Raw genomic sequence first — 144,179 nt, forward strand, 5'->3', positions numbered from 1 at the left:
CAGGTCCGCACTTCGCGTTTCGGACGAGAGCATCACGATACCGCTGCGTGCGAGTGTTATGGTTCCGGTCAAGTCCGACGAGCTACAAGACGGTGAAGCCATTGTAGAAGGCAACATTTCTATGTTACTGGCACAAGGTATTTGTGTAGCGCGAAGCCTTGTGGAACTTCGTGACAACCAGACAACGGTCCTCGTTACCAACTTTACTTTTGAGCATCGGCACATTTTTCGTGGTACTGCCATCGCCTACGCCGAACAATCAGCGGACATCGTCGAGTGCTTTGCGTTGAGACGTTAGATGGTGCGACCTCACGTGGAATGGGCCCCGCATGAGAATTTTAAAAATATCCCAGGGTTTTGTGTGCCAAAACACCGATCCGATTATGACGCGCGCCGTGGTGGAGACTGCGGAATAGTTTTGACCGCCTGGAGTTCTTGAACGCTTTCCAATACACGCCACATACGTTGAAGATGTCAGCCACAATAAGGGGCGTTTGTGCATTTCGTCCTCATTTTAATGCAGCCGCCGTTGCCGGGATTTGATACCGTGAACTTGCGCTTCACAGCGCAAAGCCATAGTCCCTAAGCCACCGCAGCGCGTCCTCATTAGAATTCTAAAGGCTGCTACGTGTGCAGGCACGAAACGGTCCTGGGTAATCACAGTCGCTGTGACTGTGACTATAGAAGCGCGTTCAAAAAACTGAAACCAACCTGAAGCGCATAAACTGGCGCACTCTGTACAGCGCGACGATTAGTCTTGCATGTCTCATACCCCTGCCACACGGAGATTTCAATGTCATTCGAATCGATTGACATCAGTATATATGACATTATTCATTTTGCGACACAGCGACATTCACTGCAATTCGAATAAGCTCACTTCCGCAATCAAATGAATTTGAGAAGCTCAATCGTCTTCGCACTCCTAACCGAATGTATGCTCTCTAATCCACAGAGAACGTCAAATATGACATTGAGCTCTCGTAATTTCAGAAGCACGCATCTGAAAAGGTAATTATTTTTGCATGGTTTAAGGCATCTGTCATTTTTACTATAGAAACGTGCTGTACGGCAGGCTGACACAAAACGCTTTTACCTTCTGGCGCCAGGAAGCCGTCCCTTCAATCGTGGGCCATACTCAGTTTAGGAGCATGGCCGACGAGTAAAGTAGGAGAGGAGCCATGCTGTAAGCAATCAGGTGTGTGTGTGTGTGTGTGTGTGTGTGTGTGTGTGTGTGTGTGTGTGTGTGCGTGCGTGCGTGTGTGTGTGTGTGTGTGTGTGTGTGTGTGTGTGTGTGTGTGTGTGTGTGTGTGTGTGTGTTTGTGTGTGTGTGTGTGTGTGTGTGTGTGTGTGTGTGTGTGTGTGTGTGTGTGTGTGTGTGTGTGTGTGTGTGTTTGTGTGTGTGTGTGTGTGTGTGTGTGTGTGTGTGTGTGTGTGTGTGTGTGTGTGTGTGTGCAGGCGTGTTTTTGGCGTGTCGAACGGAATGTGCCTCTGTTTGACGATTGAGCTTCTTCCTCTGGTTAGCGTGCTATGCTCGCCATGGAAAGCACACAAAGCCTAGCCGCTTCACCAGCTGAAAGTGAGCGTTGTTGTGCAGCGCTGCCGACTGAATCATATCGTCTGTATTTAATTTAAAGCTTGGGCTACTAAGCTGGCTAAGCCTTGTCGTGGCTTATGGTGGCCAGACATTCTTGAACTAGAAGTTTTGTATGAGTGCTATTTGAGTTAGTCGACACCCCGTGTTTATACCAAAATAATTACATTGACTTTTCAGAAACTCTACACGTGCCTTGTTCTACTTTTCTAACCAATTTTTTGTAATGATCGCCATTGATATGAAGGCGCAATTACATTAATTTTTTTTCTGTGTAGCACTAACAAGCGTTGAATGGCATTTGTTGCACCGAATTTTATTGGAATCTAGTGACATTGAAATCTCCAGTGCGACAGGAGCATCACATAAGGCCAGGAGGCTGTGGCTTACGTCCCCCAGCAGCAGGCAGTCAGCCCGGTGCGCCTTCGTGCTCATCGCTGTCGCAGCGCCTGGCTACCCACTGCTGGCTGACGTAAGCAGAACGTCGCCTGGAGGCGCACGGCTTTGGGCTCGCTGCAGCTTCCCAATTTCTTTTTTCGCGCGCTCTCATAGGCGAAATTGTTAGTGCCAAATTCCCGGGGGTTCCCGCATTTTTTTTTGTAGACCTATAGAGAGAGAGAATGAAGAGGAAAGGCAGGGAGGTTAACCAGATATGAGTCTCCGGTTTTCTACCCTACACTGGGGATGGGGGTTAGGGGTTAGAAACATGACAGAGAGGAAAACGCTAAAGAAAATAAGAGAAACACGCACACATGGAGACAAACACACACAAAAAGCGTTCCAGTTAAAGGCGTTCGTAAAGGCCGGTAGATCGCAAAAAGCGCAATAGCACTTGCACGGCATTCTTCTGTGACGTCAGCTCCCTTCCATGTTGTAGAATTCGTGGTTGGTCAAGTTCGTGGTGAAGGCATTCTAGACCCAAAAGTACATAGGGCTTGTACGGAGAGTTTGCTTCAGTTGCCCCGATTACAACAAGCCCGCTGAAACTAAAATTATAGATGTTATACGATGGATGTTTATTAATTAGCCACCAATTACCACGTGATACCCGCAGCCCTCCACGGACGGCGTGTATACGAAGGAAACCGCCTTTCATTTCAAACCGATTATTTTTAATTATTACTTAAAGTATTCGCAGAAACAGCGGTAAGGTTTCTGTGACCGGGCTTGTTGGTGTTGATCCATGATGTTAGATTCAGCGCTTGTCTTCGCTTGCCGCATCTTTCCTCGTCCTTTGTGTGCTTTTGCGCTTTCGAGTATTTACGTTAGACTAGATTACGGCTTTTTACCTGCCGAAACCAGGATCTGATTATCAGGCACCCCGTAGTGAGGGACTCCGGAAATTTGGACAACCTGGGTTTCATTAACGTGCACCTAAATCTAAGTACACGAATGTTTTCGCATTTCGCTCCCACCTAAATGCGGCCACCGTGGCCGGTATTTGATCCGTGACTTGGTGCATAACCGTTCAAACCCATACCCCCAAAACAACCACGGCGGGTCGCTGTCAGACATCGTGGTATGTAAAAACAACCTGCATAAATGCATGGGAACCGAGAAATATAGATACTTATGATTGGAACATTTCATTCACGTCTTTAAGATTGCGATCTGGGCTCCAGACACTAGAAACTCGCCGCGAAATGCACCGTCTACAAAGAATGAATACATAGCTAACAACCCCACTAAAATGAAATTTGATAACTACATGCAATTTATTAAATCGCGACTGACCAGAGGTAAGCACAATCATATTGCTGCGTGCTAGAACAAACGCATATCTTTCTTCCTTCCTGCCCAAAGCAATTCGCGAATGGAACGCCCTTCGGCAAAGCGTGGTCAACTGAGCTACTCCCGATTCCTCCTTATCTGCAGTACAGACGTGCTTGTAATGTCATGCATTCATTGTCTCTTTTGCTTGTGTTACATATTCTGATGTCTCTTTTCTTACGCCTTTCCTATTGACAGCAATATGACGGCATCATCTTATTTCTTTGTGTATTTGAATATGCTTGCCTTGCCTATTAGGTCGTCTTTTTAGCATTATTTTTTCCTTCCTCATGAGGAAAAAGTTTGAAATCACATGATGTTTGTACCAATCCTGCCGTGGCTCCCAAATGGAAGCCGGCAGTATTGTGAAATAAATAAAAATAAATAAATAAACAAACAAATAAATAAATAAATATGTAAATAAATAGTTTCTGTCGGCATAAAGAACACTGACTTCAAAGAGGCTCATTGCATTTAATAAAAAGCTAAAAGCCACCAAATGGAAGGAGTATACGTGTTTCTTATTTGTCCATCAATTGCTTTAAAAGCTAGTCTCAAAAATCACGCAAGAAAAATCTCATACATCATGTACGCATGAATTTCTCTCTAAGCAACAGAAAATAATATCGCAATTTTTCTTACTGCATATGTCGGGGCACTCGAAGGAAACCAAGTTTACTTGGTGCACACAACCCTGTGGTAGCTAAATTACTAGTGAAGCTTTTGCAAATCTATCGTACTCCTTGCAACAATTTGATTATATCTACAAATCTAAATATGGAATTCAGATATATATATATATATATATATATATATATATATATATATATATATATATATATTAGGAAGTCAACAAACAATGAAACCAAGGAAAACATAGGGGAAATTACTTGTACTTACTAATTGAATTAACGAAATGATAAATAAATGCAAGTAAAAGTGGATGAAAAGAGAAGTTGCCGCAGGTGGAGAACGATCCCATGTCTTCGCATTACTCGTGCGATATTCTTACCAAATGAGCTGCCGCAGCGCCGCTTTCCCATTCACTTCCTGTGGCATTTTTTGTTTTACTACTAGAACACACCCTGGGGGTGTTAGCCAGCACTACAAGATATATATATATATATATATATATATATATACATACCTTGTGCAATTTATTGCGGCCGTCTCAGTTCCACCGTCAGTTCCTCTTCGCAACGCGGATCCTAGGTTTCGCCACCACATTTTCGTAGAAACTGTGAGCCTTTAAATGCAAATACTACTTAGTACTGTTGTTAGCATCCACCGTTCTTTCTTAGGCGCACCAGACTTCATTCAAATTGGTTAAGTGGTTGTTTAATGAGATGATTTCTGAGTTTAACGCAGGTGTGAATAGAAAGATTGGAGTTGGTTTCCAGGCCACTTAACCCTGTTGAGTTGTAATCGACCAGCTTTCCCCAATGCAAAGGACACCACCACATCTTCTTTGCATTCACTTGTGCGAAATATCACAGCCACCGTTGCACCGTTTTCGCCACGACATGCTTCCACACTGAGCGTTCTCAAGGTCCACAATCGACGCCGCACGAAAGAATGACGACACACAGAGCACACAGCTGGCTGACCAATTAACATCGGGAAGACACACCGTCTTCTACATTTATCTGGGGCTTCTCATCACTGACATTTTGCTGCGTTGGATGCCGCTTCCTCGCATTTCCGCCTCCGTGTATAAGTCTGGTGAAAATGAATTTGTCCAGAGCACCTGTTGGAGCTTCACATGCGAGGAAAGCCAGGTAGGCCAGCAGGTAGCTCCACGCAAGAATCGCGAATAATAGCGTGACCTGGAAAAAAATATGGTGGTACGTGAAAGTGTGCACTTAGAAGTGTTATAAATTAACGACTCCAAATTTCCTGCATCCTAGAAGCAATAAAAGGTGCGGCACATAAGCGATATTTTGTATCTTCAAACATGCAAGAACGCAGAAAATTAAGTTATTTTGAGAGGATGTTGTGTGTGGTCGTTATACATTTTGACTGAGCCACATTTGGTGAAAAATAGTAGGACAGGGAACAGGAATGTGTTTTAAACTAGTGTGCAATAACAATTACCAGTAAAACAGCTGATTGCACTCGTTGAGAGTGCTGCTACGGCAGTTCTGTTGTAAATTGTACTAGTACGCAAAATTTGCATTGTACTGCGTACTAGATTACTCCATGACAAGGGCCCGTGACAATAATATCAGAGATTTCCAATATTACCGGTTCAAGGAACAAAATGTAGGCATCAATACGTGCCTAAGCATGGCGTATTGTCCAGCTGACCGTTCATTTCGTTAGTTATCACTCGCTATCAGAAACGACATTTTTTTAACCTACTATACCACAATATGCGCTTAACAGAATAGCAAGCCGCAGACGAACAGTGCGGCACATTTAATGCCGTCACACTTCATTAGACACGAAATGCAGAGGAATGTAAAACACTTGGTACAGTCTTGTCATAAATTTACTGTTAAAGAACACGCAAATAATGAAGCGCTGGAACATAGAAAATGATAATAAATCTCAAATATGTCCGAAACGTTGATATACTGGCAATTCAGATAGAAATAAGAAGATAACCCGTACCTCCAGTGAACTGTGTACAAACAGAATGAATATATTCAAGCTAGCAAGCAAGGGAACGGAACATTAAGATGTAGAGAGCATAGAAAAGCAAATTTCGACGTCACTCAATACTCAGGCACATCACTGGTTGTTAATAAACGTTCTAACATTTTCAGGGCTGTGCTTCGTGCTTGTCGACCATTGCGCAGTGCAAGAGCTCTTATATTGATCCAAATCACCGTGCATCTATATCTCAGCAAACTTTTGAAATATTGAAATAGGGCGATGCATTGAAGATGCTCAAGTTTCTTCCACAAGTTATCCCTTTGTGATTAACCTAATACTGGCAGTCACCTTAGTGTGCACCTTCCTAGCTGAACCGTGGTTATCCCGATTTCATGATTACACCAAATTAATGCCTGCTGCCATAATTCGTTATTTAAAGGAAAAAATATTCACTGCCAAGGCTCCTTCCAAGCACTCCACTGCAAGTGGTTACTGCCGAAGTGCAAGAAACAATCCGCCAACACACACGTAGATAGAAAGCCCGAAAGCTGACCAGATGATTTATGTCATGCCTAGCACACCGTCAGTTTGACCGCGCTTTGAAGTCCCATGCTGGGAAGCACTGATTACTCGCTAGTGTGCAGGTCAATGTTGACATCCCTCGGAGAGACAATTATGCCCGCAAATAATACTGCGGCACGCAATTTACAACAGCAGACAAGACAGTACTTTTATACATGTGATAGGAACTTACCATATTAAATTTTGACCAGAAAATGCGCTCCCTGGAGGCATGTAGATAAAGTTCGATGAAAGGTACGTGGATCAGGTACACACCAAATGAGAGCTTGCTCAGCGGCACGAATACATTGCACGACAGGAACTTGCTGACCAGCCCTGAAATGAATTGAGCACAATATATACATACATATATATATTTAATCTGTAACAGTGTTTTGTTTAACAAATGACATCAGTTTTGCTAGTTGAATTTACCATAATTCACGTTGTAAAAAATAGCCCTGAATAAAATTGTCATCCTGCCGAAGGTAGCACGAAGTTAGGGAGGAAAGACCACGTGGGTGTCCCAGAAAGAAAGTTTCGTAGTTCATGAAAAATTTGATTTGCTCCGAGATTTGAATCATGGACCAACGCCTTCCCGAAGAGGTCACCTTTATCATTTGAACCAACCAAACCCTGACTTGTCTACATGTTTACTCAGCCATCATTAAACAACGTGTGCCAGGGGCAGCAAAATTCAGGAGTCACTATCACAACCTTGTTGTTTATATCAAACAGTGCAACGTCTTCTCTACGACTCGGCACCTTCACTGCTACAGATGTTGACGTCAATGCACAGACGTTAACATCTACACAATAGTTTTAAATGTATTCGACCACAATTTATCGTGCGCACTCCGCAAAAAATATAAAAGCATAACTTATTTATGTAATCCGTGTTTTTTTTTGGTAATGCCATACAAATTATAGCAATCCCCGAAATAAAAATACCCACCTAAACTTTTCGTCGTTTTAATATAAAACAGCACATCTTATACCACGAAATCCATCCCCACGATAATTAATGCCTCATTTCACAGCGCCAATTTCAAGGATAACCCCTCGCAAAGCAAGGCACAAGTTGGACACAATCTTACTAAGGCCTTTGCCTCACTCATGCAACACAAGTAACCGTTTTCGTGTTAAACCAAGGTAGGTATCATATCTAATTCCACACTTTGAAAAATATCAGCCATTTTCTTGTAAAAAATATTCACCAGCAATAATCTCAATTGGAAATATTTTAGTGACACAGAGCACCTTTATTGATTCAAACAGCTGGGAGGAATGCACAGTCACTGTTCCGGCTCTAGCATTCTGGTCATCGCATTCACGTGCTTCAGCTTCAAGAAAAGAAAACAATTGACGCGAGTACCCAATGGCCTTATTCAAGCAACTGTGCTAATTTTTCTTATATCTATCATATCCAGGGACATGCGCGACAAGCAGAAAGCTTGTGCCGTATTAACTAAATACTGCGCGCGGGGATACTTCCAGTTTTGAGCCAGATAAAGTCCCAGGCTTCGCGCGAATTGATTGAAGGTGGCTGTGCTGACTTGATAATAAGCGCACACGAAATGCTCGATCTTTAGTGGTAGTAAAAGAAATATCACCGAAAGAAGTCAGTGGCGAATTTAATGCCTCGTCATAGCTAAGACAATCCCGTTTTTTTTTATTTATGTGTGCAATCACCACTTCCGCTTTCTTCCGTGAGGGTCATTGTATCGTTTGCTGTTGTTGCCAAGATGTATAACTGAAAGTGATCGTTCTCGAGAATCTGACACAATACAAAGTGTTAGTGTAATCACATATACTGCTCGAAAGGCATCGCGTGTGTTTTCATAAACTGGTACAATGAAAGGATTATTTTTCTCCATTGTTTTTTTTTTTTCATATCGTCGACGGCTCACGGAGGGCCGATCCATGTAACGTAGCAACTGGCCCAGCATCCTTAAAAGCGAGATATTAGCATGTAATTGTTTTCTGCTTTCCTCGGCGTTACTAAACGCTTAATGTCACTATTATGTGCACGTGCGAAGCGGTGATTGGAGGGTCCTCGACTCTGTATTCTTCAAGGGACAACAGAGGTATAATCATTGTTCCACACAATATTGTCGCGAGGTCAGGGTTCCTTTGGCCAACCATGTAGCCTATACATTCGAACAAGCATAAAGCACGTATAGAAGACATGTGCTGAACTATGTGGTAAGATATGTGATGGACGCCGAATGCACACTTCATTAGATCTATTCGCTGCCTCATACTTAATCTTGTACACTACTGGTTCTAAAGGGTGTGGAGCATATGGTAATTTTATAAGTTTTCAATTCAGGGATGTTAGTCTACGCAGTCAACAGTCAGATGATGATGAACAGGACACAGTCAACAGGATGAATGCACAGTTCATATTGCTTGGGTATCCAAATGAACACATGCTAGTTGTTCAAAAAATATGTGACACACACTACATTATAAGTCCATTGATGGTATGAATGTGACGTGATTGTGCCAATAAAGTATTCGCGGTGATAAGCAGCAACCGAAGAAGAAACTATTTGAGCAGCCTCACCGCCTCGTCCGGAAGAGCACGCCAATGTGATCCAAATGAGGGACACCGCCCACAGGATCCGGTCAAAAAATGCCGCGAGCAGCTTTACTGCTTCCGACGTGGGGTCGGGGCTTCGGTACCAGGCCAGCTTCATGAAAATGCAGAGCAAGGCGCAGCTCACATACACGCACCAGCCTGTCACCTGTACCGTCTGAAAAGAAAAAAAAATAAATTGATCGGTGGGTGAAACATCATTAACTGAACCTTGTAGTGGTCATGGATTTAGCGGAGTATTAGCAAATAAAACCTTCTACCTACTCTCTCCGCAGTCGTCCTGGGCACGAACTCGAATAGATGGCGACTGCGAACGTACGACACCGCGTTTTTGAAGGGAAGAGTAATTCAAATACTCCTTACTTACTAGCATTTTTACCCACCGCACTTCGCGTTCCTCGACCCAAGGGAATCCGAGTCACCGGGTTCTTATTATATTTTCCCGCATTTACAAGAGAGCGTGTTAACATCGCAAATTCTAAATGATGATAGCGTGCATATTTACATATAATTTTATTCGGTGCATTATGTTGCTGACTATGCAATTGCCTATTTCAATGTTTATTTAATGTCAGAAACAGCATGTATGGCATCAGTGTCTTTCTCTAACTATCACTTTTTTCCTCTGTGGTCGTCAAAGTGTGTTTTATGGGCCTTTTCTACAAACGGGTGTTCCATCACTTCACGCTTGTTTGTTATGCAACATCTTGTGGGAATATAAGGCTTTCAAATTGGAAAGGACTCCCTAGTACCAGTCCTTTCCTAGTCAAACGCATGGGAAATACCTAAACGCTGTCATAAAGCAACCGCGCGGAAGTGATTTTAATGAAATTTGTGCCTATGAAAAAGTTGTAGTAGTTACCGCAACCAAATTAGAATAATTATTTAAGCTTGTAAGCAAAGATTGCCTGAGATCAATAAAAAATGATGATATTTACAAATCTGTGACTCACCACCAACAACAGATATCGTAGTTCTCTGAATTGCGTTTGTAGGACGCACAAAGAAAAATCAATGTAGTATATCACAGCTTATGTGGCGTTACAGCGTTTACGGGTGTTTTTCAAAAGCGGCACCAAGAAATGGGTGGTATATTTGAGAACAGTGAATAATGCATGAGCTTTGCGCCCTCTAGATGTATCAACAGGCGCAGTTGTCTCAATTGGAAGCTCAAAAAAAGTATCTGCTTCCGACAATCCTTAGATTCTAACTTTCTTCTTTAATAGGCGTGAAACCTGCTCCAATTCAGTGCAAGGTATGCCAAGAAAAGATTTCACCTTTTCCACGTACTCAGAAAAGGACTCCTGTGTTGAGACCCTCTGCTCAAAGGCAAGTCAACTTTACCAACGTTGAATGAACGATATTTGCTTGTCCTCTGCTTGGCGGGTTTTGTTAACTTTATAGGGTAATGAGTAGGCATTGACAGTAATTTAGCCGATACTACCACGATAGTCGTGTTAATGACATGGGTCGCGGGATCGTATCCCGGCCACGGCGGCCGCATTTCGATGGGGGCGAAATGCGAAAACACCTGTGTGCTTAGATTTAGGTGCACGTTAAAGAACCCCAGGTGGTCGAAATTTCCGCAGTCCTCCACTACGGCGTGCCTCATAATCAGAAAGTGGTTTTGGCACGTAAAACCCCAAATATTATTATTATTAATGACATGGTGTGCAGCATGAATGTGACTACCAACACCACATTAGAACTAACTGAAGTGGAGGTGAGTCCCTATATTGAAGCCGCGCTGGTCAATGCATTCAAAAATAAAGCGAAACGAGACATGCACAGAAATTATATACGGTGCACTGCATTGTTATTGCATTGGCTTTTGATTTTGAATGTTATGAACGTTCATCAGCTTTTCAGGGTAACTAAAAAAAAGCAATGGATGTACAGAAAAATGGAAGGACATCCAGCTTTCTCTTATGCTAAAAGCACGCTCGTCTACTTCATTTCTGTATTTTCTGTCGGTCTGTCAGCTTTAAAGTAAAGACTGAAGTAAATAAAGCTGCAAAGCTGTCTGTAATACTTCGGAGAATGGGCACGATTTCAATCCGTAGAACAGTCATGTTGTCATGTTAATTAACACGACATATTTATACGGCGTGCACCGCTAAATGTCATTCCATGGAAACAAGGTACCTCGAAAAATTACGTGTTGATTGCGGACATTAGCGGACTCGCTCCTTCGTTCTTCTTGGTCGCCAATATATTTGCCAGTTTTTAAACAAGCTTTTTCATTTTTCTCAACATAGTAACGGCAGTAAGGGCATCTCAAGCAGCAACAGGTCATGACGATACTGAATTCGGTACTCTCCCGCCCAGGTGTACGATGCCTTTTAATATTACTATTACGACTTTTGCGTAATAATTCGCTATACGTCCTGTATTTGCATGTATCTGAGTAATGCCAGAGTTATCGGTAACTAAACGACCTAGTTGGTTCCTAAATTACCTTGCTAATTTTTCGCTGCCTGAAGTCTTCCATAACAAGGTACGTCAAACACCCGCTGAAGTAACACACGGCGTGATAGAATGGCCGCAGGTAGTATTCGTTGACAGTTTTGGACATCACTCTGCAAGAAAGAGAGAAACAAAACACCTCTAAGATCAACAACAGTAATTCTTGCACTGTTATTCTTTAGGTAAGAAGTGTTGCGATATTTGTTTCAGTGGAGCGGACCGCAATAGACCTGACATCCTAAAGCACGCTCCATTCCTGAAAAATCCTAAAACACAGGTTGTTTGCATGAATATTACTTTCGGTAACCCAAAGGAACACTAAAGAGAAACTCTCAATCAAATTAGACTGATAAATATTCTTTTAAAGGATTTATTTCGGTAATATTGCTGTAATTGCTCATTTGTGAGAAAAGAAACTGAATAGTTCCATTTCTTGATTAGCGTGCTCAAGCCCCTGCGCCGGTATCTCATTGTAACGTAACAAATTTCAAAAGTATGCTTTTGAACAAAACTAGAACAAGCTAAAACAGGGAGTCAACGTTTCGACAAGTGTACTTGTCTTCAAGGCGAAAAAGCTTATGTCCCCTTGGAAAAGTCAAGTCCACTTGTCAAAACGACGTCCCCCACTTTTACCTTGTTCTCGCTTTGCTCATGGTCTATTATTTCCATCTCCCGTCTTACCCGCGTTTTCTTTAAAAATATACTTTTGTATTTTCTATCGCCTCGCCTCAGTAAAAGTTTCCAAATCATGGCACGTTTAACCATGTAATTCACTACGTATTACGTGTGCTACGCTGTGTATGTGCCTCAAGATACTTATTGAAGCGCGGGAGACTTTATGCAATGCCTATAACTGCTTTATTTGTATGCTAGAGTAAAGCTTCAGCTGTAGACAGTTTTACAGACCTATGGCGAATAAATGAGTGCGCTCTCTCATGAACACAAAAAAATTTCAACAATTTGTTGCAACGTTCCTGGATGTAGAAATGTGTGAGCATCTTAGGGTTAATCACCGTCTCCTTTAGAACATAGGGTTCCGAAAGAAACAGAAATGAAAAAAAAAACTAACCATCCCGGCTCTGCGAAAGTGCATCCAGCGAAGCTGTTGAATATCACCGCCACGACTGCTTATGTGGGGGTATCCAATGCTTTGTTGCTTTAGAGTAATGGTAGTAGGGATATTTTAGAGTAACGGTAGGAATGGGAACAATGTGAATTTTCACAGCACACCGCCACCCATAGTGGAGCTGGAACAATATTGAAATCAGCTGCTAGGCTGGTTATTTTATATACGAAAGGCAAGGGACCTTACACCCCACGTCCCAAGCTGGCGTCACCGCGGCAGCTTCCGTAACAGTAATATATACCGGGAAACGTATGCTTATGTGCTTTGCATAGCTATCAGGATCGCCTTACCCTCAATTATGTGTTTCGGATGCTTGCTCTGAACTTGTTCTTTATTGATGCGTGTGCCATTCTGTATGCTGTACGTGTGAGTCTAAAGAATGTATGCACTGTTCGATGCTCTTTGTTAAGTGGTGGTAGCCTCCGCCTGACGGTGGTATGAGCCATTGCATTTCCTTGCCTGAAACTTAGGGGGTTTGAGCCGTTGATGTTGGTAGTTTTCTGTCGATGGACGCGAAATAATCCCGGCGTACTAGCCGCATACAGCTTCGCTGTAAAAAAAAAGCAATGGCTGCAACCATAGCCCTCATAAACAATCACAGCAGAAGCGTTACAGATGGCTCCTTGTAAACAAACCGTCAGACCTGCGTCCTGTACGCGATGCACAGGTAAATTCCCTTGCCTAGGTGTGTGCAATACTAATGTTCGTACCTGTGTACTTCTTTTGCTGTAACCTGAAGCTTTAATGAGACCATCCACACAAACTGCTCTCCTGCCTTTTATGTTAAGTGTAATTCATAAATACAATTTTACGTGTTGACACTTCACTGAACTAGGCATGCGGCGAAAACACGTTTAGGAATGTTTTCGCTTATATTTAACTTTGCTACCACCTGTTAGACGCGTTTAATATCATATCTGTGTAATTTTGTTGTCCCGCGTTCTACTGCACGTAATGAAGGTGATATATGCGGCGCCTTCTAATTGGCCAACGTGCCGTTATATAGGTGCGGATATAATAAGCACTTCAGTATTATTTTGCATCTTCTCTAGAATAAAGCATCAGAACTAATGCCAATTATTTTAATGTTTGCAGTGTTACCCTGAAACATTCCACACATTTGTCCTAACGCTAAGGCGGAATTGCGTTGCGGATGCAGTCAGTGTCTCAACTATGTCTCTTCAAAATGATTGTACTCTGTGAGGTAAGCATGTTGGTGATATCCATACATAACATGTCAACTAATACGTAGGAATTGTCTAAGGCCTTCAGGAGAGATCACGGCGAAAATGCGTAAATGTCGACAAACCTCTTCGTAACTGTTACGAATTCTAACTAGTTACATTTTATCAACTCATTGTTTGCAATAAACATTTCACAGTTTAGGCATTCCCCATCAAAGCGGCCTAAGCAATGTACATCCCTGAGAGGTCTCATCGTTTCAAATTTTAAACTTAGAAGCTCACACACGGTTATAAAAAGTTGCATCGTACGCCGTCTTTGGCATGCATGAACTAAAATATGCGTTGTTCGCGCACTAAAAGAATACTTGATCTGACTGACGTAATAACCGTGGCTATAAGTGTGTAGGAGGCAACGGCATGCTTTCGACCTCAGGCTGTTGTGTTTCCCCAAATGCGCACTTTGTTTTCTTCAACACTTACTGTAGAACGGGCCCGGGAAAGACCATGAAAGGCAGCAAGTCAGAACTGGCCACTACCCATGTTCCGATGGCGCAGCCCAGCAAGGACAACAGAATGAATGCGCCCACGGCCAGCATTTTCCGACTGGACAAAGACATTATACCATAGGTATCAAGAAAAAGAAATTGCACGAGGTTTGATAAGGAACTCTTTCTTACAGTTATGCGTGAAAGTGAGCCCTTTGGTAGAAGATTAATTTTCCTAACAGAGCATGAGATAACGGCCACACATGAAAAGACAACTTTATACATGCACAAAAGCACACAGACCTCCTGTTTACGCTTTTCATGCGTCTTCTCTCGCTCGTTAGTTGTTCGCGACGTGTTAGGAAAACGAACACTTTTCCTAAAAAACACAACATAAACAACGAAGGAACTGTTTAGAATGAAATAGTCAATGCGTCTTTTTTCACCATTGATGTTATTACCAATTTTACCATATTGCAACGCGTGCTAAATATGTTCGTTTGTGTTCAGTTCTAATGGCTGATTGATTGCGTAATTTCATTACGATAGCAATTATGTAGACACTCCAGGCGAGTTGTTGCCGCCTGCGTCAGCGTCGCCATAACCGCGATATTTGGCACATATTTATGCATATGTACGCAACATTATTATCCATGCCGTATATGCCTGGAACACGCGGTGCTATTCAACCGCCAAGGTGGCTCAAACCGAGATTATATTCCTCACTGATTTACTCATTAAAGTGTCTTTAAGAATTGCAGCGCGCAGACAAAACTCATAAGAAACTCACAGCGAATACTTTTTCTGCTAAGTCTTCTTAGACTATGAAAAAGAGCAAACAGTGTCAGTGGTCATAATCTAAAAGTGATGTGATTTCACTAACACTGCTTTTACTCGAACGCAATGGTGCTTGTGTGATACCTTTACAGGTATTTTAAGGACTCTAATGCTTTACCATCCAAAACATTTGAGGGTGCCAAAAATTTTGACGCCACCCGCGTATGTGGTATCCGTGTATATTCGCGCCCGCGTAAATTAAAACACCCCTTCCCCTCCCACCCCTCCAGAGGACTTCAGGAGAAACTTTACACTTTGCTATTTGCTGTGAGTGCTTCACAATTTTTGGCGCAACTACAATTTTCTTGTGTGTCTTCTTTCATATTTATCAACATTCTCAAGATAACCCTAACAAACAAGGAAGGGTTGTGGCCTCTCTTGATGGGAATCGCACGTTCTCGCAAGTTTGGCTACATTGCCCAGGCTTTCCTTGTACTCACGGACGCAGAACGCTCGTTCGGCAGTCGGAACTTCCAGCAGAGCGAACGCAACCAATTGAAAAGCACGATAGTTCTAGGAAAAGGAGTTATAAGTTGTCATTGTTGAGACATTCTCGAGTAGAAATTTTTTCTTGCGTTAGAGGAACATCTTGGACCTTGAAACCCCAGAAAGATATATTGGCTCTTAGGCCTTATATAGCGCCTTACAAAATTTATTATACACCATTTGTTTCTGTGAGCCACTTTTTTGGGGTTTCTTTTCAGGAGAAGCGTTCCTCTTGGCGTCATACTCGGACGTTTGTCACGAAGGAGCAGAAAGTCCGATGTTTTGGCATTCGCTCCGTCTCGCTCGGGATTTTCGCAGTTCTATCTAGCAGCGTGGCTCACTACAGAGCGAGGGCTGAAACACGGCGATGTTCTGTTTCTAAGTGACTGACTGCTGCGTCGATGTTGTGATAGCTACACCTCCTAGTGGATGCAATCGAGGCTGATTTGTGAAAAAGCTATTACAGCGATTTACGTTTCCGCTTTGAGGCTTGGGAGTATCTTTATATGGTTCTGACGTTCAAGATCTTGATGTCATGCAATAGATTCAGAGAAGGAGTATGTCCTTTCAGTACTCCTATGAGTGTGGGAGGAGCGCTGACTACCAAAGAGAGTTGGCAGCACAGCCTGTCTATTTAGTGGGGTACAGCTCGTGAGCGGCATGTATATGACTCACCTTTTGAAAACTAGTAGTATCACAAGAGATGCGGTAAAGAGCTGGAAATCCGTGGACAGATACCACGTGTGCGGAAGCATATCCTGTAATCACGAAGAAGTTCGTTCATTGCAGCAGATTCAGTTCAGTCGCTATATTTTTGCCAATGTTACTACACTAATACTTGTGCGCGTACAGCAGATGCAAAAGCTGAAACTGCGGAACATTTTTTTATGTTTTCTTGTCGACAAATTCTATTTTCTGTCATCTTAGTTGTGTCTGAATTGTCATGCATCAGTAATGTGGTCTATTTCACAACGGGAAAAAATGTTTTGTATATTTAGTTATGTTTGTTAGTTACAATATACACACTATAGAACACCCTAATTTTCGTCAACAATATAACGTCTGTAGCCCTGAAAGTTTCCCAGCTTACGCTCTCTTGGCCAGAGGTTCTGAGCTGAGACAGCGAAAATACAACCTCACTCACATTGATGTTTACGTATGACCGTTGCTTCATTCGGCATTAAAAAAGAGATCGTAGGGCTGGCACTCTAACTTGCGGTACCAGGATAAATACTGTGTGATACATAAATACGAGCGGCGGCATACAGGGCATTTCCTGCTCTACCGCTGGTCCGTACGCGCCGGCAATTTGCGCAGAGCAGAAGCATCATCCAATGAGTTCAACACAATACCGCGTTTCTGACCATTGTAGCAGTTTCATGCACATGTAAGTCAAAGTGGGTGCTGTCTGTCATGATGCCAGTCAAAATATCTCCATTTCACTGCAATGGAAGGGTGATGCCATGTAGAGCGGCTACGGCGAGCACTACGCTTCTGCCGTAGCTATGTCACATATGGCTCATCGTTCGGTCGCAACGGCGGTAATGGGAAACGTTTCAGCAACATCACCATATACAACACCCCCTTCCCGTTCCAATTATTCTTGATCAAACTTCTTAGCATAATACTTGCAACTGGGATAATTAACATAGGTTCCTGTGCGCAATTCTAGACCGAAGGACTTAGCAGTTTAACATGAACAGCCCCATGTACACCTGGCGCTCTTATAAATGAAACACACATTCTAACGGCAACAAAGATTCCAAGACTGAAGTGGCACTCGTAAGAAAAACAGTGAAGCACATAGCATGTCTCACCCATGCACTGATCTCAACGAAATTCCTGATCATCAGAAGGAGGTGCCACCAGTGACTGGCTACGTCCTTGTGTAGCTTGAGGAAGAAAGCCTTGGTGTCCGGTCCGAATACGAAGCGTGGCATCAAGTATAAGCACATGATGATGAAGAACAGAGGAATGGCAGTTCTGCAGGTAGTGAAACACAAAGAAAAGAGGGGAGGGGGTACTGAGGCAATTAGCAGCGGTAGACATACTTCGACCGCGCTTTTGATGCGAAAACGTTAAACGGTGCATATAGGGAAAGCCTGCGTCTGCCGTTTGGACAAACCAATAACCGCACCTCATTTTCTATTGGCTGTGAGGCCACGTCACGAGTGCGCCTCAACGGAACAGATCGGGCGAAAGCGAACACCTACTGTTGCGTTAGAGAACCAGGCACTGAGTGAGGGGAGAGGGCATCGCCACGAGGGCGTGCCACACTCGCTGTCCGGAAGCCTACGTTATCGGCACTTTGTTTGTCCGCGCAAGCCATCGCCTGCGTTCTAAGTGCGCCTTGGTAATTGCTAAAAAGAAATATTTGCGTTGAAAATACAATAAATTTGAAAGAAAAACGTGAGCGGCAGTGAGTTTCGAACCTACGACCACCGGTTCAAAAGTCAGAAGCGTTACCCACTGCAATAAACCAGCGCCTCTTAGATAGCAGCCCTGCGCTCTGTCCTTTATGACGTCACGCTACTTGGACCGAAATTTTCGTTGCCAAGCCCGTCGCGCCGAAAGCGACAGCGAGAAAATCACTGCGCCATACTCGGGAGCCAGAAGATAAAGATAGAATCAACTCATCTAGACCCTCGACCATTAGATCGGTAATATACAGGTTAGCAACGCAGGCAATTAAATTAAATCTGCAAGCATGGGCAGGAAATTATGGTATTTTGGGAGAACTTCAGACTGACTTCAGAATAGTCAAGCGTCCGAATGATAACTTATTTCTCCTTACTCAGTGTACTGAAGTATCCAGAGCAGAAAGGAGACCATTATATGCGGCCTTTGAGACATTAGAGGTGTGTATGACAACGCAAACCACAACATTTTGTGGAATATTCTGGAAGGGGAAGGCTCTGGCGGCGATTGTATACAGCTTTTGAGAGAGATTTACCCAGGAAATACAGTTTGCGTTGAATGAAAAGGGATGAGGAGCGAGGTTGTAACGAATAACACCTGGACGTAGGCAGCAGGACTGCCAATAGCATCGCGTGCGGCAGATGCTCGAGCTAAGAGGCTGTGCTCGGTAAAGCGCTCTTCCCATCACCCGCCCGTCATGTAATAAACCTCCTTTATAGTTGGTGGACCTGCTGGGTCCATTTACCCTCTCCCATCCTGGAACTCCGCACTCGGGCGCTCCCTTCCGCCATGCCAGACGCCGACCAGCAGACGCTCCCATCGCGGCCTGTTCTCTGCGCTGGCGCTATTCTCCAGCGGGATCCTACTATCTTCAGCAGGATGGGCGTCTGCACATACAGGCTTTATTAAGAAACAACAGAAATGCAAGCAGATGGCCTGGCCGTATTGAGGAAAATATTGGTTACTTCAGGCGATTAATATTTGTAAATCCCTATTTACATGCAGTTCATGATTACGTTATTTTGTGAACTCGACAGATATAAGCACCAAAGTAGTAAACAAGCAGAAGCCTGCTTAGGAGTTAGAGCATGTGGATTTGGAGCTTCATCTGACGCACCATATCTGGCGGCACCTTGCCAATGGCATCAGGAACTACGCTTAGGAACTTTAAGGGCCTCGTGTTATATCAACAGAGGAGAGAGTGTGTTTCGCAAACGCTGCCGTTAAAGCGATACAATGGTAAGCGAAAAACACACCGCACGGCATCGGTGTTGCGATTGTAGCACGCAATGCAAGAGCATCGTCCACTTCGCGGTGACGCGAGCAGCTGCTGCTTAGATGAGAGCCATCATGCTTTCCTGTCATCATTGATTGCAAAGTTGCTTTCGTTTTTCCATCCCGCTGATAGCTAAGCGTTCTGCCCAGGTGCATTCCGGCTTTCGCTGAGCATCGGGGCGGGGCATGACGCTAACAAACTTAGCAAAAACACTTTAAAAAGAATTCGTGGTTTCTGCGTCACAGTTTCTGCTTGATCAGTACACCATGGTCACAGTTGCTAGCATCTTTCTATTTATAGTAAAGCGAAGCACTGTGCAGGTCACCTGATAAATCGTCGTATCACGCCTATGATGAAAACGATGGGCCCGCCTCTCTTCTCCCTGCTGACAGTGAGGCACAAAAAAAATCCGCTGCAAGAGAATTTGAAAAACCCAATATCAGCAATCAAGGGTATGAAAACCTCGACATTAACTAACAAACGCCAACGAGAGCCAGTTGCTTATTTGGCAGTTAATTTAATCAGGCCCACACATTCCATTGTAACCCATTCTAACGTACTTAAACAAAGAGAGATGCAATCTGTATGGTACCAATAATGTGTATTTGGGCTGTGCAATCCGCATTCTGCACTCTCCCCGACAATCAGACAATATTCAAATGCGCAGACTTACAGCTTTTTATGCACATCTTTGGAACTTAATCTCTTTTTCAGTGCGTATACAAATCATAACAGTCACTGGCGCAGCAGCTTTCTTACTTTAACTGCTGCTTGCATGTCTTTAAAAATGCACTAAACAGAAACAATAATTTAAGCTCTATCTGTAACTTGCGTGTATCAAGGACCAAATAACTATACCGTCGGAACATGGCTGGTAAGCCAGAAACAAAAATAAAAGCGAGAATTATTTAGTGGCGGTGGCCTGAACTTCCCGCAGTCTCTCGGCCTAACAGCATGTATTTCTACATTGTGCTTGGATTTAGGTAGTCGTTTATTATTCAGTTATGACTAAATTGCCTCCTAAAGCTGTATTCATTAACACGGGGAAGGAATCCCTCGGTTCATTTAGGCGGGTGCGCATTAAATCACAACATCACGTCTCCTGGGGGCCAAAGTGCTGACGTAGACATCGCCGCTCGATGGGAGACGTTCTGCTCAATGGGGGATGGGCACAAAACATTCGCTCTTGGTGGGGGAGGCAGCAGTGATCCTGTTGACTAGCCTAGAAACCTATTACACCATGCGGCTGCGCTCACCTTATAAAGGCGGCATCGAAAGTGCCGCTGGCTTTATGGACGCTTGACAGTCTTTTTCATGTCATGGAGATTGTCTTTCAATGGCAAAAACACGTGGCAGCTCAGGGAGCGATGAAGCGACTTTGTTTTTTCTTCTCATTAGCGGAGAAATTGGCGTGTCTTTGGGAGCTCATAGACGGGCCTGCGTGTATGCGCTCAATGTCGACAGTATAACCCTCCGCCAACACTGAAATCCTTCATTCCCCGAAAGTCCAGTGCCTGGGAGCGAGATGTCATGCTGCCTTCAGCATCGAGAGCTCCGTGTGCGAATAAAGCTTAACCCTTTTAGTGCGACTGACGTGCCGGTATGTTCTCCGCTCTCTCCAGTCGGAGTGCGCAGTAACACAAATTTGTAGAGCTCTGAGATAGTTCCTCCATCTGCTGTATGTTTCTAATTTTTTTTTCTCACCTCTAAATTTGTCCATCGTCAGCTGACAAACAAGACAAGGTAGATGGCCAGGTCACATGGCTTCCTGGACGGAGGAGGACACCCACAAGGAGCGCGACCAAACTAATACTTCTACTCCTAATGAAGTTCAGTCATCATCATCTCGGTTTGCTCAGTCAGGATTTCGGTTAGCGGGCTGCGGAACGCACCCCGTGGTGGTGGTGGTGGGGAACGGCGATGCGCATCCGCCGATCGAACGGGTGACGCCCGTACTCTGTGGATCACTACCGGGGTGGTTCTCCGTTACAATATTCGTGCATTAGCACAATAGCCACTCTTGCGTCTTTATACCAGTTGCAGTAGATATATAGCAGGGTTATTATTTTGCTATGAGCTGGTGGTGCTATCGCGGAAGCATGCACGTCACACCGAAACAAGGTTGGAGATAAAAACGATGACAGGACTGCGAGGACAACACTAAGAGTGCATTTGTAATTATCCGTGTCACTTATTTGTCTTCTGAATAACCGAACACAAACCTTTGTACTTATTTTATGATATATCAGAAACCTATTAGGGCCCCTATGCTTTTCATTTTACCCAGATTTCTTAAATTTTGAAAAAAATAAATACATTTTCCATTTCACATGGTCTCTACAAAACCCGTCGTATACAGAAAATGGCTCAAACACATGGTTGTATTGTCATTCAGTATACTAATATTACGTCTCTACAAGAACATCTTGGAATATCAGACGGTTTGACCCACCTACCTGAGGAAAAAGAACGTTCCAACGCTGCTAAACCCAGCGCTTATGAACATGAATGACCATTCGTCAGAGGCGATGAGCAAATTCAGGTAACGTGCTAAAAAATGAGATAAGAGTTTGGCTTCACCACTACATGCAATAGGGCAATACACTATTCATTTGCGGCGACGTTCAGTGCTGAGGGAAAGGTAGCATAGAGGCATATACATTTCTACTGATAGAAGGCATTTGAATCTATTCCCTTGAGAATTGCCAGCAGAATGGAAGTCGCCCTGCGCAGCTTGCCTCTTAAGGTATGCGTAAAACATGAATCGAATCCGTTTTATCTTTTTCCACTGGTAGTTTTGCTTTTTAAGGAGGGAAAAGGGAACTGGCGCAAAATTTTTGTCTCCCTTCTCTCTTTTAGATAGCCGCCGACTCCATAATCGCGGTATATTACTCTTCGATTCCTCAAAAGCTCAATGAGTAATAAATTATAACGTATTTCATTGTGATCAAGTCAAAATTCTCTGGCGTAGGATTCGTTCGTTTACAAGTAATCTGCGTCTGTCACGGCAATTTAAGTTGGGGAGAGGGGGGTGTCACGTGATGTCATTGATAGGGGGGTGTCACGTGATGTCACTGGTGTGTGGGTCAGCGCAGTAGTGGAAGCCACATTGTGAACGCCACGTCGGGAATTTTTGGAGGAAGGAATAACAGAGAAGTAAAGATGAGAACCAGGAAGGGCGCTGCGCATTCAAACAGAACCGACTGCCAATTCCCCATAACGTTTATGAGGCACGAGTTCAGAGAACTACCGCAGCAGGGCACCTGCGCCGTTATTTTGTAGCGCTGTCTTTTTCGATGATATTCCTTTCACGCTTCGTCAGTGATCGGAACGACTCTGCACCCACGTTATCGATAGGATCAGCCACCAGTGAGTTGTACACGATAAAGGGAGGCACATAATCGAGCACAAGGCATTACTACAAAATCGCGGCCTTAGCTTACCCTGTGTCGAATTCGGCAAAGCGTATTGTGAAAGACGAAATAATTGCTTATGTGACATGCGTACAGCTTCCGGCGAGGCATAATCACTGTATGGCTTCCTACCACTGCGCTAGGTTGACCCGCGCATGCGTCAGCGGTTTGGGACCAGCACCTTTAATTTTCACGACGCACTGGAAAAACTTGCACGCAATCTCTACGCCAAAAAGCTGCACTTGATTTCTTGGTTTGGCGTCCATTTTGCAACATCCGCCTTAAAGGAGGATACTACTGGTGATTTTTTTTATCTGTTCAAGGCATTTTGGCACGACACTATAGTTACGGGGTCGGGAGCTATCGTATGAAGGAACAAAAGAAAAGTTGTATTGAAAATTTCTTTGTCTGTGTCCCTTTAAGAAAACATCAATGAAGAAGCGCCTCATTCTAGTCCAAACATTTTTTTATTGGGCAAGCTTTGCGGTTGCCCATTTTTCTTTTATCAGACACGTCACACGATAAATAGTTGTGGTGGAAAACAGCGTCACGCGGATTTGTTCGCAGCGAGTATAAGATCTAACTCTCACGTGCAAGCATGATTCGAGACATGGGAACCTTGTGATGAAATAAAGTGTTTCTTAATAACGTACCTGCGCAGCTCGCAAATACATGAGAGACCCGCATTTTCGCCACTGTTGCGTACAAAGCAGAGGGAAATGAACAGCTTGTATTAGAAGTTTCTTACAGATATTACGAGACGGCGCTCTGGACTGTGACCCTTAGCCCCCTTAGTAATAGTTTACGTAGAACATGCCCCATTATTCGGAGGGACTTTTACAGCCTTCTTGACGCCACACTGGGGTATCTTTTAAGTTTCATTCGTGTGCATTTCCGTCAAGCGCCGCATCACATGTGCAATAACCAGCATTTCAAACTTATACATTCTACAAACCTTACTGCGAAATTGTGAGCGCAATAAAGAAATCTAACGAGCTTATTACAGACAATATACACTAGGACTGCCATGACCATTGCTGTTAATAATAGATGTTTTAGTAATCATTCCTTTGCTGCAGAAATTTATGCTCTCGAATTGAAGAGAATTACCAGCAAGGCTAAAGCAATCTGACAAATGTCAGGCAGCAAATTTTCGCCTAAAGTTTGCACAAACCATTCTATTGCAAGAAGTCACGAAGAGTTGGATGTCAAGGACGCAAACTTTTCAAAATTTATGTGAATAACTATGGCCATCGTGCTATTAGAATCACCGCAATCATATTAGTGGACCCTTACAGAGTGCCTTCAAATTTCACTGCAACAGTTTCTTGAATGGTTGTATCGATTTCTTGAGAAGTCATTAAAGCCGGAAGTGGTACCAACAACAGTTGATGGCTGCCGCACGTGCTTACTTGAAGCAGTAAGCAGGTGCGGTTAGAAGCTTTCTTGTTCTCGGCGAACGGAACTCAGCTAAATATACGATAGCTTTGCAAGTAAATTACGGTTCGGTGGCAAGAACTATGCAGAGCAACAAACGTGACTTGAAATCGCATCACTTGAATTTCAACAACCAACAAGTGGACCTGCTTTACAGCAGAGGTATAGTGAACGTAAACCAAGTGCGAGTGGGATCCTTTCTCGTTTTAGGCCTGCGTGCAGCCCCCGCTCGCACAATGTTTTGAGAGGTGTAGTGTACGCTCCGGCGACCACAATTTCTGACGCAAACGGAAATTTATTTCTGCCGACAGCTGTTCTCGGGTGCTACGCCACCAACAATGCACCCGAATTGATGTGCAGTACGTGTCATTATTTTAGACTCAACTCCGCACGAATCACCACCACAAAGACAGTGAACATGCACTGCGATGTCGATATTCGTAAATAACGGATTTACGAGATGACACATGGATACCCCCATCTCTTTTTCTGAGGAATGCGTTCGCGTGGGTGGGGTGCATCACAATTATTGCAGATCGTTTAGGCCCCATTTTGTGGTAGTGTTTTAGCATTGTGATCAATAGTTATGCGCAGCTTCGCGATTGCGACAATCATTTTTTTCTTCGTGACTGGAAGTAGGAACTTCGCCTACACTGCTACATAACCATTCCGTAAGGTCCAATCGACCCTTACTGCCATAAGCTGAGATGCATAGGCACAAGGAATGCATACACACAAAAAGCAAGGGTGTCCATGCCGTATCAAAATGCACACGCCAAAGACCCCTTCGGATATAGATTTTGACAGATTCTATTCGACGCTCTATTTGGCGCATAAAACAAAACTGTGGTCACTTTGAACGCAAATTTAGTTTAATACTTAACCTGCATACCATGGAATGCGCGAAAACATCCTGGCCTAAATGGTGAAGCTCAAGCACTGAATGTTTCTCTTGATTCCTTGGCTCATAACCTACCCTGATTTTCCCTATGAACGCCAAATGTAGTTTCTTAAGTGCAAAGGCACGAATCCTTATTTCGGTATTCTACTGAGCATCCAGTTTACATCCTTTCTTGTAATTTTAAGCCAAACATTAGCCGAAAGCTGCGAAATGCAAGCGTGCACAACAGGAAAAAAAAACAATGCATGTTTGTAATCTACTTACACCAGTTGTCGGACATCGTTTGACCGCAATGGCCAAACACTATGTGGAGGATGGAGAAGAATCTCATGCCATGCAGGAACTGCAGGGCGTAATGATCAGTGTTTGACTTCTCGGCGACTTTGAGCAACATGCGCGTGTTTGACGTGGCCGAGAAACCTTTCACAAGTTCGCCAAGCGCACCTAGAAAGGAGGTGACAAACAATTATTACGAAATGTCAGTGTTCAGAAATTGATTCTGCAGCACGTGTTCACCTCAGCACGTTTGAAAGATAGAAAGCTGGGCGACGCTTGAACATCAGAAAATGTACGCAAACTTACCGCGTGCAAGTGCAATAATAATAAAAATGCACTATTTGCTAATTGAGCATGTAGTAGTGGAGGAGAATCACAATCAACTTTCCTAGCATTAATGAGTGTTGCAATGTCGCGGTGCACAGGAATAGAATGACCTTGGGCACACGATGGCACTACTGACCGCATTCACAGCGTAAACAATAAGCATTCCTGAAATTGAATTAAAGACTATAACTTCCCATATTTCACAGTGAGAGTTACAAATGAATAAAATGAAGGTGCAGATGTGAGAGAAAAGAGTTTTTGCTGATGTTCTTTCTTTTTCGCATAATCCGTGCTATTTGCCTTTTGTGGCTGATTTTTCAGTTATGTACATTGAAACCAGCAATGTTTGCATTTAGTCAATTAGTGGTACTTCTTTCTTTGTTTGCTTGCTGGCTATATAGTAACATATAGCAATTTGTCGTTTTGTAGTTTGCATATTCCCTCAGTTTATTGATTCCTATGTCAGTGTTCGCTTTGGCTAAATAAATTTGAGTTTACTTACAATTAGTTACCTTAAATGTGCATTGAAATGAAACCAGTAATACGTGCCAGGAGGAACATAAGGCTATGTGCAGTGCATCTTTTTTTAAATTGTCGTCTGTCGACGCTTCAGTTAACCTATTTTATTTCGTGCCAAATAGGGTTCTTCGCGAAGTGCTGCGTTCATCAGCCGCAGCCTATTTTATCTTCACTGTAGGACGAAGTTTCTCCCTGCGATCTCCAATTACCCTGTCCTGCGCCAACTGATTCCAACTATCGCCTGCGAGTTTCGTAATGTCATGCCGGCTCCTTGTCTTTTGCCGTCATCGACTGCGCTTCTCTTCTCTTGGCACCCATTCTGTAACCCTAACGGTCCACCTGTTTCTTATCCTACGCATTACATGGCCTGCCCAACTCCAAAATTTCCCCTTAATGTTAATTAGAATATCCGCTATCCATGTTTGATTGATCCACACCGCTCTCTTTTTGTATCTTAATGCTACGCTTAACGTTCTTCCTTCCATTCCGCTTTGCGCGTCACTTAACTTGTTCTCGAGCTTCTTTGTCGATCTCAGATTATCTGCCTATATGCTGCCCTAAATAATATTTACCATCAAAAGAGGATACTTAGGCTCTGTTTTTCGCCATGTGTATTTTCTATGAACGAGCATAAGAAAGTGCGAAAATACAGTAAACGAAGAAAGGAAAATTAAATAGTCTTTCTTGAAATATTCATTTATGTACAGTGCAGAAGCACGTAACACCCAATAAACGTACTCAATTGCAATACACGTACCGTACTTTTCCATGAGTTTTGGCTTGAGCTTCATTAAACGATCTGTCAATGTAGCGGCAATAATGATGACTAGAAGGACGCACAAAAACATCCTGCAAACAGTACAACAATAGAAATAAAAACAGTGTATATGTACGTTGCGGTATATCTTGAAAGACACTAAAGTGAACGCGTAATTAGCTTACACTGATAAATTAATAATTAAAAATGTTAATCTTGCTTATTTCGTGGCAGGAAGTTGATTAACAAAAAAAAAGAACCATCAAAGCGGAGCTTTCGTTTTGTGAATTTCGGGCCGGAGCCCTAACACGTGTACGTCAAAGTGACGTCTCGGATTTCAATGCGTCTTGTCCTGCACTGGTTGTTGCGACAACAGTAAATGCTACTGAATTTTGAATGCGGTTTCTTTCCCAATAACAGAAATTGCGTCTTCTAGTTTATCATGCCTTCTCTCATGACGAGAGTGGCATCTTTGCTATTGTAGAAGACAGCTTTACTGTTTCAGCAAAAAATAAGATCTCTCTTTAGTGTGTCTTCTGACATTGCTTGGGCTGCAAATGGAGTTGACCCCGAATTTTCAATTTCTTTTTCGTCCAGGGAACTGTTAGAAACTCAAGAAACTTAACGCAATAAAGCAGAGCCAAAAGATGACCTTCGCCTTCACGTTTACAGACAAAGATGTGTTTAACATACCTGAGTTAATGATGTGAAAGAGCTTAGCCATACATTGTTATTATGCAGAAGCCTCAATATACGTATACAGTTACTCTCACTTGAGTTAACTTCAAGGGACCGAAGGAAATAGCTTACTTAACTGAAAGTTCACTAAACTGAATATTTACTAGACAAACATAAGACATGGCATACAAAGTCAGAAGTTTAAAGTGCAATTCATGGAGCGAAAGACATGCCATCCATAGTGTTAGAAATGCGTGAAATGGAATTTGTACATAGCGACAAGTACAATGTTCATAACAGTTATAATGCTGCCTTACTCAGAAAAAAAATCTGTAATCTTCTTCTGCACTTGTACTTTTAAAGCACAGGAAGTAACAAAACTGTCCAAAGAATCAATGTATTTGTACACTTATTCTGGCGCAGCTTGCTGTTGAGACACAAAGTCTCTCAACATTCCAATGTACCCTACAACCTCAGCTAGAGTTGTTGTTGTTGTTGTTGTCCTGAGTGGCCGTGGCACATACCCACAGTGGGGGATTGGCCAAGAATCGGGCGGTTTAATTAGGTGCCTAAATAATAATGATAACAAGGGAGTTAACAACTATAGGGCTTGAAACTTTCTCGGCAGTTGCGTCTTCTTCATCTTCTTCGCCTCTTCTTCGAAAGAAAGAGACGACGACCATGCCACGACTAGCCGGTCGGAAAAAAACACACACCGCGGGATTTGTGGTGTAACAGATCGCCGCTTTGTTCTGGCGGCGTTGTAAGCGCCAGCGATGTTACTTTGTTCATGGCCTCCGAGATGACATGCTTCCTCGTTTTGTGCGGGCAATCTCGGAGGCCATGCCTTGTTGCCGTTCGTTTTCCGCGCCACCGCTTTGCCCCAGGGGCGCTGTAGCGCCAGCGACGTCACATTGCCGCTGGAACGACGTTTTGATGAGGGTGGGCATCGGTTCTCATCGTAAAAATAAGCCTTGGTCCTCTGAGCGAGTTCGTTAAACTGAAATATTGACTGTTCCGAAATTCGTTTCAGTGAAACATTTTTTGCATAGGATATATAAGTAAATTGCCAGGGATCTTTAAAAAATTGATTATTCTGAAATATTGGATAAACCGACCTTCGTACAACTGAGAGTTTACTGTATATGGCTTTATACCTCCATACAACCGGCTCACAACTATTTCAGCTGAATGCATTTTCAAAGATACAATTCCTTCCATAAATGTACAATGACTGCCTGTGTTAATGGAAGGGCCCACCATTTCCGAACAAAAACTTCATGAAACGGATACTCTAAAACTAAGAACTACCACAAAAATTCAGAAGAACAGCGAATAAAACTATAGTGTTCTCGATTCCCACCCTAACAAACGTGCACAAATTCAGGCAGCAGTACGATATCTTTCGGCATATTTGTAAACATGTGGTTCGTACCACCAGCGCGTCAAGAAAAGTGACCACAACTTACATAATTCCCATTTGCGCATTTGTCCATGGTTCCACTTCCGCTGTCACGCAATTTGACACTTCCAGGCGTACCAGCGGAGGCTTGACTGTGAAAGGTAAGCGCTCAAGAACAATATAATCACACGGAGTTTCTTTGCTCTCTTACAAAACTTTCTGTGACTGAAGGGACAGTTACAACTTTTGTCATGTGATCCACTAAGAGACCTGCTGTGGTTATTGTGGCAATGCTTGACACTGAGCAGAAGACGCACTGTGGGCGTAGGCACTGTTTGAGACACATCTATTTGGATAATCGTACCCCAGAGCGTTTATGCCAGTTGTAGCCTTGACTAATATATCCTGCTAATATTTGTGGGCACACTGTCTACCTGAATGCAGACACATCAATTGTTCTCTGGTAACTATATAAAAAGGTGACTTTATATAGTCAGGCGTTTTTAAAAGGGCGCTTCACAAACCTGCAGCCTCTTGTATTTCTTGGGATACCTGAATGGCACTCATTTCGTGGTGTGAGCGATCACCACCGATCAGTGAATTTCGGGGATTATTCACATTCTTTAGAGTTACACGGCAAAAACGCCATCTGATTATACTGCACGCCCAAGTGGATGACTCGGTATTAATTTTGACCACTTCGGGTTCTTTAGTGTGCCCATAATTATACATGAGCGTTTTTTCACTTCGCCTCCGTCAAAATGCTGCTGCCACATCCGGGGTCGCACCCACGACCACCAACTCAGCATTGCAACTCCAGAGCCACTAAGCTAGCGCGGCGGGTATTATGCACAATGGTCAAAGCTCTTGGAGCCAGTCATAAGAGCCATCAAGTGGAGCGTTTGTTGCTGGTTTTCAAATAGGCCAAGCAGAGGATTCTTTCTGAGTGCTCGCAGAGGCCGGCATGAGTGAGCGCTTCTTTGGTATGCATCTTTAGCGCTCGTATCTTCATTTAACCGTTATGTGCTCAGATGGCCAGATGACGTTTAGAGAAACGAGAGCGAGTTAAAAGCAACAGAGAAAGCACATGTGCCTCTGCCTAATGACATTGAAAGAAGAATCGTACTCTGATTGATATGTTGGTAGATTGAGCGAAATGAAAGAAAGAAAAGGCACGGCGACAGCGTACTTTCAATTTTACAGTACCACACAGCTGCTACGAGATCATAGCGCAGGAAATATCATGTGAGCCTGATCAAGTCTGTGTGAACGCAGCCAACTTAACGGCCGCTCAAGCTAGTCTTCGCGATGTCAAAGTTGTGAAGAACCCCACCTTTTTAAGCTACTAAGCTACCACTTGAACTTATGCTGCACAGGTTGAAAAGACATTGTTTCAAACTGGATTATCTGATACTGACACGTCCTTTTGTATTTCCCCACAGGAGCAAATTCTACGTTTTTTAATCATATTTGCAAATCACCAATACCTGTGCGACGTTTAATCAGTCTGCATGCGTTGACGTTCCGTTTTTTATTATCGGCTAGGTTTCGCTGTTTAGCTCTAAATCTTACTTCACAATGGCAGAAAGTTCCGCAATCTTTGTGCTTAACTCCGAATGTTTACAAAAAAAATCCCGCATTTTTTGGACTTCGATTAGGAGCAGTCAACATTCAATACTGAATTCTCACAAACAATATCGGCCGTTCGGTTCGCATGGCGATTGTCAATACGGTTATGTACATGAACTGTCTTCAAGGCTTACCTGCGTCGACTAAAGCTTGCAAATCTCGTTGGTTGCACTCGTCTACAGTGCACATCGCCAAGCGCATAACGGGAAGCTCTTCGACGGAGAAGTAATTGCTAAAGTATTTGAGCTGGAAGAAAAAAAAACAAAGATGAACTGAATACGTGGGTTCTAAAGCATGTCAAACAGAGAATAATATTTATTGAAATTTTGCGCAACAGAATGCCACCTTTCTTAGGATGACAAAAGTAGAAGGACAATAGACTTCAACGAGCAGCTGACGCTTCCGAAGCGCCTGCAGGCACGTAATCTACCAACCAATCTACCTATCACTCGGAGATCATTGATTTCTTTAGGAGAAACCAGATTGATTTAGCTTTCAGCAAGGAAAATCTTTTATGTTTATTCGGGCATAAGGTGAAAATTTGTTTTTGAGCTTTAAGAACCTGTGCTTTTTAAGCTGTTTTGAGCCATATATCTCCATCTACATAACGTTTGCTCTCTTTTATCTGCCTGCAGGTTGCATGATATACGAAAACACTCGGTAAAAGGCATGAAAACTGGTCGCCCACTCTTCGCATATGTCTCACCTCACTGGGTACCATGAGGAGGAGAACGGTAATGTCGCTCACCTTGGGATGGAGAACGTTGGAGAAGGTCTGGATCTTTCCTTCCACTGCAGTGGAGTTCTCATTGTACACCAGAAGATTGCAGTACTGGCCACGCATGAGCACATCCCCGTAGGTGTCGTATATCTCTGTCTCGAGGCACTCGTCGAAGGCCCCGAGGTCTACGCGAGAACCCTGCAGTAGGCCTGAAGGTAACTTCCCGGAAGCGTCTAAAACTGTAAGTAGACAAAAATTGGACGAGGAAGTGAATGAAAGAATAATAAAGAATGCAAACTAAGAAACGTTTCATGAAATGGCCGACGCTGCTGTATTTATATTCAGCAAACAAAATTCACAGGGTGGTAACAAGTATCTAACGCCAGTGCTTAAGCATTAGTTGTGATGTAAGCTAGAATTTCTGGGCTTCTGATCTCTAGCGTACCAAATCGTTGTGGGGACTGACGGTGCCGCTTCTTCCCGGACATTTCAGTGTAAAGGATGTTTTATAGCGTCCTCTTTTTTGAACCTTTGCGCCAATTTTCGACGATATTTCAGTCATGACATCCGTTGTAGAAGTTATGGCCTCCGGTGGGGGCTATCTTCAGCGATTCCTTCGAAACAACTCGCCGGAGTTAAAAAGGGAGACGCTATCAGCCCAGGAACTTTTCAGTAATTTTTCAATCACAACGTTCTTCATCACCGGTGTTCCCCTCCTTCACAATTATTCAGCGTTGTATTCCAGGCATTTTTGTCGCAGCAGACCCGCGCGCTATGTGAAGATCAGTAAGCGAGCACTAAAAATTTGACCCGTTTCTTGACCAATCGCCTTGAGTGGGTAGGTGACAATGCCTTTAAAGTCACCATCATGATGGTGGGCTGAACTGTGAATGCATGACCTGTCGCAGTAAATTATTGCGAGGCGAGGCAATCGATGAACTCTACTGTTCTAATGATTGTGAAACTCCTCGCGGATTGTTGCGGTCGGCAATTTTCGTTTTCTTGTTCGATTGGCAAACCAACCATACTCAACGATTGGCCGTGCAGGTTCATGCAGTAAGCGGTTGTCTGTTTTTCTTAATCAAACAATGTTCTGATGTTGAACGTGTACATGTTAGGTTAGCCAATAAGTGCCCTTATATTGAGCAGGCAGACCTCCTAGTGGTAGAACGCATGATGCTCAATAGCATACTTAATTTTCATGAATTTCTTATGGGTTACTCTACCCTTGGGCATTTGGTATCACCGTATGCTCCGGCCTATATAGCATGGAAATTTGACAGACGTATAGCAAGTGAGTGCACCTCCGGTTCTGCGAAATAAAGCCCGACATCATCACATAAGAGGTGTACGTAATACTGTTGGCTCATACGTATCCCTAGATCACACAGACCTAGTGAAGCGGTGAAAAAAATCACTTCATTCTTATATATCGTCATGTAAGTCGAGTACCTTCTTGTTTAGCAGTCGGCAGAGTTGTACCACTGGGTTCGTGCACAATCTTCGCCGATACTCCGGGATAGTTATATATATGGCACTATGACATAAGGACACAAGACTTAAGGTGCATGAAAAAAACGTTAAAGGTTTTTAGACAGCTGTCATGTTTCTCAATGGAAACCGTCGTAATTTTTATACAGCACACACCGCATTCAGTCTTGTTACATCTCTGCGTGAACGTTCCACATGAGACCGCTTCCTGAATTGGTTTTTTATCTGTATAGTTTGTGAACGTCGTAATGCATATATATATATATATATATATATATATATATATATATATATATATATATATATATATATATATATAGATATATATATATATATATATATATATATATATATATATATTACGTGCTATTGTACTTTTCATATCACGAACATAAACGCAAGTGTAAGCGCTGTATTTTGTTGTATGACGTCTAATTAACCACATCACAAAAACTTCCATTCATATATTCCAACATGTGCGCTCGATCTGCGAATTTCTTTCTCTCGCTCTCTCTTCAGGCAAGGCGAACATTTGCGCAACATTCCGAAATCATCTGTGTTTCAAATCTCTCCATTCTTTTATTCTTCATTCAATTACTGAGCCTTAAGATGACAAAAGAATTGAAGTGCTTCATCAAAGGGGCCGACTCCACCGAGACTTTGAATTTTCCTTGCAACGAAAGAAAACTGCGCGAAGGAAAAGTATGTACAGCATGTGAAAGCTCGAGGACTCCAAGTGACGTGCACTGAGGGTAGCCTAGATACGAGGGGACAAACCCTCACCGATTCCTCGAAGCATGCCGTCACAACCATGAACTGTACACGGGTAAATCACTGTTATGCGTTGACTTGAATACGAGGATCCAGAAATTTGTACAAAATTATGTATTCAACACTCGTTCCACGGGCAAGCACTGACGTCTGAAGTGCGTCCACTGCGATGTGACTCTCTCATACGTGTCTCGACTTATCGGGGAGCAACGTCTGGGCAGAAATACCTTACTTAGATAACCACTAAATTGATTTGAATGAAATTTGTTTTAACTAAGGGAGAAAGCTTTTCAAAAAGCAAGATTTTGATTTAGTGCTTGAAAAATTTTGCGACAATTACCGTATATTAGTACAAACTGTTTTCAAGCAGTAATCACAGTAATCACATACACACCGTAGGCCCGTACCCAATATAGTTATCGCAGTCTGTAAAGTTAATTTCTAAGATAATTTTTAGCGGACAAATCTTCTATGTCCGTTTTCAGCTTACGTAAAGTCGTTGTAGTACTTACGAGCGTTTTTACACACTTGCTGCTCATGAATTAGTAGACAGTACGAGGAGGCGTACTTGAATTTGAACGCTTTAGATTTCCGAATATGTGCCGATTACCTAATGGAGAAATCGTACGTCGACGCTTGGTTACAGACATCGGTGTGCTTTTAAATTTAGCGATTCTTTTTTAATTATTCATAGCACAATTCGTAAATTTGCTCACTACTCCACTTTCAGTAAATTTCCCCCCACAATAGATTTTTTTCAGTGCAACAAGCCTCATCAAAGTTGGTGCAGTGCATGTTCAACAATATAACTGCTATGTTCCCATGTATTTAAAAGAAGTGCTCCCCAGGTACAATTTACTCTTATAAAGCGTCCCATGCAATTTACTACGCAGCGATAGTAAATGGCCAGAACCGGCCTCCGGCCTACTTGATACTCTGCAGACCGACTTCGAACAGTGTCGACACTTCGAGTAGCGTTACAGAAACTCGTTCTACTAGGGATGGTCGGGCGTGGGATAAATTAAATGTGTCGTACGTCGACGGAGTGCGGGTAATATGGGCGATTACGCGATGCGGTATTGAAAGGTCACTTTACGCTGCAGGAGCGTACAAGAACGGTGGCCATGGTTACCAGCCTTGTCTGGGCTTACCTGAGCAGAGTGCAAGGACGCGCCTCGCCGCCAATGAAACACTTCCCTATAGACTTCGGCTTACCTGTGAGTCAGCTACTGTTGCAGTCCAATTAGGACGCCAGCCAATGTAAAATGAATTATATGACACCCCTTATAGTTGTGGCTAACCTAACAGACAGCAAAATGTCTTGTGCCTTCAGTCCTCGGACTGAAGCACTTGCACCGTTTTGTCTGGCAGCCTTGGACCCTTGAAGGGGGCCACATTTATTTCGACTCTATCCTACCATATCGGTAGTCGAAAAAATTTTTTAAAAGCTTTTGGGCACCTTGTAGCTGAAGCAAAAAGCACAATTTAGAACCAACTGTGTGCAAAACATGAAAAGCTCAATGGACTAGCAATACACTTCACAATTCCTAGGACCTGCAGTCATTTATAACATGCTAATATTCACTGCGCTCGGTTGGCGGCGGTAGCGGCCAGTGGAGTTGGCGATGACGGCGCCGGGCGTCGCACAAAGTTGCGAGCCGTCTTCGCTCCTGCGGACCTGTTAAGTCCAGACCCCACGTACGCTTGTGGACGCGCGTAAGCTCACGTTCACGCACTCATGTATGCGCAGACAGTGGGGCACGGCTCGTACGCGTCGCACCGCGGCGGGATCTCTGGGAACAGCTCCTCTCGGTTGACGCGCGCGTGAGTTGCCTCGCGTCGGCGCGCCTGACTACGCAGCTACAGCGCCTAAGGCTCAACTCTCAGTGAAGCAGGTTTATATCATGCAAGAAAGTGGTTCTTTCCTTTTTGCGCTGATCGAACAGCTATAAACATATAACAATTACGTTTATAGATATCGAACCATTTTCAAACACTGTCGATAACAAAGTACGAAGCGGCGTCTGCCAAGACGTCTGTGAGAGAGCTCAGGGAGCGCGCGCTGTCACGCGTCTTTGTGGATGCAAACCGCCATTACTCGCGAGGCGCGGCCGGCGCGGCAGGCGCTAGGCGCGCGGACGCGAGCTTGCGCGTGTCCGCAAGCGTATGTGGGATCTCCGCTTTAGCGCCCTCCCTATTCGAAGCTTAACACGTCCCTCCTACAACGGCCGTTCCCAGACCCGCGGTCATCCGACACCCGGCCGCGGTGCGGTGTTTCCCTCTTTCGCCTATTTCTCCCCTAGACGTCCTGTGCCGAAGCAGATTCGTTTCAGTATGTTTTTTTTTTAAGTTTGGCTGTCTGAGGACGGTTATCGAAATTCCGTCGGGTCGTCCGATGCGACTTTCTGGCTGCTGCTTCACTGGCCGGTATTAGGTGTGTTGCGGCGAGGTACATTAGTCACCACAGTGCTATTGCTTAACAAAACCAAACGAGAACTTTTGCTTAGCTCCCAGTTTCCAAGATACGTTGTTCTGTAATTGCGTCACATGTATGCAAAACTAAAACAAAGAAAGTTGGGAAGCTCAGGTTTCCTGGTGCTTGCCGAATAAGTAGCTGGGGTGTTAAACACGCAGAAGTGACGGGTGGGAAGCGGGAGGCGAACAAAGGCGGTACAAAATGTTCACAGGCTTCTTGCCTTGATTGCTAACATAATTTTTTTATTATTACTACGTCTGATAAAGGGATGTTTTTCGTGTGGTTTCCGGCAGTCTGAAAGTGCGTTGGACAGCAGTGTACATATGCTAACATAAACAAAGAAAGTTTTTGAATTAGAACCAGGTAATGAAATTTATTTCCAAGAAAATATTGTAAAGCCTGCTCAACGATTACAAAACGTAATAGTGCTTGGTGCAATTCATCTTAGAGATCAACTTCTTCGCACTGAAATAACAAAAATGTTCTTGTCAAAAACAAAAAAGTTTTATGTATGCAACACCAAGTGTCGAGTTATGAGCAAAACGAAAAACTTGTATTCTGCTGCAATGCCGCTTGGTCGACGCAAAATTTTGCGAATGAGCTCTGCGTTCGTGGGTCACTTCTTAAGTTGTGTAGACTCTCGTTTATCCGGCGTCCCTTAACAGCATATATCCCGAGATTTATCCGAATTGTTCTTGCGTGGCCTGTGGTGAGGTTGGTACTTTGCCTCATATGCTCTGGGAGTGCGGGTCGCTGGGCCCGAAGTTCACCAAGAAAGAGTGGGACGCGCTCCCGCGAACTTTGAGGACCAAATCCTGGCCGTCCAGCGCGCCCGCGATCGGATCAGCAGACTAGATCTGTCAGTCCCGTCGTGGGATTAGCCGGGTGTGCGTTTTATCGCGTGTTGCTGGACCAAATATAAGTTTAGTCACTCACTCACTCACTCACTCTCGTTTATTACCTTGCAGTGATGTTCTATCACTCAGTCATGAGATCGTGTTCAAGCCCACCAGTGCGCTCTCTATATGTAAAAAAAATGTTCTGTGTACAACACAGCGGATCTTACGGGCCAAAATCAGCATTTAATTATTTTGCACGCCGTAGTGGAGGACTCCGGGTTAATTCTGACCCCTTGGGGTTCTTTAAAATGCATATAAAGCTAAAATATACGCTAACGTTTTTCATTTCGCCCCCTTCCAAATTCGGTCGCCGTGGCCTCAGGCCTAGCAGCGCAACGTCATAGCCACTGGGCTACGACATGGTGCGCTTGTATGCAACATGCATTAAACATATAATTCTTGTTGTCGTCCTAATACTTGCATACGCGTGATAACGAAGCTATCCTGGCCGCAGCGTAGCAGACGATAAAGGCGATTCCCTTGGCTGACGTCACCTAAAGCGCCTCTCAGAGCGCCGCTATTGCTCGCGGACAAGGATGGCAGGTGAGAAAGCGGCTTTGGTATTAACGCCACAGCGTTAAGGAGCTTGTGTCACAGTTGTCGTAGTTGTGTCGCAGTTGGAGAAGTATGGGAGAGGCCTTTGCCCTGCCGTGGGCGCAACCAGGCTGATGATGATGATGATGTCGCAGAAAAGCAGGTGTCGTCGCCATCGGCGGCGTTAGTCGTGAGCGAGAAATCTCGAAAGGCAATTCATAAATGAAAAAAACAACTTGCAAGATGGGCTGAGTGGAAATCGAGGCAGGGTCTCCAGAGTGTGAGACGGAGACAATACCACTCAGCCACGAGTTTGATAGTTCAAAGCGGGACAAAAGCACCTCTACTGAATGCGGTGTTGCCTTAGAAACGTGCCGTAGAACGTTATACTGCGTTGTATATCGGTAATTATGAGCATGTAAATTACAGAAGTCGCAGTTACACGAGTAGCGATGTACGTTACCACTACATTTCTTCTGAGCTCTGTGCACACGCAGAGCCATCTTGCGGCAAACAAAGACCCCCCTCCTCGTCATGTATGGCGCTGCCCCGACAGGTGGCGCGCCACTCACCCCATGATCGCGTCCGCCTTTATACACACTAAACATTTTAACACCCTTAAGGGTGTAAATCAGTTTGTCGCCAGACGAACACCCTAAGGGTGCTGTTGTCTACACCCAACAGTTGGGGTGCCACTATAGCACCCTAAAGGAAGGGTGTCCAGCAAAATAAATTTAGGGTGTAAGGGTGCTCGTCCAAATGAACACCCATCTGTGTGGGTGTTGGAAGGGTGTACACCCTTTTATTTCTAGCGTGTATGGAAGGCAGATTCGGCAGTACACGCCTTCAATTACTACTATGTACAGCGATCCTCGCGCAACTATTGCGTGTGCCAGAAGGTTCAAGTTCGGCTACCAAACGCACTGTCGAACAGCCGGCCTTGAAGCTTCGATGGGCATACACAACACCTATACGTGTGGATCACATTACATATTAGTAATTCATGGTGTATATTGGAAAACCTGTCTTCGCTGCACAAATACAACCTAGCAAACTTGACACTTTTGAGCATGTATATCAACACCAAGGTTATCACGATTTCCATATCCAAATAATATGCAACACAGACTGGTAAGATATATGCTGCATTTTCAAGAAAACGCAAATATATTTATTGCATGCTGCAATACAGAGTACAACATATACATAAATCACATGAAATATAAACATGCACAATCACCAAACACATCGGTAAGTACAAGAACATGTACATTCCCCACAAAGGTACCTAAAATATATGTATTGATCAAATCTGTTATTAGAGAAGAAACTATGTATAGCGGCACTGAAAGAGCCTGGGTTGATTCGCAGTGTTTTGGGCCACATAAAGGAATAAATTTTTAGTATTAGGCTCCAGTGAACGAAAATTCAAGTTTTGATGCCTTAAAAAAAGGCATATTGCAAAGGTGAATTAGGGAAGCAATTCAAATGCAGAGCAAACGCACAAGAAAGGCACGTGTTATTTTGTACACTAATGTAATCGCAAAGCATTATGAAAAGTTTGGAAAGTCGATGTAAAGCATAACTGGCCAACATTTTTCAGACTGAAACAATACTTTCCAAGCATAGACATGCTTTAAGTGAGGTTTATGCCAGAAGCCTTATTGCTAATTTTCTATTTCCAACAAGATTACTTGAGCACAAAAAATACATAGAATTTTTTAGTGCCTACATAGTTTGTCCTCTTTTGTGAAACGAGAGTTCTCTGGGCTAAAGGTGCTGTGTATAGCGGTTTTTCTAACTACAATACCAGTTTCTATAAATTTTTGTTTTGTAACTCTAAGGCACTGGTACATATACAATATGTAGTTTGAAAATAGGTTCTTTTCTTACTATAAATCAAAAGAGTGCATATTCCACATCTACTAGTGCCTGGGTGCAAAGTGCAGTAGGAGGCCTGATAAAAACAAACCACTGTTGATTAAACGATTTTGCTGAGCACAAAATGTGGACAGTGTTTTAAAATACATAGTAAATTTCTAAATTATTTGCACTTAGATGCAGTAATTCAAGATTAAGGCATGCTATAGCATGTGAGCATGCAAATTAGCAAATATGGTTTAATAAATTAGCCATACTCTGGTTACTAAAAGAACACAGGCATAGGCAGTCATGCAAAAGTTCAAGTTAAATATCACACTGTTAACATTTGCCAGCAAATGGCCGTATCAAACATTATAATTATACTGAACAAGGGTAGTTTCTTGGGATAGTTTGCAATTAATGAGATAAAATTATGTACAGCTTGAATGACAAGAACTGCGAGAGATGACAGACTGCGCTGACTTCCAACAATATTTAATTATGTTGCCACATCATGTGTATTTGTACAAAAGCGGGCATGCGCAGAATATGAGTCACAAGGGGTGTCTAACAGCAAGTGACTGTACTAAGAACATCGCCCTTTGAAAAAAATAAACATTATAATTTCTATCTGTTGAGATACAAGACTTCACTAGAAGTCAGCCCGATAGAGGGGTCACTAACGCACACTAACCAGTTTTCTAGTGAAATCTGCTTCTATAGTTTCCCGGATGACCTGTGTCTCGCTAAAGCTTCCGTACCTTCAAAGAGGGGCACGCAGCCGCAGTCCCAGCAATGGATGCCGAAGTGGCCTTGAATAGTGTTATGGACATTGTTATCGTGCTCTCGTAAATGATTGTTTAGGCGCCTGCCTGTCTGTCCAACAAAGTCAAATGAGATATTGTAAAGCTTTGCCTCCTTAACAGCCTCAATAAATCTTGCTCACACGAGATGCAACATAGCGTTGCTGCACAGGCTGATTGCCTTTCTTGGGTTGGCTACCCTTTGGCCTTAATTTCAGGCATAGCGGAACAGCTTCTGAAGTGCACAAAACATGATGAGCGCGCTCGGTCAAGGAACCAGCCGGTTGAAAGACACAGGTTTGCAGTGCTACCGTATGTTCATGATGTCTCCCATAGGCTAAAAAAGATTAGGGAACCTACAGAAATCGCAGTCCTTTTCTCAGCCCCGGAAAAGCTGGCAAGGCTCTGTAAGTGTGTAAACGCGCCTGAATCACGTCAGAGTTGTTGCTCTGCCAGGCACAGAAAACGTTTTGCGATGTGTGCAACGAATGTGGTTTCCCAAATTCCCATTTTGAGGCAGTAAATATATTGGACAGATAGGCAGGCGCCTAAATGATCGTTTAAGAGAGCACTATAACAACGTCAATAACACTGTTCAAGGCCACTTGGGCATTCATTGCCGGGACTGCGGCTGCATGCCCCTCTTTAAGATACGGAAGTTTCAGCGAGACACAGCTCACCCGGTAAATTATTGAAGCTGATTTCACCAGAAAACTGGGTAGTGTGCGCGTTAGTGGCCCCTCTATCACGCTGACCCCTAGTGAAATTTTGTATCTAAACAGATAGAAATTGTGATGTTTTTTTTTTCAAGTGACCATGTTCTTTTTACAATGACTTGCTGTTAGAACACCCCTTGCGACTGGCTTTCATTTTCTGCGCATGACCCCTCTGTGTATACACACACGATGTGGCAACGCAATATTGTTGAAAGTCAGTGGAGTGTGTCTCTCGCAGTCCTTGTCCTTCACGCTGTACGTCATTTTTTATACTGAACAGCCAATATTGATTCAAAATTAGAAAAATATAGTACACATCTGAGCTGCAAAAATGCAAGTGATGCAGCAAATGGCCTTTAGCTTTCCAAAAGAAAAAGAAATGTTCACGGTTAACCACGAGGTGCAGGGACTCCATTCTCTGAGCATCTTGACCAATAAATGCAGCGCATGGCATTGCTGGAATCTTGCATCCTGCATTAGCAAAATAAGAAGAGAATCATGAGAATTCAGCCCGTGCAATTACACACGTACTTTGCGGAAAAATGATAATTAATGTGACTGGGCAGAATGCACCGCTCAGGCAACTGGGCAAGACAAGTGAAAGGTAGGAGAAGTTTCTATTTTGCAAATTAAGGAATTGCATGTTACTGTGAATGCTAAACCACTATGTCATTGTGAACACAAGGTACATACAGCAGCAAAAACATAAATTTACAGTAGCCTTTTCACCATAGAAAATAAGAGTGAATAAAGTTTAAAGACTACCAATGACATCTCTCAACAACAGACATTTGTCCAAGAGTGTGTATGTGACCTTAATACAAAATTGACATTATGAAATCTGCAATATATCTGCATTACACTTTATAAGTACTGCAGGTGAGAAGCTTACGGGATATAGCACATTAAGAGTTAAATGCACAAGGCATTAAAAAATGACTGTTTTTACACAACATTATTACACTAGGAGACAAAGAGAACTGTTTTACAGAGTGTGCACACAAAATGAAAATGAGGGAATCCCCACTGGCATTCTCATTTGCCCTGAAATACATGCATCCAGCCCAACAATATCCAACTCTACAATGCAGTTTATTAGACACTTTCTGCATCCTAAAATTTATCGTGTATTTCTTATTTATTAATTTAGTAAGAATGGGCATTTTGGCATACTTTCCTCGAAAATTTAGCATGTGTGATCAACTATTTTTCTTAGAGCACGCCCCCTTCTTTCAATGGGTTAGCTTGGCAATGCACTGACAAGTAGTATTCCCTTATTTAAACTTATGATCCTTCCTCATGCTCCCACTTCATGCTCTAAACTGTGATGCCACTCCGATGCAGTTTATGTTAATCTGTGACTATTTACATGGTCCTTTCTGTAGCCTCTCAACTAGAGCCTGAAATTTCTTGTCTCCTAGAACAATCGTTTTTCTTGCCCAAAATATATTGCACGGTTACCCCTCATAGGGGGTGGGGGGGTGTACTATATGAGTTTTCACATATTCAATGAACCTCAGAGACACAACCATTTCTCATCCTGTGTTGCTACTACCCGCATGAGTCACAATGGTTGTAAATTGGCTACCTGCCCTCTCTCGCTTAAAAGTACATTTTGCATGTGGAAAATAACCACAAGCATCACATTTCATTGAATGAGTGCTCCTGTGCATGTTTTTTTTTTCGTCCTGTAATGGCTAAGTTCAACATGGTCAAGTTGTTTGAAAACTGTCTAGCCTCAACCAATACTTTGTGTAGTTTCAAAATTATGATACATTCATTTTTCAAAACTTGTCCCAAATTCAGCACGAGACATTTTCATGATGCAAATGAGGTAAGGTTGTGCTCAGAGACTATGATAGGCCTGCTATATCCTGCAAAACTATGTGAAATGAAATATGCTTGCAATTTTCGTGAGCAGCTAGCTCAGTACAATTAGGCACATTACCTGCGGAAACGTTTTTTTAACGCTCTCGAGAGGTCCTGGTTTCTTGTAATTTCTTCAAATCCCTTGCAGTCTAGATTGCAATCCGGTGCATTTTGATTTTGATATTGTATTCAAAATAAAAACAGCTGAAATTTCAAGGTTTTCATAATTATATGGGAATAAATTAACGGTAGAAGAGTGTAATGCAATGAGCAAATAACAAGCTCATTGCAGAGAGTAAACAAATATTCCTTTCCTGCAAATAAATTGGTAGCAGGAAGGTCATACGAAATTAGCAGTGAATGCACAATAAAGAATATGATGCTACAATGCCCCGGCATTCTGTGAATATTCTTGCACAAAGAAAATTCTCATTATGAAAGACCATCAAGAAAATGCAAATGTATACTTTGGATCAGCAGTCATACCTGCAGTATGGACTGTACCATCGGCAATATTTACAACCACACACAACTGCACATCATATCAAGCTTAGGCGGCCAAGGAGCCTGAGTTTTAAATTATAACTTGACTTATTATATTACACTACACAACTATATCTACTTACAATGTTGTCTTCTCAACCGCTTTCAAGAAGACATTAACCATCTGTCTGAAGGCGAACGCAAGTGGCTTGCTCTTGATGGGGGGCGCCAAGGCTGGGCATTGTGAAATTGCTGCTACCATCTGCATGACCTGCGAGAAACGACGCTCTAAGTACAAGATAAACAAATGCTATTAGAGCAAAAGACAAGATCATTGGCAATGAGCCTCGTTTTGGTTTGAACGAGAAAAGCCAAGAATATGGACTTAGTGCTGCTTACTGAAGAAGCAAGCCTCCTTCCAGATGTTGCAGTCATGCATTAAGATTGTCACACAGCTGCATGCTTGTATGCTGCTGTCGCCAGTATGCTTTGAAGTTTATTATTTCAAGTTAAATTGATTATTGTGTTTTCTTGCCAATTCTTGGCAAACAGACCAGCAATGAAATAGCTCACTTACACACATACTCCCTTTTGAGGAGAATTCACACACACGCACGCATGCATGGGCGCACACACACACACACGCACACACATGCTTCTACAATATGAGCAGCTTCCTGTGCTTGACACACATACATTTTTTTTATCCTGTGTCACTCCTACTGCTAAGGCACAAAAAATCCTTTGTGTTACCAACCCCAAACTCCTCAACCTACACCACCAGCTTAAACACTTTCTCGAGAGCCAGGACAAGCCTTCTAGCTTCCCCGGTGCTCCAAACTGTAGTTACGAACTTTAATAGGGCTATAGGCGACAGCTCTCGAAGGGCATGCAAACTACCCGGAGACCTAAAGCTTGTATATGATACCTCTAAAGCACAACACTTCAAATTTTCAAAATTCATTAAAACTCCTGAAGACAATTGCTATATACGTAGAACGTCTCGAATAACCTGCCGCTAACAATTTCAGCGGTTGTCTGCATCAAAAGAAATGTGGGCTAATGGGAAATCCACTTCTTTAAAACACACTACCAGATTTCTTAATCATTTATTTATGCTCTGGATGTACCGTTCCTTTCACAATAAAAACAAGGCTATTGATTTATCAGTGCATGGGAGGAAAAAGGACGAAGCGTATACTTGGCGCCTTCCCACTGGTCCTCCCGAGAAACGGCGCCTCTACAGCAGTTGTCCAGGGTGGCTTGAAACCAAACTCGGCTTTCAGGCGGGAACATTCGCTGCACCAAATCGGAAGAGTTTTATTGCGAGTAAAACTCTACCGGCCTCATGCAATACACACGCACGCACACAAAACGCACCCACACGCACACACAAGTATACGCACTCTCAAAGCGCAGACACAAAAGCGCGCACGCGCACATTGATGAACACAAACAAGCACACATACATGCATGCAGGCAGACACGCTAACACGTGCACGCACACACAGCGACCCACAGACAACACACTCACAAAACACGTACGCACTAGACACGCGCAAACACGCCGGCCCATACAAACCGGCATGTACTGAACGCGCGCGCGCGCGCGCGCGCGCGCGCGCACGCACACACACACACACACACACACACACACACACACACACACACACACACACACACACACACACACACACACAGCGAGCCGAGCGCACGCACGCACACACACACAAAGCGAGCTGAGCTGAGCGCACACACGCACGCACACACAAATCAAGCCGAGCGCGAGCACGCACAGACAAAGCGAGCCGAAAAAATGCTGAAGGCGTCCGGCAAGCAGCAACAGCAGCACGCGACCGCATCAGGGAGAACCAATACCGCGCCGGTTCCTTCGAAAGGTGGCTAGGCCAGTCCTTTTTCTACGCGACGCAAAAGTGGTCGACCACATTTAACTGAAGTGCGAACGACCGTATTACAAGCAGCCGCGCTGAACGCACAAGAGAATCACATCAATGAACGTTCAAGCGCTGAGAAACAAAGCGTAACTATGCAGGCGCACCACGCCCGATGTAGATTTGACAAACATTAGTCACACGGGACGCGATCGAGGTAGTTAACTTGCCCTAGTAGGAGTGCAGCTGCTCTTGCTCTTACATTAGCGAATTATGAATTATGCTACGAGATCACAGTGAGATATTTCTAAAGCGAACAAAACAAATACCAAATAAACGGGCACTTGCCTGAAAGTTTCCATCATGCCAGTACTACCGACCGGGCACGTTGCAACTTCTCGTTTCAGCCTTCGTGGATCCATCTTCCAGTGCGTACGAACGCTTTGCTTTGAAGTGGGGCACGAGTAATACACAAAGCATGGGCCACATCTTCTTCTACCCCGCGCGCAAAACTAATCACACGTTTAAAATTACTTCGCACAGCGCGCGACGCGAACGCACGCGAAAACGAGCATGATGGCGCAGCTTCCGCCTTCCCGTCCTGCCGCGCGCCGAAGTGAATGTACAGCGTCGGCCGTCACTTCCGGTCGCTTTTCATTGGGCATGGGGTGGCCGCGCAAATTGAACGTTTATTCTGACAGGTTTGCTTGCTCGCATGGCCGCCTGTTTGCTGCTGCTTCGTTGTGGTCTCTAACTAGAGCGGTGAGGCGGGTAGTTACTACTACGTTTCGTGCGGGGCATTTTATTTTGGGGTGGGGGGCGCAGTCTGTGCTGCATCACTGAGGGTACAGTACACAAATCGGGACCGTGAGCGAGACGATCGGCGCTCTTCTGCTGGTGCGATTAGATTATTCGCTGCGTCCGAACGAAGCAACTTTGCGAGGTCACAGCGTAGTTTCAGCGATATCATGGCTCGATAAAGACGCTCACATCTTGGTCGTGCGACAGCGACGCGTAAACATTCATGAGGAGACTGAAGACTGCGTTTGCAAGTGCGTATGCTCTGGATAAGAAATTACAGCTTTGACGACACCAGCCCTTAATATATAGGCTCAGCCTTACAAGCTGTATTTGAGGATGCACTTAGAAAGCAGATCAGTAGCTTAGTAAGCCTCTGAATGAATTAGGCAAGGTACGTGGAAATTCGGGTTTGAGAACTGCCAACGTGATCTCGCCTCTATAAGTCTTCTTTATGGATTCACCATGCAAATTGTATGTTGATGCCATTGTACAGCAGAGGCTCGTCCAACAGCACGCCCCTGTTTGTTCAGCAATGTATCCAAACAGCTTCTTCCATTTCACCACATTTTGTTGGGCTATTAAGGGCACCGAAATATTAGTGCAGAATTGCGCAAGTTGCTCTCGTGTTTTCGCTCTGCTACTGCAGTTTTTCTAGAAGTGTTTAATTGCATGTTAATATTCCTGTGAGCACGAAAAATAATGATAATGGAATTGTAAGTGAAAGGGCGTTCTTTTTCTGGATGATACATTTTTGGAGTGGCCGTCATGCCAGTAACATCAGAATCCTTGAAGAAATATCGACAGTCACTTAGGAATGGGAAAACTTAATCGCTTCACGCATCTACACTTGCAATTGTCACGTGACCATAATACGTTAGTTCATACATTGTCACGTGTTCTTCACAATACTACCTTAATCTCCCGTAATCCACCGTGCTATAGTTTGTACGAACCTTAATGCAATTTATTCCACCCTTATTCACATTATTTCACATTATTTACCCATAATTGCTCATACTTAACGTTGTTGTATTTACTACCTTCTGTATCACTACTGACGTCATACAAGACGGTGATGACTTCACATTTTATTTATTTATTATATACATTCAAGGCCTAGTAGGCACAACAGAAAGAAGTGGTGAAAATATGCAATAATTGCATTGCAGCGCAAAAATAGAAAATCAAACCATAAGATAATTTGAACGGTGACCTTGAATTAGTGGTGTCACAAATTGAGACTGTTGAGGCGGGAAGGCGGTTGCATTCAGTGGCTGTTCTTGGCAAAAAGGAAGAATGGCACATCAATTTTGTGTTGATGGTCGATGCGAGACGAGAACTTGGTGTGGTGAAAAGATTTTCTTTACGGGAAGGGTTAAATTAGCATATTCTATGAAAAAGACAGAGACGAAAGTATTTGCGACGTAACCAAAGGTCAGGTTCACCTAGTGTTCTTTTCATGGACGTGACGCTAGAATGAAGTGAATAATTTGAGAGAATAAAACGGGCGGCGCGGTTCTGAATGCTTTCTGAATGCTTTCAAGGGAAATGACAAGATTGGCATGAGCAGGGTCCCGTATGGATTGTTGTTGCGGAGAACGCCACCTTTCCTACCTGAAAGGCCATGAAACGCTTTCGCATTAAAAATGCAATACATACACACATTGCTCAATGCGTGGACGTGTACACGTTACTCAGATTTATGCATCAATACGTTCAACACCCTTCAGGCGTCGATTTAACACCCTTCTTTGAGCAAAGTCACACCTTATGTGTGGTATCCACCCTTGTGATAGGGTGCTTTGGCCGAAAAGGGTGCTAAAAGGGTGTGGGCATGGGTGTAAATGTCGAAAACACCCCTATTAACACCCATAAGGGTGTAAAAATGTTTAGTGTGTAGCGCGTCGCGGCCCGGCGGTCCGCGCCGATCACGACGTATGGCTCGCGTAAATCGTTTTGAGTGGGTGGTGCGAACGGGGTCCGATAACGCTATCGCGTTCCACTCTTCCAGACAAAACTTAAGCGTTCTACCATTTTTAGTCAGCTCCTGCTTTTTTAGGCTTCATCATTCAAAGGACTAGATTTCACACTTTTTTGAAATCTCAAAACAAACGTCTCATCCCATTTAAAGCTAAACCACGATTAAAAGGGTTTTATGTTATAGCATGTACAAAATAGCAGCCGGAGCAGCAGTTGAGTATACGACGTATACTGTCCCTTTTAGGAAAAAAATAAGTCCTATACACTCAGAATTGTAAAAACAAAAACCTGGTAATCCGAGTTTCGCGAGGCTGTTATTACTACTTAAGGTAAATAGCGCTGATGACGTTCGAAAATATGCGCCTTAATACTGCTGCATTTAGAGTGTAAAGGAAGTCGTCATCATTGCCCTATCTTATTTCTCAGCAGGACGAGGGCCTCTCCAATTGATATCCAAATTATTCCTGTCGTGCGCCAGGAAGGACGCTAGTTGGCGGCGTGACGTGCGGACCTGTCTGCATCAGCTCCGCCAACCGACGTTGACCTACTTGTTCCAATGTACCTTTTCCTCACAATTTCTACTGGAACGACTCCGGGAAGTTACAAGGAGCAATTGGATGGCGCATCTATCACGGTAGGTCCACTCAAACCTTTTTTGTGGGTCCTTTCTCCGACACCAAGGGTTAAGCCTATTTTGGCTTAGCACGACATCGGCTCCGCCGTAGCGCGGGAAGGCGCGGCCGCTCGCTTAGCCGACGCCAAAGAGCGTTCCAGAACATTCCGCCATGCCTTACGAGGCAATGGTAGAGGGAGAGCAAATCTCCAAAGAAGACGCCGAGTCCAACGGCTGGATTACCGCTCACAGGAAGCGGAACGCGGACAAAACCTGCGTCGAGAACGAGACGCGCAAGGCAAAGCAAAAAGGCGCCCGCGTTGGCGCCAAACAAGCCAGCCAGCTAAGAAAGGTTGCCGCAGCCTCCAGGCTACCGCGCCTGCCTAAATCCCACTTTCGAGTTGTCGTCCGCCCGGGGGGAGGGCTGGACGTGCGAAAATGCAGTCAGATCAAAGTCACGAACGCCATTTTAATGGCGGCCAAGCTGCCCCCGGTGGCAGCCGAGGAGGATATCGTGTGTGCGAATGCAATGCAGAATATCTTTGTTATAAGCACACCCTCCGAATTGAACGCCAGTGCATACTCCCAAGTCCGGGAGATTATCTTGGCGGATAAACGGCACCCTATCGCGGCATACATTACGCCTCCGGGTAATACCTGCAGAGGCGTGGTCAGAGGCGTCGATGCCGATCTGCCCGAAGCTGCACTGCAAAGCCTTTTTGTCACACCCAGAAACCCGATGGTGCTCGGAGTCAGGCGCATAAAAGAGTCGACTACCGTGATCATACTGTTCAACGGCATGAAAGTGCCCAACTATGTCCGCTGCGGCCCCAACATGGTGCGCTGCACGCTGTACAAGAGGCAAATAGACACTTGCCGCAACTGCGGACGAGTCGGTCACAGGCACGACGTTTGCCCCAGACCGACCGAAAAAGTGTGTGAAAAGTGCGGAACTTTGCAAACCACAAACGGACACGAATGTGTGCTACCCAAGTGCGCGCTTTGCGGAGACGCTCACCTCACCGGCGACCGAACTTGCAAAAACAGGTATCAAGTTCCTTATGTCGTGAGGAGACGACGCAGAAGAGGAAGGAAACGCGGCAACAAGAAGAACAACGCAATGAGCAACGCTGGGGGTCGAGGAACCCCAGCTCCAGCCACGACGCCAGCTACGAACGCTCCCAAGAACGCCACCGCGGAACGTTCTAGATCGAGATCCAGGAGCAGATCCCGGGTCCGGATCAACTCACAACCCACCTGGGCGGACAAGGCAGCCAAAACAGGTGAGACCCGTGCTCCCGTACAACAAGGGCAACTCCAAGAGCAAACGCTAGGCAAAATTCAATCACTCGAGCGCGAAAATGCGTCTCTTAAAAAGGAACTATCTGAAATTAAGTCATTATTGCAGGAAATGCAGCAGAGAGAACGCGCGATCGGCGGCCAAGCTGCCGCCTCTCTTAACAGAGGCGCTAAACGCAGGGCGAGCCCCGAGCCCATGGACGAGGAGACGCTTAACGTCTCGGGGATTAAGCAACTGCTTGACCAGCTAAGATCGAACATAGTTGCCGAAATTAGCCCCATCAAGCTCCAACTGAACGAGCACACAGCGAGGATCGAAATTTTAGAATCCGACAGACAGCTTGCGCTGCTCGGTACGCCCCCACTACGTAAGTAAAATGGCTAACTCAAGCAATCTAGTTATCTGGCAATGGAATTGCGCCAGCTTCCGCAAAAGGAAGGCAGTCTTGCAACAACTACTTAGCTCTGCTAGCGAAAGGCCGTCAGTAATCCTCCTCCAGGAAACACTCACCGATGTGATCGCTCTTCACGACTACCATGCAGAAGCGCACTTTTCGGAGGGCAAAAGAGGGATAGCGACACTCGTCTCAAAGAGTCTCGCCTATTTACGTCACGACGTTAGGCCGAACTTAAAAGTCGAACACATCATGATCGAGCTCATCCAAAACGCTAAACTCAACCAATCCGTTTTCATTCTGAACGTGTACAGCTCGCCAGCCGACAGAAGGGAGACGTTTAACGCTCTCTTCCAGAAGGCATGTCAAATTGCAGGCGATCATCCGCTTATCATAGCAGGGGACTTTAACGCACAACACCAAGATTGGGGTTACATCAAAGATACGGCCAAGGGCAAGGCCCTCGCGGCACAGATAGCAGCCTGCGGTCTCACCTTGGTCACCGATCCAAAATACCCCACCAGAATTGGCAACTCAGTCAGCAGGGATACCACGCCAGACCTGACCATGGTTAGGAATGTGGAGGAACCGGTATGGACCAATTTACAAGAGAACCTCAGCAGTGATCACTACATCAGCAGCCTCGCGATAAGAGTGTCAACACCGCCTCTCAGAAAATTCAGAGTAACGGATTGGGACCTCTTTAGAGCTATCAGAAAGAAGGACGAGACTAAATACAGCTCGTTAGAGGAATTATTCGCCCGCCTCCGAGAAGACGTTGCTGCTTCCACAAAGGAAATAGAGACGGACAAAGAGGTAGAGCGCATGGACAGTAGATTAGCACACCTGCTAGAAGCCAAAAACGCGCTACAGGCACAATGGAAAACACAAAAGTTAAATAGACGCCTACGCAAAAAGATTGCAGAACTTAATAAGCAAATAGATGAACATAGCCAAACCCTCGCTCGGCAACAATGGGACGAAGTATGCAACGCCGTCGACGGGCAAATGAGGAGCGGAGCAAAATGGAACATCCTCAAGCATCTGCTTGGGGACAAACAATCCAAAGCCAATCAGAGGCTCACTATTGATAGGCTCATCCACAACTTAAAGAACTCTGGCATGACCGAGAAACAAATTACAGACGAGTTGGCCTCGAGGTACCTCTGTATCGAACCCGGCTCAAACAATGACTACCTCTCTGCGACGCACGAGAACGAAACGGACCCTCTGGGCTCCCCCTTCACGTACGCGGAGGTGAGAGAGGTATTATACGAACTCAATTGCAGATCAGCACCGGGTCCCGATGGGATCACAAATAAACTCTTAAAGAATTTGGATGATGGGGCCATCGAGCTCCTCACAAATAAAATCAATGAGGTTTGGGAGACAGGCGAGGTACCACTGGAGTGGCGTAACGCGACCGTAATCCTCATCCCGAAGCCAGGGAAACCCTTAGAGCTTGGCTCGCTCCGGCCGATTTCACTCACTTCCTGTGTGGGAAAGGTCGCCGAGCACGTCATTCTCAATAGGGCCACTAAATTCACAGAGGAAAGGAATCTATTTCCGTTTAATCAAATTGGATTCAGACCATCCATGTCCACACAGGACGTAATGCTGCTTCTAAAACACAAGATTATTGACAAGGCCTCCAGAGACACCAGAGCCGTCCTGGCACTGGACCTAGAAAAGGCCTTCGACAAGGTAACACACTCTCACATACTCGAATCGATTAAAGAAGCAGGTCTAGGAGAAAAATTCTACAAGTACATCAGCTCCTTCCTAAAGGATAGAAAAGCCACTATTCGCCTAGGAGCTCTGGGCTCGAGAACATTCGATCTCGGACCCAGAGGCACTCCGCAAGGGGCAGTCCTCTCCCCGTTTTTATTTAACTTATCCATGAGAGCTCTTTCCCAAAAGCTGGCCGAGATTGAGGGTGTCGGTCACGCCTTCTACGCCGACGACATCACAGTCTGGTGCGAGGGAGGTAGCGACGGGTACATCGAAGAAAAATTACAAAGAGCGATCACAGTCGTTCAGGAGTTTCTTGCGAAGGCAGGACTCTGCCTGTCGGCCAAGAAATCGGAACTGCTACTATACCGACCCACAATCGGTGCAAAGAAAGGGACACCTCCCAATATCTCTATCACCACCGAGACCGGATCCGTCATTCCGGTAGTACACAGAATCAGAATCCTGGGCATGTTCCTGGAGGAGGACGGCAGTAATGACTACACCTTAGAGCGCATCGCTACCAAAGCTGATTCCATGACAAAGTTAATCACGAGGGTGGCCAACAAAAAAGGGGGGCTATCGGAGGATAATCTTAGGCGACTCTTCCACGCCTTCCTAATCAGCCACATTAACTATATAGCCCTGGCCCACAAATGGAGCCGAAGGGACGCGGCTAGGGTAGAAACAATCATTCGCAAGAGCATAAAAAAGGCACTAGGTCTCCCACAGAGCACCAGTACCGAAAGGCTGTTGGAGCTAGGTGTCCACAACACCTTTGAAGAGATAGTCGAGGCGCAACAGATGGCACAAGTTGCAAGACTCGCTTCCACGGAAGCCGGCAGACAGCTACTAGCGCATATCGGTCAAGGTTCGTGCATCACCAAACAGAGGGAGTGCGCGCTCCCCGTCAAAGTCAGAGAAATGTATTCAGTATCCCAGATACCTAGAAATATGCACCCTCAGCACAATTACGGCAGACGTAAAGCGAGGGCCAGGGCCCTTCTTAGCCTAGCGGCTAAGATTGAGGACAACGTCGCCTTCGTCGACGCTGCGCAATACGCTGCTTCCAATCATTTTGTTTCGGTGGCTACATCACTGCGGGGGGAGCTGCTGACGTCGCTTACGCATCAAAATGTGAACGCCGACAAAGCCGAACAGGTGGCTGTAGCCATCGCCATGGCCTCCACGAACCGTTCCACTATCTTCACAGACTCGCGAGCTGCCGTTAGAGCATTCATGAAAGGCTCGGTATGCAAGGAAGCCGCTCGCGTTCTCTCTGCAGCATCTTGGACAGGCAAAAAGCACGTAATCTGGTTCCCCGGTCACATGGGCAGCGATGCTCATGAAGCCGTCCCCAACGCCAATGAACTTGCTCACTCCCAGGCGCGAGATCTCACCCGCCGCGCAGGAAGTGGGCAATCGGAGGCTGGGGGATGGCAATGGCACAGGGACCCTCTCCTTACTTTTAACGAGGTCTGCAAGCACTATCAACTAGGGCGTCGGAAGTTTCCACTTCCACACCCACACCTAAACAGACCACAGGCAATCACCCTGCGAATGCTGCAGACGGAGACGTATCCGTCTCCATTTATTTGTTCAAAATTCCTAGGCGGCATCAACCCGGGCTGTCCGCGCTGTGGACATCCCAGATGCACTCTTAAGCACATGCTCTGGCAGTGCCTCGACTTGTGCGGGGGCTCAGGGTCTCCCTCTTCGGAGGAAGACTGGCTCCGGCTCGTCACCAGCTCCGCGAAGGAAGAGCAACTCAGGGCTGTCCAGAGAGCCCGCGATATCGCCGAGAGTCTCAACCTCCCGGCTCCGTCGTGGGTGCGGCCCGCAGACGCTGCCCCCTAACGGGGACACTCATCGTCTTCTCAGGACCAAAATAAAAGTTCTTTGTCTGTCTGTCTGTCTGTCGTGCGCCAACTGACGCCTTCTAATGCCCGAAAAATTTCTAACTTCATCAAACCACCCAGTTTTCTACCATCCTGGACATCGCTTCCTTGTTCTCGTCGACCATTGGTTATCGGCATCGTCAATTATCTGGCCCGCCCAACTACATTCTTCCTCTTAATCTTAACAAAAATATCGGTCACACCCTTTGCCGTCCAATCCTCAACGCTTTTTTCCAATCTCCTTAACGTCATCCCTCTCATTTCCCGCAACATCGCCCAGTGCATGGCCATTATGTTTGTATCACGCCGTTTTAGTTAACTCCAAGTTTTTGCAGACTTTACAACGTTCTATTCGATAAAGCATGGAATACGGCCTTCTCTACTTACGTCTCAGCGCCCATGGCTCCAGATTCTGCATGGCTCGCATGAAACGCAGCAGACCCACGTTGCACTCGGGCGTGACGTCAGCGCTCAGGAGCCTCCTCCGCAGGGCCACCGGCATGTTGGCGAAGCCACCAGCCACAGTGTTCCGCAAGAGTTGCATGTAGTCCAATTCCTCGTCCGCGCTCTCCATTGCCGTCGGACCGTCATCTTCGCCGGAGGCACCTGTCACGTTTTCCTGCGCTCGCGCGCGTTGAAGCGCGATGCATAGTAGCACGCACAGCACCAAAACTGTGAGCCTCATATTCAAAAGGCCTCTGCTATCACCTATCGCCTATGCGTCTGTTGTGAAGATAACGGATAGGCGATGGCCTTATTACAATCTCACACCGGCGATCTGGGTCACTCACGACGCGTCGGCCTTCGTATCCGCTGAGGAGACTCGCTATACGATTATCAGTCGTTGTCTCTGCTTCAGCGTAACGTGTCTTGCAGGAAACTCGGGCGTGTCAATCAATCGCTGTCGCGCTTTTTCGGTGCGCATTGAAGGGCTTCGCTTTCGCTCAGGGAAGAAGAACCAGAACTCGCAACGCGCGCAGCTAACGAAGCGTAGAGAGCGCCGGCAGCGAGGCGTTTTCAGAGAATTCACCAAACGTGGACGCAGAAACGCGCCATGCAAATCCGCCAATTCTCTCAGGAGTGAACGGAAGCTTAGATGTCGCGGAACGAATACGACGAAGACCGACACTATTTTGTTCTCTCCCGCCGAGTAGAAGAGACCGTCGGCAGAAACAAGATATCGGGATAGATCCTCGCGGCACAGGGTAAAGAAAAATGAACCGCTTGTCAACCCGATCCGCAGCAATTGAAGGTCGGCTCCAGCGCAGACCGATAGGCAGGACGAGATGTTTCAATGCGCCATGGTCGACTGCCAGCGTCAGACCTCCACGTGCGATACACATATAACAGGCAGATAGATATTCGAGAGAGCGATGGAGAGAGTATTCATGCTGCATCTAAACACGGAGGATAGCCTTCCACATTCTCTGTAATCCTCCCCCCCCTTCGCCTCCCTCTTCATTTCTCTCCGCATGCCAGCATTCTCCTCGCGCTCATATTTCGACGCAAGTGCGCTTTGGAGTGTAAGGTGATTCAATATATCGTTCGGGGCTTCTTTCCTCATGGTGCCCTCACAACCGCTTGCGCAAATGGCTGTCTCCCTGACCGGTCGGATGCACCTCCTCTCCGCCCACTCAGCCTACGTCGAACGTTGGACTCCACTTTTCTTTCCACACATAGTTCTTCGAGAAGGAAAAGTCATTAACTTGTACTATCCTCTTTGTTTGCCTTTAATCTTCCTTTTGATATGTACTCCTTTCAAGTTCATGTATTTTACACTTAAGGCGAAGTAAGAAAAGGGCGGTTCGGCACACAAATATCAAACTGCACTTGCACGAAGGCTACATACATAAACAACAATTGTTCACGCCGGATGAATAATCCAAGATAATATTGTTGCTTCAATTCCTTCCATTTAATTTTTGTTGCTTCACGACCACGTCAAATGCCATTTTTACGCTATAGCACAACTATCAACTATATATATGAAACAGCAGAATCATGCAATTAGCCCGGCGTCTCCGTTCCTCAATAAAAAAATTGTGTTAGCTGTATCATATATGACCTCTCGCTGTATTTCAGTGGATATGGCGCCGTGCTGCTGCGCACGAGGTAGCGGGTTCGAATCCGGCAGTGCGCGGCCGCCACATTTCGGTGCGGGCACAATTCAAGAAGCGCTCGTCTATTAAATTTAGGTGTGTGTCAGAGAACGCCTAGTGGTCAAATTACTAAGGCATGTTTCATCATTAAGTCTTGGTTCTCGCTCGGGAAACCCCGGTATGTTTTTTTTTTGTCTTGCAAATGTGACGTGGATGTCAAGAGACGTGACGTGGAGGTCAAGAGACGTGACCTATATATCGATACACGCTTTTGCAATAATGACGATAGTGCAGGGCTGCTACGATGCATCGCTAGGTCTGTGCAGTTCGTAGATTATATACGCCAGCAGAATATTGCGAATGCATTATGTAACCGCACAAAAACAAGGGACAAAGAAGGAACACACAAGGCAGGCGCGGCGCGGAAAGAAGGTGTGCGTTCCTTCTTTGTGCCTTGTTTTTGTGCGGTTACATGATGCATTCCAATAACGACCACCAACTAGCCCGCTTATCCCTGTTAAAGAATATTGCGACCAGCTTCGTAACGGTGATCTCATAAGCACTCGGAAAGCCCAATCCAACGAAAAGTTACGAGAATCTCCCGCGTAGCCTGTGCACAAATTTTGTGCATGTGTCAGTGAAGTTAAGAAGCGTATTTGTAAAGGAAAAGACAATTTTTTTTTTGTGGTGGTTCGTAATGGACTCTGACGTGCGGCAACAGAAAAAAAGAAAGTTGCCAGAAGCTTAGCGCTAGACGCAAGGCTCTCAAATGCTGAAATCCTCAAGGACTTCTTTGTGATTAGTAGACATTTCTCGAGCTATGTCAATGTTTACGACATCAGTAGGTTGGGACAAGTTGCAGACGCTACGGGGAGCCAGCGGTTCTACGTTTCCGTCTTTCTTATAGAGATACCAGATAGATGAACTCCGTTAACTCCAACGTGCCTCGAGCGGCCAGTCGCACGGCAGTGTTGCGTGTATTTGCATACTTCTTTGACGCTCGGAAAAACACTTTTAAGTAACACGTATTTAGCAACAGAAAGCGGTATCGGGAGTTTCTCATATACCTCTGCAATGTTCTCATTGACGCATTTCATCTAACTATAGAATTTGAGAAGTTGTCTAATTAGTAATACTAAATATATAATTAGGTGGAATGAACAAGAAATGTGAATATCTCCAAGCAACGGCAAACAGCGTTACGTCGGTTGTGTCCAGATACGTGGCATTAAAAATACATGTTTGTAATGTTTCGCTCGAGTTACGTGGGACACCTTGAGTTGCCCTGCAATAAACGCGCACGCTTTCTCGATACCAATAGGCACGATCACCTGCGTACCCGCCACAGGGGTTAAATGGGGATGGGGTTCTGCTGCTGGTCAAGCAGAAGGAAGGTTGCGAGTCCGATTGAACGGATGGCGATGTGGACAGGATGGGATAACGATCGTGCATTGCGTGTGTTGCCTTTATCACGTGTATTGAGCGCTGGGTGTGCGTTAAGGAGCCCAGTAGGTCGTTAAACTTAATCCGGAGGCCTCCACTATAATCTACATCATAGGCGTTGTTTCTCTTGCAGGTTCATTCATCAACAATTCGTTTCAACGCCTGCATGTCGGCGGCTATATGTAGGCTATATGTAGTTTTAACTAACGCCGGTGTTTTAACTAACGCCGGTGTTTAACTAACTCCGGTGTGTAACGCCGGTGTTGTGCCTAGCTAATATTCATCTCTAAACCTTCTGATGGCTAAGATACGGCTTTTTATCGCATCGGAGAAGCTCCCTCGGCCAGAGATAGTGAACATAACTGGAGACGCCTCTTTCTTCCCGTGTAGCTGCGTGTTACTGGCCTAAAATTTAAGAGTGAACTCCTGGTGGGAGGCCTCGATTCAACTGCGCCTAATGTCATCATCATCGTCATCATCGTCATCGTCATCATCATCATCGTCATCATCAGCCTGGTTAGGTTAAGGCCTCTCCCATACTTCTCCAACTACCCCGGTCATGCACAAATTGTGGCCATGTCGTCCCTGCAAACTTCTACGCCTATTACGGATCCCTCTTTTTTCGTCTGCTATCGAGCAATGTGCTTAAGGACATGCGCAGATAGGGTATCTTGCGGCACGCGTACCGCGCGGCGCGTCCTGCTCTCCGAATTCCTAAGTGTGACCTGCGATTCCTAAGTGCGCATTTGAATATAGTGTGTTAGGTGCGTGTTAAAGAGTCGCAGGTTTTTAAAACTCATCTGGAAACTACAGCGCGTGCCACATGATATCCAATCAGCGCATGAACGTGCTTCTTTTTTTCTTTTTGTTCGCTTCATTTGGATTCCGTTTAAATGCGGCCGACATGACAGGGATGAAATCCTCGAGAAGGAGCGTAGCAGCCGAACACCGCAACCACTAAGCTACAACAGCAGACCATGACAGAGAAATGCCGTACGTTGTATACAGCGCTCTGCAGAAAACGGCGCCTTAGGTAAAAAGACGAAATAGCAGTGTTTATGCACGCCATAAAAGCTCCTAAAGCAGGACGGTAGTATCAAAGCGTAGATGAAATTCTCATATGCTAAAGTGCTGTTACCCCACTTTTCGCTCTTTGACAGAAAAAAAAAAGAAAGCACTGGCATGCGTTTTTGCGTGTGCAAAAAAAAAAAAACGTTATTTCATTGGAGACTGCATTATCGGTTGACTTCCCCGGGGTAATTTAAATTGTTCGACTTAAACGGCTCGCAATAAAGTGCCTTGTACATTTCGGTACAACACTCGGACCTCCTATATAATTCAGTGTTACGGAAGGTCGTTGTCACAGGTCGGTGCCGCGGTCGACAGTGTCGTGATAATGCATATTTGTTCATGAACTAGGAGCCCGTTAAGTATGAGCGCGGGCGGCCCTGCATTCCATCGTGTAATTTAGCCCTGAAGCCCCAATTCCTCGATGTCTCACCGCAACACTAGCGCAGTCCTATTCTCCGTCGCAATTTCGACGTCAGTTCTTTTCCAAGTGCACAGCGAAATTTCGTCGACTTTCGCGATTAGCTCCTAGAAATTGCAAGACCATTTTTTTTCAATTATTTTTGTTCGCTGCCGATATCTGAGTATATTCCCGAAAGGGCATCCTGGACGCGTAATCAGCCAAGTGTTCACGAACGGGTTCTGATCAAAGAAAACCGTGTGCCTTCTTCCTTGTTTGCACAAGACAGAGCGGCTCGTTGCCGTTTACGACCTTCAAGCCGTCATCATAAGCAACTCTGCAAGCCCCGTATTAGACACGCAGACATTGCGCCACGACCTGTTTTATTTACGCTCACTCAAGGTCACCCGTGCGCCGGGAAGTTTCTGGACATTCTTCTCATTACCGTGATTCGGTTTCCCCTTGGTCTTGCCTCGCGGACTGGTGGGCGGTTCGAAAAAGCGATGGCATTCGATAGCACCAGCCGGCGCCAATGCCACCGCTGAGTTTACGATCGCGACCTCTCGTAACCGCATCAGAGGTTGTGGAATAGTAAATGATAAGCACAGCACACTGCCGAAGGCACAATGTTGTGTGCACACAGAAGGTAACAGCTGCCTAGCTTGTGGTAGACGAAGGCGTGTGCATAAAAGCCGGTTCAAAGTAGGGTACTCGGTCACGAGTCTATGTAACCCTGCGGCGAAATCCCCTTGTTGAGCTTATAAGAACAGCTTTCAGCGATGCTTGCTTGCTTAATTGCTTCGTTGTCGTTCACCTCCCAAAGCGACACCGACGCTATTAGGTGCGCTGTTGTGGAAGGCTGCGAAATAATTTTGACACCCAGGCATTCTTCGACGTGCGCTTGAATCTAAGTGCGCGAGCGCTTTCTTTATTTTATCTTTTATTTCGCCGCCATGAAAATGGCGGCCGTGCCGCATCCGTCAACGGAATTTGCCACCTCGTGTTGGGCTGCAGGACGTCATTGCCACCGAGTTTTGTTCTGTAATCTTCACTATATATGCAGGTGATTCTCGGTTTGCTTAGCCTCAAAGACTGGGATTTATGTCTCGCAGCAGACTTTTTTTTTACCAGATAGCAACCTTATTCTGGTAGAATATACTCCATGGCGCAATGCCCCATGACTTCGAGCGTACCGGAATCTTGGAAAAACGCTAACATAGTCCTAATCCATAAGAAAGGGGACGCCAAAGACCTGAAAAATTAAAGACCGATCAACTTACTGTCCGTTGCCTACAAAGTATTTACTAAGGTAATTGCAAATAGAATCAGGAACACCTTAGACTTCCGTCAACCAAAGGACCAGGCAGGATTCCGTAACGGCTACTCAACAATAGACTTTATTCACACTATCAATCAGGAGATAGAAAAATGTGCGGAATATAACCAACCCTTGCATATAGCTTTTATTGATTACGAAAAAGCGTTTGATTCAGTCGAAACCTCAGCAGTCATGGAGGCATTGCGGAATCAGGGTGTAGACGAGCCGTATGTAAAAATACTGAAAATATCTATAGCGGCTCCACAGCCACAGTAGTCCTCCATAAAGAAAGCAACAAAATATCAATAAAGAAAGGCGTCAGGCAGGCAGATACGATCTCTCCAGTGCTATTCACCGTGTGTTTACAGAAGGTATTCAGAGACCTGGATTGGGAAGAATTGGGGATAAGAGTTAATGGAGAATACCTTCGTAACTTGCGATTCGCTGATGATATTGCCTTGCTTAGTAACTCAGGGGACCAACTGCAATGCATGCTCACGGACCTGGAAAGGCAAAGCCGAAGGGTGGGCCTAAAAATTAATCTGCAGAAAACTAAAGTAATGTTTAACAGTCTCGGAAGAAAACAGCAGTTTACGATATGCAGTGAGGCACTGGAAGTGGTAAGGGAATACATCTACTCAGGACAAGTAGTGACTGCGGATCCCGATCATGAGACTGAAATAATCAGAAGAATAAGAATGGGCTGGGGTGCGTTTGGCAGGCATTCTCAGATCATGAACAGCAGGTTGCCATTATCCCTCAAGAGAAAAGTTTATAACAGCTGTGTCTTACCAGTACTCACCTACGGGGCAGAAACCTGGAGGCTTACGAGAAGGGTTCTACTTAAACTGAGGACGAAGCAACGAGGTATGGAAGGAAGAATGATAGGCGGAACGTTAAGGGATAAGAAAAGAGCAGATCGGGTGAGGGAACAAGCGCGAGTTAATGATATCTTAGTTGAAATCAAGAAAAAGAAATGTGCATGGGCAGGACACGTAATGAGGAGGCAAGATAACCGATGGTCATTAAGAGTTACGGAATGGATTCCAAGGGAAGGGAAGCGTAGCAGAGGGCGGCGGAAAGTTAGATGGGCGGATGAGATTAAGAAGTTTGCAGCGACAACATGGCCACAATTAGTACATGACCGGGACAGTTGGAGAAGTATGGGAGAGGCCTTTGCCCTGCAGTGGGCGTAACCAGGCTGATGATGATGATGATGATGATGATGGTGATGATGATGATGATGATGACTCCATGGCGAGTGTTCCAAGGTGTGTTGTCGCGCTGTATCCTTAATTTCATCATTAGTTTGGCGTATATCTTGCCGCAAATGTTACGCGGTTCAGTCTTGAGCACTTATGTCATGGTGCGTTGTCGCTACGCAAAACAGGCCCGGTGTGGCACGGCCCAGAATCCAGTGACACGTACCGAGTGGTCGGAGTTGTTGTGTACTGGGCAAGACATCAGCAGTCCGCAGCAGCAAATTGGGGAGAGGAAGCAAAGAGAGACAAAGAACATTAATGTCGGAAAGCCGGAGAGGTTAGAGAAGAAAGCGGGAACGGGGATTCGCTTAGAGAAACGCCATACGCGCCTTTGTGTCGGCCTGAAAGGCATGCTAATAAGCCAAAAAAATGTTTCGTCTTAACAGGCATCTCTTCTGTGCGCAAAAAAATGCTTGAAGCAAGGCCGTGCCCCCGCAAATACACATTAGCTATTATTGCTCTACGTATTTTGCCGCGATCAGAGACTTCATAATTTTCTTGTGAATAGTAGTTTATCTACATGTTTAATTTGGTGTGTGTTTCTGTAACCTGCTCATGCTCGTGTTGTTCTTGCAGTCCTTTCACCTCCTTTCTTTATCTCTTTCTATCTCCGCATTAATCCACAGGCTTTCTCTTTAAGTAACTTGATGTTTCGTTCGAATACTTTTGTCAGAGTTTTGTAATTGCATACTTTATTTTACTAACAAATATTTTGATGTAGCCGGCACTTTCTGTGGCCGAACTTCTCAGATTTAACATTTAGCACAGAAGAAGAAGCTGCGGGAAAAGTGCTTACCTAATTGATTTGGGAGCAACAGAACACTTTGTTAACTATTTAGTTTTAACGGCTTCTCTGTAAACAATAAATTCCCAAATTATTAAGGATTGACAACGCACCTGTATAATCAACTCAATCTAAATAAACATTAAAGAAGCAGGAGATAACCAGGAACAAAACAGCACGTTCTGCAGTTTCTACAATTTGGTGCCTCGTGCACTTTAAACGCAGTGATAATTTCCAAGTATTGCGAAATTTTTAGAACTTCCCTGTGCAGCTGGAATATTCGAAGAGGTGGAGAATACTAACAGGAGAAATTGAAACCCACATATAACTATTTGCAGAAATTCACATGTTAACTTCCGAATTAATTAATTTGCGGGCCACATTGCAATTTGCGAGCTGTAACCCGTGAGTTTCCTGGCCAAATGCACTTTGATTGAACATCCAGGAGTACATCTTGCAGCATCTGTCCTAGACAGTGAGATTGTTAGGCGGTTGTCTTCTACGTGAGCTAAACGAGCAGCCTGATCAGCACGTTCATTACCGGTAATACCACAGTGATTTGATAGCCACTGAAAAATTTTTTCGTGTTCTTTCTCAGCAGGGTGGTATATGGTCTCTGTAATTTCGAACACCAGCAGTTCATGCGGACCACTCCGTAAGGCTAACAGTAAACACTGTAGTACTTTCTTCGAGTCGCCAAAAAGTGGACCATTTGTGTGTTAGTTCGTCATTATTAAAGTATACTGATACTCGAAGCGTTGCGAGTTCTAATGCCGTCGACGTTGTTAAGTGAGACGTTTGCAACATGACAGTGGTGGGTGATTACCGTACATGTCATATGTAATAAGAGTGAGGTAAGCGCTTTAAGAGCCGGTGATAACTCATCTGTCTTTTATTTTTTTAACGCCAGGTATTGTCAGGTTGATCTTTGGCTGAATGAGGCACAAAGGAGGAGTCGAACTCCTCGCGGTAGGTGTTAAGCCGGATGGCAAGGTGGTATATCCTCACCATGTGCGAATAGCCTTCGGCAGAACAGGTACGTGACCTCTCTAGCTAGAGGCTAGATGGTGGCAAGAAGGTGGGTAAGGTGTCTTAATACTCCAACTCTGATGTGATTCTTGATGAGGTGGTCTGTGGCGTTTGAAATAGTTTCTGCCGTTGAAGCGCTTCGATGAACACCTAGACAAATCCGGAGCGCTTGGGCCTGAACACTTTGTATAGTACGTAGGCTTGTTTTACTTGCGTTGGTTAATGCTGGCAAGTTGTACCACAAGAAGCTGCGAAAAAGTACCCTATATAGTTGCCGCATACCGCTTCTGGTCATTCGCGAAGCGACTTCGAAGGAATGCCCGCAGATGAAACAAGAAGGTCGCATTCTTCGAAAAATGGCAAGACACCAGTCTTCAAAAATGCTGCTCAATATGTTCGCCAAAGTGACCAACGCTCATCACAGCGCCACAAAGGCATTTCAGAAAAACTACGTAGCTGTCTGCCGACGCGATGACCACCTCTGCCTGTGAGTGCAACGAGAACGGTAACCGCGCCTACTGTCAATCCGAGGCCGGTGAGAGCACGCGGCAAATATTCGCCACCGCCGGCTGATACAGGCACAAAATAGCCTTTGCTGCCCTCTAGACATGACAGCGTGCCATAGTGGCCCTCTGCACCATGAAGCCAACGATGACAGGGACATTAAAACCGGTGACACAATGAGAAGGAAAGCGTTGAGAAAATGCTAAAGCACCTAGTAGAGCCAATGCGCGAGATTCTCTGTGGTCTCCTGAATCAGGCGGCTAAAAGTGACCTGAAGATGTTGATACTAGAGCCGCTTATCGCAAGTCTTTACATGCTGCAAAGGTTTTGATTGGCGCTTGTGCTGCTCACGCAGGGGAGGCCCACACACCAGCTTCGTCTTAGCTCCCTTGTCTCTAGGTTCGCGTGAACTAGGGACTACAGCCAATATACGGAACCCGGTACTGGCTTCATGGATGAGATTTCTGAATGTTTATCATAAGAATCTTGAACTTTCACCTTTGTGCATCTCTATTTCTATGTAATCATCATCCATCATCGCAGCTTTATGTTCCCTGTTCCCCCGCTCCCTGTGCAGAGTAGCCGGCTAGAGCGCATTAGTTCAAGCCAACCTCTCTGTTTTCTTTCAAATAAATTCTCTCTCTCTTGTGGACATCTCCCAAATCTTTCCAGCAAAGAACTTCAAAAGCTGGCAGATGCCTGTCAACCGCCTTTTCATGTCATTGCAATACATGGTGCCTCCATAATATGTCTTTGTCAATTATGGTGACCAAGAGTATGTATGACCGGACATACGGTATCACGTGCCGATTGAGGACTACACTGTAGTGCGCCATGAACTTGCGCGTATTTGCCATAATTGCACATTTATCGGAAGAAATCGACAGGCCTTGATTTCGGAGGTAGAAAGGAGCCTGAGTGGCCGCTTCTTGGAGCATGGCGCGCACTAGCAGGCGTGTACACTCCAGGTGCACAGACATATATGTGGTCCGCGTAAAATGATAATTTAACTGTGCTTGGAAGGGGATCAAGTATATCAATCAGCTTGACCTTAAACAGCGTAGGGTTCAGGGTAGGACGAAATACATGGGCGTTCCAGTTAGTTCCATGCTTCAATGCACAAAATAGCCTTGTGTTTAGAAAGTAAGTGGGTAAAACAGTGCAATTTTACTGCAAATTTGATGGCGCACATCTCGAAATTGGTGTCATTCTGGAAATTCATTCTAAGTGGATACCCCTTTCAGCCTCACCGGCTACAATTCCCGATTGCGCCGTACTAATATGTGCCGTAATAATATTGATTTCAGAACTTAATTAGTAAATTCTTCATAATTAATGAATGTTTGTTTAGGCTTCCCTTGCGAGTAATGTCCGCCTCTCTGATCTGTCCAGCTGAAGGACTAGAACTAGGCTATCTGCAACTGGCAATCTTGAAAAATTCGGTAAACTGAAAAATTATCCACCCGTATATGTATGTGTATGCTGTGGATGTATGTACGGTCTGCCCGCACATAGTCTCGTGTGTGTAGCTTTCTCTTGGTCTTGAAGAAAGAAATGCACCGCGACTTGGGCAAGCGTAATGGGTTTCAAATGGCATCGGCCAGCCCCTCACTGCTTGAGGTCAGAAGACTCGAAGGACGATGCGGAGATCGCGTGGAGCCAGTGCACGCTTGGAAACATCTCTAAAAACACAGAAACCACAATTGCACGCAAGCACCTCGTTACCAAGCGGTGCAAGCATGCTGCACCTACTCGGTTACGTGACCGGCCGCCTTCTATTGCTTTTTCCTTTTAACGCGATAGCGTTAAGGAGCTCGTGTCGCAGAAAAGCCGGTGTCGTCGGCGTCCGCGGCGTTGGCCGTGAGCGATAAATCACGGCAGGCACTTCATAAATAAAAAGCAACTTCCAAGATGGGCTGGGTGGGAATCGAACCAGGGTCTCCGGAGTGTGAGACGGAGACGTTACCACTGAACCACGAGTTCGATGCTTCAAAGCGGTACAAAACCGCCTCTAGTGAACGCGGTGTTGCCTTAGAAACGAACTGTTTCTAAGGAGGCTCAGGCGTGCGTCGCTTGCTCAGACGCACATTTCGTTGTCGCGCCGAACGCTGCGTTGCTCGACGCTCACCGCGTCCGATGCGGGGCGCGTAGTCGCTGCGCCGTAGCCCATTGTCTTACACCCCTTGGCGGGTCTACGGGAACGCTGTCGCGTTCCACTCTTGAAGGCGAAGCTTAAGCGTCCTCCAATTTTTTTTTTCTTTCTCGCGCCCGCTTTACCTAACAATGTCCCTGAAAGAATATTACCGACACGTGATCCTGGAGGCCAACTTGAGGCGCAGTAAAATGTGGTGTCCGAATTTCTGACCTTTCGTGAAACAAATGATCCGGGAAAAGTTATCAGTGCTCATGACCTGTCATTTGTAAGTACGGTGGAGCTAAGAGCACTTAACGAATTATTATTATTATTATTATTATTATTATTATTATTATTATTATTATTATTATTATTATTATTATTTGTTTTGAACACATATACACGGGTAACAGGAAAGGGAAAGCGAGGAGCAGGCTGGCAACTGCCACCGGAAGGGGCACAACGCCCGCCTACTCTTCTGAAGGGAGGTGACAGCAACACAGAAATGGAAGATAGGAAGGTGGGGAGGAAAAAGGAAAGAGGAAAGCAGAGCAACAGGACAAATCTCAAGACCAAAGTAGAACACTGCAACAGGACAAATCTAAAGACTAATGTAGAACTCTGCAGCCGGAATTAAAGTGACGCCGCGTCGAACAGCCTCCACAATTATCAACCACATCCATGGCTAGTTCGCTATGCGGCTAACTGTGTTCTCCACGATGAGACGCCAAGTAAAACTGCACGTAATCACCGTTTCACGTAATCACCTGCACGTAATCACCGGTCCACAATACACACTACAAGGTGTTTGAACCCGCCACCTCCCATCTTCGAAGGAAGACGCGTTAGGGTACAGTACTGATCACACACAGTAGGGCCGGTCACTAAAGGTCACGCTACTACAGAATGTTGAATGTTCATGCTACAAACGTGAACCTAAGTTAGTTAGCTCTATAAAGGTTAGTAGGGCGCGATGGGCCTGATCACGTCTAGATGCGCAGCCACTGGGGTATAAACATTCCTCGAGTGTCGCACACCACAGGCCGAGGAGATGATAGCTTCTCACTAGCGACATGCGCTGCGCACTGAAAGCGGGACACTCAAGTATAAGGTGCTGAAGTGTCTCGTAGCAGCCACAAGACGTACAGTCAACAGCAAAAGTTTACGGGACACAGGATCTGCCAAGAAGCTGAATTCTCGCGAAGCGTGGTCAGACAGCTTCGAATAAAATGTTCCAGCATGTAGTAGCCTTCGCCACCTACACAGTGATTCCTTAAATACGAAGTGTCATGCCTTAACGGTGCAGGAATTCACATTTGAAGGGGAAACCGCATCCCGCAAACTTTTGCAGTTGACTGTACACAATGGATTTTCCGCACGCCCTTGTCTGTATAAACGTTCGTGCACGTTCACGCAACCAACCCTCAGCTTGAGCAGTTGTGCTCTAGCGCGACGAGGCAAGCCTCGACCACGAACACGGGGCGGGAACGTTCCATTTTCGACGCGCTGATCTGGATGCTGCTTGATTAGGTGGCGACGAATCAGCAGACGAGCGTCATCAGGCTTGCACATAATTTCTGGGCAGTCACAGTTGTTATGAACGTGTGTGCTCTGGAAACAAACCGTGGGTACTTATTCGATGCTCCAGTGGCTACCCGTTGGCTATGTACAGCGTTCGAACTTTCTTTTTTTATTTTTTACTTAGTGTTTATTATTCATGCCGCTAAACATTATTTATGCGAAATTTTCTCAGCCTTTGCGTGACACGTGTCATTCATCATTTCATTGTTTTTAATTGTATCCATGTTCATTAGAACCTTCTTGTAGTTTGCAACAGCAATATTAGCGCCTGATGGTTTGATCTAGACTGTTTTGACAGTAAGAGAGGGATAGATTTAATATATGCAGGCAGGATGGAGAGGCCTGCCTTATGCGCACGTTTTTGATTTTCAGCTTCACAGGGAGGGAAGGGGGAAATGGAACAGATATAGGAACAGCAGAAGTAGATGATTGGGGCTAATTGTGACAATAAAAATGCATATCTTGTGTAATTAAGAATGCTTTGTAGGCTAATGGAGAGCTGCCAGCTTTATCTCCGCAGCCTAGATTGTTCACCCCTATGTTTCACAGTAATTTAATACTCATCGCAAGAAAGCCTTCTAGTATTTCTTTATTCAAAGTGCAAGCAAGCAAGAATAACAAAAAATAGAGCACCATTAGCTGATATGAAGAGCTTTTAAATTATCCTGTGCATTCTGCCACATTTCAAGCTTGTTTCTATCTGAAGATAAACAGATGAATTGTTGCTGTTTTTTTTTTATTTCGCATAGGTCTAAGAACGTACGCTTTAAGCATATGTGAATACATGATTATTCGTCCGACTCATAAAATCACGCATGCTGTATACAGACTTATATTGAACATCCATTTGTGTTCATGAGAGCAATATTAAGTAAACAAGTATAACCAGAAGAACCAAGAGAACCAAGGGGCTCCGTTTTTTGCTAGTAACATCCACTTCGTACGTCACTTTATCTTCCATGATGTAAACTTATTTCCTGCACTCTTTTGTGACCCTTCATCACTGTACATACGAAGGTCGTTGAATAAATATTTCCCTGAGCATTCATAGGAGAAATTTTGCGCAGCGGTATACGTTGATCCCGATAGACAAAAAAAAAATTACCGACGATTACGTTACTTCCTAATGCGAAATTTGAGCGCAGCAAATAAGCTGTTTCACCTTTTCGATAGATTGAGGCAAAGAAATTGAGCAACACATGTGTGCGCTATCACAGAATTTTTTTTTTATATTTCCCGTACTCCTGGATCATCTTGACGGCGGCGACGGTAAGCTTCTGCTTCGGCGGCACGCACCTCTGGATTCTGACGGCGACGGCGCTGGGCCTCTGCTCTGGCAGCTCGTTTAGCACCAGCAGCAGCAGCAGCAGACGGAGGACTTCCATCGGTCGTCTCGCTCATGGCTCAGAAAGAACTGGCAGATAATTTCGCAGTGGCGAACGGCAGCGGCAATTTCGGCTCGGGCGGTGCACATATACAGATCCGCCGCCACCGATCTGGCTCTCTGATTGCCACCGCACAGGGCGAACGGCAGCGGCAATTTCGGCTCGGGCGGTGCACATATACAGATCCGCCGCCACCGATCTGGCTCTCTGATTGCCACCGCACAGGGGTTGCATTGGAGGAGGAGCGAAGAAAGGAATTAAGTTCGAGCCGGCGCTTTGACAACCGGAGACTCGCAGGAAGAGGGGGGAGGGGGGCGGCGTGTACACCCAGCGGCAAACGATGGGGGCAGAAGCGCGCGCAGCAAGCGGACAACACGATAAAGGGAGGAGGGAAGAGATAGCAGCGACTGACTGATGCCGCTGACGCCGATAGTGAGTCAACCCCAGCTGCGGAGTTGGTTTCAGGGACAACGCCGCCGATGCCGACACAAACAATATGATACCCTCGCTTCCGCAGCGCTAAGAACCAGGTCTAGCCGTGGGAAGGTGGTCACGTATTCGTCGACGTGCCGGGGCCTACGTGAAATAACCGGCGCGTCGGCAACTGAAGAGCACCCTATCCGCCACACAAGAACAGGGGGGAGGGACCCTTTCCTCCTCTTTCTGCATGGCGGCGACGGTGTTCTATGCAGTCACGTTATCTTGACTCTCTAGCGGCGTCAGCGGCATCCAGCGGTATCAGTCGGTCGCTGCTAGCGCTGGGGGGATGAAAGGGGGGCGGAGCTGGTTACGAGGCCGACGACAACGCCGACGACGACGCGAAACCCAGGAACGGACGCCAAAGAGCTGCGCTCTAAAACATTCAGCTATTTCTGATAAGACATTCTGCTTTTACAGGTCTGGTGAGGGCGGTGAGGGCGGTGAGGACAGGTGAGGGCGGTGGGAGCGTGGGTCCAAAGGAGCACAAGGCCGATATCAAGCTTCTCGTTCTCGAATGCAACGCACCTGAACAAATTTTGTACGAAATAACGATGGTGTGTGGGACGTATTCTACATTGTATGACGTCATTAAGAAATCTCATCAGCAGTTCAAATGTGAACGGAACTCAGTTGAAGAAGCCACGATTTCCGGTTGACCTCATTCGAGGAACAGCAACAGAAATGGAAGCTGCAGTATCAGAATATTGCAGCATAACAATGCGAGAAGTACCTGAAAAATATGAATATCAGTGTAGGCGGTTGGTGAAATATTATTCCGAAAAATCCCCCATGGAAAAAGTGTCAGCACGTTGGGTTTCTCGTTTGCCTTCTGTTTTCGCAAGGAAATCAGACACTGTAGCCGTCAACATTTGAGCACGTGCCTTAAAGACTAAGGTAACATTTTTTTTTTTTGCTCGATGGATTGCACAGGACGAAACCTGAGCTTAATATTATGGCTCAGCAACAATCTTCTTTTAGACAGCCAGGGCACTGCAAATCACCATCAACCTAAATCACAAGCGTGGGAACCTCAGCTGGCAAGGTGACGCCGGCAGTTTTTGGGTTTGGCAAGGGGTGTTGGCAAGAGATTGCCTGCGGAAAGGTAACAGTGTAATTCGGACATATTGTGCTAACTTGCTGTCGAAATTATTGGAAGCTATCTCTATCAGCAGCCGTGCTGTAAAAAGGCGTCCTGCTCTTGCAAGACAATTCTCCGGTTAGCAATTAGCACGTTGCACAAATGGAAGCAAGCTTCAGTGGATATGAATTCACTCACCGTACCCCGTGCTACCCAAATGTTGGGCCCTCAGACTGCCACCTCTTTGCATCTATGATGTCACTTTTGAAAAACGGGGTAGTTTCCTGATGGTTGCACTCTCATCGCCGCAGTCAAGTAATGGATCCAAGGCCAACCAGAGGACTTCTTCAATATTACTATCCGCACCTATGTAAAAGAACTGCACAAGCGTGTGGCGCTCGGTCGAAGCTGCGCAGAAAAAGGAAAAAAGGATGCGCCAACTTTCGTGCTCCTCAGCCAAGAGGAAGTGGCCAGGAGAAATCTTTGTTGAACACTCCTCGTTTGTTATTGTATTTACCATTTCGGTGTATGTTATGTGACATTTCGGACGAGCTGTCTGTAGTGAAATTATGCGATGAGTGGATTTTGAGTGTGTTGATTGTTTATGGGTCAGAAAAAAGGCTGAATACACTAAAAGAACAGTCATACAAAATTAATAACACCATTTTATCGCGGAAAAAAAATCAAGAACATAACAAACATAAACATGCAAACGCGTATGCGTACAAGATGCCTTGAACTTCGTATACGCGCTGAAAATATAATTAGGTGAACGCATGCATTTCAAATCGCACGGAAGATGTAACCAAAAAGTTCTAAGTTCTAATATAAAAAACTGTGCAATTATAATGTATAATAAGAACATGACTGAAGAGACGAACCACCGCACATATTTATATTACTTTAATGACAACTAATATTGAGCTCACTTCTTAATCCAAATGCTCCAGCTAATAAAGAAAGGCGCCTTTTTATACTTTACGTGTAGAGGAAGGATACCTTGTATTTTGTGCGCCAGAGCAATGTGAATTTGCTGTATGTCTTGCGGATTGGTGAAATATTTTCATATTTACCGTCCATCATCGAGTTAAGTGGTGTCATAAAGCTAATAATTCTCCTCTGTAACACAAAGTTCGTTCTACTTGACACTAGATGCACCAAATTAACACATTTTATTGGAACAAGTTGCGCCGTTTCCCAACGTGGTAACCGGAATGTTAATGCACAGTTGAAAGGAAAGGTTCGAATACGAGCAGAGACTAATTGCGACAGCCTTCGTACCTGAAGTCAAGGCAGTCAACATTAAACGTTTGTGCAAGGTGGAAATTAGAGATTTGACTACCAAGTGACGAAGAACACATAGCAAACGTTGGTTTCTTTCACAGATCCAACGGCCCAACAATGCGTGCATGATTTAGACGAAGAGGTCTTACACAAACGTTGTTTCACTCCATCAGGTTTATTGATTCACACATGAGCCAGCGTTTGCGCGGCTGCTAGGCGATCAACAATCAGTCGCCTGCGACCACGGTGCGAAACCGGTCAGCGTTTATGCTAGGATAGCGTACAATTCGCTAAGGCAATGAAAGGAAGGCTAAGAGCTGGATCAGAGCTTTTGCCCGTGCCTTACTGTGTCAAGTATTCTGGCCGCGTTCGCCGGACGCTTTGGTTTCTTAGAACAGACTGCGAATAAGCGTAACTTCCACATGGGACGATTTCGCATTTGCCCAAACGATGAGAAAAAGAAAAGCGGGAATATTAGTTAAAGTTACCACTCAGTGATCTATTTTGTTGTTTTTATAAATAAAATGTTTCCACATGTTCTTTTCCAGCTAAAAGTAACGCTGATTAGAATGCGGGACCTTTCTTTTCAGGAGCGTGCTTGGCCTCCATTGCAGTCTCTTCATTGCCACAGTTTGTTGTCCGCGAGTACGTATAGTTCATTACGCAACGTCTATATTTAAACGACCGCGTAAGGTGTCCTTTACTACGCAGGTTACGTACGCAGGACGCGGTGTGTGCCACCCTTGTCAGTCAAGGTCATCTGATTGACGGTATGGGATTTGAGTCGGAAGTAACGATAGTCGGACGGTGTAAAGAACGGGCCGGGTGAAGGGGGAGGGGGCTGAAGGGCGTAGTGGACAGAGGACGCGGCTTGCCAAAGAGGAGTGCCTCATGCCAAACTCTTGAAGGCTTTCCTTGTGCGACTTGGTACGCGGCAAGAATCAAAAGGTGGTGCGAGATACCAATAGTCTATACTCGGCAGAATACTGCTCTCTGTTCACTTTCCTACTGTCGCTGCCTATAGAATTAGCCTGCATCTATAGGTTGCAGAATAGAGCGCAATCGTCGCATGCAGCAAACTAAAGGAAAATCCCAAGCGTCGCTAATAATAACTCTAAGTAGCAGCATAAAGCGCCCGAGGTCCGTGCCACGAAGTGCTTATATAGCCAGAAAACTTGGTCGTACTTCAGGAAGGCAGTGCTTCGACGACGCTTCTTGTATCTCGCTCTCGACGGTAGTTATACGTTGGCCGTCCCAGTTTTGTTTTGTTTTCAACAGCTATACAGGCTTCATGGCGCGAAAGGAGCGTCAAAAACGAAGTCGGTCGACGAACTTTATCGACAAATTTTCTGATGAGGGAAAGCTAGCCTGAGCTGCATACTCTGTTGCACAATAAATTCGCATTGGGGTCTAAGAAATGGAGGATTTGTGGTAGCATAACGCAGCACCTACTATAGCCAAAATACACGTACTATTTTAGAGCTATCTTTCTGGCGCTGGACTAAGGTAAAATTAGCCTTGGCAGTAAATATTACCTCAAACACTCAAATATGTTCTCCTCAAAAGTAAGTACTGCGCCATCATCTCGACGAGTATTGGATTTTGTGTGGTAGAGCAGCTATCGATAAGGCTGCCCACTATGGTCATAGCTCTCTTGGGTGAAAGAAAAACGTGGTCGAAGCAATCTGAATTACAACTGCTGTTAGAACGTCATATACCCGTTCTTTGTAGCTTTCCGTCCAGCATTACAAAATAGTACGTGTCCGAGGTAGACGCGCCATGGGCATTTAGAGTAGGGAACTGCACGGGCCCAGGCCGAGCCGTCTGAAGTGTTCGCCGGCGGGCTCGGGCCATGCTCAGACTTGAAGTCACAGCATGGGCCGGGCTCGCTCATTAAAGGGCGTAAGTTGTGACTTCGAGCATGCATGAACATTATGCATTGCTTGGTCCAAGGCATTCTGTTCCCAGCGGAACTGACACGTGCAAAGAGCTGGCTCTTAGTGCACCTTAGTAAACCAAATAGAAAATCAGAAGAAGTTCAATTTTGCTCCCGAAGGATGACCATTGTTTCTGCGTAAGGAAATATACATTACGCAAAAAACCGCCCTTCACACCTTACCGCGTTTGCGATTGCACTATTACAACTCTCGGTCAGTGCTGGGCAGTATCGAATACCCATGATACTGTCTTAGATACTCTTTTGGTATTTTGTACCTGTATCATGATACGCCTGACACGTCGCGGCCATGACACTTGCTCATAGCCACCATACTGTGCTGCCTACGCCATTGCGTGCGACGTCTTTCGCGCAAATGGTGACGCCACTCTAGTACTGTTATCTAAGTTTCTCTTGCTTAGTGTTTTGTTAGAATGTCTGAAAAATGTAAGAATTGGGTTGCCTTGCGTCTTGTGGCTTTCACACATGGGTGATCTGAAGGATCTCGTGGATGTAAGTTTGACTGTTGCGAACCAAAGCGTGGATGGCACTGCTTCCAGGAAACATCGACATAAGACGACTATTTTGTGTACGTGATTGTTGCCCGCAAGCACCGAAAGCAATTTCTTGGAGTAGGGTAGATACGTAAATGGTAATATACCTTTACGGACAAGGGGAAACACACAGCGGTATTTGCGCCATCGCGCAGAAGCTTCTTATTCGCGTTCTCGTAATTTAGGTGGCGACCCATTACCTCGTCGGCAAGCGGAGCAGCGACTCCAATAAATTACAAAAGCGATAAGGAAAAAACCGCTGACAGCGTAGCCTATAGAAAGCATTCAGGTTAAGCAGTTAGAGCAAGCCCACTAAATCGCTTGGGAATGAAAATATTATACTTTGAGCAAAAAAGACTAAGTTTTTGACACAGGCAGTCAATTGATTCAGATGAAACAAGGTTGTTCAGAGTTGAGAAATTTCCAAGCAAACATGTTTGGGCATACGCGCTTGCTGCTGCAATATATATATCTATAATGAGAAATTTACGAATGTATCATAGTATGTTACAATAGAAATGCAAAGTATTGTCTCGAATACGTCAATTGCGATAGTAGCTTGTATATGTATCTAAAATAATTGTTGCCCGAGTATCTTGCATCGAATCATGATACAATTGCAAGGTATCTTTGCCCAGCCCCGCTCTCGATACTATCATGTTGTTTTACCACTAACGTAAGGCGTGTCTCTTTCTACTTGTGCGTTTATCTAATGCAGTATGCTCTCGAATTCACCTATCTCTATATATTGTTAGGAAGAGGAAGCCCGATGCTTCAATCTATTTACAACTATTTACGTGGGGAAAAGTTAGTGGTAATCACACAGGCTGGTACAAAGGTCACAGCACCAGGAGGCAGTCTACCACTTCCTCTTCGTCTTCCTCTTCCGCGCACTGTCCTGTCCAAATGCACCGGAACGTAACCCCTGGAGCTGGAGTGCCATCCCGGCACTTTTTACAATAATAGCAAACTATATGAACAGTGTGGCTTTAAGTGGGCTAAGTGGACGACGTCAGTTCGTAGCTGGGATGACGACTGCGCGTCTTCAACAGGGGTGATTTCATAGTTTATCACTTGATCATCGCAATACTCGGTAGGACACACGGTATAGGCTGACAGCAGTTTTTTGGACACACCGACATTGTGACTTGGAGCCCACAGCAGAACGAGATTTCCGGGAGGGAACTGAATGTCGCGGTGGCGACTGTCGTAGCGAGACGTTTGTGACGCCTGAGCCACTGTAAGTCGCTCACAGGCAATCTGGCCAGCCATACGAGCCCGCTCAACGGCGTCACGGGCATATTCCGTGGTATGTCGCGACACCGAAGGTAGCAAGGTGTCAAAAGGCAGAGTGGGATGGCAACCAAACAAGAGGTAGAAAGGCGACAAACCCTTGGTATCATGACATGACGAACTGTACGCAAATCTCACGTAGGGCAAAATGCTGTCCGAATCGCGATGGTCGTCTGAAATACACATAGACAACATCTCTGTAAGCGTGCGATTCAGTCATTCAGTTAGTCCGTTTCTTTGTGGGTGATATGCGGTTGCGAGCTTGCGTTCGGTGGAGCAGGACCGAAGCATATCTTCGACAACTTGGGACAGGAAGTAACGGCCACGGTCTGTAAGTAGCTGCCTTGGCATGCCACGTTGGCGAATCAAGTCTTGATGTAAAATGTCTCCTACATCTGTAGCGCACCTGGGTGGCAGGGCACCTGTAATGGCATAGCGCGTTGCATAGTCTGTGGCAACGGCTATCCATTTGTTTCCTTGTGTGGATGTGGGGAAGGAGCCAAGAAGGTTGATGCCGACACGGAAGAAAGGCTCGGTTGGGACATCGATTGGATAAAGGTGGCCAGCAGGTTGCACATATGGAATCTTTCGATGCTGGCAGGGGTCACAAACCGCAACGTAACGTCGCACAGAGCGGTCAAGCCCTGGACAGAAGAAGTGACGTTGAACTCTGTCGTAAGTGCGGGAGCTGCCACGGTGTCCGGCAGAAGAACAGATATGATATCATATGATATCATATGATATCATATGATAACAGATATCAGAAGAACAGATATGACGAGGGACAACTAGCAGTAAATCTGGTCAATCATAGCTGATGTTGCGTCGATAAAGAATGTTGTCATGGAGAACAAACATTCTAGTTGAGCGATCTGATTGTCCTGAAGTCAAGTGCCCAATGATGGACCGGAGAGAGCCGTCCTTTCGCTGCTCAGTAATGAAGTTGTGAAAGTCCCAAATGGCCAGAAGGCAAGTGTCGGCAGCCTGTTCGTCGTTGTCAGGAGGACCGATCAAACGACGAGACGAGCAGTCAGGGTCCAGATGTAAGCGACTGGACTTGTAAATCACAACGAAATGACACCCCTGAAGTTATAGTGCCCAGCGAGCAAGGCGGCAAGTCGGGCCTTTCAATGACGATAGCTAGCACAGGGCATGGTAGTCCGTGACCACAGAAAATGGGCGGCCAAACAAGTAAGGGCAACATTTAGCCACTACCGAAACCAGAGCGAGGCACTGACACTTGGTGATAGAAAATTGCAGCCTGAAGGGGACTATAGGCGACTGGCGTAGGTACTGGCGCGCTCGATTCTATTTTGCTGTTGGGCGAGTACAGCACTTATTCCAAAGCCACTGGTGTCTCTGCGAACTTGAGTTGGTACCGATGGATCAGAGTTGTCTAATATTGAAGGCGTTGTTAACAAGCGGATAAGGGTGTCGAAGGCGTCTGCTTGTTCGGGGCCCCAAAGAACGCCGTGTCCCTCTTGAGAAGGTCTGTCAGTGGCCGGGTGGTGTGTGCAAAATTTCAAGAAACCTACAAAAATAGGAATGTAAGACCACGAATCTGCACACATCTTTTGCTGAGTAAGGCATAGGAAAGTTTTTGACTGCGTGAATGTAACCAGGATTAGGATTTATACCAACAGCACTGACAAGGTGGCCAAAAACTTTGACTTCGCGCTGTTCAACAAGACACTTAGAAGAGTTAAGTTGAAGGCCAGCGTCCCTAAGGACTTCGAAGTCTAATAGCTTAAATACCTCTTCTAAGCATGCAGTTAATAGCATTGAAGAGATTGTGCCACCTCACTTGACCCCGCTCTCGACAGGTTATTTTCTGCTTTTGAATTAATGTCTGATGTTTAATGGCGCAAGGACCATGTATGGCCAAAGAGCGCCATGCCGTTGGTAATGAGTTCGCAGTGTAGTTATGAGTTCTATGAAGTTGGTGTGACGTGGCTCTAATGGGGCCTCAAAAATAGTCGCTATAAATTGCGTAATATCTGCATAAGATTATGGCCGTGACATGTGACGTGTACTATGAACATTAGAAGGCATATAAAAAGAATGTTACGATGTATAAAATATATCTCATTCTAAAATTTGCTAGAGCACTACTTCCTCCTTAGAGCCCTTGAAACACAAAGGCCTGGAGGCATGTGCTATGCAAAACAGTTATTGCAGCGGCATCCTCCGGCACGAGGATGCTCTACGAGATTGATGGACTTGTAACATGTAAGATAACATGATTTAAGAAACCGAGTACTGCTTTGATGTTAAATAGCGGTTCTTGGCCAAGAAACATTGCCTGGTGAAGAGGGATGTAATAACGCTATGCCAGAGGAAAATATTTCTCTCAGATTCGGCCTCCCGACACTCCACCAGGACATGAAGCGCGGTCGGCCTCTCACCACATCTACCACAGGTTGGAGGTTCATTTCCAGTAAGTAGAAAATTATGGGTGCCAAATGTGTGTGTTATTATGAGACGACAGAATAGGACATCTGTTCGCCGTGATTTTGTTGCGGAGGGCCAGAAAACCTAACCTAATTTTCTCCTTTTCTTCGCGAGAACCAACGTAGCTGTAAATATTCACATGTCTCGTGTACGCCTCGATTATGCAGTGCATCCATGACTGTTGCTAGCTCTACTGAATCAAATGCATTTTCAAAGCCTATGAAGGCCATATAAAGATTTTGATTCTACTGCGTAGATTTCTCAATTAGATGATTGAGGGCATGGATGTGATCCATTGTAGAATATACCTTCTTGTACGGTTGAAATAGTTGAAATACTTAGTTGAAGAAAAAAAACAGTCAAAAACAAAGGACAAGAACAGAGGTTCACATCACACGACCACTCATTGTGGTGTGAGCCTCTCTTCTTCTCTTTTGTGTTTTGTGACTGGTTTTTTTTTTCCTCCAACGTTCCTGAAGCAGCCTGTTCTCTTGGCTGATGGAAGTCAAGCGTTGCCCTGGTTATAATGGAAATAATCTTAGTGAACATTAATGCGTAAGGCATTATTTGGCGAGCTCCCGAGTCCTGTCACGCGGAAAGTGTATTCCCTTGTACCTGAACAAAAATGCGTAATTTGCAAAGCTAAGACGGTCACTTTATTATGATGGTGTAAATGTAGGTGATTTGAACCTTTTAGAAGATAAGCAACATCTAGAGCAAAAAATAATATATGTAGAGAATACCCATAAAAATACATAGGGCTTCTAAGAAAATGCATGGGGAAGCTTGAAGTCGAAGTTGGGTCAACTTGAAATTTGAGGGTGGGCGATATGGAAATTTGAGGATGGCCCAACCAAAATTTCGGGCTGGGGCAACATAAATTTGGGGCTGGGAGAAGTGAAATTTGGGTGTGAGACAACTTTAATTTTGGATGTCGGCCAACTTAAATTTGGGGATGGGCCAAGTTGAAATATAGGGATGGGCCAACCTAAATTGAGACTATGGGCCAGTTGGAAATTAGAGGGTGGCCTAACTTAAATTTGGCAGAGCACCAACCTAAATATGAGGGTGCGCCGACTTGGAATTCGCATGTTGGCCAAGTGAAATTTAGGGGTGGGTCAATGTGATGTTTGGGGCTGGGCGATGGCCCAAATGAAATTTGGGATTGGGCGAACTTACATCTGAGGATGGGCCAATTTCAATTTAGGGGTGGACCTACTTGAAATTTGGCATTGGCACAACCCAAATCGGAGGATGGAAAACTTGAAATTGTAGTGTGGGCCAACTTGAAATTGAACGCTGCTGAGCGTATTTTGAGTTATCAACACCTCGTGGACAAGCGAGCACATTAAGACATTTGGCGCGGTTTCATTGCGACTTACCAGGAAAATGCACAGCCTCCTAGTAGTTATTGTAACTGATATTAACATTGACACTTATAGCAAAATTCACAGAGATTAACAGTATCTTCTGGAGACTTACAGCTTCTGAACTTTCTTTTCCGAGCCTATAGAAGTTACTAGCTCATCGGCTACACTTCTTGATCATGAGCTTAGTAACATCACTGAAGGAATTCAGGCTGGCGTACAGACGCAGCCGATCTCTGACCATTTCTTGATTTTCTTTTTCATTGATGACAATAGCAGTGTCATTCGTCCTACTATCAAAATCGCAATTAAAATTGACTGCGATACTCTGCGCAACAACAATCTATTAACTAATTTTGATGGTGTATATGACGACAATATCGAAAGAGTTTTGTAAACTGGTTTAATTGCTCAAAACTTCAACGAGTGTTAGCACTAAAAAATATGTCCTCGGCTGTACGACGGGTCGGTTTGCCCTTGGATGACAAAACAAATCTTCAAGATAATTAAAAATAAAGATTATTGCTATCACAATTGAGGCAAAATTAAGAAAACAAATTCTTGTTACAGTGAAAAAATTGGGTAACCAATCAGTTTCACTGATGAGAGCCCAAAAAAAAATTTACTCGCGTAAAATTCAGCAGCGAGCGATGCAAAAAAGACGTAGAGTACTGTGAATGAGGTTATTAGTAGATCTCGTAAATAAAATGTTCTACCGAAAAATATTAATGATGACACTGTGGAGAGTAGTACTTTAGCAGCGTAGGACCATCCTTAGCAGTCCAGTTTCCAGATACGGACAGTAGACCTTGTTTACCTGTCTCAGTTGTCAATATGTTCGTATTGTACGGCATTGGAATTAGTTAGCTACACTCCCTGGTTTCCAGAGTTCCAGTTAATAAATGTCCTGGACTTGACGGAATTACAATGAGACCGATCAAGGCGAATTTTCATATCTTGGGGCCAATTTTATGCACTCTTTGAACATTCCTTACATTCTTCATTATATCCGGCTGAGTTGAAAACAGCCAAACTAGTTCCTGTATTTAAAGACTCAGATCCTTCGGATTCATTTAACTGCCTACCTGTCTCGATACTAAGTGCAACTGTTATAATTTTCAGAAAATAATTACTAAAAGTTATCGAAGTTTTTTTGAAAGACATAACTTGTTTCGTCTCCAACGATATGGATTTCAACAAAATAATCCACATCCACGGCAGTTTTATCACTTTCCCTGGTAATTAACCATGCATTGGAGAAGAATAACCTTCTAACTGTAATTTTCTTAGACCTAAGAAAGGCATTCGATACGTCGGATTGTCCAATACTAAGGAGCAAATTAAAGACCTATGGCATTCGTGGTAAGGCTTTTGAGCTATATTCAAGCTACACCGAGGCACGCGAACGAACAGTGATAATGGATTGGTTCAAGTATTCGAAAAAGACAATAGTAACAGGAGTTCCGCAAGGATCTGTGTTAGGGTCTCTATTTTTTTCATTAAAAGCAAATGACCTACCATTAAACTTAGATTATGCAGAAATCATGTACGCCGACGATACATGCATTGTACTAACAGCTGAAAATCTTACAAAAATGAAGCCAGAGGCTCACGCTGAGCTCGACAGAATTGCCAGATGGTTTTTCCGTAATAAGCTTTTTTCTAACAAGTTTTTTTCAAACAAGGTTTTTCGCTAACGAGTTTCGCTAACAAAAAAAAAAAGCATATAGTGTTCCATTCTCCACACAAAAAAAGATATCTGTACTGCCAAAGTACAATTATCGATTAATAATGGCTTTATGGAACAAAATGATTCATATAGATACATTGGAGTAGTTTTTGATAAGAATGTAAACATTACGTTACATTTGATTCTCGCTGCAAGTCGAATCTCGGCAGAACAACGTGCGTGGCACTTGGGTAGGAGAGACTTGGGATGGGAACACGTGTTAAGGGTTTAGTGTCGTGCAAGCGACAAACGTTTCTGGTGGGCCGGTGTTACGAGAATATGCACTGCCACGAACGCAGCAATGCTGTTTGCTCCAAAATAACATCTGGATGCTATGCCTTGGTTCGAACAGAGAACTCGTTTGAAAACAACATGTCGCACACCGCGTATCCTGCCTTAATTCACAGTCACTTGTTATACTGTATTGAAACTTGTGGACGCACTTAAGAAACATATATTAATCCCAGAAGAATATTATAAAACCGCGCAGTTAGAATAATCACACAGTCTACTTACACCGCTTCAAGCAAACCTCACGTTTGGTCAGCTTAGAATTTTACCGTCTGACCAGCTACGCGACTTACGGATTGCAGAGGCTGTCTATAATGTCGTAATGTTTAGCCATCCCTTCCCGGTTGCTTCGCTTCGCGCATCAGCCCGCCCCACTAAAAATGTCATATTAGGTAACTTTAATCTTCCTTTTAGCAGCAATATTTATGGTGAGAGGGTACTCAAATTTACTGCAACGTCGCAGATGTCAGTTTGTATATAACGCAAAGGGATGTTATCCTTTGTTCTACCGTTATGAATCCAGACGGCTTTTTTTGACACTTCCTATTTGGTTCATTTCCTTGCACACTGCATTTCCCAGCATTTCATCCTTTCGCACCTGCGTGAAACTTTTGCTGTAACACCAATGTTATTGTATGCCTTGTTTGTAAAAAAGAAAATATTTCTGCCATACCTGTTATTCCCTTTGCGGTTGCAGTTCCGCTTAGTTTCTGCTTGATACCGCGAGAATCACATCAATTATTTTCTTTAGTTTCACTCATTGGTCACATCTTTATTCTTTTTTATTTTGCCTGTGTTCTACGTTTTGTTGGACCTATCACTAGCCTTTGGCTATTGCTCTGGAAATTTGTTTGTATTTTAGGAATGCTAAGGTGAATAAAACATAATCATTGAATCACGCTGGAATCCTCGGCGAGTCATGTACAAAAGCTGACGAGCTTGACCCGCTGATGAGATTTTCCACGATCGCTGACTGTGGTCACCGCTATCGTGGTGCTTCAGTGTTGCTCCTTTTTCATGGGCACAGGTTCGCCCAATAAAGAGTCACTTTCAGGATTCACAGTTTTCGCTAGTGTGTTCTTCACCGTCAACGCGACGTGTCACTGCATCCCGATGCATGCCTTCACGCAGGGGTGTTTCGTTCTTTTACTTAAGCTTTTGGTAGTGCGATTAGTTCATTTTCCACTGCAAATCATGAAGCGTATGGAAATTTCGCTATCATGACGTCAAGCAGAGGTGCACTGTTTATTTTCCTCACAGCTCCAATTCCCAGAGTTTGTGAGTAGATAGATAGCCTTGAGGAAAATGTGCCACTAATTTGTATGCGGGTTTCTTCGCCTGGGCTTCCAAGGATATGGAGATGATGCAAATGCCACAGATTTGCCTAAACTCCGTGCTTTTGCTTTCGACTTGCGTCACAGATTGTTATTGTAGCCTTTACGAATATGCTTTCTTTAAGTATTTCAACATTGTGGTACCGCCAAATTAACGTCGTCCTAGTCCGCTATAGTTTGACCTATTGTGTCCTCTGAATTGGATGTGAAGTGCGACACCTCGCACAGATCAGCAAGCGTGAATGTTACGCGATAGCGAGAGTTTAGCATGGCGCCCTTCAAGCTGCGACATGGTTTTGAATCCTCTTGCTGGCGAAAATTTTAGGCTCTCCGTACGTTTTGCTGATGTTCGTATGTAGCACCTACTGTGTTAAGACAATCATCACATCTTGCACTCTTCTGAAAGCATTTGTATTTGTGCAAAAAAATGACCATGAGGCGGCTATGTTCTTTAGTATTGGTTTATTCTCAAGAGGTAGACTTTTCACAATCCTGCTTGCGTAAGCACTGAAGTGCTATAGTGCAGCGTAGGCAATGGGTTTGCACAGCAGCCGATACCAGCGGCGACATAGAGGTATTATGTCGCGGTTTATTGTTTAATTACGCAGAACAAAGATGCGCAAACTTGCATGCTTTGTGACTGAAAATAGCGTGATACAAAGACGGTTTCTTGGTGCGTGCATTATCCGGAACGCTATCAATGAATTAATGGTGGTGCGTAGCAATCTTCTTTGTCCTGTATGAAGGGAACATTGAGGAGTTAGCCAGAAGGCTATCAGGGGAAAGGAAGAAAAGCTTCAGAAGGACCATCAAGGTTATGTTACGTCGGACTATTTACCTCGTATGAAGCTTTCCGCGGCCCTGCATACTGGATTGCTTTATTTACCTTGTCACTCGGCAATATCCCTAGCCGAAAAAACTCTTCAACAATGGTACATGAAACAATGTGCATTAATCAACATGGAACATATTGTTGCCATTAAGAAGAAGCGATTTGGCAAAGCCTGCCGCACTATCAAATGTTGCAATGTGGACAGATTTCCTTCCATCTTTGGTAGCTTCTGTGCATAAGCAGCTGCTGCTTTGTATACGCGTACGCTTGGCCATGCGTCGTGGCTGCCGCAGTAGCGATATGCGAATCTCGTTGTTCTGTAACGTTCTTACAGTGATATAGAAGCAGCGGTGCCATCCGATTTTATTGTTCTTTGAGCTATTAAGCGTACACTTTCTTCAATATTCGATACGAAGCACCTCTTTCAGCAGCAGACACAACGAATTATGCAGCGATTGCCATCGTGTTAAGATGTCCAAGTGTGCTTTGTCGCCTTCTGCCTGCGCTGAACCCGTTAATTCTTGGCAGGGTGTGTCACCTATTTTACCTTGTAATCACGGATATAATTTCCTTTGTCTACCTGTAGTCGCTCTTGGAACCAGAAGCTTTTCGCCAGTTTGATTTGTGGTTGCAGAATGCTCTATTGGATTATAAGATTCTTTGTCGTTCCTTTCACTAATTATGAGCATTTGACACTCGCGCTCCAGAGACCCTTTGTTGAAGGGCCTTGACTTCGAACCAAACACAGGTTGTGCCTCGACGTCATCTTAGGTGCAGTACGTGAGACACTTTACACTTGGGCACCTTCATAAAGCGGCAGCCCCGAGCAGGAATCAATGCCAATACCTCGTGTTTAGCTGCACGACGCGTTGTAGATCCCTAGAAAAAAAGTTATACATAATATTCCCTCCCCCCTAAGTATATCACCGACACGAAAATCTCGATAGAAATAAGACCGAATTTTTATAACAACTTTTCCAAGGAGCTGAGCTGCTACAGAGCACGCGTAAACAAGAAATCACTTCACAAGCTAGACGGAGGCTTGAAGTGATTAACAGTTTACGAATAAAGAATGCCGCTGCGGCCAGCCTTCTTTGTCAAGGGTACTTCTCTTCCTCAGGGCTGCATATGCTTTTGCGTTCTCTAATATACGTCCCTTTCTACAAAAGTTGACTCCTGTAGCATTCCTTGTTCGACCCCTGTAAATAATTAGTGCAGACGATATGTATGCATTTTCAGGCTTACACGCACCGAGTGCCATTACTGCATGAACAAATGCAAGCTCCTATTTTGCAGCACTCCGCTACAAAACACGCAGCTTTGGTGCATTGCAGTGAAAGTCAACGAACTGCTTCCTAGAAATGGTCTTCTTGCGTACAGGGAAGATTTCCGTCGCAATCTTATAGCATAGAAGAAATGCGCAATTCCGGTATCTTCTTTGCTATTTGAGCGTTTTTATCGGGCTGTGATCGAGCCTTTCCAGTCGGCCAGCTGAAGATGAGCCTACACAGCGCTGTTGATGGCGCCTCGCAGGCCAAGAACGCAACGTAGGCCAGCAGAAAGCACCAAACGAGCGTTGCGAACCACAATGTGATCTGCAAAAAGAAAAAGAGGCCCGTTTAGCGCGTGGTATAGATACACGACAATATTGTGAAGCACGTTAGCCAAAAAAAAAGAACTGCTCTAAATATATTAACGAAAAACGAAACACGTAATCGCTTGCGAGCGATATCATCAAAACCGAAAATGTGCGGAATGATTAGTGCACACACGAGCGTATTCGTAAAAGTACAGTACTAATCAAATGTTTATTAGGATAATAACGATCATTTATGTAAATGCTCATTGTGGTTGCAATGCAAGTTTTGTTCTTCACACATTAGTATTTTTTCTTCCGCCGAAGTAAACGTGAGAAAAACCACATACAGGAACGTCGTTACTTTTTGAGAATTTGGTAACCTAAAGGGTACCACACGCTGAACTTATTCGAGCATATCGTCACGTACTAGTGGCGGTGAAGAAAGGAAAACTGCGAATGCCGAAGGTAGCGTTTTATTGGGCGAACTTGCACCCACAAAAGCAGGTTACACTCAAAGCGCAGAAAGAGCAGCAAACACGGTCGGCGGTCGTCGAAATCTGATCTGCTGGTCAAGCGCGTCGTCTTTTATACACCAATCATGGAAGTTTCCAGGGTAATCGGTGTTGCCTGCGTGTCTTTCAGAAAGTTCCACAACATTCTCGTCGCGCATACAAGAAATCAGATTCCACAAGGTTCGGTGACAACAGACAGTGGATAGAACTACCCATAACATTCGAGAAACTTCGAAGACATGCAGGTGCGTCCTGCGCTGTGCGAAAATATTTGTTAGGTGGTGAAAAACGGTCACCCAAAAAATATAAAGTACATGTGTCAGTATCTAGTTGACCAAACAGTTTGACAAAAGGATGTTCATTATTAATGTATATAATATGTGAAAATTCCCCTCAGATGTGCGCTCAGGAAGTTTGCCTACTCAAATCTTTGGTATGCACCTCAGTAATTCCGTGCAGTTTTTGCGGGCTTTATGTTTACTTTATGCGTAATTTATTTGGATTCCCTGTAATGTTTACCTAGCTTTCATCAGAATTGTACTGAAATCATCATAAGTTCTTAGAATGCATGCGGAATTTTTCATTATATGGGACTTTCGCAAGTTTAGCGCACACGTCAAAGTGAGCACGGCATGGCACTCTTCGGCCATACCTGGCCCTTGCGCCAATAAACATCAACGTGCAATTTCTCATCACGCTTCATCCAATCCCTTACTATAGTGTCAACAAATTAATTTAGACCACTGGCCACGGTTTTGCCAATATAAGCTACCAAAACACCACATTTCATTCCATTTTCCCCGGCCAGAGCTACACTTACCCACGTATTTTAGAACGTACCTCCACTATTCCCTTCAACTCGAGTAAGTGGAGGCCAGCGCAACCCATCGAAAAACACAGTCACTAATATCTTATCACGCTCCAAGGTAGTTCATGTGAAACGTAGTCTTTTTCAAACGCGCGGGCGGACTCTCGATGTTACAGCTAAAGGTTTTGAAATTCGAGCGTTCTTTTTCAACTATCGTTTTGAAAAGTGCTACCCATTGAGTTTCGCTGGAGGATCGATGTCAAAAAGCCCCATGTGTGTGTGCGTGTGTGTGTGTGTGTGTGTGTGTGTGTGTGTGTGTGTGTGTGTGTGTGTGTGTGTGTGTGTGTGTGTGTGTGTGTGTGTGTGTGTGTGTGTTTGTGTGTGTGTGTGTGTGTGTGTGCCTGTGCGCGTGTGCGTGTGCGCGTAAAAACCCCTCCTAGAAGATTTTGATTTTGGCGTTCTAGCATCAGATGCCTATTTGAGCTCACTGCAATAAATTTGACTGAATGATCGAAACACTAAACTTTCTCTTCAATAAATGTGACAGCGTAACATCGCTTGCAGTAACGTTGCTGTATTTAAAGCTTTGCTAAATGTCCATCATTTAGCCATACGAAGCTACGAATCCCAACAACTCTGGGCTGCGAAAAAACTACACCACCAGAACTCCTGCTCAGGCACCGCCTATACTCCCCCACCACAAATAGTGGCTCATGGAACGCAATGTCATTTCTGAAAGATGCATAACATAACAGGAATGCCGAAGCGCACTTTTCCCCAAGCCGTACCACTAGGCATACATTTCACCAGTGCGAGCGCATTGGCACTGACTGCGAGGTTTACCGTAGCCAGCAGCATGTGCCGGCCGCAAAACATGCCGCACGCTAACACAGCGAGGTTAACAATGTACTAATCGACATTAATTTCAATGGCACAACCTAAACGTAGTAATAAGCATTAAAAAAATATTAGGACAGAACCGTTGGCCTCAATCGATCCTGTAAGCGTTAATCGTAAGTAAAGAGCATACGATACCTGAGAAGTTGTATCGCCATTTTCTTATCTTCGATCAACAAAAGGTAAAGAGTGAGCTGTACAAGCGAGTAAACTTACCACGTTAAAATGAGACCAGAATATGCGCTCTCTGGATGCGTGCAGCATGAGTTGGACAAACGGGAAGTGGATGAGGTAGACGCCGAATGTCAGCTTGCTCAGAGGTACAAAGGCACCCCAAGAAAGAAACCTGCACACAAACCCTGCGAGAGGACCGATTCCAGCACACGCTATAACCACTGAAAATAAAACGAACCATTTAATTATTCTTTTTTATGGCACTGTTAGGATTGGCGTTTTTTTTAATGAGGAATATAATAAGCAGCACGTGGCACCAGTTAGGCCCCTCATATGGCGACATTGCTGTATAATAGCTGTTGCTAGGGCGACATATGAGGGTGTATCATGGTGACGTACGTTAATTTTCATTCACTAAGGCATCATCCGATTGCCGTCTTATCAAAGCTTGTATACTTATTAAGGCTGACCCACATCGTACGTGTCAGAGTCGAGGCTGGCTGCCCATGCGATGCAAGCGTGCATCGTGCCAACGCGGCGCGGTATATAATGGAGAAGGGTATGGCTGCAGAATAAAGCATTCAATGAAAATTAGGGTGGGAATAAAATAACGATTTGACGTGACGTTTAAACGCGTAATTTTAGATTTTGGAACACGACACAAAGAAATTTATTGCCTTGACGAAATGATGGGCCGTGAATTACTTCGAAATGCAGGCAACGTCGTCTCTGTGTTCTGTAGTATTAAGTCATAAAGTGTATAATATTGTATATTGTTCTTACATATGACATTTTTCTGTGTCATATTGTTTTCAACTTCAGTTTGTCTTTTAGGCCCGGGCTGGTTTCTAGTCCCCCTTCAGAGGCCCCAATGCCTTCAACGGGTGTCATCAGTCAAAGGCTGCATGCAGTACCACCTATGACATTTGCACGAAAGAATAGTTTTTTTTTTTTGCCTGTGCATTGGCGCCTCTGATCCAGAGAGCTTTTTTGGTTGCCCCCTATCGGGCGAGATGTTATGATAAAGCTTTCTGGCGTAGTTATTGCGACGTCATGTTGGAGTGGTGCCTTGGTTGCGTCGATGTTGCTTTAGCCTGACCACCGGATTTTTCGGGGCATACTTCGTTCATAATATATGCCATTTTGGGAGGCTGAATCATCAATATTTTCATGTATATAGATCAATTAAGCCTCCGAGTCTGTTTTCATGAACGTGATGGTGATCAGTTGCGTCAGATAAACCACTATTTCTCGACAAGAGACATAAACCATGCGCCTGAAGAAACAAAAAGAAAGAAAATCTTGGACCACACTTACCGCCCCGTCCCGAAGAACACGCGAGAGTGATCCAGATGAGAAAGACGGACCAGAAGATCCGGTCACAGAATGTAGCAATCAGGGTTACGCCTTGCGTGGTGGGGTTTGCGCTTCTGTACCACGGAAGCTTTGCGAACACAGAGGCGAGACCACAGCTGACGGACAGGCACCATCCTGCGATCTGCATGCCCTGGGTAAAACAAAAGAAACAATTTGTCGACCCAAACCAATTATATAAATATATAGTCGTCTTTATATGCGAGACAATAATTCGATCCATGTCGCTTTTGTTTTAATTATGCTGTCACTGGCAGCACCAGAAGAATCTTCAAGTCGACGGTGCTGCGACATTCCCGGCATCGCTCTCATGTCCGGAGATCTTAATAATGATTGCTTGCTTGCACCTCGTAATCTATATTCGCACGTGCTATGAAAGTATCCCATGTCCATATATATTCACATATCTTGCTTGTTGTCTGCGGGTATGTTAATACAGATAGACTACACGTTGGAATACGTCGACAGGAAACGTATATATTTATATGTTGTCCAAGTGTTACATATTCACGTCTCACACTCCTTCAACGCTTTTCGCGGGGGTGCGGCAGTGTATTGTTAAACATCTATTCCGCATGTCTTCCGCAGGAACAGCAAAGAAAACATGGCGCCATCATTTAGCCCAAATCCCGAAAATTGGGGCGGTGTACATAGGCGACTGTGACTGTTGCCCTTTTGTTTATCTTTTTCTTCGACTCTCTGTGCGTAGGCGGTCACCATGATCAAAAGCTAATGATCGCTGCTACAGGCTTTGAAGGCATACATTTTCGCAGACCGCTACAATAATTTACGCGACTTAAACTTCAGTGGTTCGTCAACAATGGCTAGTCTTCGGCGCAGCGTACAGCGAGGATGTACTACCGCCTTAGTGGTCTGCCAGTTTTGCTAGCACTATTCTTGTTTCTTTAATATCATCAACCTTCAATCAAGTATTTTTGGGAAATTTAAGCCTAAATGCTGTATAAACGCAAATAAGCACAAAAATCTCTGAATCAACACACTGCATAGTAGAAAAACTTCCATTCAATACAAACAGACAGAAAACAATTAAATGGAACTAATAAAACGACAGTACAGAAGACCACAGAACTGTCATTTAACCACACTTCGGAATAGAAGACAAAAAGAACTGTTAGGTATTTGACGCCTCCGAAGTAAACATCGCTGCATATAAACTACAAATATCATCAACCCACATATAAATAAGACAATATCGCTAGGATCGTATCTCGTTTATACTATATTAAGTTTGTTTATGATATTCAGCATGGAAGATGCGAAAAGCTGATACCACCCGACACTAAGAAGTACGTCTTGTGGCATCGAAGTCAGATAGATGGGCGGAGGTGTCGGCAAAGTGAGGGCAATCAGTGGGATACATGCGAGAGTAACCAGTTAGCATCACTTTGCTCCGTAGATGGCACGGCCTCCATTTCTACTTTTAACTATATACAGCACAGAGAACACGAACGCAGCCACTAACTACTACCTTGTAGTAATACCCTCCTTAATTATGAATGATCTTGAAAATGCCACCGGGACGGTTACTAACATCTTTTTCTTCGGAATCACCTGGACTTTCAGATGTGAAAGACCGCGCAAAAGCTGCATGCAAGGTTTTGCAATGTTTTTAGACATCAAGCCAATTTTCAAGAAATAGCATGTGTGCTGACCCTGCACAAGGAAGAACCTTCTGCCATAGAACTGCGCCCATACATAGCTGGGAAGCAGGCTATCGCAATGGAGTGTTGTTAATCAGAATTTGTTGCCACAGTGAGCAGAAAATTTGGACAGTTAGGTCACGAATCTAGCCCCTGCAGGTTTTTCCCCTGCTCTCGTCGCTGCCGTCGGTGAGTCAGTGAGTCTGATTCAAATAAAAAGCAAGTTCTGGCCTAGCGCAGCAATCGAAAAAGAAAGGACAAGGGAATAACTCGAGTTATCGCCTACATCCATCGCGTTTCCCACAATATTAAAAAAGTCCGCCTCTATTCCATTCTGTGAAGGAAGAGGTACAAAAAAGAAAGTGCAGCTTAACGGCCACTGTCATAACTGCAGGCACGATAGTTCTCTTGGCGACGATCATTATTCGTCTGGCTTTATCAGCCAAAATGTGCTCGCATAATTCACCGCCACATGTGTGAGTTTTTTTAAACACCCTTTAAAACGTTTCTTGCCTTCCGGCCTGCGCGATAAAAATTCATAGGCATGCTGAAAACATTGCACTTCGTTTTTCTTTGCAAGGTAATGCGTGTTTGCACGCGAAATTTTGATTTGTTCTAGCCACGGTCATAGTCAGGATTTTATTTCGAGAGATCGAGGGGGGCCCTACTCCTATATGTACGTTCGTGCGTGTTTGTATATGTGCGTGTACATATATATGTACATACAAACTAAAGATTTTGCGAGGTTAGCACCCCTCCGTCTACGCCATTCGTTCGAGCGCAGCCTGCATTAAAAAGTGTCATCTTGCTCAGCGCTTGAGAACAATTTCCGCGTGTAGCTCGAGACAAGCAGGCAAACAAGCAAATGGAACACCGCGCGGCATTTGCCTCCTGCGCGCGCGAGGAGGGGCTTCACTGCATAGCTGGAACAAAAATCCGGGCCTATGCGCAACTGTGCTCCCTGTGGGAGCATATACAGAAACATATACTACACGGGATGTGAGATGCGCGTCGATATGTGGACACGTTGCATTGTAGTTGCATATTATCACGCCAGGTGGCACGTCATGCAGTAGTTCATAGGTACAGGCATGGAGAAAAAAGCATTAGAGGAAATAAATCTGCAAGGCCATGACAGCGCGCATGGGCGGCGCCATAAAGCACTCTTCGGCGAGGATAAATAGCTGTTTTCGCCGCAGCACGACTGAGGACGCATCTGGCGCGTTGCCATCGTTTACATGCTATGGGGACCCGACACACAAAAATCGCGATATCGTACCTTGTATTCTAAGTTTTCTCAGATTTCATTCTGTAACATCCATAAAGAAGTGGCGGACATTTTACACGCAGCTAATGATGAATACTGTCTTTATTACATGCCGTGCTGCGCTTGAAACGAGTTACTAGTTGTAATCCCGGAGCAGACCAAGTCCGCCAACACCGCCACAGTTCACTCGCTCGCATGTGATGTGAGCGCATGCGTAGGTGAGCTTGTGAGGAAAAACTCCCAATTTGAACGTGCCAGCTGTCATGTTTCTTCGCAATCTTTCCGCCTCTATTAGAGGTCTCGCGGGCATTCCCAATTAGGGGGGCGGCGCTGTCTTAGACTTCGCGCGCTCTTTCCTCGTTTCAACGAAGGCGAGCCCTTTCCGTCCGTGCTTTTTTTTAGGGCGCAGCGGATATGTGTCGTGCCTGACTGCAGCAGTGGCTACATATCCTGCAAGGGAAATTACGTTCAAAGATCCCAGTGACCAGGTACGAACGAAATTGTGAGCTCGTGCGTTTGCAAGGAAGGATCGAGAACTCACGCCTCATCACTATGTTTGCGATAAGCACTTGTCGGAGAGTGAGATAGAGAGGTGGCAGTGTTATGGGTGAGCTTGATGGCGAAGTCCTTCTACACAAGTCTAAAAGTCTGTCCTGTTGCCAGACGCCGCACCGTGAATGTTTCCGCACTGTCCCAGGTACTTCTGTTCGCAAAAAGAGAACTCCAACTGGATCTGTCACGAAGTGCGTGAAGCATGCCAAGACAGAGACTTCGGTTGTTCGAGATACGAATGCGGCGCGCTGCATGCGATGGTGAGAAAAATGAGGCGGTATGTCCTGTCGCCTTCTACGTTAGGCCATGAGCCCGCGGTCAGTAATGCTAGTACTAGAACCAGTGCTTCGAACTGTGAGGAAACAAGCACCGCCATCTGCGGTGTTGAAAGCCATGGTAACGGACTCTGTCCCGGTAATTCTGGTATCGCTGACATGCATGCGCGAATTGGGACTTCGAAATTTAATTCGCCTGAGGTGCGCTTGTCAGAGAAGTTAGTTGCAGAACGGGAAAACGTCATGCCCGGCACTCTTTGGAGCCGACAAAACGTCGAAGGACGAGGCAGCGTCTGTGTTGTCGATCCCAAGAAAGCATCTACGACAACACCGGTTCTTGTAGACGAAAGCCTTGAGTACACAGTGTGCAAAGGGGGCAAGAAAGTGACGGAGTGCGTCCTACAGCGTGAAGTCAGCACCATGGTAGTGAACGTTCGTACAGCTACCTAGCATGCTACTGACGTTACGCAAATGTCTGACGTTTTCCGCAAGAAATTAATCGCGATCATTCGACACAGGACACATTTCTCAGGATCAAAGTAGAATGCGGCTCCGTCGACGCGACCGGATTTTGGCGGCAAAGAATGGGTCCCGTTTCCCTTGATAGTCTCGAAAATCAACGCAGTGCGTGGAATACGTTGTCCAACACACTATAGGTACACAAAATTCGAAAAGGAAAGCGCAAACAGCAAGCACGAGTACAACCTCCCTAGACTTCGTCAAAAAAAAGATTGAAGCTTTGCGAAGGCGTAATACTGCCTGTTATCGCTCTAGGAAACGAGTTATGGCAAGAAAAGAAGCACTCGAAGCTGACCTAGTCAAATACAAAGAATAGCTGAAGGGTGTGAACTAGAACAGCTTGGACGACTTGATACGAAAGGCACGCTTTCCAGAAATTTGCTATGTCCTCCTAAAGGAATTTGTGAAAGCTGCAAGAATTGTGTCGAAGCGAGCAATGCGTTACCATCAAGACTTGTTCTTGCTGTGCCTTCTTGTGCACATCCAGACGTCATCAGGCTACAGATTTCTGCACGACAATAACGTTCTGCCTCTGCCTAGTTCGGATTCAGCTTTCCTGCACATCAGGGTTTAGTTCGCGAGAGTGTCACCACGCGGCACTCTTTTGAACTTTTGAAGCTTCCCGTGGTGACGCAGTGATAACGTCTAGGAAACAAAAATAAAAGAAATAAAAGCTAGCCCTATGTATTGAACTTCACCAAAAAGCTTGTTCCGCCGGCATTATCAATGTTCTTGATAAAGATTGTCCGCTCGGCGCCTGGAAATTACTTGACATCCTAAGAACGTTTAGTCGTGCCGAGGCAAACCCAGCGGTGATTGGTTCCCGGCTATTCAGAGGCAACAACGGCTTCCTTTTTTTTCTTTTAATGCTGCGAAATAAACGGGCTAGGATAATCGTCGGAAACACTTCGCAGCAGCTATAGCTCGGACCTAGCTGCGATGTCGCCTATCGAAATACATGTAAAACGCTGAAACGCTTTTATGATTTGACCACTCGGCCGATTTTGATCAAATTTGCTGCACCTGAAAGAAGATATCAGCTTCTAGTGAATGTGAGGAGACTTTCGAATTAGTTCTGGATGTGTTAAAGGAATTTTCAAATATTGGTAAGCTTGAAAAATATACATGCACAAAGCTTACAAATTCGCAGCTCTGCACCTAGAACAGCTATCGCAGTTCAATAAACTGCATCCATGAGAGCATACAAAGCGGACAAATTTGTTATGCCGATTTATACCTTAAATAAATTCTTATATTTTTCATGAGAGTTTCGCAAATGTTCAACTCACAAATTATGTTTGACAACTCAATGGTATGTTTGACAGTCATGCATAATATAGATATTTCGTCCGCTTTAGATGTACTTTTAGGTGCAGTTGATGAAATTGTCATATTGTTCTTGATTGCTGAATTATAAATAGTTTCGTTATACAAAATATGCAATTTTTGACAGACAGACAGACAGACAACGAACTTTATTTAATCCTGAGGAGCTACCAGGACCTCCTAACGGGTGGCCATTGTAGCCGCTGGCCGCGCCCACGTAAAGGACAGAACGCCGTGACGCTCCGCTCTTTCCTGGGCCCTCTGGATAGCCTGGGCTTGCTTTCGGAGTACCGTACTTCTGATGGCCTCCTCCCATTCGGCTTCGCTGGAGAGGAAGTCGTTAGGCAACGTGGGACATCGCCAGAGCATGTGAGCCAATGAGCAAAAGGTTTCAGTGCAGTCGGGACAACTAGGGTCCTCATCCGAGTACATCCTACTGAGGAATCCCCGCGACGGGAAAGATCCCGTCTGCAGCATTCTAAGTGTAGCTGACTGACCTCTACTGAGCTTCGGGTAAGGCAGAGGATAAATTATCCGACCAAGTTGGTAATGTTTAGTGATTTCATTAAATGTGAGGAGTGGATCGTTCTGCTGAGGCCCTTCCTGCCCCTCCGGAGCCTCCAGACCGTCGCGGCGCGTGAGTTCTCGCGCACGGTCGTGGGCAAGCTCGTTGAGGTTTGGGAATCCCTCGAGAACGTTCGTCCCCACGTGTGCGGGGAACCACGTGATATAATGAAAACCGGGGTAAGCCCTTTTCTTTAAAATAGAGGCCGCTTCTCGTGCGAGGTTACCCGACTCGAAAGCTCTGATTGCGTCTCTCGAGTCGGTGTAAATGTAGGAACGCTCTGTATCACACAAGGCCAGCGCAACCGCAATTTGCTCTGCTATACTCGCGGTGGCCGCTCTGACCGAGGCCGAGGACCGAAGCACTCCCCGCCCGTCTACAACCGACAGCGCGAACACTCTCCTGTTCCCGTACTGCGCCGCATCGACAAAGAGCGCGGAGTCTCTGTCATCTCTAACTTTCTTCAATATGGCTCGCGCACGGGCTTTACGTCTACCCTCATTATGCTGAGGATGTACGTTCCGCGGGAAGGGCCTCACCAGGTAGGTTGCCCTCGTTTCTCATGTCAATGTTATACGCCGGTCCTCCATTATCCTAGGAGCCATGCCAACCTCGTCGAGAATTCGCCTGCCAGCTTGGGTCGACGATAGCCTAACCACCTGGGCAGTGACCTGTGCCTCTATGATCTCGTCTATGCTATTGTGCATACCGAGTTGATCTAGCCTGTCGGAGCTCGTGGCAATAGGCAAGCCTAGCACTTTCTTGATGCTCTTGCGCATGAGTGTATTTAATTTGGCCTTTTCCGTTTTTGTCCACACTAAAGCCGACGCCACATAGTTAATATGGCTCATGAGGAACGCGTTGTACATCCGAAGGAGATTGTCTTCACCTAACCCCTTCTTTCGGTTTGACACCCTAGCAATTAGTCGCAACATATTCTCTGTTTTGGCTGTAACGTGGGTAATTGTTCTGGCATTACAGCCCCTCGCGTCTATGAGCAGGCCTAGGATCTTAACTGAGTCGACTCTGCGAATTTTCTGCCCATTATTCGCGTATAATGCCACGGGTAGCTGGTTGAGGGGTGTCAGACCCCGAACCCCTTGCCTTGCGGGTCTGTAAAGCAACAGCTCCGATTTACTCGTAGACAGCTTGAGACCTGTGTCCGCGAGGTAAGCCTCCGTCTCGTCCAAGGCCGCTTGTAGAGCTTGCTCCATTTCAGCTAGGGAGCCCCTTGGGCACCAGATCGTGATGTCATCTGCGTAAAGTGCGTGATCTATGCCCTGGAGGCCGCCCAGCCTATCTGATAGACCCTTCATGACTATATTGAAGAGCAGTGGCGAGATGACTGATCCCTGAGGGGTACCCCGAGCTCCCAATTCGTACACTCTCGACCGAATCTGCCCCACCTGAATAGTAGCAGTTCTATTCATGAGAAAGGACCTGACGAAGGCCTCGAATTTGACTCCCAGGCCTATCCCGGCCGTGGCTTGCAGAATGTATCTATGAAACACTGTGTCGAACGCCTTAGTGAGATCCAGGGCGAGAATCCCTCTCACGTCCCGGGTGCCGCTATCAAAGATTTGCTTCCTTAGCATTAGCATAACCTCCAGCGTCGATAGGCCGGGCCGAAAACCAACCATATTATGTGGGAAGAGGTTTTTGCGCTCTATGTACCCGGAAACCCTGTTCAAGATCGCGTGCTCCGCTACCTTGCCTATGCACGAGGTTAGTGATATTGGCCTCATGTTGTCCAAATGAAGAGGTTTTCCTGGTTTAGGGATGAGTGTCACTACAGCCGACCTCCATCCGTCAGGCACCTGTCCTGTCTCCCATACCCTGTTGACCTCCTTAGTAAGTAGTTCCACTGCTTTATCGTCCAGGTTTCGTAATAGCCTGTTAGAAACTTTATCCGGACCCGGAGCCGATCTGCTGTTTAAATTGTAGATCATCGCCCTGATCTCTGATTCTGTGAAAGGCGCGTCCAGTTCCTCTACCGTCGCGCACTCGATCTGCGGATAATCCTCTTCCTGCGTCGGCCCTATAGGAAGGTATCTATCCGCGATCGCATTCAAAAGTGACTCTTCAGTACCTCCCTCCTGTTTGTGCCGGTGTATGACTTTACTAAGTGTTTGCCTTTGATTATGCTTTGTCTGCGCGTCACCCAGGAGGTGCTTGAGGAGGTTCCACTTCCCTCCTGAGCGCATGGACCCGTCTACTGCCGCGCAGACCTCGTCCCATTGTAGCCCATTGAGCTCCGCACAATATCTCTCAATCTCTCTATTAAGCTCCGCAACCTTTTTCCTCAGCCTACGATTTAACCTTTGTGTTTTCCACCTCATCAGAATTGACGATTTCGCCTCCAACAGATGCGCTAGGTGCGGATCCATTCTTGGGACCTCCGCTTCTGTTTGTACTACCTTAGTAGCCCTCTCGACGTCCTCTGTTAGCGATTCGATAGCCTCGTCAAACGAGGAAAATGTGCTGGTTCGCTCCTTCCTAAGTTTCCTGAACTCCTCCCAGTCCGTGACTCGAAATACCCTGGCCGGTCGGGCGTCCACCGTCAATGTTACCGCTACTATGAAGTGGTCACTGCCCAGGTTCTCCTGCTTATTGGCCCACGTTACATTACCTACGTTCCTTACACAGGCCAAATCAGGCGTTGTGTCTCGCGCAACTGACGTGCCCAGCCTAGTGGGGAACCCTGGGTCCGTGATTACCGAAAACGCAAGATCATCCAGGATCCTCGCCAGGTTCTCTCTTTTTACAGTCCGTCTGACGTAGCCCCACGCATTATGAGGGGCGTTAAAGTCCCCAGCAACTATCAGAGGAGAGTGTTTGGCTATCGAAGTCGCCTTCCTAAGCAGGGAGTTAAACGTCTGTCTCTGGTCCGACGGCGGGCTATAGACATTAAGCACAAAGACGCTCGGCTTGAGACGCCCGTGCGGTATAACCTCCACGAAAAGGGCCTCCATCTTACCCCGTCCAGACTGGATTGGATGTTCAATAAAGGCTAGATTTTTTTTTATCATCGTAGCTAGTCCTCTGCCTCGCTCGTTCCTGACCGACACAGTGTTGAAGCCAGAAAGGGTAGGGTCGTCACATAGTGTTTCCTGTAATAACAAAATCTGCGGTTTTTCCACCTCATTCGCCAAAAATTGCCGTAGCGGAGCCTTGCGCCTTTGAAAACTAGCGCAGTTCCACTGCCATATTACCAGCTCTTTGTGAGCGCCCGCCATGATGCTACAACAACATACCTTGCTCCACCGCCGGAGCAACCTCGGAGTGATTCACTGCCTTGCTTTGCGCTCGGACCTTGGCTTTGGCCTTAATCGCCGCCTTTTTTTCTAGTACGGTCCCTCTTTGGACCAAAAGCTTTACGCTTTCCTGATTTTCTCTACTTATCCTAAGTAGTTCCTCCAACATCTTTCTTTGCTGGACCTCTCCCTCAGACGTTTCCGAGTCGCTCTCGTCGTTAGGAAGGGGGCCTTGCGCTTTGCTTTAGTGAGCCCTACGCGGGGTATATGTTCGACTACCTGTGGCGTCTGGTCGCACGCCTCTATTTCAAAGGACTTTGGGTTTGCCTTGGCGGCTTTGAGTCGGCGTACCTCCTCTCTAAGATCCTTAACTTCCTTAAGTAATGCGTCCACGTGCGACCTACTACCATGCTCTGGCGAAGCCGACCGCGTTACCTCCGTGGGTCTCTGTAGCTCCTTCTTCTTCTTCCCTTTGACACAATCTGCCCAGGTAGGCTCCTCCTGGATCCGCACGCTGGACACCGAGCGCCCTCTTGATCTGGAGCGCTGCCTGATTGCACCGCGCTTCTGCGCAGCTGGCGTGCGAGAGCGGCTTCTTTCGGTGCTGCGCTCCTGCACAGCTGGCGTACGCGAGCGGCTCCTGCCGCCCGCCGTGATGACGTCGGTTCCCAGCTTCAGCTGCTCGGCGCGTCGACGCCGCTGCCGCCGTCTTCTTCTGACAATATATGGAACTTGAAATTTGTTCCTACACTCTTTGGCCGCTGTGGGGTGCGGGCCACCGCACAAAGTGCATTGCGGATCGCACTGGTGATCTTCCGCCGGCGATCGTTTTCCGCAGGTGCGACACCACTTGCTTCCAGGGTTGGGACACACGTCAGCCCGGTGTCCCAGTCCTCCGCAACCGTAGCAGACTTCCGTGTGGCGTCGGTACAGCGTGCAGCGAAACATGCTCGCGCCGCATGCCACGTAGTTGGGCACCCTCATTCCCTCGAAAAGTACCACCACCGCTGTAGTGTTCTTGATCTGCCTGGCCTCCAAAGCGCCCGGATTCCGATAATTTACAATTCTCGCTCTGAGTTGAGCCTCGTTGACTTCCACGTCGACTCCTCTTATGACTCCTCTACACGTATTCTCGGGTGGGGCCAGGTATGCCGCCACCCCAAACGTGCCTTCACCCAGCCTGATTTGCTGCACTCGGGCGTACGCGTCCGCGTTTTTCTCGTGAGGAGTACACACGGCAAAAATGTTCTGAACTCCATTGGGACACATCGTGTCCTCTTCGATTGCGGCCGGAGCCAAGGATGCCGCCATGGCCAAGGCTTGCTCAAAGCGTATTTTACTGACCTTGTTGACATTCAGGCCGTCGCGTGGTCTGACAATAATGCGAAAAGTGTCCCTCGGCAGTCGAGGCAGCCTGGAAGCAGCCGTGACGCGTCGTATCGCGTCGCGTGGTGCGGCGGTGCGGCCGCCGTCCCTCCGTCTGCCACTTGTATTTCCTCCGTCTTGACCCGAAGAATATTCTTCCCTGCGCCTGCCGGGCCGGCGGCCGTACGCCACCTTCCATCCCGCGTCGCATGCCTCTTCTTGCGTAATCTCTTCTCCTTCCACAACGTCCATCCTGGATTCAAAGTCCCACATGCGCGGGAGTAGGCCTAAGCCTACCCTCGCCGTGTTTCAAACACTCGCAGAACGGCAAAATGTCCTCCCACCGACGAAAATCCGGTATCGGCAGAGTCCTCTTGACGTGCCACGTCGATTAAGGCATAACTCGCCCGGTTGCGCAGGGAGACCCACTCGAAAACATTGATGAAAGCTGGAGCCGATGTCAAAGCGTCCGCACTAGTCGACTTCTTCTTCCTTCTCTCCGCAATTTTTGACAACCTTAAAAATATTGACTACCGAAATCAAAAATTTGCTATCAAAATTAACCATATTTATTTTTTGTTTTAAATGCAACTAACCTCATAAGATTTGGTGCTGTGGTTGCCGAGAAAAACGATTTATCAATTTCCACGTATTTAGATAGGAGTCCCGAGCTACAGCTTTCTCACGTCGCGCAGCGTCTACGGAGACGCCGTCGTGGATGGCTTTTAATTTGCACCCATCGCTTTCGATAAGGTAACCCCCACCGCCTATTATTGGCCTGGCGGTTTTGCTTTCCGCATTGATGGGCTACTGCAGCAGCGGTACATTGAGAAAAGATGTGCTTAAGTATTAGGATGGGCACATGAACAAGTTTGTTCTGCACCTTGGGGCAAAAGGTATGACGTAATAATCGCGCGAACTTTCTCTGTCCTCTCCCTTAGCATGCTATGGACGAAGCTGCTCACAATATCATGTAACACTTTGTGGTCGCTGGGCCAAATACACATTCGGGCGTTTCATCTACAGTACCTGCATTTAGTAGTCAAAGCACTGCCCTGTTACGGCTATTCACGTGCGTGAAAGATGACCATTATTTATTATTGTGCATTAATACATACAGGATGTGTCTGTTCTCCATATTTTGTGTCACGTTGCCGTTCTGTCTTTATAATATAGCCGCAATGCAGGCTAGAAGGTATGGAATGCAAGAAAGGCTGTCCTCGTACTGAAAGGCATTACACCCAAATTCCCACAGTTACTTGTATTCAAGAGTTGCGCGCCTGTAGAGGATATCATTAAGGAATCTTGGCCGTTCGAGGAGGGTCACAGTCGGCGCATGATTCAATTTGTTCGCATTCTGACTGCACGGAAATCGGTATCAGCCTTCGAAGAATAACACCGTAGAGTGCATCGTGATTAATGTGATGGAGTCAGCGTCCCGAATTTCAGACCCATGCCTCACACTGTAATGACTGTCCCTCAAAGACTGACGACTAAGCATCTCGCTTATGTGTCTATTCATCCGCTAGTTGCCGGGCGCTGGCGTGGGCCAAAGGACCTACTAGAGATCTTTTCAATACTTACCGACCTTCTCGCCCTATTTCCTACCATATCGGGTTTCAATTGAACTCTTTCAACAGCTAACTTATTTGTTCCAAAATTTAGCAGTCCTGTCAAAGTACGTTATGTTCATATTTCATTTAGTGCTATCCTGATATTGTCATCGGTTCCACCTTTTCAAGATACCCTCATCTTTGTCAGCCTCTGTCCAATTTTTCGAGGATTTTTGACAGACGTTGGAACATTAGCATGGCCCTCTGACCACGCTACTCAAAAAGTCATTTTATTTTCCTGAGGCCGCCTGAAAGCTTCTGCCTTCTTGCCGTTCGTCAATTTTCTGAAATCACTATCCATTGTAGCCCCTTCGGGCGACTACATTCCTACGGATGTCGGCAATCATGCAACATCCATTGGATGGAAGCCGTTTTTATCAAATGTACTGGGGACAGGACAGGCGCTTTTTCCTACTTCGAATATATCTATTCCGTTAATGAGTGTGAACGTTAAAGCATATAACTTCACAGTCTAGAAAATCATGCGTATCCCACGCACTGTGGGAATCGATGTAAGCAAAACTCTCTGTGCTGTTTGCTTTGATTGGCGGTATATGGTAAGTGCGAATGTTTCATTTCTTCAGCGTTCCGTGCAATACGAGAGTGTTGAGCTGATTGTAAATGTTACCTTGCGGGTACTACTGCTGTTTTTCTGCGTTGTTGACAGAACATACAGAGAGTGGCGTTGCCTTAAGGCGTTGTTGTGCACCGTTTTTTATAGCCTATAAAAAGTTTAAGCATTGTCATTGCCTCACATGGCACATCGCATCACAGCAGAAGTGTTGGTAGAATTATGAGCTGTAAGTCCCAAAACAACAATCGGATTATGAAGCACGCCGTAGTGACGGACGCCGGAAATTTGGACCACCTGGGGTGTTTTAATGTGCAGCTAAATCTGAGTAAACGCAGCACTTTTGTGTTATGCGTAATTGTGAAATCATAAGCTACAGAAGCTGCTGCGAACATTCGCTTACTTGCTGAATTAACAATCACGTTGTCACGCGCACACACAAAAACACGAATACATCTCACTGGATGACCGCGGACACTCGCTTCAGAACGCTGGCGGGATAAAGATAGGTAGCAGCAGCGAGCCAGTTCTTCTTCGTGCTGCCTCTTGCTTCGGCATAAACTTCGTGCCGCGTAACACAGCGCATACGAAGCCATCAGCAATGCCTCATCCCTCAGCTATCGCAGATTGGTTAGCCATCCAATCCACCGCAGTTTGCTTCCAAGGTAGGACGCATGCAGTCACGTTCAGACACCGCAGCTGAAGTTCAAGAGCAGACACCGGTTGCACCCACCCTTTGCCGGTTGCAAGATTTTATTACGGGATCAATTATACGGATACTTCAGGCCAAATTCCGCCGTCGCCAATGACGGCGACGACGGTGGGCATTGGCCCGGAGTGTCCACATTATTGTTGTCGCAATAAAAAGTTGTAACCGTTGGCTTTACCATTCCACCACCATGGGCGAGCCCAGTTAGTGTAGGAAAACGCAGGCAAGCAAATAAATGTGGTATTCAACATGGGGAAATACCACTGTCGATGAGTTCGGAGAAGACGGAATCGCTGATGTCTGATGAAGGTGGTTCTGCTAGCAGTTGCACGAGTCCACACATTTACAATAGTATGCTAGCGTTTGAAAGAATATTCAGAAAAAGAAATCGGCAGAGCCCATCCCACGTTGACTTTCGACGGTAACGCGTTTATTATAGAATTGATATAGGTTTTTTTCTCGCGCTTTTCTGAACACATTGCGCCATCTATTATCGCGGACACCTTTTCTGCGGCAATGGGAGGAAAGCTACGCGGGCTGAGTTTTTGGACATGTATTTCCACCCCAAGTAGTCCGCTAGGGTCTCACAGTGCTTTTGGTTGCTCGGAACATATGCTGAATCGACACAGCTTCCTTGTGCGACAGTTTCGCGTTTGCCTCTACGCGCGAAGGAAAAAGCCGCAAAATAAGTCAACGTTTGCACTCAATGGTGTGTTTTATGTTATTTAACTGTAGGTAATATGATGTTTATGGTTTCCATTCCCCAGCTTAAGCTAACGTGGATCAAAACACGGGACTCTTTTCAGAAGCACTCTCACTTGTGCGCACTTTGCCTCCGTAGCTTTAGCTTCAGTGCCACAGAAAGTTGTCCGCAAGTACAGTAGCGCTGCCCATGGTGGTGGTGGTACAAACTTTATTTCGTGAAGGCCAAAACACTGTAAAGAAAATTGAAATGCCGCCGTTCCGTGGGTGGCCTTCAGGGTGCCGGTCGTGGCCACCAGATCATGCCTGGCGGCGACTTCCGCTGCCCAGATCGTTAGCCGTAGCTGGACATCCGGCTCCGAGCTGTCCAAAGCAGCCTTCCCCAGCTGCGGACTAGATACATGCCAAGAGGCAGGGGGAACGTGTTTCGGGCATGAATAGAGAATATGAGCATAGTCTGCTTGTGGGTGTTTGCAGAGCGTGCGTTCGGGTGAGAAGGCACCGGGGTGAATAAGGGCAAGTCGCGCAGGAGAGAGGAAATTGTGGGCCTGTAAATGGCACCCTGTCGTCTGTTGGAGCTTAGGCAGGGATTTATGAGGGGGAGGGAGGGATAAGCTAGAGTTGGTGTAATGAAGGGAGATGTCATGGAAGGTAAGGAGGGAGTCACGCGTGTCCATCCCGGAGTGAAGGGGGCCAGCTCGGTCAAGCACTGCAGAGAAGCCCGCGCATAGCATCCAAGACTGGCACCGTGGCGTACCGTTGCCAGCGAACGCTGAGAATCCACGCGAACGCTCAGAATTGTTGCAGCGCCTGCCACTCACTCAGTGGCACATGCTCAGGGAGCCAAGTTGGCGAGAGGTTCATTGAAGAGCGGAACACACGTTCCGAGCTCGGTAACGTTACCGGCGCAGCTCGGTAAAGCGTTGTTGTGAAAGGCGTCACTTGAAACGTGGCACAGATCCGGAGCATTTGTGGCGCAGCCTGCTAATGCAGTATGGTTTCTGTCCTTGATAAAACCTCGCGACGTGAGGTAAATTCCGCTCCATATCGGAAAATTTAGGGCTAATTTTCTTCATTGTAGAGTGGCGCATTCCCAGTGGAACATACTCGCAGTTATTCAAGTTGCAGTCAAAAACGTTTATCAAAGAGCGACACACGCATACTTGCACAAATCCAGTGACCCAAGTTCGCATCAAATCATACATGCCCAGTATTTCAAGTCGGCATCAATGTGTTTCTTCGAACAACGGCACCTACCCAGTCGCGCGTCTACAGTGACCCATGTCGGGTAAAAGGGTTTGTTGAATAGCATCACGCATTTAAGCATTGTCACATACACAATGACCCAAGTTGGTTTCATGGTTGGTTTCTAACCCTCTCACCCAGATTCATCCTCTGCCTACCCAGTGACTAAGCTGTAGGCTGGAAAACGGCTAGATACATGTATGAACAAACAGAAATGTTTCTGCACGTACCTTGCTAATTTTCTTCTTCTTGAAGCCTTCCATGATAAGGAATGTGATACAACCGCTGAAGTAGCACACCCCATGGTAATAAGGACGGACGTAGTATTCGTCGAGCGTGTTGGTCATCACACTGTAACGAAGAACAGAAGGAACGTGGAATAGAAACCGTGTAAAGCCTCTAAAAGAACGTCAACAATTGCAACCCTGTCTCTGAAAGGCGAGGGTCCCTAGATTTTCGTTTATATTATATCTTGTGAAATGTGGCAATTGCCTTGCATTAATAATATTCCAGTAGGAGTTGCACGTATGGCCGAGGCGAAGTCAGGCCGTCGCCGCTGGGGTGCTACCATCGCGCTGTCCTGCTATCGACGCCGCATGCGCCCGTTGCTCGCGGAGGTTAGACTTATCTCCAGAGACACGTAGATCGCTTGGCTGAGAAAACGGCGAAGCGAAGTAGACGCACCGGCAACGCTACGCTAAACCGGATTAGTGATTGAGCGGCGACAGCGTTTAGCTAGCTCTACCCGCTACTGCTGGCATCAGCGTTGCACGCACGCGTACTATAAGCACAAATGGCATTTCTGGTGATCTGCTGGTCGTGTATGCAAGGGGCCAGCGGAATGGAGACTAAGCCTAAAACGAAAATTAGACCGTTTTCGCAGACCGCTAACGGTCTACTCCGCTAAGACCAGCGAGTCTTATGAGTTTGCACACAGATGCCCAGCGGGAACAACAGTGAACGTGCGCACAACGCTCACGCCAGAAGCCGAACGTAGGACTCTACCCTCGCTCCGCTGCAGCGCCGATGGAGCTGGGTGTGAGCAGGCGTCCGCTTGCGTCTTTGCCGTTTTGAAGCCGAGCTGACTGGGCGTTGCTCGTGTCTCAAGTGAAATGTGCTTGTTAAAAAAATTCCAGGTGTCCTTAACTATCGTCCAAGAGGCGTGAAGGCGAATTCCTTGTAAAACCTACTGTAATTCACCTTAATCCCTCTTAATATACCCTGATTCACCTTATTCCCCTAATCTACCTTACTCCACCCTAGCCACCTTAATCCTCCTTCATCCATTTTAAATAAACCTAATCCACCATAACTCACGCTAATCCACCTTAATCGTTCTTAATACACCTTAATACACACTAATCAAAATCCTTATTGATAACTAATTAAGTTTGCTAATCATAAATCATCTCTCATACATGGCTGGATATGCTTTGGTTCGTTTCTGGCCTTTCTTGCGTCACGTGATATTTTCTGCACCTCATAACGCGACCACCAAACAGATATCTGAGGGTTACGCCTTAAAAATTGATGCAGAAACTCTTGTCGGAGTTGTCTAAAAGCATGCCTGAGCATTGTGACACTTGCTCATCTCCATGCAGCCCGGTGTCATTACCAATGCTATGAAATTTCGCCCGACGACTATAAAGCTTATCAACCCTTATCAGTCAATATCAAACTTATCTGACGTGATCCCACCCTAACAACTCTCACCGGTCCTTATCAACCTTATCGAATTTTATCAGACCCTTATAACCCCTCTCCGTAATTACCATTATGAGAATTGATCCGACAATCGATCCGACTATTATAGTTGTGTGGCAGGATAAGCCCCAAAAGGTGTAAATTTGTTTAAGAGTGTACGAGCCAGCAAAATATCGTTGTCTGAAGCTCCGTTTCCCCTGCTGTGGCCGAACACGATGAGAAAACTCAATTTCTGATGTCAATTTCGATAAATAGATGGCTGTCTGTGTTTCTGTAAGTCCCTTGATAATTGAAAAGTAGTGACACTCTTTGAACTCTGCCGACGACGCGCGACCTCCTCGCCCTTTACGCGTTCCCCCGCGGCAACCAGTTTGGCCCCGCTTTTTTTGCAGGACGATTACTCTCCCTGCCGTTGCCCTTGGAAACGCGCGGATCTTGAGTTTTCCTTGTTTTTCTTTATCGTTCGCGCCATTTTCCTCCTGAGCACCGCTGGCTTGAACGTTGTACTTACGCTGTGTTTCCTGCTCTATGTGCTAGCGCTATGCCAGGCTGTTGCGCATATAACTGCAGCAAGAAGCCTGAAGATGATTATGCCGTTTTTATGACACCACAACGAAAGCGTGATAGCTTGCGCAGGAAGCAGCGGCTGCGTGACATTGGCCGAAAGAACTTTGTTCCGACAAAGAACAGCGTTGTTTGTGAGCTGAGGCGTCTTTATTATAGCTAGTAGCAAAGCATCCCGTAATGCTGCATTTTTTTTCATTCTTCAGGCCGGCTCACCAGCGTTTTTGTTGCGGTTGTCCTCAATATGCTTAATATTCTGGGGTGGTTCCATCATCTCCCACGTCGCTAACTGTTTATATTCAGTCGAATGTACAGCATTGTAGATTCTGCTTTGCGCCCTAAAAAAATTAGTGGCAAGTATACCCGTAGTATTGCAGGCGATGAGCGCTAGCTAGTCAACATTGAGTTCTTGTTTTTTTAAGTTTTAAGGCGAAAGCCTTTATATCTCTATGTTTCAAGGTCGCGTTGTAAACTGGAAGTATCACGAGACCCAAGGATGGCCAGAGGTGACCCAAAGCATCTCCACCTCTGTATAGGAGAATGATTACCCAAGTTAATTAATGAACCATAAGTGATTGACATAAGGTGGATTACGGAGGAATGTGGTTGATTAGAAAGTATTAAAGAAGAATAATGTGGATTCGAGTGCATTAAGAAGGATTAATATGCATGAATAAAGATTAAGGTGGGTGGAGGAGGATTAAGGTGGAAGGTTGATCAAAGGGTATTAAAACCAATTAGGGTGGATTAGGATGCATGAACGAGGATTAGGTAGGATTAAGGTGGATAAAGGGTGATTAAGGTCGAATAATGTGAATTAAGGTGAATTAGGGTAGATCAACGAGGATTAAGACCGACTAGGGTGGATTAAGGTGGATTAGGGCCACGGAGCTGGATTAGGTTTGATACAGGTGGATTAGGGTGTATTAAGGTAGATTGGAAATATTAAGCAGGCATAAATTCGATTAGGGTACATGAATAAGGATTATGGTGGATTAAGTAGGATTATGATGGATTAGAGTTTATAAAGAATGATTAAGACAGTATAGGGTAGGCTAAGGTGTATTAGGGGCGATGTAGGTTGATTAGGTTGTGTTAAGGTGGATTGGGAGTATTAAGCTGGATTAAGGTGGATGAAGGAGCATTAAGGTGGATTAGGGTGGACTAAGGTGAATTGGGGTTCATTGAGTACTAAGACCAATTAGTCTACCGTAATCTTCTTAATGCACATTGATCCGCCGAATCCACATTCAACGACCTTAATCCTCCGTCATTCACTTTAATCCACTATAATCCACGAAAGTCCTCCTTAATGCACCCTAATCCACCTTCATCGACCTGAATCTACTCTAACCCTCCTTAATGCACTTTAATTTTCCTTATTCAACCCTAGTGCTACCTCTTTCACTGTAATCCACCCTAATCCACTATAATCGTCCTGAATGCACCTCAACGCACCTTCATTCACCCTAATCCAAGTTCGTCGACCTTAATCCAACCTAGCCCTCCTTTATGCACCTTAATGCACCTTCATTCACCCCAATGCACCTTCATCGACTCTAATCCACTCTAATTCTCCTTAATACATCCGATTTCATCTTAATCCAATCACTAATCAATCATTAATCATCTCTTATACGCGGCTGCACATGCTTTGGTTCACTTCCCGCGTTCTTTCGGTCACGTAATATTTTCTGTAGCTCACAACGAGAGGTTGAAAGAGAGGTCTAAGGCTTTCTCTTAATAAGCCACACACAAAGGATGTGTCACAAGCAATACTAGATCAGACGCACGAAGTAAAGCATCTGATCATGTGGCAGAAAAATTGTCTGGAGTACAGAACTCGCCTCAAAGCTCCATTTACATCCGTGTGCCCTGTTCATTAGGCTTTAAGAAAAAACCAACCTCCTCATAAACGTTGCCTCCAGCATTATCGATACTGTTATTAGCATTTCTCAAAATTTTCAACCCCAATGGAGCGCGCAACTGGCCCAAAATAACACGCCTCCATACAATCCTGCGGCCCGTCCGTGGGAGCGTAGGGGGAAAAGCGCGTCGTGCGCAGCCGGCGGGCGAGAAGAATCGAGGAGGAAAGCGCCGTGAGGAGGAGAGTGCCGCTACTTTCGAATTATCAAGGGGCTTTACTATATGTTGTAAACTCAGTGACTGACAGCATTAACTCCACCTGACCTGTACGAAAATTGTGGCATGTCCTGCTTGATTCACCATTGGCAATAAACAATGGAAGCTTACTTATTTGAAGTGTGTTTTTGACAGTTGAGGCCTCTCGGTCACCTGGCAACATAATAAAGGTATCTGTAGTCATGTTAGAGTACCGTACAGAAGAATACCGCCCCGAAAACAGTAACAATGTGGCCATAACCACCGAGCCTCACCAGCCACTACCTAGCGGCCATATTGCTCACTATGTAATAAAGATTATATTTGTTTTCATTTTGCTAGCGCCATCTCTCGGTCCTTACCTTAGTTCACAACAACGCCGCTACTCTTATTCCCGTTGCACTGTGGGAAGTACAGTGTCCCTTCTTTAATCTGGCGCACAATTTTATGCGCCAATGAAGGGAAAGCTACGGAGGCAAAGCGCACACAAGAGAGAGCGTTTCTGAAAAGAGTCCCGTATTTTCATCGACGTTAGCTTAAGCTTGGAGAGAGAAAACATAAACGCCTTATTAGCAGCAGTTAAATAGGTCAAAACACATCCCTGAATGTAAAGGTTTACTGATTTTTCGGTTTTTCCTTTTCGCGTCTGGGTGAACGCGAAACCGTCGCACGTGGAAGCCGCGTCGATTCAGCATCTGTTCCGAACATCCAAAAGCACTGTCAAACGCTGGCGGACTACTTGGCGCTGTAACACATGTGCAGAAGCTCCGCCCCCGCAGCTTTCCCTTCATTGCCACAGAAAGTTGTCCGCGACTCGCGAGTGTACGCTTTTATGGCTGTTCTGCGGCCGCTCGCCATCTCCCCTTGCAGAAGAGTGATTCCTGACACACAAGCTGGTACCATGGACTGACCTCAGCAGCTGACGCCGCGGACGGTATAGCTAAAGCCCCTCAATTTTTCAAAAGTAGCGCCATTCTTAGATCTTTCCGACACCCCGCTCACCCTGGCGCCTCCTCCTCCACGCCTCCTGTCTCCCCAGCCTCCTCCGCTCCCCCATTGGCCAATCTGTGTCACGTGGAAGCAGGCGCCGCGCTTTTGTATATTTTTTTCTTTCCAGCGCGGAGCAGGCGCCGCGCTTTTGTATATTTTTTCTTTCCAGCGCGCGCCGACCTCCATTGTTGGGCCTGCGCGACGAAAGTACGGCAGGCGGACTGACGGAGTGCGTTAGCGTTATACAATGTGCAGGGCCGAGAACATAATTGCGATGCCATGCTGCTGCGCCTTCGGTTGCCGCAACAGACACAGCGAGGGCAAAAAGTTTTTTGCTTTGCCGTCCGGCGAACGCAACGCAAAAAGAAGTGTGGAGTCGCAGGATCGGGCGGGCTGACTTCGAGGAAGTGGCAAAGAACGCACGGCTTAATGAAGTAAGGGCCACGGCTACTCACAACCTCTTATTTCGAGCCTAGTTCACGCCTTCCGCTTCGAAAAAGTGTGTGTTAATGCTCTGCGTGGTTTTTAGCGCGTTGTCTGACTTTTTTTTTTCGAATGTGCTCTCTTTGTTCCATGTAGTTTCGTCTTGCGGTGAAATGCACGCATCTGCAGCTGGCCTGTGACATAAAAGCGACTTTATTCAGGGTGTGTTTTGAGCTCCACCAGAAGTTCGCACATTCTCGACGCTTTTGCAAGGCTCAGTATGACTTACGATGCAGTCTTAGCTTCGAATGTACGCCCGGATGTATTGCTTTGGTTTGTGGTGATCAACGTTTTTAACGTTCCGAAGCGACTAAAGCTAAAAGGTTGTAGTGGATGGCTCCGGATAACTTTATCTAGCTCGCCTGGGGATGTTTAACGTGCACTTTGATCGTAGAGTCGTACGTGGGCCGGTAAATTCCCCGTTGGCGTTTCATAATACTCGCGCGCTAGCGCTGCTTTAGAAGTTGGCGCCTCGGCGCGATTGTATTTCTTCAATAAATTTTATTTACTAGTTGTTACAACTTGTCATTATTTCGTATTATTGACGGCGCCTCCAGGGCACCAAAGCGGCAACGGGAACACCAAAGCTAGAACCAGGGCTGGATGGGGCTCGCCGAAGCCTGTGCATGCCAAGGGGGTATAAGGTCGCGGACAGCCAATTTTGTATGCGAACACTCCCTGCGACGCCTGCATTAGTGTAATGTTACGTGCTCTTCAGAGGCCTGCGTTAGCCATTACATGTGCCTTCCTGGAGCAGTACTTGTAAAAAAGAACAATATATCGTCACGATTACCAAAGCAACCCGCAATGAAAAAAAACGGCCCTGTTGCCAGGCATTGCTGACCGCACACAGCCGGAATCTCTCATGCGCCGACCGAAGAAAAGTGTCCTGCAGGTACATGAATGAACCTACGAAACCACGTACACATACTTTAACGCTGTCAACACCTGAAACTTTGGTAATTACGCGCGTGTTTGAGTACACCGCGTGCTTGCGTCGTGTTTCAGCAACATGAACTCTCAACGTCGCGCGCTTTACGCCTTAAATACGCCTTGAATAATAGTAATTTTCTCTATTCCTTCCGCAATTCCAAGACGAAATTCTAAAGGCCAGTTACCGACTGACGAACAAAGATCTCGATTGAAAAAACTGCTCCGCAGGGCTCGAACGAACTTTTCTGTGGATTTCCTCCCGTAGCGTGTTAGCCGTCGTCTGCTACGGCAGGCCCACCACCGGCGGCGCCACCGCCGAGGCCGCGCCGAGCGGAGGAGGAGGGAAGCGAATGGCGCTACTTTGGAAGATTGAGGGGCTTTAGGTATAGCCCTCCCCACCTCACGGCACCCTGGCTCTCCCTCGCAAGCGCAGATGAGATCGCCCTCCCGGCTGAGGATGGCTAGGCCGCCGGCTACTCAGCGCATGCGCAAGCCATCTCCCCTCCGCTTTCCGCCTCATCGTTCGACTGTTCGACTACACCATGGACTGCAACCTCCTCCTGCGCTATGGCTTTTCTTACATGTCCTGCTGCGCTTTGCGTTCGCTTTCATTCTTCGTGGCGCTCGTTCACTCGGTTCGCCGGCGTGGCGTGTCCGAATTTGCTACCCGGCACACTGCAAACGCCGGTCTATACCCGCGCCTTCAATATCCGCGTTTACAAGAATGCTACAACTGGCGCATCGCATCGCATCAACTTTCTAGCGCATCTCCATGTAAACGGCCCTAATGTGCTAGGAAATCGCCTCACATTAATGCGCCAGACCGAGGTGGATTGAAGCCAGTAAGTCGACTTTCGCAGTGCATGTACACGCAATCAATCAGAGACGCACTTCTTTAAAAAATCATGATCCAATCCATTCTGTGAAGGTGGGTGACCATTGAAGCTGCTTAAGCATACCACACAGAGTGACACACGATTTTGAACATAGGTACGGACTCATTTACCGTGATTTTTATATACATTCGCGCGGACAACGGAACCGTCGCCCCGAGGAGCCGGAGGAAACTAGAAACGCGTGAGGTTTCGACGGGAGCGCCACCACAAGAAAGCGGGAGGAAGGGAAAGCCGATACGCAAGCACTTGGAACGCCGACAAAGAGAGGGCTGTGCGAGCGTAGACACGGCCGGCACGGGTCAGTGTAGTATCTGGGTAGTGTAGTAGTAGCGTAGTGTAGTGTAGTAGTAGGTGAGTGTAGTATCTGTTCTTATCAGCTTAATATCTGATACGGGTTGTGTTTGGACCCAAGATATTAAACTTATTTTTGCAAGTTGGTAGAGTGTTTGAAGCCTGCTGCGCGGTTTTTGGTCTACGGACATAGATCCGCTGGAAAGTAGCAATATGGCAGCTTACCTATTTTGCAACAGTGCCCTTGCTCTTTGCAGCCACCCCAGTGCGTGAAGTCCGACAGTAGAGGGGTGGCAGGAAGAGAAAAAAGGGCCCAGAGCTCACTGGTGCTCTGGGCCTCTCGCTGTTATGCAATTGTTTACGTTTTTGTCATTTTCGTGAGATTCCTTTAATCAAGGATGAGCAAGAAGATGTTCCCACGACCAACTGAACAAGGTCAGTCGTCTGCTTCATCGCTAATTTTTGGACGACGTGGCTTTGGAAGCTCGGACCAGCTCGACTCCTGGGAGTGCTCAACGCCAGAAGCCATGGACTCTAACAGCGAGTACACCGTATTCATGGGCTGCCGTATGAAGAAGATGCGCCGTATGTCAACTAAGGCGACTGCATCGAATCATAGTGAGCAGGAATCCTTCATGGTTTCTTATGTGCCGCTCTCGCCATCACACAGCATGAACTCCTTCAGCAGGCCGTTTCTAACCGAATATTTTGAAGGTGTGGGCCCCGGGGCAAATCAACGAGGTCAGGATTAACGCTCGCAAGAACATCCTGGCAATAGATGTGAAAAATTGCGCAATACTTGAGAAGTTAAAGACCATTCAAGAGTTAAGCGCAATCCCCGTCCGGTCCCTAATTACTTACGGCAAGGAGGCCACAACTGGAGTGATTTGCGACGTGTATCTTGACATCAAGCTTGCGGACCTCTAGAGTCTTTTGAGGTCATCGGTGCGCCTTCTTGAGATTCACCGCTTGGGGCACTCCCGACGTATCAAGTTAATATTTGCTTCTTCGACATTACCAGCGTCTGTCAAAATGGGCTACGTGATACACTGAGTACGAACATTCAGTGCCGGAAATGTGTCAAGATAGGACACGAGAGCATTGTTTGTAGAAGCAAAGCCACCTGCTCGCGTTGCGCCGGAGAGCATGATACCACCGACTGTGAGGCGTCCTCATTTAAATGCCTTAGCTGTACTGACTCTCACGAAGCGACTCCGAAGGAATGCCCGAAGATAAAACAAGAAATTCGTATCCTTCGAAAAATGGCAAGAGACCAATCTCCACAGAAAGAGGCTGCTTAATCTGTTCGCCAAAGTGACCAATGCTCGCGAAAGAAGCATCACAAAACCATTTCAGGTGAACAACATAGCTTGGCACAGGCACCACGACCACCTCGGCTTGTGCGCGCACCGAGGACGGTAACGGCGCCTACTGATAATTCAAGGTCGATGACAGTACGCGGCAAACATTCTCCTCCACCGCCTAATACAGACACGGAATGGCCTTTGCTGCCCTCTAGGCCCACGGCCATGCCAGCGACGCCTAGTGGTCCTCTGCGCCATGAATTCAAGAATTATAGGTCCTATGAAACCGGTGTTACTACGGGCAAGCAAGGAGATGAACACAATAAGAAGCAGAGTGTACAGAAAATGCCGAAGGACCTGGTAGTGTCAATGCGCGTTATTCTCGGTGGTCTCGAGACTCCGGCCGCTAAATGTGCCCTACTAGTGCTCGCCGTGCTGGAGCCGCTTATCGCAGCTGTTTATATGCTATAAAGCTTTTGTTTGGCGCTTGTGCTGATCACGCAGGGAAGGCCCACACACTAGCTTCGTCCTAGCGCCTTTCTTTTTAAGTTCATTTGAATTGGTAACTACACACTTGATACGGAACCTGATAGTGGCTTCATGGACGAGATTTCTAAAGTTATCATCAGAATATTGAACTCGCTTTCACCGTTGCGCATCTCTCTTTCGATGCCATCATCATCCCTCATCACACCTTTATGTCCCCATTCCCCCTCCCCCTGTGCAGAGTAGCAGGCTAGAGCGCGTGAGCTCAGGCCGACCTGTCTGCCTTCTTCCAATTAAATTATCTCTCTCTATCTGTCTCTTGGCTGTAGAGGAGCATAGGCGGCGTTCCGCAAATATCTTTATTGCGTAATGCTTCGCCGAATGTTAAGTAACTCCGGCGGTGTCCCGTGGGTTTTGCCTACTGCACTGTTCATGCTGCTCGTCACTTCAGCATTCTGAGATGGATGGTAGCTGCGAGTCCGCTGTTCCTTCTGCCCAGCAAGCGCTGCAGTTACCTTGAATGCTTCGTCCCGCCTACTCGTGGCACGCGCGTATTGCTAGAACACCGTCCGCGTTTTCCGGACGCGACGCTAAACCTTGGTATTGCTGTCAACGCTTCACTCTTCGGGCACTGCCAATTTTCTATGCGAACAAAATATTCCCCCCGCTCACACACAAACACACGCAAGGAATAATAGAAATTTCGGCGCAACGATCCCCCCTCCTTATCTTTCTAATATGGGCTATACTTACTTGTACTTCCGTTCGGTTGTTATTATTGTACACTGGAGATGGGCTAATTAGTGAGCCCGAGGCAAAAGACACTAGGCAGAAATACGCTAATAAAGGCTTTCAGCATTCCAATAAATGCAGCTTTCTTTTTTTTGTAAACTGCGAAATTCGAGGCAGGCGTCAGATAAAAGCAATGAAATCGTGTTAAGAGCGGACAAAGCAAGAACAACCACTCGAGAAATTTAGGAAGGTTTCTGTGCAAGAGAGAGAGAAAAAAATTTGGTAGCATAATCAGGCAGCTGGGCAGACCCTCACTCCATAGTCTCGCTGATGTGACCTGTTAGCGCTACGCTAATGAAATCCGTCAAGTACCCTAGGTAAGGTGACCAAAACGGTGAGTGAATTCCAGCTGCTGTGGCCATACTGAACTGCAATTAACGTAGCTGATAAAACTTGTGTTTTATCGCTGGCAATTTTAATCTCCTAATTTGATACATTGAGAACAGCATTTTTGTATATCGTAAGTTGAGGTAAATTTGCATGTTATTCAATTGTACAAGTCACCTGCTTCCCTCTCCTTTCTCACCCGCCCTCCCCGCTTAATTTGGTATATATATATATATATATATATATATATATATATATATATATATATATATATATATATATATATTTATATATATATATATATATATATATATATATATATATATATATATATATATCGAAGAGGAAGCTAAATGAAAAGGGGAAGAAAATAGGTGATTGACCATCATAGAAAGTTGAGACTGACGATTTTGTGTGCTCATGATAGGATTTCCTCTCTGTCAATACTTTGCAATGCTACGAAGCCGCCACTTACTGATACTCACTTTACAAGAGGACCGGGAAAGATGAGGAACGGCAGTACTTCAGAACTCGCCACGACCCACGTTCCGATGGCACAGCATATCCCGGACAGCAAGATGAAAGCGCGCACGGCCAGAATCCTGCAACTGCAGCAGGGAAAACACACAAGACATGGAACCCCGCGGAAGCTCTTGTGGCGTTTACGTGCACGCTACAGAGTCGGAACAGGTCGCTTCGGACTCGAGAGTCTCATTTGTGATGGTGTTATGTCAATTGTAGTACGTAGGGATTTGTTTAGTTGTTTCACGGCGATTTACACGCTCCACGTGGTGCATTTGTTTATAGCCGTAGTATTAGGAATACCGCAGGGAAAAAAAGCATATTTGTCACCTGTCGGGAGCCAGTCACGTGGTGCAGTTTATTTGCATGGTAGAAACAACTACATTTATGTACACCGGGTGTGCCGCGTGACTTTAGCCAAATTTGTAAAGGATGCAAATGCCACGCAGGTGCACAGAAGCCAGATAATGTGCACGTCGCTTGGACGGCTACGCATTGGGCGACATAATGCAGTGTGCAAGAAACAAATAAAACAAGCGCCGTTTTTTTTATTTTTTCGCGTTGGCATTGCTGCTCACTGCAATGGCCTGGAATATTTTGCAATTGCCTGGGATGAGGTTCGTTTCTTTTGTTTTCTTTTTGTATAGCGGTACAAGACTTGGCTCCCCATAACGTAAATGTATTCCAATATGTTTTTTATTCCACTGATGCAAGCAATGGGCACTGACCGCGGCGTTGCCTTAACAGCCCGATAAACGCTCCCCTGCTTTATGAGAGGTCCCTTTTGCTTGCTTTGAAAACGAGTAACATTGCCTACACTGAGCGGTCTTTCTTATCGAATTGGCTGATGAGAGGTGAGGTGCACGCTCAAGTGGAGAGTTTTTCGAATGGGCCAAGCCAGCCCACCGAAAATAGATAACCGGACGAGGAGATGGGTGCAGCGTCTGCGATTGGTCCGCTTCGCCTCACTTACCTTGCGGTGACTGGTCGAAGATCTCGCCAGCTTGCAATGGAAGGTTAAAAATGCCCCCAGAACGGATCCTCAACAAAGAAGAGATGGCGGGGCGATGTCGTAAACGTACGGAAAGCGCTCGATAACGTTATACTGCCACGCATAAAGCTTTATTGCACGCAAATAAATTCATGCTCTCCGACAGGTGCGAGTAGGCAGTGGCTTAGGGATCGGGGGACAGCCATCTCCTATTCGTTTCGGAACGGGGCAGTCTCGGGCTATTCAGGAAAAAATTCAGTTTTGTTCGGCATAATAATGCATCTTTAACGCGTAGACGCCACTTTGACGCGGTGAGCTTTCGCGGTTTTGTGACGTCGCGTGACAGACAAGTGAAATGGTTGCAGCCCGTAACCTAATGACCAATAGCAGAGGGCTAATGGTGAAAAGGCGTCAAATCAGAAATAATCATTTTTCTTTTGTTCGGTCAAATCATGCATAAACGGTGAGTGCACATCATGTCAGATGGGGTGCTGTCGCTGTTTCAGTGACACCGCCTGACAGACAGACGAAGTAGGGGTGGTCCAAAAAGTTTTTGACCAATCGTGAAGAGCTTATTGCAGAATTCGACTAGAAAAGTTTCGCATAGCTTTAGGTTATAGCACCTCTCATCACCGAATCTTACCGGTCCGGGTAATTCCAGCAAAATTCTCAAAGCTCTTTGCAGATGTAAGTCAGCTAGCGCTGACTTTCATTTTAAATTTGTAGTGGGTTCTACAGAACTACTTACCTTTTCAATACGGACACCACCAATAGAGAGATCAGAAAAAGCTGAAAATCGGCTGACAGGTACCACACGTGCACCAGCGGTGATGGTGGTTGCAGTGGCGTGCCGATCCTGTTACAGGGTGGGTTAGCCTGGCAGTCTGTATTGTCAACCGGTCCACATGAGCATTCATTTCCGTGCGTACCCTGGAAATGATAGAATGTTTTATTGCCCTCTATGATTCCAAGGCTCATGCTAAATTTCTACACAAATTCTGAAATATACTGTGTGTGTGAGCGAGTAAGGATCATTGGATGGGTTCCTGTCTTTTTATTAACCACAAGAAAAGTTCGTGTCAGCCCACTCATGGTCCTCGATGCTGTTCTATCATTTCAACCGGTTAGATAACGTCAAACTACAGGTTGTGAATGACAACACTGCATAGGAAGTGCGTGCCGCCTCCAGGTGATGCCAGTGAAAGCTACCTAGTGGTAGATTTAAGCATCGCGGATCGGAGAAGGCACATCAACGCACATCACTGCGCATCAACGAAGGCAGACGTACACGGGGCTACGATTTTACTTTCGTGCGCTCAGAAGAAAATTACTTCTGTGGTGGTGCTGTCCACTAACAAAATGCACTCCACCAGAGTAGACAGGTTTCCGATTCTACTGCGATTTGAGTGGGCGTGCTCTTTTTTCGTAGCACAGGCGGGCACTGCCCCACTATGAATGCAACGTGTTGATTTTTGTATCTTGCAGCTGCGAAGCAATAACTTTCATTTGTCAGCCACCGCAATGAGCTTGTTGTACCCGTGCGACAAATATACGCACTCGAAATGGCGACAGCAGCCACACATTTCTACGTGACCTATAGTGTACGTCATTGCCAACCCGGCAAAAGAGCGGACATTTGCAAACTGCGGGTAACGTAGTCTTGCTAGTATTTACGAAGGTAGGTAGTGCGATCGTGCTCATTTTTTATAACTGTAGACTTCACATGCCATTCGCACCTCGCCGCTCGTTATGGGCTTGGACGCTCACGCCCCGTCGTTATCCTTCGTACGGGTCACTCGGCGTGACGTATAAGAAAAGATCTGTAAATCAAATGAGATGTCACAAAATGCAGCCGTAGACTTAAGAACGGCAGAAACGCCAGGCGAACGTAACGTTTCGGTCATTTAGCTAGCAAAGTCCACAAGACAAGAGAAGACTCAGAAAGATGCCGCACGCCCAACGGTGTACGCTCACTTTTTTTCCTTGCGAGAACCGTGCGATTTGTCTATATTAAACAAGGCGCACTATCACAAGCGCGATTTACAGCAATGTGAATCGCGCTGTGAAAGCAATGTGAAAAGCATTGTGGAAAGCAATGTTTCAGCAATGTGAAAAGCAGCGACAACCATTCGCTGCTTTAAATGTAGTAGCCTCGACTCACCGCTGTAACTGAGTGGCTATGCCGTCGCGTTGCCGGGCACGTGGGCGGGGGTGCGATATCGGCCGCGGCGGCCACATTTATACTGGGCGAAATGCCACAAATTTAATGAGGAGTGCTCCCTCCCCCCCCCCCCCCCCTACTACGTGTCTCATGATTTAGATCGTGGCGTTGGCATGTAAAGCCCCATTGAACTAATTTTAATAGCCTACAGGAATGCATATTTTGCAGGACGCGGTTTTCAGTTTCGCCTCAGTGCTGTCTTAAGACCTGGATATCATCCACAGCTGCTCCTTATTACACGCAGAAACAAAAGAGCTAGTTAGAAATTATAAGCGATCCCGTGCACAAATGAGCCTTAGTGGAAGTGATCTTCTTAATTGATTATCTATAACAGAGCAATTCAAACCGGCCTGGGAATGAACCAAGAACCAACGAACTACTCGTATGCACTAGAAGACAACAAGAATTAAGCATCGACTGCGCCAGGCAAAGCGTGAAGTGTTCCAGCCTTCCGCGATTTGGTGCGTTTCATAAAAATATGATGGCGGCCGCGAAAGCTGGTTTCACGTGTTTGCGCATGGCATCCAACACATAGGCAGACAACGGTCGTATGGACGAAGCGTACTTGGAACAACCGTTTCGCCCATGCTGCTGTCCTCCTCCATTCGTCGTTTTCGGGTGCTGTGCACCACAGGTATTGTGGTGCACAGCATAATACATGTGCTGTGGACCAAAATATTTGTGTTTATTGCACCGCATGTATTCTGCAATAAACGCATGTTTATTGCGCACTTCGGGAGCCCAATAAGCAAGCCAATAGTTTCGCGAGTGGAACGTTTATTCGCGCCAACGAGGAAGATGCGTATCTTCGAGGCTTACCACGAGAGCACTTCCGTAAAAATTCCTGATGAGGAGGAGAAGTTTCCACCAGTTCTTGTCTATCTCGTCGTTTAGCTTCATGAAGAATGCCTTTACGTCGGGTCCAGCGACGAAGTGCGGGAGCGGGTACAAGCACATCACGACGAACGCAAGTGGAAAGAGTAATCTGCGAATGAAATAATTCGGTCCTTGTCGTATCACTTAGAGCAGTGTTAAAACAGTATGACACATTTTCACTTTTCGACAATCGCTTCTGGCACGCTGGTTCCGGAAGCCCCGAAAGTAACTAATTTACCGGGCCCTGTGTTACTCTTGCTTCTTCATTAAACCCACCAGCAATCAAGAGCTCAAAACAGGCCTTTCTGTGCCTGCCCGTCCTTTCCGTTTCTACGACCGCGACGCCCATTGCCATCGTCGTGTCGCGGTTTTCATACCACCTTGGCCATGTTGTGAGTAAAGCCGTCACTTTGTCCACAGTGGGCGTGTGCCCCACTCCTGCGTGTGGAAGGTGGAGGAGAGGCGCATTTTCGACAGAGATGCCCACACGTCCGCACTCCTAGAATGCGAGAATACTTTAAACCTTGGCTAAGAGTTACTCTCGCAAGTAGCACACGGCACAGAAGAATAAGAATCATAAGCTAATGAGCAAGTTCTTTTTCGAAACTGCGCGTGGTGCGTACCGATACTCCCTAGCTAAACGGCGGCGATGGAACCGCGCTATCAGAAGAATTATTGGCAAATACTCTCGTATTTTGCGCTGTGACGTTCAAATAGTTGTTCACCGTCACCTAATCGTGCCGCTGTAACCACACTCGGAACGCCACGATAAAGACAAGTGAAATAAGTGATCGCAGGAGAGGCGCTGCTACTGAGCACAAGCACAATAATGGAGTGTCCTCGCTTTGGGCAATACGTGATGTGTTAGCGAGAGGGTGTTTCGCACACTGAGCGTGCACGTCTTATTTCGTTAACTACGGCACACCTAAGCGTAATTCATATCATCGTATGCATAACATCATGACAGTGCCCAGATTACGCCAGACTGCCAGCTTCGATACGATTTTAATTGGCCACTTACTCTACTTCATGACAGTCACAAATAGATGGCAAAATCACTGCCCGCTTAGCTCCATGTCACGCTGAGGACAGATTAGTAGAGATGTTTCATTGTTATTACAAAGGTCAGCTCTTCGCTTTGACGATGCCAGGTCTAAAGGGACGGCACCAAGCCAGTGTTTTCATTTACACCTTGCATGTGGCGCGAAGCCATTAGCACTTGTAATGCACTGGCGATGCGGAACGATCTAAACGCTTAATTGTTAACTTCACCAGTTATTCGACTCTGCACTTTAGTACCGTAAGCAATGATGGCATACCATATCGTGATCTCTCAGCTTGTAGTTCCGCGGAGATGAGGCACATGCACAAGTCTAACGTACTACGTATTACGCAACGCCAGAAGCTCTTTGATGTCAAAATGGCACGTTTATTGCATGTGAGCATGTAAATAAAGAACAAATGCTTATGCTTTAGTCACCTGTGGATAACTACTTTTTCTGTATCACGGACTGGATGATAGTAAAAGCTGTCGTTCACATATTAGTTGCAAGACGCTAAAATATGTGCCGTTTCTTCAGAGCAAGAACTTCCTAGCTTAAGAAAAAGAACATGACTTGCCTTTCTAGCTTGGTGCTACGCTATCGAGCGAGGGCAATTTTCCTATTGGCAGTGTCGCCCTTCGCGCGACACTGACAATTATAATTTCAATATGCTTCGCCAAATGCATGCCTAGGTGTCTGCAAAATGCATAAGTGTCGCGCATGCGCTTTTGGGTTGGTTTTGAACTGATGGACACGTTTTGTGGCACAACTTGGTGGTTAAGAGTAAGAACATGTCTTTGTCGTTTCGTCTTTCTACGTGTGGTTAAGTGAACGGGAAGCTCGGAGTAGAACTCAAATTTATTACCTGACCAGGCGTGTAACGATGTTGGTGAGGAAAACGAGAGGCCCGTTTGTCTTCTGCTTACTCACGGTTAGGCAGAGAAAGAACCCGCTGCAAAGGATGAGAGGACGTAAGTATGACAAATGAGTGCAAAATGCATCCTTGAAAAGCGCAAACACTAGGCATTTCAATTGCAATCGGCCAAATCAGGAAATTTTCCAATACAACCGTCGCCTCCATGAAATATGGCACATTGCATGCATGACTAAACTACGTTGTACTGGTGAAAGACACTACAATATATAAAAGACGGAACAGGAGCTCTCCCACTCATTTTCGCTTGCGCTGCCTGTATACACTTCTACATGTGAAGTTCACCGCAGTGAGACGCCTGTTCTAGGTGCGTATTTGCAAAGTTCTAAACTTCATGCTTTTCTTTGAAGTTAATGAATTTCCGAGCCACACTGAGGGAGGAAATTAAGCATGCACTCCAACTAATGCTTTGTTAGAGGTATCTTTATTTGCAAGTGACAAACATTTCCAAATCAATTCAGTGGTTACCTAATGAGGACATATTTGTGCTTTAAATTGCATGAAGGATGCATGGCTTTTGTGCAGGTCTTTTTCGTGCGTAGCATTATGTGCAATGCTGGCGCAAAAAGTTATTGTGAAGCCAGAAAACCCATTTCCCAATATAGGGCACGAATGCGCATCTTAAGCCAATTGGGGGGTCGGTTGATAGCTGTCATCCGGAGTACAGTGACAGAGGACCAATAGGCGTGCCGGCGCAAAGCAGTATACGAGCCCGTCTACTTCCGCCGTTCCTCCTACACTATAGGTAGGCGTTAAAACTAGACCGGAAGTGTTTAAGTCTATACTAGGGGGCTAGCAAGCAGTATAGGTCGGCCTAGTAAACACAAGACTAGTGAGCATGGAAAGTGACTAAACGACGTACAAAAAGAGAGGAGGCATCACACGTGCATCGATTACGCGTGCACTCGCAGCCGGCCTCCTCCGCTACCCATGACAGCATTAACGCATTGGTTATTCCCCGCCGGCCATCACGCAAACAAATTAAGCGGAACCTTCCTGAACGGAAACTGTCGAAGACATGAGTAGCATTATACGGCGGTCGGCGTGGTGCGAAATGTGCAAGTTCGGCAGTGTAAATATCTGCAACTCTCATTCTTGACACCCATTGGCTGCCCTCCTAAAACAGTAAATTATAGTAATTATTTACCTATTTTTGATTCGCTTTATCATGATGACTGTTACACTTTGACCGCCAATGAGAAGAATACGCCTTGTCCTAGAATTTTTTCTAAACCTTTTGCATCCATTTTCTCCAAGAGAGAGGGAGAAAGAAGGTAGAAAGGAAAGGCAGGAAGGTTAATAAGACGGCGTCCAATTTGCTACCCTACACGTGAATGCCCAATTCTTGACCGATCCCACACGGTAGGCATGTGACATTTGTACAGATGAACACCAACAACATCAATTATGAGGCCGGCACTGGGACTACAGCCTTTCTATTGCAACTCACATTACCACACTCTATTCGGTCACAACAAGAGTGGCCTATGTCTGCTCTGGGCATTATTTCCAGCTTTGACCCTCTAGCCGTACGTTGCTTGCTCCCTTTTTCGCATGGTGACGGACGAAATTTCGCCTTCGGCGTTCTTTCACTTCACGGCCTTTTCTGCCTCTTTTTCGTTGCCAATGTTTCCCCGAACGAGGAGAGCGGCAAATTTTCGAAGTCGCGAGTGGAGTTGGTGACCCATGAGCCACTTCCGAGGGCTGAAGCCTGTTGGTCGAGGTATATCTTTGTAGGCTGTTGTAAGGCATGGTATGGGTGTTTTGCTTTCTCCAGGAGATGTCCCGCCGTTCTAACGGCGCGTTCCACTTCTTCGCTTGCCTGTGCGTGGAGATCGCTGTTTGGAGCAGGTGAAGCCTTATATGTATCGGAAAACTCTGTGAATGTTTAGTTTGAGAATTGCGAGCCGTTGTCTGAGACCACTGCCACAGGATTCCCGCGGTGCGCGAGGACCCTATTGAGGTGCTTAATGGCGCCGTGTGCGGAGGTGGAAGCAAGGTGTGTTCTCCCCAGGTACCGTGCGCGATAGTTCACACAGGTTTCCTTCCAGAATTTGTAACAAGTCCGCACCCACCATCTGCCATGACATCTCTAGAGTAGCTGTTGACAGAAGCGCTTCGATTCTCCGTTGTAGGTTCGTCGCGCATGCTTCACAGAAAAAACTTGTTTGCCGAAGTTGGACTCCAATTCCAGACCACTATAAAGACTGATTGCCCCTTGAACTGCAGCGTTCGGTGCTGTAGTGTCCCTCATGTAGGCACGCGAGAATTTCGCTTCTAAGTGAATGGGGAAATGGGGAATCACTCGGCACGTTCCTTACGGTAGCTAGCCCTCGTTTTCGAAGCGACTCGTTTAGTACTGCCATTATGGAGAGGATGGAGCTTGCACGTGACGTTTTTCTGGTCGTCTATTGGCGAAAGCTTAAAGAAGCTGGTAGATCTCGTCTTCCTTCTGGTCTTTCTTTATTAGATCGAAGGCAAAAGTTTGCCGGCCCATGAGTGCTCCCTGTATATACGCGTTGGTGACCCCGAAAGAGCGTCCGCAGTAGCGATACTTTTCCATGGGACATACTGCATGACGTAGCTAAAACGCATGAGGTGCACGCGGAAATACCGAATTCGTGGTGGCAGCAGATTCCTAGACTATTGCCAGGAGGGTGAGCAAACATTCGTGATCTGTTTGGAATGCTTCCATAGGATCACACAAGTATTCTTAGAACTGTTCGGTTCACGAGATTTAGCTGATGTCTCATTTTCGACTTTAGCGCTACGGCTGACGTTAGGAATCTTGAGGCTAATGTAGCAGCTGGCGTCCTTGGTATCTGAATGAACCTGCAGCAGGACCGCGTCCAAGGCCTGGGGGGATGTGCTTGCTGTGGGTGTCGTAAGATAGCCCGGATGGTGTTTTGCCGAGGTCCGAACAAATGAGGTCCTTATGCTATGGAAGGCTTCTTCTTGAGCAGGGATCCATGTGCACTGTGATGATTTTTGATACGATCACGCAGAACAGCTGTTTTCTCAGTCAAATCGGAGAGAAATCTAGCTAGATGGTTCACCACCATCCCTTAAATTATGTGATGATGTTATTGCCGTCCGCTTTGAACTGGTCGGGGACAAATAGTCACCTAGCCTGCTTGATTCCATCTGGTTTTACTCTATCTAGAATGTCGCCCATGAGGTTTACAGCTGCTATTAGTCCTGCAAGGATTTCGGACATCCGTTTTTGGAAGCATTGCGGCTCGTGAATCTCGTGAAACGAAAGGCTCATGAAGGTTCGTGAAACAGGGCTTATAAAACAAAACTGTCCAAATGGCTTTATGAAAAATTTATTCTTTTGGCATGTCGAGAACAGTCATTTGGTGAAAGCGTAAATTTGCGTCTAGTCTTGAAAAATGATTGTCTCGCTTAACAACGCGAGTGTCTGTAGCAAAGCGATCGGGAGAAGAAACCTTTCCCTGAGGTGGCTGAAGTACCTGCAGATGTGAACACTTCCATAGAGTTTCACTACTGGCACAATTCTCGACACCTGTCCGTAGGGTTGGGGTAGTGTTCATTCGACAGGATGAATACCTGCTTGCTGTTTCATGCTGGTTGTCGTCTAATCGACTGCTTTTCGTAGGCGCATAGGAATGCGCCATGTCATGGTTATAAAGAAATGCGCAGCCGCGGTGTATAGACAAATGTTTTGCACACCCGGCAGAGAACCAGTCCGTTGAAAAGTTGGGGATACCGTTCTTCTACGTGGTCTGTGAGGCACAGTCGTACATGTCCTGGTCGCAAATGTCAACCATGTTGTGTAGGACGGTGACATACTGCTCAGCGATCTAAAATGACTCTTGTTCGCGACACTTGAAGCATACCGATTCGTAGACGACGTTCCTCACTTGAACGAAGTGCTAGTCAAACTTTTTCTTGACGACCCTGAAATTCTTGGCGCCTTCCGGGGAGAGCAAAAACGCGTTGGAAATCTGACTCGCTTGGCAAACCATCGCGTTGAACAGGATTCGATTGATCACGTTCGACAAGCCCCGTCGCAAAGCGGTAGTCGTCGAACTCGGGGATCCATGAGGGCCACTCAAAACCACGATGAAAGGTGAACGGCTGAATAGGCTTTAAAGAGGCGTCCGTCGCTTCTGTTGCTGCCGCAGCTGAGTCCGTGATCGTATTTGCTGAAGGCCGTCGAGGATGACCAGGCCAGAGACTGGTTATAGACGGCCAAAGAGTCGCACTTATGATGCCATGTGGCGGGGGCGAGGCATGGCTTGACATGGCTTGCTTCGAGCGAAAAGCGCTTATTCTCCAGGTGCACCGCCATGCCCTTGGAGTCAAATCCGATCCGCGCCAAGGAGGACTGTCGGCGCAGTGTACATTAGGCTGTGCGCGCGTGTGACAGTACGCAAGGCGCCGTGCCACATATACGTTCTCCACTAACAGCGCACCTAAACCTAACGAAAGGTCAGTGGCTCGCTACAGAAAGTCCCTGGTGTAGGTAAGTAGAAAATGAACAAGAACAAAAGTTTTCGCCTTCATTGTGTACCCTAGCGCTAGCTAAGCACTTCTTCCTGCAAGTTACGTGGAGGTGCTGTGAAGGTGATCGTATGAATAACTTAAGTGATAGAGTTAACCAGCTCTATAGTTGCTTACGTTATAGAGTTGGAGGTTTAAAACCAGGGCATGTTTTCACAAAAAGAAAAACACTCTTACGCTAGGACTTTCTGTACGAGCATTACGCTAGCCAGTGGGGGTATTCAACATACGATTATAGCCACGGCGACCAACCAAAGACGAACACCATGCACCAAAATTTGACCGCTTGTTTCTGAATTCGGCCACATAGAAATTATTGCTTCGTTATTTCATCGCTTAGCGAGGTTCCGTAGATTCATAAGGCTTAACCTGAACAGTTAAGAATATTTTGATAATCATAAGTACGAAATCACATAGATCTCGTAAGAGATCATACTCCATACATTACGAGGATGCTTTCATTAATCTGAAATATTGAGTTTTATGGTTTGTTTGTGTGCTCCTATGTTAGTGTGCGAGCTTACGCGAACAAAGTTTACCGTAGTTGCCACTCCTTCCGAATACGTTTTCGGACGCAAATATCGCCACTTGCCTGATAAAAAAGAACGTGTCGATACTGTTGAACATTGCTGTTGCAATCATGTGGGACCAGTGGTCAGAAGTGATGAATAGGTTCAGCACACGGGCTGAAGAAAGGAGAAACAACTTCAATGAGTCATTACCTGAATTTAGCGGCCAATATTCATCAATTCAACAAACTCTATTCATCTAATTAACATTGAATGCGCCTTGTCATTCACATATAGAAAGTGAATGCCGCACAAACAACACCCGCTCCACTCGCACAATAAAGGCACTGTGGCTCATTTAGAGATAATCAAGGTATTTTCTGTGCATCTATGTCTCGCAAGAAAACAGACAGGCTTCGTATGGCAGGTTACACAGTGACCGCTGTAGAGCGGTCCAAATTTCTACAGTAGCTCAAGCAGTTTAATTGGTCAGTGCTTATGTTCGCATTGGCCATTTCTGGCCTATCCTATGCTGTTAGTTATACCTAATAGCCGTGCTGCCTGCGCAAAATTTTGCCAGTTCTTTAGGGCACGTAAAACTACGAGGTATTTATATATTTACACAATGAACAATTCACTTGCACTCCGCGATGCATTTTGTAGATAGCTTTCAGCACAAACCAACACGACACACAGACGCGAAATAATCGAAAAAACTAGAGTTCGCCGAAAGTCTCACTTTAATTAAAAGACGCTGTTTCTTTCCCAGTGTTTGTTCACTCCAAACATAGTCACGCTTCAATCGCTGCTCCCTTAACCACCCTTGATGACGTCCGTGACAGTTTGTTCTTGACCGCTCTTCGCCCGAAGCTTCGCGACCTAGTTGAATCGACCTTGGCCAGGCAGCGGCCGGTCAAGTCGGATATGCTGGAGAGGCCGGAGACGTTGAGCCCCCTAGCATTTTACCCTCTGCGCGTTAAACGTTCAGCGCGTTATACGTGACCCGCAGCAGCACGGTGATCACTTGTTGCCAAAGCGCAAGCGCACAAGTGCACGGCCAGCGATTGCTTTGCTGTTTGTCGAAGGCGCAAAGACGCTCGCTTCAGTGAAACCGATCTGTATATAGGCCACCGTTCGCCTCGTCAGACAAGCTAGCGAGGGATGCAGCCTGCTCCCAAGGGCTTCGGCGCGAGATATGATATTCCCGCGCCAGTTACGCTAGGCTGCAGAGTGTCGAATTTCCGCCGACGTACGGTAACAGTGCCGCGAGTGAATCGCGTTCACGTTACGCCACACTTTATCCGCGCCTACAGCTTGTGCTCTTCACCGAATGCGCGCTGCTTGTTCAACGTAAACAACCAGATACAGAAAATCAGCTTGACTCGCAGAATACGCCGCATTAAAACAACTTCGAGGGTTCGCAACGACATGGGCACAGCGCACGAAGTAGCCAGCGGAGTATAACTCTGTGGCTAGTAGACGTGCGGGACTCTTATACAGGGGAGTCGTATGCAAGCAAGGGGAAGCAGACAGACCGGGTGCAGGTCCCCTACAGTCTAAATCCTGCTTTCTCTATCAAAAACATGATTTTTGTGAGTGTTTTGCCAAGTACACAATCACATGTTAAGTGTAGTATTTCTCACGCGGGCTACTGTATACCTAAATTATTTCATACGGGGCTTTTTACGCGGCGCATGATTTGGTTGCCGTTGGCCTTTAAGTAAGCCCAACGCAACAATTGATGCCGTCATGCGACCTCGGGCACGTGATGGTCTAGGCGAAGACATGCGTGGCCTTCTCTCTGATTGGCCGCCGTTCCCGTGACATCAGAAGGTCCCTCATTTGCCGCGGGTGCGTAATCCTTTCCCCGCGGTGATGACTTCAGGGCGAAATGTTCTCGATGTTCAACAGGAGATGGACTGACTATTTGAACTGAGGGTCGAGGGCGCATTCTTCTGTCGTGTGAATTTCACCCCCGTGGATAACCCTTATTAAAAAACTAGCAGCATTTTGACACCGTATTTTGACTATTGTTACTAGAATTTACCAACAGTAATTTGAAATCCTTCCAATGGTCTTGAGTCTTGCTATCAACTCACTAGTAACACCCTAGAAATAATTAGCCACCAACACTAATTGGAAACATGTTCATAGGCTGTCTGTAAACTTCCTACCCGCTGTCTAGAGACACTTCTTGGACCTCATATTAACCTTCATCAAAATGAAGCACGTTCATAGGCTGTCTGTAAACGTCAAATTAACAATTTACTAGAGCTTTCTCTAGACACCGTAGTAACATTCTGCCAACAATTGACCACCTAGATTGAAAAGAGCATGTTTGTAGAGTTTGTCAACATTTTAGGAGCATTCTAAAAACGGTCTTTTAGGCCTCAGCACGATTTGTTAGTTATTTCAAGCGTCCTACCAACATTTTACCTTTAGACATTCTAGCGACATTGTTTAGACTGGGTCACAGTATTCGAATAAAAATATGTTCAAGCCTGCCTATAAATATATAACCTGGAACTTTATAGCACACACTCCCCAAGCATACCAAACTATATGCTCAGAGCTGCAACTATTCATTTCATTTATTGGGCGCCATTAACGTCAGGTCGCCTTTTGAATGTGTTTGCGCGGTCTTACTGGAGTATTAACAATATATCGACGCTCTTGACGTGCTGTGAAGCTGAAGACACAGGTAGCGAAAGGAGCTACCGCAAATAAAGATGTGGCAAAATGGAAACGTTGCGAAGATTGCATCAGATATTTATTACATGATTCACTCAGGAAAACTTGTCAACAGTAGAAATGACACTGTAGTTGTGCGAAGTTGCTTCGGCATTCTGGGCGTTAGTTGCAGTTGCACCTTAACCATAATTGATATGCTCCTTCTTGTGAGCTTGTTGCTGTGAGATTCTGGACGTTGTATCCTGACAGAAAAAGGAAGTAAGTAGCATTTAGCTGTGATTTACCGTCCAATACTCAGATGTGTGTTGTAAACAACTAAGAAAAAAAGAGCCATAATGACCTTAACTGGCAGGCGTTAAACTGTAAGATAACTGTTTTGTGACTTCTCATCCTGTAGAGCCTCAGCTGCGAAAAGCAAAGAAGTAGTTCGTGATCATACATTATTTACCACAAATTAAGTCCTCGCGGCCTTTGTCAAAACCTCGTGTTTTTACGCTTCATGTATATAGCCACTTCAAGCAAGCCGCATGACGCAGCATAATTGAAGTATGCAATAAAATCGTTTTTACAGCACTTCACGTCATTAGAGTTATCGTTTGTGAAACAATCTGCCAAAATGTGGCATAGGAAACTGAAATCAAACATACGAGTACTATGTTTATGAAAATGATGGACAAGCACGTACCTTTCAATATGGTTTGGAAACAAACAGAACTAGGGTGCAGTGCTGTCTTGAGGAACAGCTGTTCGCTACTTGTGCAGTGCGCCGTTGAAAACATCGACAGTTGCAACCTCAAATCACCATCACTTCACACGACACTGCATCACTCCTGGCAGAAAAAGTGCAGGAACGTTCGCACCACGCAACAAAGAAAACGCCGTGGGCTTCTCAAACACGGTACCGGCAGGCTGTTTCCGTCACAGATTACACTCCTGCATGCGCCTGCAAAGTCTTCTTGTACCTATGAGTCAGCCACGGCACAGCGTAAGCATAAACAGTAGCAATAATAACGAAATTGCTGCTACAAAACACGACCAAACACCTCTACATCGCTCCTACTGTACCACGCCGGCATGGCAAAGCAATTTATATTGATGACGATGGTCTCCTGCTTTATCTTGACTCGGACCACTTGCAAAATTTAAGAACGAGCGAGAGAGCCATGCGAAATTCTTTCCATCCACCAGTTTCGCCTTGACGCAGTCTTAACCACAGCCTAACCATGCACACTCCTCTACCTTGCGGTGGTTTAATCGCACCAAGACAATCCGTGTCAGTGACTATGTGTCGCGGGTCTTTGTGTGCACCTATACCTCTTGCGGTCAACACTTAGAGGGAGGAATATACCCTGAGACAGATGGCTTATTTTGTTATGCACTTAAGGGCTGCATAATTTTATTTTGCGAGATAATTATGGTTCTGAAGGTGACTTTTTCTCCAAATGTAATAAATATCTTCAGAAATTACATCATATTGGGTAAGTTACATGGTTATTGCATTTTTCACAAGAACATATTTTAGCACTGGCCGCATTCAAAGACAAAAATTTGCTTCATGGAGCCCAGCCCAAGGCAATGCTGATATACATTCTTGTCAAGTAGTATTACTTTAGACTTAGATATTCAAAGCGACGCGGCTATAACGTTACCGGTCTTGGGGTGCATAAAGCACGGCAAAAGCATGACCTTTGATATCCTGGCTCTTGTACTGCGGAATGCCGTAATTATGAATGACTTAAGGCCACCGCAAAACCTTATCGGAGCTCACAACTTTGTCGTCGTGTTATAAAGCGAAAACACTGAATGTTACGACTGCATAATTATCACTTTTCGACCTGTTTTCACACAGCAAGTAACAATCGCCGTATAGCAGATCAGTTGACATTTATAGTTATTTTGCCTTCGCTTTCATGCAACGTCCAATTAGTTCCCTTTAATGTGGAGAAGCTGTCGGCAGGAGGAAAGAACGAAAGCGTGAGGATGGGAACGCGATCAAAGATAACTTTTTATACAAAAATCAGAAAGAAAATAATGAGACATCGACTAAATCATAGCAAATGATACATAGGAAACCCATACGTGTTCCTCGAAAGAAAAGGCTCGCAGTTGAACCAAATTTGACCTGGTCTGGGTCTAGATCCCAGGACGACCGCCTTTACGGGTGCAGCTGCTCTACATCTCAGCTAACCAGGAGGCTTGCAGATGACAGAGCGAAGTCGAACTTATCAATAACTCCAAGCGAAGGCAAAAATTTTATGTAATAACTCTGCGGAAACGCGCAAGGTTGCGACAAATAATTAATAAAGAGAAAATGGGACATTCATTCGATCGGAAATATTGACGAGTAAAGGTAATTTTAATTTTTTCACAGAATAATTTCACATAAATTTGACAGTTTTAACAAGTTCGGCTGTTTTTTGTCTTCGACCTGTGCACTTTCTCAGGTCAACGCTTGCTCTCACTAAGCAGCAGCTGTATTTTGCAGCTTTCTGGATGTTTGACATGCAGCATACGAGCGCCATGTTACTTTGAGTTTTGGCTCTCTTTTTTTTTAAGAGAGACCGTCACGCTACTGAGATGACATGTTCCAACTTAGGACATTCTATTTATATCGTGGAGGGCGCGGACCTGATTATCTCGTTACGAAGCTACTTGGTGGGCTTCCGAAGCGGCGCAGGGTAAAGGCCGATTTACGCTCGAGCCGCACGCCACACCGCCCGCCTGCCATAGGCGTGCGGCCGGCCGAAAATTTTCCACATTTCGGTGACTGGTAGACATATTTCGCTTTGCACCGGGTGTGCACCCGCTGTGTAAACTGAAATTTGCGCACCAATGTGTGACATGTGCAGTTTCAGCGTGACTGCACGCGTGCGATCGTGGGAAACACTGCACTTATCGCACACTGCTGCACAAATTTCGGTTTGCACTGCGTCTGCGAACCCAGCGTAAACAGAAATTTGAGCACCAGTGGGCGAAATGTGCTTTCTTCCGCACGTGTGCGGCGGGTGGGCTCTGCGGCTCGAGTGTGAATCTGCCCACCGGGCTGAAGCTGTGTGACTGGTTCGCGGCCTGCATTGTATCCGCTATAACCACACTGTTCACTTGGAGCAGCGCAAGCTACTTTCCTCGAACTGTGCTGACGTAACCACAGGCTCACTTAGCCCAGTCGAACCATTAAAAGATATTGTTTTATTAGTGATTTACTCATACATTTCTTTAAATATTTTAATAGCACTCCGTCTACGATGCACCACGGACTCGGATTGGAACTGTGAATCAAAACAAAGGCCTTGATTTCTCAGTATGTTATAAATCGGCATTAGAGTGTTTTAGAAAAAAATTATAAAAAGCTCTCAGGTTACTTTCCATTCTAAGCTTTCCTTGGCAAAAAGTACGACCTCTTGACCTAATGAAGATCCTGTCCCTCAGAAAAAAAGAATCTTTTGATGGTGTATCCCAAAGCATTCTCTACACCATAGTAAGAAGCCTTTTCACGGAGTATTAAATATGTTATTTAGATAAAAGTTAGAAGAACGTACGGTAACGGTATATTTAAAATATTTGATACAATAAGTTAGAAGGTAGTCTCCTTAAAGATGCGAGGAACAATTGTTACTAGAATGTAAATAGGCATTCAGCAAAGTAAATAGAGCGTTGCTACGAGTTCTAAGTAAGGTTAATAGGCATTTTGTAACGGAAACTCGGCTCCACTTGAGTAGGTTTTTCGTAGATTCGCAGGGCCGTGATTAAGCTTTGAACCACGCACCACCTCATACCAAACACAATAGTTCTCGCAGAAATACAAACTAGTGTTGCAACTGGCAGGACATCAGGCGCAATGCCACTCCCACATACCCGAGGCATGAGCCACGTACCACAATATATCGACGCTTGTAGAATTCTAGTCGTAACAGTGGTCAACTTAGCAGCTATGTTATAACAAACAAGCTCAGCAACAAGTCGGTATGCGGCAACGACATCTCCTAAAGACTTACCCCAAACATCCGACAGATTCGTGAAGAAGTGGCCCAATACGATGTGAATGCAGCAGAAGAATCGCATGCCATGCATAAACTGCAGAGCATAGTCGCTGTCGTGAATGTTTTCAGCCACCTTGAGCAAGTGGCGTGTGTTGGACGTGAAAGAGAAAGCCGTGACCAACCCCAGCAAGGCGCCTGAAGGAAATGCGCGAGCACGACATTGATAAGAAAAAAAGATGTTATTAGGGGAGCTCGGTGCGAAAATTTAGCAGAAGCCATCGCTCGATGGATGTCGACGGTAATGCGAATAGCAGTGAATGAATACAGTGACAAAATGTATTGTCACAGTCAAAACGAGGGTCATTGTCAAACAAGCATTTGTGGCTCAGCCTGTTAACACGTCGGGTTGCTGTCCTAGAAGAATGCGCGCAACGTGGGTTTGATGCTGCACAGCATCGCAGAAGGTTAAACCATCTTTTTTGTCATTGTATGATGGCAAATACCTATAGTTAGCAAAGTTGTCATCAAAGACGGTTTGTTGCAGAGCCACACACACCTCCTTGCACATATAGCTAGTCACCCAATTTGGCGTAATCATCACGCAGAACATGGCGTAGCAAGTCAGGTGAACAGCTAGGCTAGCATTCCCAGCATATCATTAAAACTTGTTTCTCTTTCTCTCCCGAGTGGCGCACACTGAGTGCTTCTTGTTGGCGTCAAAGTCTCTTTGAAGAGTCGTACATGCCCAGTCTTACATCTACAGTGGCTCATGTAGGCGTGAAAGAGGTTCACTGAAGAGCGACACAGATGTGCAGAGTGTCACATACAGTCACCCAAGTTAACCCGATGATCGGTTTCGAACCCTGTTCCCACTGCACAGCCGCCCAATGCGCTGCACATTCGCCCTTGGGCAACTAATTGTCCTATGTAGGCGGGGACATAGGTAAATAGAGCCATACACAACGTCCAGAAAGTGCGTTAAGTACGCTAAGAATGCTAACGAAATGAAGTTTTTATAACACTTTCGGGGGCTGTCTTTGTGTCTGTCTCTAATCGTTTTCCCGATAACTTAGGTCATTAGGTAGCCCATGGTCTAATTGGCAGTGAATCGGATTACTGGGCGGTAGGAACAGCGTTTGAAACCAGCTTAGGCCCCTGGATATGTTGCACTGGCTATGTGCCGCTGTTCAATGAACCTCTCTGATGACACAACTAAATGTTTCTTCTCTGATGCCAACTTGCCAACTGGCGACAATGTAGAACGGGGCATGTGCCGAACTTGAATGAACGTCTTCGACATCAACTTGAATCACTATGAATGTGCAACTCAGTAAGGGCCGCCCTACAATGCACCCCTTTGGGTCATCATGTATATGCTTCCCTTCAATCACAACAAAATAACTTTTAGAAGGTATGCGTTTTTTGGACGGCACCAAACCGGCGTCAATATTATTCAGGTAATCTTCTCTGAATACACATTCACACACGCGCCGAACACAGACTTTGCATCGGGACTGCCAGATGACACATCTTGAGAGAAGAAGTGGGAGAGAGGAGCCAGAGTACACACACACACACACACCTTATACACGGCGCGATCGGTAGGGGGTAGTGCTGTGTGTCCCTACAGTGCTTCGGTGCTAATTGCATCAACGTCGACATCCATCATGAGTTCCACCGCAGTTTTTGTCTAGGGCAATGTGCCTGAATCCAGAAGAGCGTGCGCGTATCTATCCACTCCTCCAAATTATCCATGTTATCCTCCTCCTCCATGTTATCCCCTCCTCCATGGAATGGTTGTTGGACACATGCTTTGTAACAGCATTTCTCATTATGGGCTATATTGATAAGTAACAATGACAATGAATGCCATTACATGCGATTTTTTTCCAATTTCAAGGTGCTCTAGTATAATCTTGTTTTGTTCTCTATAACTCAGTAGATATCTTTTAGCTTTGAAAAACTCTACAAGCGAAACACGGAAATGTATTTGCCATTTTTATAAAACAAGCAATCCATATCCAATGCAGTGCCATATGTTTCAGACACTGCCAATCTCTTCGGAAATAAAGTTCTTGACCGGCGTTTTCAATGCATAGTTACAAACTGGGACGCTGCAACATGCACAGTCCTAGAATTGTGATGACGCGTTCACTATATAATCTGGATCAAATGAAGTCATCGCACACTACAATACCAGCAAACAGCAAAGGTAGAATGTAATAAAATACCTTGACACTTCCCACGATGAAAGTTTTCATTTTTTCCGCCTACAATATTGAAACACAAATGGTAGAAAATGACGCTCCGACAGAGACATAATTTGTGAGGCGATGTCATTACCAGGAATACGTTTTGACCGACACTTCAGGGCTCTCTATGACACATGCTGGGCGCGCATCTCTACGTATGTGTACGCGTGTATAATAAGTTGTTCTGTACCTGCGTACAACCACTTTAGGGCGCTTCTACTTTGACCTTTGATATCTGTTATGTCGCAGCGTCTATGGGTTTCTCAGCGGCCCGAAACTGTCTATTCACCTTTCTCGCTCCGCCACCACTATAACAATTAAAGTGGTACCCATTCAACAACCTTACCACAATTTTCTGAGTCGGGCGTGGATTTCACAAAGCTTTTTGTTCAGAAGAACTGTCTGCCATTGGCGGACTGCCATTTCGATTGTTCATGTCCAGCTTCACGATTGGCTGGAATTGGCTTCTAGAAATAGTTCTAGCATAAGAATGTTTTTGTGAATACAAGCACCCCTAATTTAGTCTAATGGTGACACAAAAGATTTACAACTCTTTCGATCAGTTTACCAATGCTGAATAAAGAGGTGGTAAGCGAGAAATAAACAAAAATGTTAACTATAACTCATATAGCGCTAACAATCGGCCATTATGCTATATAGAAGGTCGTAACAACTAATTATATCAAAGTGGATGCAGAAAAAGCACGTACCATTTTCTTTCTTGAGCTTTGCTTTGGCGTTCGACAATACGTCCACGCATGTAGCAACTAAGACGATCACTAGTAAAATTCCCAAAAATAATCTGCAGTACAAAACAACAGTAGAAACAAAAGTGGTTAGTGAAAGTAAGAGTTAATGTCTTTTCCTACACATTATAAAATCAAAAACAACAAAACTTGTAGTCCACGCCGTGTCCATATATTCAATGCTAACTTCAACTACTGAACTTAGCAAGAGTATTTCTGAAAAAGAAACGTAGCTGCAGAGGGTGCTTGACATTTCAGTAGGTGCTTGTGGAAGACAATGATGTAAACATAGAAGCAGAATAACCACAAAAATTTCATACGCTATTGGCCTAACTTAGCCTAGCAAATGCATTCTTATTCCGGCCACGACGCACCGGCGCTCAATATGGCACTGGTGAGTCTTCTTTGATTTATCACAATGTGCATCCTAAGCAAATTTTTCATGACTTCTTGTATTTTTTTCTTTAGTCCCTATATTCATTCCATGTTGTCTGTTTGCTCTACCGGTATTCTTCACCTCGGAGTATCAGAGTGCTTGTAGAAACCACTTTCCCACTTATAAGCCGTCGTTGTTTCTCAGTCGTTATGGTGCTGGGCAGCTGAGCACGAGGTTGCGGGATCGAATCCCGGCCACGGCGGCCGCATTTCGATGGGGGCAAATGCGAAAACACCCGTGGTGCTTAGATTTAGGGGAACGTTGTAAAGATCCCCAGGTGGTCGAAATTTCCGGAGTTCTCCACTACGGCGCGCCTCATAATCAGAAAGTGGTTTTGGCACGTAAAACACCATAATTTAATTTTTAATTTTTTTCCCACTTATAACCTTTCCACTCTCGCAAACTTTTTTGCATTGCATTGTTTTTATTTCTATTGTTCTTAATCGAGAATATAATTCAAGAGCACACACCTATGCAACAATAGTGAGGACAACGAACATTCTCGTTAATGCTATCGATGTGGGATGAGAAGCAACTTACACGATTGAAATTTGTTTTTTGGACCAGGGTTCCTGCTCGGCCGTCACACAGTTGGATACTTCGAGGCGCAGTAGCGGTGACTTCACTGGAAGTAGGTGAAATGCACATTTTGTACGAGGTACGTATCATTTCATCGGTTTTTTCTGGCTCTTGTAGTCATGTCTGAGTGAAGTACCATCAGCTACATCAAACATGAAAACTCGAGAACACTAGCATGCATTTTCACGTTGCCAGGCTCTCTTGCATTTGCAACAGTACTCCTTGCGGGTGCGGATGTGAGCTAAAAGGTCAGAAAGAAGTGCAGAAGGGATACGTAAAACGCAGTGAGTAGGCTTTTCCTCACTGTTAGGAGTCCGGACACAAGATGGCCGGCTACCCGCTCAAAGCACTGGAGAGCCTAGGTTAGGCTTGCAAAAATCGAGAATATAGTAGGAAAGAAAAGCTGGCTAGGAGATCGGTACCAGCTCCCACACTACTGGTTTATTTTACCTGATACAAATCCTGTTAAGACCTGAATAAACTTTTGTCGCCAGATGACTAGGTTGTGTAAAAAGATTAGGAAACCTTTAGGCACTTGATTGGGTGAACTGGCGTACGAGATGGGTAATTGAATATATCTGGGAGAGGTGTCCTTCAAGTGACATACATAGATGATGATTATGAAGTCATGAATGTAAGAAGCCTTTTCTGAAAAGAATAAACAAGTTATAGTCCAAGAATAGTATCTATATTTAAGCGGAGAAACAAACCTCTCTACACAATCGTTGTAAAAACTTTTTTTTGCCGTCGCGGTGTAGTAGCGGCTTTGGTGTTGCATTGCTATACTTAGTAATATTCTGCCGAGTTTGAGCGGGAGTCATCCAGACTGAGTATAATTCTGGGGAGTCTGAGTCCGTGTGAGCCCGGCTAAACAGAATTTCTATGAGTCTGAGTCTCAGTCAGCCTAACTGATTATAGTTCTAGTAAGTTTGAGTCAGGAAGAGCCCGGCTCAGTAGTACTTTCGCGAGTCTGAGTCCGAGTGAACCCAGCTGAGTAAAATTTTGGGGAGTCTCAGTCCGAGTGAGCCCAGCTGAGTATAGATCAGGTGAGTTTGAATGCGAAGGGACGTGGCTGAGCATAGTTCTGATAAGTCTGAGTCCGAGTGATCCCGGCTGAGCCGAATTTCGGTCAGTCTGATTCCGAGTTAGCTCTAAGCAATAAATGTAATTTGTGAGCGAGTCTGGGTGAGCTCCTTTTATTTAGCCGAACTGTGATCAAGGGCCTAAAAGCAAGGCAGTGTGGCACGCTTTGACAATAGAAATGGCACTAGGCAATTAGTGTTGTAAATTTAGCTGGTGGATAGAACAAATGGTTGTTGTAGAAATTTTAGAAAATGGAAGGTAAGAAAGGAATAGTAGCCTTATCAATATTGCGGTGAGGGAGGGCGGGTAAATATTTCTAGCTTAGAATGACGATCGAGAGGACGCTCAAATTTTATAATGTGAGGGTCAGGTGAGGGCGGTACTCTCGTCGTGAGGGTGAGGGAGGAAAACAAAAAATGAGGGAGTTTGCCCTCCTATGGTCTCGACCCTCTGGTCCCCACGAAAATGGTGAAAGTTTTCACAAGAACTGATGCTACAATGAGCTTAAAACAACTCTACACAGTTAATTCCTGCCTGCACCGTACGTACATAACATTCTTACAGTTAATTCCTCTTGCGTATAATATTTCTCCCGGGACGAAAATGTTGTGTAACTATCTCGGAGTTGATTCAGAAAATAGTTAAAGCAAGGTACCAATACGGTAACTAAGCACTGAGGAGCATTGGCAACGTCCACCATCGTGTCTGGGTCAAATAAGGTAAGCATACATTCGAGAAGGCACCCTACCTAAAAGCCGGGTAGACTGCAATTCCACGTTTTAGTGCCGGTAATCACGAATATTGGAAATTAAGATATCCGATGTAGCTTATCAGATTATGCTGTAGGTGTCGTGGCTTTTGATTTTTGCTTGTCTCTTTGCTGAAATGCAGAATGCAGTAGCTACAAATAATGTGATGGCTACTGAAGGCTGTTACGATGACCCAAGGAGCGATGCACACAAGAACGATGTCTGTGTGGCTTCACGCTCGAGGTGCCCTGAAGCATGTGCTTTCGTGCTGCTAAGGACTTAGCTTAAGCACATCTAGCTAGTTCTGCATAAATACCACCCGTACCAATATGTATCTTCCAAGTCTTCTTTACCGTCAACAATTTTGACTTTTACTTATATCAAGCACAGGTAGCTCTGTATTGTGACACATATGTTTCATGGCTTCAATGAGCTCACTTGTAAGCTACGACTTAATATTTATTTGATACCAGACATACCTCCAGCACCTTCTCTACTTCCTTCTTTTGCGGCTATAGCAGAGATAAAAACGGGAGGATTTCGCAAGTTAAGAAATTTATATGTCTTTGTACTAGTCTGTGTTGTTAGAAGGTCAAGGCTATTTATAATGATAGGCATAATCTCAAGAAGATTCCATGGGAAAGCACCGAATTTCTGTTTCATGGCTAAGCAGCGATACAACTAAAATGAGTGTATTGCTTTCTTCAGAACAGAAGGGCGTTTTGACATCATAAATAAGTGAATAGGTACCCTACAACGTAAACCTATTTCAATCTGTTTTTATTCCTATCTCATGACGTCAAATTTACGCAACCACCGACGCAAGCACCCAGTGGCAACCCGAAGCATTGTTTGAGAAGGCGAGTCAAACATGCTTCTCGTTTGCAGGCTGTCACTTTCTTTTGCTTCCAAAGTGAATAACATTGCCTACACTGAGCAGTTATTCTTGCCTAATTGTCTAAGAAGAGGCGAGGAGCACGATCAAGTGGAGAGAGCTTCGATGGGGCCGAGAAAACAGAGTGAAAGCAGACAACCGGATGAGGAGGGTGGTGCCGGCGCCGGCGATTGGTTCGCTTTCGCTTACTTAGCTTGCGGTGGCTCGTCACAAATCACAGCGGCGTGCAACGAAAGGTTAAAAATGTCACTCAAACGGATCCTTAACAAAGTAGATTTGGCAGAGCAATGGGGTATACGTCCCGAATGGTCCCGATAACGTTATACTGCCACGAAAAATCTTTTATTGTACGCAAATAAATCCATGCTTCCCGGCAGCTCCGACTAGCCACCGCCACAGCAATCAGCCGGCGGCCATCTTCTATTCCTTTCGGAGCGGCGCAGTGTCCGGCTATTGGCAATTTTTTTTTTACGTTTGTTCGGCGTATTAATGAGTCTTTAGCGCTTACACGTCACTCTGGCGCGGTGATGTATCGTGGTCTTGTGACTTCACGTGACGGACAAGCAAAATGGGCGCAGCCCAAGAAAGTTTCACTAATAGCAATTGGTCAAACGACGCCTTTTTCGCTAATGACGAAAAAGTCATCTAATGAGAAATTATAATTTTTCTTCCGTTTGGTCGAGTCATGCATAATCAGTGTGCGCATATCATATCAGATCGGGCGTCTTCGCGATTTTCATCCCGTCACGTGATAGAGAAGCGCAGTGGGTGGTGGCTTCAAAATTTGTTGTCCAAACGTGAAGGGCTGAATAAAGGGAAAATCAGACATTCACCCGTTCGTAGCTATTCCTACAAAGGAAACCTTTGTTTCCTTTGTAGCAATTGTTACAAACGGGTGGATGTCTGATTTTCCCTTTATTCATTACTTCTTTCCACCTTGCGGGTTTCCGCAGAACTACTATGTCAAACGTGAAGGACCGGTTGCAGAAATGTAATAGAGAAGTTTGGAATAGCTTCACGTTATAGCACACTAGCATACCCATCATGAGTGAACACATTTTGAAATGCCTTGTTTACTGACTTTTTTGTTTAAAGCTGATTGTGTGGCTGTCCCAGCGTCGTGGTTCGTAAGATATTCTGCGCAATATTGAGATTCCAAAATGTCAAAATGTTATGCTTGGAGTAGTCAAGGCAATCTAAAATGCACGTAACATAACATTCCTTGGTGCAACAGTGTAGGGAGCCAATGGACGTACATATGTTCACCAACGCTTGCAAATCATCCTGGTTGCATTGATCGGTGAAGCAAATTCCAACCCTAACAAGAGGCACATCTTCAGCCGAATAGTAATCCTTGAAGTACTGCAGCTGAAACGAAGACCATCATTCAGGATTAACATGATCATCACAATGAGATAAATATCCAACATATAAATTGCAAATGGCGGCCACAGCATCACTGTACACGCCATTTAAAGACGATATTAGGCACGCAGTAAACTCCGCAACGAAAATGCGGCAAACTTTAAGGTGCCAACAACACAGCCTGAACAGACGGTGCTTGGTCATGGAAAATAAATCACCTCTTAGTTCACTAAGGATTGCTGCTATAGGCGAATTTCTCACTGTTTTTATGCGAACTGATTCCTCGCGGTTATTAGGAGTCCCAGGGGGGAGTTATGGTTCGGTGTCGGGCGTCACGGAGGGGCGCCACGGAAGATGGCTCACGGTTCAAACTCGCTCAATCCGCGCTCCGTTCCGCACTCCACGTTGGTGCTGCTCAGGGTCTTGTGGATGGATGTCCAGTCGTCTTGACGAACGTTGGTGACTTTACCATCCGAATGCCTGTTGGCCCCTAATTGGCTGGCCCGAGGCGGATACACCCAGGCGAGGCAACTACGGAAAGCATGGCGCTTGTTCGAAACGATCGAAAAGAAGTGGGGACGCGAGGGCTCCGTAGCAGCCGCATTAAAAACAGTTTATTTTTCTCATTCCTGTGATTTTACTACAGTAATCCAGTATCTATGGATACATTCATCGAAGGCAGCAAGTGGGTGCGCCCTTCCAGAGTTCATCAGTACGTGCGATCATGAGCAGAAACAAACGGAGCGTAGGAAGAGCGTTGTGTTTACCCGAGCGTCGGAAGAAATATTTGAAGGTATCAACTTCGTTAGTTTTTTTGTGCCGTGCTTCGAGTGTGCATTGCAAACAATACGTCCATGACATACACGTGCATTTTAAGCACGACACATGTTAAGGGCACGCAGAAAAGTCTCCGACCGGTACAACGAGTGTATGCGCCTTGTATGTGTTGTCTCTGGGGCGTAGCCAGAGAGGGGGGGGCTTATGGGGCTTCAGCGCACCCCCCCCCCCCCCCCCCGAAAGTTTTTCGTGCTTTCATGCACCGCCGACCAAAACAATCCCCGGCACCGGAAATAATTCTGGATTTTGTCTAGAATGGGGGGGGGGTCTTTTTCACGCTCGAAAAGACATAGACGATTCAGCGCGAACATTGAGAACTCGGGCTGGATTTCGTGGCAACGCCCATGCACCTGGAGTCACATAACGCAAGGAGCCCCATCGAAGCACAAAGTTTCAAGGGCGTTTTGATGGCGAGCTGGCTTGTCGAGGCACCTCGCGGACGCCGCATAATCTACGGAGCGCAAGGATTTAAATTCTGAAACTTAATAGGTACAAAATTCTCATCAGCATTTGATGCGAAAAGGGCACTGACAATTCCAAAGTTGTGCTTCAGATTTTCAATTCTGGAACTTAGCGGGCTTTGTCGTTGAAAACATTTGGCGCCTAAGGTGCATTGAGCTTTCAAAGGCGTAAATAGGAACATACAATGAGACAAGCCAAATCAAGACACTATCACACAAGTTGACAAAGCACGCTGTGAGGCCTGATGAGGCGAAGCGTTATGGTGGTTGATTTGTGCCGTCATGTCACATACAAAAATATCAGCATTATTTTCACCTACGCCAAAACATCCATGTCAAGACAATGAAGCCAGCAAATGTAACTATGTTCTTATTTATTCTTTTCTATTTTGACTTTTATGCGCGAGGACTCATTTCTTTGTTCTCGCTACCCTACCCGCAGACTGCCAGAGCCAGCGAGAGCGTATGCATTTTTCTCGTATTGCCACGACAACCGCGAGGCGTACTTTGGTGCGCGTTTGTTTTTCTCTGGCAAGGTGGATTTTCGCCTGGCAGATTTTTGTAAGCTTTCCTGCATGCAGACGAGAAAACGAAACAATGCTCGCTCGCTGCCATCACTGTAGGGATTCGACAGATTGCAACGCGCTCGCTTGAGGGCAACCTCTCCGGAAAGTGTTGTCTCACCGGTGTAGGACACCGAGCAGTATGCGTATGGTTCTCTGTGGACGAAGTGTCTCACGTTTTCTTCGATATTCCTTCGGTAGCCACCTTAGGTAGCGAAACTAGGCATTCGATTGTGGCCAACATGCTTTCCTTCGGGTTTCTTCATTTCGTTGTCCCCGCGCCATAAAACAAAATAAGACATTGTTGCAGCAGAGCGAATCTTCGCATGATGAAAGTTCGATTTTCTTACTTTTTCTTTTGCGGAAAATGATGAGCCGCGGGACACATCAGTTGCCGGATACTCTTATTCTATTAATGCGATAGAAATAAATGGACACTCCAGGCGC

General features: G+C 45.6%; 2 protein-coding genes and 1 pseudogene across 2 annotated transcripts; 1 reads left to right on the forward strand and 2 right to left on the reverse strand.

Moving 5' to 3' along the window:
* Positions 1-4,500: 4,500 nt before the first annotated feature.
* On the reverse strand, positions 4,501-55,336 carry LOC142576128 (nose resistant to fluoxetine protein 6-like). The gene is made up of 15 exons (XM_075686088.1): positions 54,365-55,336; positions 31,491-31,702; positions 30,877-30,988; positions 29,181-29,265; positions 27,034-27,125; positions 25,419-25,598; positions 21,860-21,953; positions 19,729-19,815; positions 17,527-17,692; positions 16,385-16,467; positions 14,382-14,504; positions 11,584-11,704; positions 9,093-9,282; positions 6,717-6,859; positions 4,501-5,190 (listed from the first exon to the last, which is right to left on the reverse strand). Exons 1-15 carry the CDS (start codon positions 54,660-54,662, stop codon positions 4,975-4,977), a joined length of 2,202 nt encoding a protein of 733 aa, XP_075542203.1. The 5' UTR covers positions 54,663-55,336; the 3' UTR covers positions 4,501-4,974.
* A 28,490-nt stretch (positions 55,337-83,826) lies between these two features.
* Positions 83,827-105,456, reverse strand: LOC142574080 (nose resistant to fluoxetine protein 6-like). Its single transcript, XM_075683250.1, has 4 exons — positions 104,812-105,456; positions 88,901-89,090; positions 87,626-87,768; positions 83,827-85,208 (listed from the first exon to the last, which is right to left on the reverse strand). The coding sequence occupies exons 1-4, from the start codon at positions 104,926-104,928 to the stop codon at positions 85,014-85,016; spliced, it is 645 nt and encodes a 214-aa protein (XP_075539365.1). The 5' UTR covers positions 104,929-105,456; the 3' UTR covers positions 83,827-85,013.
* A 7,157-nt stretch (positions 105,457-112,613) lies between these two features.
* On the forward strand, positions 112,614-112,763 carry LOC142576830 (U2 spliceosomal RNA; annotated as a pseudogene).
* Positions 112,764-144,179: the final 31,416 nt, after the last annotated feature.

Source organism: Dermacentor variabilis, chromosome 3, assembly GCF_050947875.1.
Source record: "Dermacentor variabilis isolate Ectoservices chromosome 3, ASM5094787v1, whole genome shotgun sequence".
NCBI classification, from domain to species: Eukaryota; Metazoa; Arthropoda; class Arachnida; order Ixodida; family Ixodidae; genus Dermacentor; species Dermacentor variabilis.

Bases quoted from the DNA above. Each gene is read 5' to 3' on its own strand.
- LOC142576128 (XM_075686088.1), bottom strand. From the start codon at position 54,662: ATGAGGCTCACAGTTTTGGTGCTGTGCGTGCTACTATGCATCGCGCTT. The intron at 29,266-30,876 runs GTAAGCCTTGAA...TACCTTTCACAG, and splicing joins GCAAGCTTTAGTCGACGCAG to TCAAGCCTCCGCTGGTACGC. The intron at 21,954-25,418 runs GTAAGTAGATTA...CTCATTTTTTAG, and splicing joins AACGATGTCCGACAACTGGT to CACGTTACCTGAATTTGCTC.
- LOC142574080 (XM_075683250.1), bottom strand. From the start codon at position 104,928: ATGACCAACACGCTCGACGAATACTACGTCCGTCCTTATTACCATGGG. The intron at 89,091-104,811 runs GTACGTGCAGAA...TGTTTTACCCAG, and splicing joins AGAAGAAGAAAATTAGCAAG to GGCATGCAGATCGCAGGATG. The intron at 87,769-88,900 runs GTAAGTGTGGTC...GTCCTCTCGCAG, and splicing joins GTGTTCTTCGGGACGGGGCG to GGTTTGTGTGCAGGTTTCTT.